Source organism: Orcinus orca, chromosome X (assembly GCF_937001465.1).
Source record: "Orcinus orca chromosome X, mOrcOrc1.1, whole genome shotgun sequence".
Classification (NCBI taxonomy): domain Eukaryota; kingdom Metazoa; phylum Chordata; class Mammalia; order Artiodactyla; family Delphinidae; genus Orcinus; species Orcinus orca.
In genome coordinates, this window is record NC_064580.1 from 111814308 (window position 1) to 111939265 (window position 124958).

The window sequence follows — 124958 nt, forward strand, 5'->3', positions numbered from 1 at the left end:
AGGTAGAAAGAAAACAATAAAATAAATCCAATGAAGGTAAAATGAAAAAATTATATATGTAGATAAAAACATACATTTGTAAAATATAGAATAAAATTCAATAAGCTAGATAATAAAAAACCCAAAAGTGAGTAATCTGAAAAAATTAATAATGTAAACAAATATGGATAATGTATTTTAAATATATTTATTTAAATAGTATTATTAAATATAATATATATTATTTTCAGATTCTTTTCCATTATAGGTTACTACAAGATATTGAATATAGTTCCCTGTGCTATACAGTAAATCCTTGTCATTTATCCATTTTATATATAGTGGTGTGTATATGTTAATCCCATTCTCCTAATTTATGCCCCCACTTTCCCCTTTGGTAACCATAAGTTTGTTTTCTATGTCTCTGAATCTGTTTATGTTTTGTAAATACATTCCTTGTATCATTTTTTTAGATTCCACATATGTGATACCATATGATATTTGTCTTTGTCTGAATTACTTCACTTAATATGATAATCTCTAGATCCATACATGTTGCTGCAAATGGCATTATTTCATTATTTTTATAGCTAATATTCATATATATATATCATACCTTGTATAATATTGTAAATCAACTATAGTTCAAAACTGAACTATAAAAAAGAATATTTTAAGACAGCCACATTGTTCAACTTCAAGGGTTCCTCCTGGAGTTGTGCAGTGGACACCCTGCAAGACCTTACTGCCTTGATTTTAAATAAAATGTACACTGTTATTTAAACAAACTAAATTTTAAAAATTAATAATGTAAACAAAACTTTGGCAAATATGACTATTTTTTTAAAAAGAGAGAAAGCAAAAGAAGCAATATCATGAACATAAGGGTATAACTAGAGATAAATTGGGGACTAAAAATTACAAGAGAATACATATTATGTACAACCTAATACCAATTAATTTGAAACCTTAAAAAATGGACACATTCAGGGAAAATACAAATTACCAAAATTGGCCCAGGAATAAACAGAGAATCTTGAATAGACCAAAAACCATTAAAGAAATTTTAATAGCATCCAAAATTTTCTAATACCCCCAAAAAGTCCCAGTGGTTTTATTGACGCATTCTATCAAAGCTTCAAGAAAGCAATATTTAAATGTAATGAATAGAAAAAGTTCTGGAAGTATACAACCAAACGGATAGTAGTGGTTACTTCTGGGAAAAGGAGGTGGAAATTATGATCAACAAAGAGATAATAAATAATATTTTCATTACTATAAGAAGAATATACTCATGTATTTCTTGTGTAATTTATAATTCCTTTAAAAACTGCCCTACAATTTAAACGCCAAAAAAAGTCTTGATCTGTACCTAAATTGAAGACCTAAATAAAATGGACAATTTCCTATATAAATTACCAACACGGACTCCAAATCCACCACTTCCCAGCTGTGTGATCTCTGGTAAATTATTTAACATCTCTGAGATTCAATTTCTCTGTAAATGGTGAGTAATAATAGTACCTTCCTTACAGGTGTTACAAAAATCAAAATTAAATGAATTAGACAAGTGCTTAGCACAGTGCCTGGCACTTAGTAAGTGTTCAACAATTGTTAGTTATTACCATTACTATTCACTAATAAAATAAATAATATTAAGGTATTACAGAGGCCACAGAACCTTACAGCAATCTCACAGTCACCATCCTTAGTGTGTAATTCCTGACTCCCCTCTGAGTCAGTGGTGACTGAGATCCCCCTTGGGATTCTGTATTCTACTCTCATTCCTGACTGTGGGCCTCACTCTCCCTCCCCACCCACAATTCCAAACCACTTCAGGGAAAGTCACATGGAGTTTCCTTTTTTGTTTCTTTCCTTTTTAAAAATTATTGTGGCAAAATATACATAACAGAAAATTTACCACTGGAATCATTTTTAGGTGTACAGATCAGTGGCATTAAGTACATTCACATTGTTGTTCAACCATCACCACCATCCAATTTCAGAATTCTTTTCATCACACCAAACAAACTCTGTACCCATTAAACAATAATTCCCCATTGTATATTCTTTTTCCTGGAATTTCCCTCTTCTCTGCCTAAAGATACTAAGCCTTTGTCTCCAAGGACACTTAGCATCTCTGAAGCTCTCCAGACTGGGTGGCTTCCAGTTCTCCAAGCTTCTAGAATGATGGTTTCCAGGCCTTTCCTCACAGTCAGTACTTTCAGTGAAAGTAGGGAAGGTGTCTTTTGAAATATAAATATATTTACAGGGATAATGAGCCATTTTAAGTCATTAAAATCTTACTGAGCTACAAAGAACCTGTTATGGGTTGAACTATATCCTTCAAAAACTCTTATGTTGAAGCCCTAACCCCCAGCACCTCAGAATGTGACCTTATTTGGAATTAGCATTGTTGCAGATGTTATTACTTAGGGTAAGATGAGGTCATACAGGAGTAGGATGGGCCCCTGATCCAACATGACTGGCATCCTTATAAAAAGAAAACCATGTGAAGAGACAGACATGAACACAGGAAGAACACCATCTGGAGTTTTGCTGCCACAAGCCAAGGAACCACCAAAAGCTAAAGAGAAGGCTGGAAGAGGATCCTTCACTAGCACCTTCAGAGGGAGCAGGGCCCTGCTGACCCCTCATTTTTGGACTTCTGGCCTCCAGAACTGAGGTAATAAATTTCTGTTGGGCCAAGCCACCCCATTTGTGGAACTTTGTTACAACAGCCCGAGGAAACTAATACAGTCACCTACCAAAGAAAATAGGATAGAGAAATTTTGAAGAGCAATGGAGGGTTGGTGGAGTGTACTGGTTTTCTATTGACCTGGGTAACAAATTACTCAGAGTATAGGGCACTTCTGGGGAGAGTCAGCTTAGGTTAGAGGCCACAGTTGGGGGCTATGGACAGTAAGGGGCATTATAAGGGTCCTGGGTTCCTGGAAGACTCAGAATGTCTATAAAAACTAGGCCTGCTTACTGACATTCTCCTTGTGTTTCCAAGGTTACTTTTTTCTGGGTCTACCTGATGACACCCTGATGCCACATGATATATAACTTCTTCCTTTTATGTGCAATTTTTTTTGTTCATCTAAAGAGAAGATCTCTTGGGAGCAGACAGGCGACTGAGGAGAACGGTCAGAGGAAGGCAGGCTCTCTTTCTAAGCTGTCCAGTTTGGCGTCATGAAGCACTACCTAGTGTTCAGCTCACATGTTGTTTAACTGGAGGCTGACTTTTGTCTTCTAAAGGGCAGTAGGCTGCCCTGGATATTAGGGAGGAGCTTTGAGACATGGCATTTGGAATGAGTTGGCATATTCAATCGGCCTTTCCCAGAAGAGCTGGAGGCAGGGCCCCCTTCTCTGTCAACCATGATGTGACTTCCTTACTATAGACCACAGGCTCAGGAATCCAAGATCTTCTTCCAGCCAGCAGCTGTTGTCTAAGAGCTGGAACTGAGGCCAAAGAGGCCTGACTGGAAAGCTACCCTGTAACCCTCCTGATCTGCCTGGTGGTTGAAAAGGCAGGACTCTTTCTCCAGAGCTTGAAATTGGCCCCCCCTTTTCATTAAAAATGAAACTCACAAGGGCTTCCGTGGTGGCGCAGTCATTGAGAGTCCGCCTGCCAATGCAGGGGACGCAGGTTCGTGCCCCGGTCTGGGGGGATCCCACGTGCCGCGGAGCGGCTGGGCCCGTGAGCCATGGCTGCTGAGCCTGCGCGTCCGGAGCCTGTGCTCCGCAACGGGAGAGGCCACAACAGTGAGAGGCCCACGTACCGCAAAAAAAAAAAAAAAAACAAAAAAGAAAAAGAAACTCACGGAATTTAGAAGTTCTTGAGGTTAGAATGTGCACTTGCTGAAATTGGCTCTTAATGGTCTCTCACTTCTCATCTGTGTCTTCCTGTGTTCCAGCCTCCTGCCAGTGCGCCCATCATACAAAGAAAACAGCCTCTTCTCAGCAAAATATCTTGAGGTTCATGAATGACAAATAGCTGAGAAGGGAGAGAGCCCGTGCCTTAGTTGACTATATAAGTTTAAAATGTGTCATCTCTTATTTTTAAGTGTCTTTTGTTTTTTAATTTCCCTCGTGGATCTTTGCAGAAGTTAGGTAACCATAATTACAAATCAAAAGGAAGGTCCTCCCTACGGAATAATTGGCAAGATTTTCAGCCATAATCATCTTGACCAAATATCTAATATATAATCATGCCCTTGGCATTTGCAAATATTTTCCAAGATCAGACATGGAAGCAACCTAAGTGTCCATAGACAGATAAATGGATAAAGAAGATGTGGCACATATATACAATGGAATATTACTCAGCCATAAAAAGAAATGAAACTGAGTTATTTGTAGTGAGGTGGATGGACTTAGAGTCTCTCATACAGAGAGAAGTAAGTCAGAAAGAGAAAAATACCGTATGCTAACACATATATATGGAATCTTAAAACAAAATGGTTCTGAAGAACCTAGGGGCAGGACAGGAATAAAGACGCAGACATAGAGAATGGACTTGAGGATATGGGGAGGGGGAAGGGTAAGCTGGGACAAAGTGAGAGAGTGGCATGGACATATATACACTACCAAATGTAAACTAGATAGCTAGTGGGAAGCAGCCACATAGCACAGGGAGATCAGCTCGATGCTTTGTGACCACCTAGAAGGGTGGGATAGGGACAGTGGGAGGGAGACGCAAGAGGGAGGGGATATGGGGATATATGTATAGCTGATTCATTTTGTTATACAGCAGATACTAACACAACATTGTAAAGCAATTATACTCCAATAAAGATGTTAAAAATAGTGTATCCCTTTAAGAAGACATAAAATAAAAAAGTAAAATGAAGGAATTATGGCAAAGTTTTGCATTGTCACTATATTTTGTCAAGCTTTTTGAAAGGTAGTATAAGCTCTGATGTATGGTGTGATTCATTCACTCTCACTCAGCAGATATTTTTTAAAAACTTACTATATTTTAGGCAGCAGGCTACACACGAGGATACAGTGGTAGGCAAGATGGACCCTGCCTGCACTGAGCTTATGGGCTAATATAGGAAGATTCACAACTAAAGCAGCAATTGCAATAATATGTGATGCATTCTGTAAAGAGTTAACCTGTCAAGGAGCTGTGAGACTATGATGGAAGAACATTTCTCCTGGACTTGGGAGTGGGGGTGGAGTTGGGAAGACTTCCCAGGGGAGGGGAAATTTCCGCTGAGACTAGAAGGATGAGTTAGTCTGGCAGTATGTGGGTAGATGGGCGTTCCAGACAGTAGAAACCCATACAGTAGGCTAAAGCTATGAGGCTTTGAGTAGGGTACATACAGGGAACTGAACCAAGTCCATTATGGTTGGAGTATTAGTGTAAAAGAGAGAGAGGTCTGGTTTAAAAAAAATGAGGTTGGGCAAGTGGACAGATGCCAGGTCGTAAAAGATTTTCTAAAATTTGTTAAGAAATTTAGAGTTTCTTTAGGCAATGGGAAGCCACTGAAGGCTTTTGGGCAGGGAAGTGACATGATCAGATTTATGCTTTAAAAAGCACACTCCGGCTGCAATGTAGAGAACTGACTGGAGGAGGGGACAAGAGTAGCGGCAGGGAGACCAGTGAGGTAATCGCAGTAGTGCAACACAGAAATGACAGGGGTGAGTGGTAGTCTATGGTGCAGTGATGGAAATGGAGAATAGTGGAGAGATTCAAGAGATACTTAGAAGATAAGATGAACAGGACTTGGTTATTGACTGAATATGAGAGAGGGAAAAAAAGTTGTCAAGGATGAGTCCTTGATTTAGGGCACAGAACTCTGGGTGGTTGGCAAAGTCATTCACTGAGATACAGAACACAGGAGAAGAAACTTGAAAGGCTATGGGGAGAGGAAGGAGATGAGTTTAGTACTGGAAAATTTGAGTTTGCAGCACGTGTACCCCAATCTAGACTTACCCTATTTTACTAATGTTTTCTCCAAATGGTTCCTGGTATAGACCTTCGACCCAATTAGTCAGTCTCCTTATATTGTCAACCTCATGTTAGTTTCTTTGCATCCCTCTCTCTCCTCTGTCCACCGAAAGCCTTTGAAGTCAAACTTAAGAGTTCACCTTCTCTCAAAGGCCTCCCTTGACTCCAAGTCATACTGATGGTATGCTCCCCTGCCCTAGTTTTAGCAGTTATCACAAACTACTTCTAACTTATTAGCTTTCTGTTTGAGATATGTTAGTCTTGCCACCCTAGCGAGACTGTAAATTCTTCTAGAGCAGCAACTATGTATTTACTTGCCTATCCACTCCCACATGCCAGACGCAGACTATGTGCTCAGCAAGTACCTAATAAAAAACATTTTTCTACTGAAGCTGGTATGCAGCCTTCCTTTTCAGCTGTTAAGGCAGCAAGACCAAGCCCCACTCTCTGTCATCTGTGGTATGCTTATTGCAAAGGATCTTCATTCCATGGCATTTGCCATAGTTAATTGGGGGGTGAGGCAGGAAGATGTCAATATTTTAGTTGCAGTAAAGTACAAAAAACAGGCAAATGCACCAGGAAAGAAAACAACAGCAGGCACTGTGCTCAGGAATCTGGGACCTTTATTAGACATCCTCAAACCCCAGCATGGGCCTGGCCTCAAGAATGAACATTTCACACTGAGAGGCACTCATTTTTAAAGAAGGTCATGTTTGAGGTCATAGCTAGTGGACTGTATCGCTTTAATGGGGACAAGATAAAAATCATACATTTTTTAAACAAGGGCTGTTGGAATGACTTTGCCTTGGCTTATGATGCATTTACCCTGGAAGGAAAGCAGGTAAACATGGTTGAGACTTTCATTAAGCTATAAAAATTGATGGAGCCAATTACCTCCCTCTGAAAATCAGCCAGTATAAGGAAGAGGAGAGGAGATAAATGGCTTGAAAGTGGAAATGGGGCACTAACAGAGCTATGAGTTGCATCAGGCAGTCTCTGATTTTCATAGAGGTGCGCAAAGAAGAGGGGTTCCTTCTGAGAGAACAAAATTTGACTGAAGTCATCTTTTGCCAAGCACCTTTGGCTCCTATAAGCCTCTGTGTCTACCCCTTTTGTGGATGATATTAAAGTACAGAGTTCTTGGTCTTTCCTCTGTAGAACCCTATAGTGTAGTCGGTGGAGTCAAGATAAAGATAACTGAAATAACAAAAGAACATTTACAAAGTGGTATGAGTGGAAACATAATGTAAATTAGCTTCAAGCACTTAGGAAATGGGGACTCTGGGAACTACAATGATGTGTGTGTGTCCACACATGTATGTGTGTCCACTTCTGTCTGTTGGGGGAGGTGATGGTGCAATAATCTGGGAAATGGAGCTTCATCTTGAGGAAGTGTATGAGCTATAATATTGGAGGAAATGGAGCATTCTCTGTAACTGTATGAGCAGTGGGTGCAGAGGCAAAAATAAAACAGGGCATGTAAAGAAAAGGATTTTAAAAATCAGGCTATTTAGACCAAGGGGTCTTTGTGAGCAAGGCTGGGATTGGGGAGTTGGGCAAACAGGCATGCAAAGGTTGGTAGTGAGGAAAAAGTTGGATTGATCAGTTGAGACTAGTTTAAGGAGAGATCCAAAACCTACGGTTAACATCATACTTAATACTGAAAGACTAAAAGCTTTCCCTCTCAGGTCAGGAATGAGACGAGGATGCTTGCTTTCACCAATTCGATTCAACATCATACTCGTGGCTCTAGTCCAGTCAATCAGGCAAGAAATAAAAGGCACCCAGATTGGAAAGGAAGAAGTAAAACTATCTCTACTTTCAGATGACATGATCTTGTATATAGAACACTAAAGAATCCACTAAAAAAATTATTATAACTAATAAACAAGTTCAGCAAGGTTGCAGGGTACAAGATGAATATACAAAAATCAACTGCATCTTGATGAACAATCAAAGAATGAAATTAAGAAAGCAATTATATTTACAATAGCATCAAAAAGAATAAAATATTTAGGAATAAATTTTAAAAGAAGTGAAAAACTTATACTCTGAAGACTACACATCATTGTTGAAGGATACTGGAGATCTAAATAAATGGAAAAACATTCACCCCATGTTCATGGATTGGAAGAATTCATATTGTTAAGATGACAATATTCCCCAAATTAATCTACATATTCAACAGAATCCCTATCAGAATCCCAGCTGATTTCTATGTAGAAATTTAGAAACGGATTCTAACATTAATATGGAATTGCAAGTTTCCCAGAACAGCCAAAACAACATTGAAAAGGAAGAACAAAGTAGGAGGAGTCACATTTCCTGATTTCAAAACTTACTAAAAAGTAACAGCAATCAGGACAGTCTGGTAGTGGTGCAGGATAGACATATAGATCAGAGGAATGGAACCACGAGACCAGAAATAAAACCATATGTCTAGGATCAAGGGTGCCAAGACCGTTCAGTTAGGAAAAATACCCTTTTCAATAAATGGTACTGGGATGGCTGGATAGCCTTATGCAAAAGAATAAAGTTGGACCCTTACCTCACATCCTACACAAAAACTAACTCAAAATGGATCAACGGGGACTTCCCTGGTGGGCCAGTGGTTAAGATTCCTTACTCCCTAGGCAGGGAGCCTGGGTTCAATCCCTGGTCAGGGAACTAGATCCCACATGCCACAACTAAGACCCAGCGCAGCCAAATAAATAAATAAATAAATATTTTTTTAAAAAAGGATCAACGACCTAAATGTTAGAACTAAAACTACAAAACTCTTTAGAAGGGAACATTGAGGCAAATCTTCACGACCTCAGATTTTGCAAAAGATTCTTAGATATGACACCAAAAGCATGGGCAACAACAACAACAAAAGTAGATAATTTGGACTTCATCAAAATTTAAAACATGTGTGCTTCAAAGGATGCTGTGAAAAAAGTGAAAAGAGAATCAACAGAATGGGAGAAAATATTTGCAAATCATATATCTGATAAGGGATTTATATCTATTTAAAAAATCTATAACTATAAAAAATCCAGACTATTTACAAAATCTTATAACTCAACAATAAAAAGTCAAATAACTCAATTTAAAATATGGTCAAATGACCTGAATAGACATTTCTCCAAAGAAGATATACAAAGGGCTTTTCATTAACACATGAAAAGACACTCAACATCATTAGTCATTAGGGAAATGCAAATTAAAACCACAATAAAATACCATTTCATACCCACTAGGATACAATATAAAAGATAAATAATAACAAGTGTTGGGGAATCTATGGAGAAATTGGAACCCTCATACATTTCTGGTGGAAATGTAAAATGGTACAGCCACTATGAAAAACCATCTGGCAATACCTCAAAAGGTTAAATATAGTTGTCATATGACCCAGCAATTCCACTCCTAGTTATATACCTAAGAGAAACCAAAACATATGTCCACACAAAAGTTTGCAGACAACTGTTCACAGTAGCATTATCCATATAGCCCAAAAGTGGAAACTCAAATGTCCATCAACGGATGAATGGCTAGACAAAATATATATATATATCCATCATACAAGGGAACATTATCCAGCTATAAAAAAAAAGGAATGAAGTACTGATACATGCTTCAACACGGATAAGCCTTGAAAACATTTTTCTAAGTGAAAGAACAGTCACATCAGACCACATACTTTATGATTCCATTTATACAAAATGTCCAGAGGAGGCATATTTATAGAGACAAAAAGCAGATTAGTGATTGCTTAGGGATGGGACAAGAGAGAGGAAATAGGGAGTGGTTACTAATGGGTATGGAGTTTCTTTTAGGGGGAATGGAAATTCTAAAATTAGATTGTGGTGACAGTTACACAATTCTGAATATACTAACAACCATAGATTGTACACTTTAAATGGGTGAATTATATGGTATGTGAGTGATATCTCAATAAAACTGGTATTATGAGTTGAACTGTGTCTCCCAAAAAGACATGCTAAAATCCTAAGTGCTGGCACCTGTGAATATGACCTTATTTATAAATACGGTCCTTGTAGATTTAATCAAGTTAAGATGAGGTCATTAGATTGGTCCCTAATTCAACATGACTGGTATCCTTATAAGAAGAGGGAAACCTGGACAAAGATACATAGGGAAAATGCCATGTATGACAAAGGTACAGATTGGAGTGATGCAGCTGCTAGCCAAGGAACACCAAGGGTCGATGGCCATCACCAGAAGCTAAGAAGAGACAAGGGGTGATTCTACCCACAATCTCAAAGGAAGCGTGGCCTTGCTGACACCTTGATTTCAGGCTTCTAGCCTCCATAACTGTGAGACAATAAATTTCTGTCATTTTAAGCCACCTAGTTTGTGGTACTTTGTTATAATAGCCCTAGCAAAATAATAAAGCTATTTAGAACATAAATATATAAAACAACACAAAGAGTTTCAACTTGTATGAGATATCAGAGATAACACTGGGGGAGTTCCCTAGCGGTCCAGTGGTTAGGTCTTGGCACTTTCACTGCTGTGGCCCGGGTTCAATCCCTGGTCTAGGAACTAAGATCCTGCAAGTCGCGAGGCATGACATACATACATACATACATAAATAAATACTAGAAAAAAAGAAATAACACTGGACTAAGAGTTAAAAGACCTAAATTTTTGTCCCAATTCTCTCCTGACTCCCTCTATGACATTAGGCAAGTCACTAACTCTGAGCATAAGTTTTCCCATTTACAAAATGCAGGGATTGGGTTGCATAATTATTAAGGTCCCCTTAAGGATGACATTCCCTACCATTAATAGAACTTATTCCTTTTTCAATTCTGAAAATGTTAGCATAGGGCCCCAAATTCATATGACACCAATAAAAAGAAGTGAAATATTTTATAATCAAATTAACTCCTTCCATCTTGAAGCTCTTTTGCTCATCTTGAAATCTCACTGGAACTAAAACCACTGTTGTTTATAAGACAAGGATGCCCACTCTTGCCACTTTTATTCAACATAGTATTGGAAGTCCTAGCCACAGCAATCATACAAGAAAAATAAATAAAAGCATCCAACATGGAAAGGAAGAAGCAAAACTATCACTGTTTGCAGATGACATGATACTATACATAGAAAAACCTAAAGACTCCACCAAACAGCTATTAGAATTAATAAATGAATTCAGTAAAGTTGCAGTACGCAAAATTAGTATATAGAAATATGTCGCATTTCTATATACTAATAACCATCTATCAGAAAGAGAAATAAGAAAATAATCCCATTTACAATTGCATCAAAAGAATAAAATACCTAGAAATAAATTTAACCAGGGAAGTGAAAGATCTGTATTCTGAAAACTATAAGACATTGATGAAAGAGACTGAAGACAACACAAATAAATGGAAAGATATACCATGTTCTTGGATTGGAAAAATGGAAAGATACCATGCTCATGGATTGGAAAACTTAATATTGTTAAACTGTCCATACTACCCAAAGCAATCTATAGAGTCAATACAACCCCTATCAAAATATCAATGACATTTTTCATAGAACTAAAAGAAATAATCCTAAAATTTGTATGGAACCACAAAATAGCCAAAGCAATCTTGAGAGAGAAGAACAAGGCTGGAAATATCATGCTTTCAAACTATATTACACAACTCAATATTAAAAAAAAACCTATTAAAAATGGGCAGAGGGGCTTCCCTGGTGGCACAGTGGTTGAGAGTCCACCTGCCGATGCAGGGGACACGGGTTCGTGCCCCGGTCCGGGAAGATCCCACATGCCGCGGAGCAGCTGGGCCTGTGAGCCATGGCCGCTGAGCCTGCGCATCCGGAGCCTCTGCTCCGCAACGGGAGAGGCCACAACAGTGAGAGGCCCACGTACCACAAAAAAAAAAAAAAATGGGCAGAGGACCTGAATGGACATTTGTCCGAAGAAGACATACAGATGGCCAACAGACATATGAAAAATGTTCAGCATCATTAAGCATCAGGGAAATGCAAATCAAAACTACGATGAGATATCACCTCACTGGTCAGAATGGCCATCATCAAAAAGTCTACAAGTGGGCTTCCCTCGTGGCGCAGTAGTTGAGAATCTGCCTGCTAATGCAGGGGACACGGTTTCGAGCCCTGGTCTGGGAGGATCCCACATGCCACAGAGCAACTAGGCCCGTGAGCCACAACTACTGAGCCTGCGTGTCTGGAGCCTGTGCTCCGCAACAAGAGAGGCCGCGATAGTGAGAGGCCCGCGCACCGCGATGAAGAGTGGCCCCCGCTTGCCACAACTAGAGAAAGCCCTCACAAAGAAACAAAGACCCAACGCAGCAAAAATAAATTAATTAATAAAAAAAAAGTCTACAAGTAATAAATGCTAGAGAGGATGTGGAGAAAAGGGAACCCTCCTACACTGTTGGTGGGAATGTAAATTGATACAGCCACTATGGAGAACAGTATGGAGGTTCCTTAAAAAACTAAAAATAGAGTTACCGTATGATCCAGCAATCCCACTTCTGGGCATATACCCAGAAAAGAGGAAAACTCTAACTCAAAAAGATACATGCACCCTTATGTTCATCGCAGAATTATTTATAATAGCCAAGACATGGAAGCAACCTAAGTTTCCAACAATAGATGAGTGGATAAAGAAGATGTGATGTGTGTGTATGTATGTGATGTGTGTATGCCTGTGTATATATATGTATATATAATGTGTATGTTTATATATATAATGGAATATTACTCAGCCATAAAAAACAGAATGAAATCCTGCCATTTGCAACAACATGGATGGACCTAGAGGGTATTATGCTAAGTGAAATAAGCCAGACAGAGAAAGACTACAACTGTATGATTTCACTTATATGTGGAAACTAAAAAACAACACAAATTAACAAACAAAACAGAACAGAAACAGACCCATACATACAAAAAACAAATTTGTGGTTGCCAGAGGGGTGGAGGGTGGGAAAATGGAGAAACAGGTGAAGGGGATTAAGAGGTACAAACTTTCAGTCCTAAAATAAATAATTCATGGGGATGTGATGTACAGCATAAGGAATATAGTCAACAATATTATAATAACTTTGGTGACAGATGGTTACTAGACTTACTGTGGAGATTGTTTCATAATATACATACATAAATGTTGAACCACTATGTTGTATACCTGAAGCCAATATTGTATGTCAACTATACTTCAATTAAAATAAAATAAAGTAAAACAAAATAAAATTAGGATCCTAAAAAATCTACCCATTCTGTGTAAAAGAGACTAGAACGATTTTACCCATATCTCAGGGAAACATCAAGGACACTTATAGGCTCCTGGCAGCTATGGATTGAAAATAAAGTCTTCCATAAGAAGTCATATTCTAAGTCTGTGACGTATTTTTGGATGGGGGTGTTCACTCATATATTACATGGAATAGGACAATAAATTAACATAAAACTTGGCCCAGACTTGGTAAAAACTCCCATGGTTCCTGCAGAATCAAAACCAATATTTAGAGACATCGCCACATCCTAGGGTGTATGGAATACCCATAGAAAAGACAACCTTGAATTTATAATAAAAAGGTAGAAACCACTTGAGGAAATTAACCACCATGAGGAAGAGTCAGCTGTCACAATAAACAGCAGGATTACCATCCAAGAAGCACACAAAGTAAATAGTTGAAGGAGATTATAAAATAGGCATGTTTAAAATAATTAAAAGATAAAAGAAGAGCATAGGGCTTTGAGGAAAAAAGATGACTTTAAAGGAGAAACAAAAAGAACTTCTCAAAATAAAACATAGTCACTGAAATTAAAAACTGAATAGAAAAGAACTGAAGACTAAACACAGCTGAAGAGAGACTTTGTAAAGAGCAGAAGTTAGCTGAGAAATTAACTTAGAGAGATAAAAATGGATGGAGAACGTGAGGATTAAAATACCTAAAGATATAACAAGCAGAATAGTATTAAAGAAATACTATTATTTTAAAGGTCTTGTTTACAATAGATAGAAAATGAGTTACAGAAGAAATGAAGAAAGAGAATGGGGAAGAGGCAATATTTGAGGAGATAGTGGCTGGAAATTTTATAGAACTGAAGAAAGACGTGAGTTCTCAGATTAAAGAAGCACAATGAGTCTTAAGCAGGATTAATAAAAACATGGGTAGGCGGGATAAGCACCAACCTCTAGATAATGCTCACGTCTGAAGAGGAAAGGAGGGAAGGGTATGACACAACGGATAGAAGGGGAATGAGTCTTCAATGGTATGATGTGCCATTTTGTTTCTTTTTAAAAATTATCTGCAAAGGCAAATTTATAGAAAAAGAAAGTTGATTAGTGGTTGCCTGAGGCTGACGTCGGGAATGGGGAGTGACTACCATGGACATGAGGGATCTTTTGGGGGTGTTGGAAGTCTTCAAAAATTGAATTGTGGCGATGGTTACACAGTTCTGTAAATCACTGAATTCTACTCTTAAAATGGTAAATGTTATGGTGTTTAAATTATACGTCAGTAAAGCTGTACTTTTAAAACTATCTGTAATATATTTAGCAAAACATTATAATGTATGACTATTAACATAAAAAACAAATACGTTTGTATATGCTACTAAAAGCTTTTTTTAAATGACGGGGCATAGTAGTTGGTTTCTGCCTATAGGTCTGATGGCTCAAGTCAATTGCTTTTTGGAAAGAAAAGAAAGAATGTGGGACTTAAAGATAGTGTTCCTGAAATAATAACAGTGATAATAATAGCTACTTTATATTATTTGATTTATTAATTTAGATACATGCATATTTAAATTTTAAGTTAGGGATGTTGATTATATTCTCTCATTCTGTGAAGCCAAATCAATGTTTGCATCTTCCTGGATCACTTTCTGCATCATCTAACACAATTTTCCAAAGCACATCATTTTTACTTCTGAATAGTAGCAGAAGATACAGCATTTCAAATATACATATATGATGCTCTCTCTAGTAAAAAAAATGTTCCCAGGCAATAAGTTATACCTATAGGCATAACATGCATAACAACTAGTCCACTTTTTCTCACTAATAATTTAACACAGTGATTAAAAGAATAAGCTCTGGAGTTTGACCAGCTAACATCTATTGAGGACTTGCTAAGTGTCAAGCCTATCAATCTTCACAATAACCCTTGAAGTAAATATTGTTATTTAGCACCATTTTTCAGAGGAAAAAAAGAAGTCTCGTAGAAGTTGAGTAATTTACAGCTAGTGAGGATCTGAAGGCAAGTGTCTCTACTCTAGCTGCTCCTATCAAAAGTCTAACTACCCAGAGCCATGTTATAAAATTAACCACAGGGTCTGGTGGAAGGAATGTTGTCCTAAACTCTTGTCAGTGCTGTCAGATTAAAACTTTGTTTCCAGTTCAACCAATGATTTTAGGTAATTTTGACACCAAGGGTTCCAAAGAATTCAGATATCTTTGCCAGAGTTTTTCAGATTGTCTTTTCTAGGAAGGTTCCAAGTCCACCAAATCATGGATAATCTCCCTGTTGCTTTAGCTCTATAGAGGAGCTGGGAGTGTTGGCTGACTCGTTGGCCAGGTAGCAGATCAGAGATGGCTGACTTTCGCTGGCAGCAATGGAATTTTTTAAAATGTATAAACCCTAAAACAAAGGCAAAAGTAAAGAGACTATCGCTGGACAAGAAATATCAATAAGTTTCTGAACACAGAAAGCAGATGTAGAAGTGGTAATTGATGAAGTGAGGCAGAAGAAGCAATAGCTAGAAAATGCATAGAGGAATACAGCCAAGAAAGGAATCAGTATGCCGTCTATCGTCCCACAAAAGCTTATTGTTCAGAAGCACCAGAGACAACAAAAAGTAAGAGTGAGGTGTGGAACTGACAACACAGGAATTAATTAAAAGTCTGTATGTGGAACAGTTGACTCTCCCCAACATCCAAATGCCCATGCGCAGAAATATTAACCACCAGACTTTTTTCCCAGGTGAGGAAAAGGGGGCTTCTTCTCTGGAGAAATTAAACAGTCCTACAGCAAACGCCTCTGCTTTCTGATCTTTGGGAGTTCCCTATCAGATGACTCTAATGTGAAACATACCAGTTGACCAGCTTTATCCAAACACAGAGTTCCCAAGCAGTTGTTTATATTTTATTTCATTATTCTTATACATGAACCCAAGGATCATCAGGCATTTGAAGAAAGTTTTCAATGGAGAAAAGATCAATAATAAACAGGAAAATGGCCCCAAGGGAAACAGCAATAGTTCAGGGAATAAAGAAAAGTAAAAAAGCAATAAAAATAAAATAATTTTTTATTGTGTTAAGAGCACTTAACATGAGATCTACTCTTTTAACAAAATTTTGAGTGCACAATACAGTATTGTTAAATATAGGCCTTATGTTGTACAGCAGATCTCTAGAATTCACTCATCTTGCATAACTGAAACTTCATACCTGCTGAACAACTCCTCATTTTCTCCCTCCCCCTAGTCCTTGGCAACCACCTTTAAACTCTCTGCTGTTTTAAGTTTGACTATTTTAGGTGCCTTAGAGAAGTCAAATCTTGCAGCATTTATCCTTACGTAACTGGCTTATTTCACTTAGTATAATGTCCTCCAGGTTCATCCATGTTTTAGGATATGAAAGGATTTCCTTTCTTTTTAAAGTTGAATAATATTCCATTGTACTTATATACCACATATTCTTTATTCATTCATCCATCAATGGACATTTATGTTGCTTCTGTGTCTTGGCTATTGTGAATAATGCTCCAGTGAACATGGGTGTGCACATATCTCGTCAGGATCCTAATTTCAATTCTTTTGGATATACACCGAGAAGTGGCATTGCTGGATCATGTGGTAGTTCTTTTTGGGGTTTTTTGTTTTTTTTTAAGGAAACTCCATACTGTTTTCTATAGCATCTACACCATTTTACATTCTCAACAACAGTGTACAAGGGTTCAGATTTCTCTAAATCCTGGCCAACATTTCTTGTCTTTTGTTTTTTGATAAAAAAGGTTGTGAAGAGATAACTCATTATGGTTTTTGGGGGTTTTTTTCTACTTCTGCACTCTGTGTGCTACAATGCTCCCTAGATATTAAAAAACAGTGAATCAAATTCATTATGGTTTTGATTTGTATTTCCCTGATGATTAGTGATGTTGAACACCTTTTCATACACCTCTTGGCCATTTGTATGTGTTCTTTGGAGAAATGTCTGTTCAAGTCCTTTGCCCATTTTTTAATCAGGTTGTGTTTTTCTGCTAATTGAGTTGTAGGAGTTCCTTGCATATTTTGAATATTAACCCCTTATCAGATATATGGTTTGCAAATACTTTCTCTACTCTGTAGGTTGCCTTTTCACTCTGTTGATTGTTTGCTTTACTGTGCAGAAGCTTTTTATTTTGATGTAGTCCCACCTGTTTGTGTTTGCTTTTATTGCTTGTGCTTTTGATGTCATGTCCAAGAAATTATTACCTATACCAAGGTCATGATGCTTTTTCCCTATGTTTTCTTCTAGGAGTTTTATAGTTTCAGGTCTTACATTTAAATCTTTAATCCATTTTGAGTTGATTTTTATGTATGGTGTAAGATGTAAGATGTCCAGTTTCATTCTTTTGGATCCCATTTATTTAAAATAGCATCAAAAAGAATAAAATACTTAGGAATAACTTTAACCAAGGAGGTGAAAGACTTTTACACTGAAAACTACAAAACATTGATGAAAGAAATTAAAGAAGTCACAAATAAATGGAAAGACATCCAGTGTTCATGGATTGGAAGACTTAATATTGTTAAAATGTGCAACCTACCCAAAGCAATCTACAGATTCAGTGTGATTCCTATCAAAATCTCAATGGCATTTCTTTTACCAAAATAGAAAAAAAATTCCTAAAATTCATATGGAACCACAAAAGACCCTAGTAGCCAAAGCAATTTTGAGAAAGAAAAACAATTTTAAATAACATCCTCATAGAGATTCAAGATATTGTATTCCTAAAACAAGGACAAAATGCTAAGACAAGGGACCAATGAGAAAAAAAGAAAGAGATTGTGTAAATTTAAAATGTAATTTCCAAAATAAAATTTAGTGACAAGGTTGAGCATAAAGCTGAGGAAATTTCCCAGAAAACAGAATGAAGGCACAAAGAGGTGGGAAATCTGAGCAAAAAATATAATACACAGAGGATCAACTCAGAAATTCTAAATCTGATGAACAGGAGTTTCAGAAAAGAGAATTTAGAGAGGAAAGATAAAGAAATTATCATAACAAAGAATATAAGAGCATTTTATAGAGCTCCGTGAAGAATAGAGTTTCTATACCAAAGAGGCCTCCTCAGTGTCCAGTGCAATGAATCAAAAACACTCCACAACAAGCCACATCACTGTGAAACTCCAGAACACCAAATACCAAGACAAGGTGCTAAAAGCTTCCAAAGAGAACAAAAGTGGTCATCTACAAAGGTACAGGAATCAGACTGGCATCATATTTTTCATCAGCAACACCAGATGCTAGAAGACAACTGAGCCACACCTTCAAATTCTGAAAGAAAATACTTTCCAATGAGAATCATCCAACTACAAACTTATCAATCAAGTGTGAGAATAGAATCAAAACATTTAAAACTCAAAAAGTTTATTTCTCACACATTCTTTCCTGGGAAGTTACTTGAGGATCTATTCCTGGAAGAAAAAGTAGTTAACCAAAAAAAAAAAAAGACATTGAGACCCAAGAACCAGTGGCTCTATCCAAGAACTGCAGTGAAGAGAAGTCCTACGATGATTGCTGCTCCTTAGAACTGGGGAACAATCTGGGCAGAATGGAGCGACTTCTTGATGCTTTTTTTCATCAATTATTTTCCTCAAACTTAGAGGGATTTACTACAAACTGATTTACCTTTCAGTGAATAAATATTTTTCCAAAGTATATAGTTTCTTCAGTTTGACCTCATTTTCTCCTTACTCCATTAAATTCTAGCAAAAGTAAATTGAATAATTTTGATTAAAAATATATATTATATGATCCAAATTTTATCAAAAATTGGTTTGTACATAGCAGCCTACGTGCCCATCAAGAGATGTATGGATAAAGTAGATGTGGTACGTATACAATGGAATACTACTCAGCCATAAAAAATGAATGAAATAATGCCATTTGCAGCAACATGGATAGACCTAAAGATTATCATACTAACTGAAGTAAGTCAGAAAGAGAAAGACAAATACCATATGACATCACTTATGTGTGGAATCTAAAATATGACACAAAATGAACTTATTTACAAAACAGAAACAGACTCACAGACATAGAAAATAAACTTATGGTTACCAAATGGGAAGTAGCGGAGGGATAAATTGGGAGTATGGGATTAACAGATGCACACCACTATATATAAAATAGATAAACGACAAGGATTTACTGTATAGCACAGGGAACTATATTCAGTATCTTGTAATAGACTATAATGGATAAGACTCAAAAAAAGAATATAGATATATACATGTATATGTATAACCAAATCACTTTGCTGTACACCTGAAATTAACACAATATTGTAAATCAACTATACTTCAATAAGAATAAATAAATAAAATTGGCTCTGTACATCTATCACTGGTCTGTCTATATGTGTGCAATCAGATATTCTAGAATGCTGTTAATCTCATGTTAAGGGTGATTGTACCAGGGTGATGGGAATTGGGGTGGTTTTAGTTCTCAACTTTTTACTTTGAATTGTTTGAACTATTTATAATGAGCATGTATCATTTTTAGAAGAACAATAAAGTCATGTTGAAATGAGAGGATTAGACTCAAAGGTCTCCAAAAATCTCTAAGTTCTAAAAGTCTATGATTTAATATTCTATGAAGCAAGCACAGATTCATAATTCAGTAATGTCTCCACATTCTTTTTTTTAAATAATATTTCACTGAAACTTCTAGCCTCTTTGATCACTGATCTTTGTCTAGGCTCAAGGCCTATTGGAAAAATACTAAATGACCTCAAATAATTAACCTTAGAGGACAGTGTGTTCTCATCAATCAAAAGCAATTTTTAAGATACAAACAAAAATTTTAAAACAGGAAGCAAACTATCTGGTCTAAGAACAATAAAGAAACATCAACTTACACATAAAGTAGTTTTAATATTTAATTGTAATGACTGTAAACTGTCTACTTAGAGAGGTTGTAAATATATCTTACATTGGCATACTTTTCTTCAAAACAAGCAGTCCAAATATATAATCCAGTAGGAACACCCACTATTCCCCTAACCTCCCAGGTCTTTCAGACCTGTGTATCTTTGGACACATCCAAATGCTTTCTCCCTCATCTATAATTTGGACAAATGCCATTCACCTGGCGAAACTCAGTCCCTCCTACAACTACAGGCCCATAGTACTTGGCATATACCTCTGTTATAACAGTTCTCAGGGCCACTGTGTGTAATTGTGCAGGTTGTGCACTGCACAAAGGCACCCACATGAGGGAGTAAGTAGGTGTGCAAATCTATCCTGAGCTTAACGGCCAAGCCAGGTTGTACCTGCCTAGAGGAAGTCTCTTTATTAAATTTGAACAAAGGTATCTTATAGATTCATACTGACTCTTAGAGTTGTTTGGGTTGAAATCAGAGTTTACTCATCTATTGCCCCTCCTAGAGTGTGCACTCCTCCAGGGCCTAGCATAGAGTAGGGACTTAATGTTTGTTTAATGGATCCTGAATAAAGATAAGATATAAACAGTTCCCTTAATCTCTCAACATCAGAGCGAAAACAAGTGTCAGGCATCTTTCTCTCCCCTTATTTAGGTTGAAAAACATTTCTCATAAAGTTGTACAGAAGAACAGGAAGAAAATAAAATTAATATTTCATGAGTAGCAACTCAATGTCAGGAACTTCACATATGTTATCTCATTTTATGTTCCAAATAACCCTACCTATTAAGTTTTACTAGGAGGGATAGTCAAAATACTTAACAACCAGTACAGCATGGGTACCTACCAGTCAGAGTGGACACTGGCCCAATCAGAACAGAGCCCAGCGGCAAACAACTGATCCACCCATGCTGGTAACGTTCAGCTGAAAGTCAGCCCTGAGTATCTCATCCCCACATTACAGATGGGCAAATGAATGCTCAGAGAGGTTAGGTAATGTGTCAAGCTCACATAGCTAGTAAGTGGAGAAGCTAGGACTAGACCCTGATAAGTCTGAGTCCCGAAACCGGTGCTCTTTCCCCCATACCATGATGCCTCTCCCTGGTCTCTAAAGCCCAGCAGAAGCGTGACAAGTTGGGCTTAAGTTTCCTGATGTCTAGTCCAATGTCTATTCACTAGACTACTTCACTTCCCCAAAGAGGGATAACATTGTTTATGACTCTAAAATAATGACCCTCATTCCATAAGTCACACACAACAAATAGTCCTGTTGCTTTAGAGTCACACCTCATATCTTAGTAAATCTGAACGAGACATTTCTATCACTTTATACATTGAAGAGGTTAGCAAAAGGAGACAATCCTTGAATAATGCTCCTAGCTCCCTATGCAGTTTTTAAAGTCCGTATTCTTTAAATCTGAACTACATAATGCAGTTCCTTTCAGCAAATACACTTCAACTGTTGAAGAATATACCAAATGTAATTTTGTTCTGTGAAAGTTCAGGGCAATACTTTGCATCCTAGACATTTTACTATCAGTTGATGAATACTAGCTTTTTTCAAGACCTCATACGTTCTCTGAACATAGTTTCATTTTGGGATCCTGTTATTTACCCAGTCCTTGCATCAGCTACTGCACAGCACTATGGCCAGACACTATACATCATGGCACATCCCTACTGGGAATGAAAACATTCAACAATGTTTGGTTTCTTCCAAGGCTGTTTTCCATTACAGTCCTGTAGGAGACTCTAACAAATTTGTTTCTCCTATGAAATCAGTTCTTTTCTGTAAAGAAAAGGGGATTTTTTTCCTTAGGTCAGTTTTACTACAATATAATACTAACCTACAGGTAATTGACTCATTCTGATTTGTGACCAAAATTTATTTTTCTTGCAATAAAAGAGTGAACCTAAGGAAAAATTATCACTTAAAAATGCTTTTTTAAAGATCCGATTTCTCCTCTTTTTACAGAAATAAATGGTGAACGTTTTTAAAATGCAAAATTTGTAGAGACATGTTGAAATTGCTTTAAAAGAAATCAACAAAAGTATGAAATACATAATTTACAACTACACTAATACAAGTATGCATAGAAAATATTGCACATATGCATTTTGTAATACAGGTTTTGGATCTTCTTTCCATGCAAGTCATGGGAATGGCATTCAAAATATTTAAGAAACAGTGTAGCACGGACATCAGCCAATCAAAACAGAGGCCATCCTAGCTCTGAAATAGAAGCCCAAACTCCTCTGCTAGACTACAGATTAACTTTTTAATTTCTGGGCAGTAAGAAGATCTTGGGGTTCCCTGGGAGGGGTCAGGTCATCTGGGATTGGGGGGCACTTGAGGGGCTCAGGGAAGGAACTATTTACCAATCACTAAGAGGTATTCAATATTTTAATAACCAGTACAGCTGGTTATTAAACAATTACAAGTAGTATATTTTGATTTATATTTTAATATTATATTAGATATTACCATATTAATCAAAATAACCAATATGGTGGGTACCATCTGAAAATCAACTTTGCCAGTCAATACACTATACTCAAAATGTTCATCAGTGCCTGCCAGGCCCCAGGCCCTTTGTCCAACTCCCCTACCCTTAGCCCTACTGCCCAGGCAGCCATGTTCTATGCCATATTACTCTGCCCTTCACTGGCCACAGCCAACAGGACTCAGGGACTCACAACCCAAAGGCTGAAAATCCCTAGGCCAGCCTTTTTGGCCTGACACAAAAAAATAACCTGGTCAACCAATCCGATTCCTAGTCTTAGAAATTTGAGTTAGGAAATACAAGTAGCAGTTAGTACTTTCCTGGCAGGAAATGAGAATGGGAAAGGTGATAACAAAGATATCACAAAGGATGGGAGGAGCTTGGGTTGGACACAGTGGCAGCAGTTAATCATGGAACTGTGTGGACATCCCAACCGACACCCGAGGAAGGGTGACAAGCCAGGTGCCAGGAGGGATGGGACACAGGAAAAACTCTGTTTGGGGTTTACAAATATAGGGGCTCCCAGGCACACAAGTGACAGAAGACCTAGAGAAATTCTCCTGGATTGAAACTACCAACAAAACCCCACTTCAACTTGATCACCAGAGGCCTGATTCAAGTACCCTAAAACGGCAGTTTTTAAAGTGTGATTCCTGATTTGGATATACACACTACTATGTATAACACAGATAACTAATGAGAACCTACTGTATAGCACAGGGAACTGTACTCAATACTCTGTAATGGCCTATATGGGAAAAGAATCTAAAAAAGAGTGGATATATGTATATGTATAACTGATTTACTTGGCTGTACAGCAGAAACTAACACTACATTGTAAAGAACTATACTCCAATAAAAATTAATTCTTAAAAATTTAAAAATAAAAAATTTAGAGATTGGGTCAAGATGGCAGAATAAAAGGATGTGTGCTCACTCCCTCTTGCAAGGGCACCAGAATCACAACTAAATGCTGAACAATCATCCACAGGAAGACACTGGAACTCACAAAAAAAGATACCCCACATCCAAAGACAAAGGAGAAGCTTCAATGAGACGGTAGGAGGGGCACAATCACAATACAATCAAATCCCATAAACACTGGGTGGGTGACTCACAAACTGGAGAACAATTATACCACAGAAGTCCACCCACTGGAGTGAAGGTTCTGAGCACCACATCAGGCTTCCCAACCAGGGGGTCTGGCAATGGGAGGAGGAATTTCCAGAGAACGAGACTTTGAAGGCTAGCAAGATTTGACAGCAGGACTTCAACAGGACTGGGGGAAACAGAGACTCCACTCCTGGAGGGCACACACAAAGTAATGTGCACATCGGGACCCAGGGGAAGGAGCAGTGACCCCACAGGAGACTGAACCAGACCTAACTGCTAGTGTTGGAGGGTCTCCTGCAGAGGTGGGGGGTGGCTGTGTCTCACCGTGAGGACAAGGACACTGGCAGCAGAAGTTCTGGGAAGTACTCCTTGGCATGAGCCCACCCTGAGTCCACCATTACCCCACCAAAGAGCCTGTAGCCTCCAGTGCTGGGTCACCTGAGGCCAAACAACCAACAGGGAGGGAACCCAGCCCCACCCATCAGCAGACAATCAGATTAAAATTTTACTGAGCTCTGGTCACAAGAGCAACAACCAGCTCTACCCACCACCAGTCCCTCCCATCAGGAAGCTTGCAGAAGGCTCTTAGATAGCCTCATCCACCAGAGGGCAGATAGCAGAAGCAAAAAGAACTACAATCCTGCAGCCTATGGAATGAAAACCACATTCACAAACAGACAGACAAAATGAAAAGGCAGAGGACTATGTACCAGATGAAGGAACAAGATAAAACCCCAGAAAAACAATTAAATGAACTGGAAATAGGCAACCTTCCAGAAAAAGAATTCAGAATAATGATACTGAAGATGATTCAGGACCACAGGAAAAGAATGGAGGCAAAGATCAAGAAGATGCAAGAAATGTTTAACAAAGACGTAGAAGAATTAAAGAACAAACACCTAGAAGAATTAAAGAACAAACAAACAGAGATGAACAATACAATAGCAGAAATGAAAAATACACTAGAAGGAATCAACAGCAGAATAACTGGGGCAGAAGAACGGATAAATGACCTGGAAGACAGAATGGTGGAATTCACTGCCACAGAACAGAATAAAGAAAAACGAATGAAAAGAAATGAAGACAGCCCAAGAGACCTCTGGGACAACATTAAATGCAACAACATTAGCAGTATAGGGGTCCCAGAAGGAGAAGAGAGAGAGAAAGGACCCGAGAAAATATGTGAAAAGATAAGAGTTGAAAACTTCCCTAACATGGGAAAGGAAATAGCCACCCAAGTCCAGGAAGCACAGAGAGAGCCAGGCAAGATAAACCCAAGGCGAAACATGCCGAGACACATAGTAATCAAATTGACAAAAATTAAAGAGAAAGAAAAATTATTAAAAGCAACAAGGGAAAAATGATAAATAACATACAAGGGAACTCCCATAAGGATAACAGCTGATTTCTCAGCAGAAACTCTACAAGCCAGAAGGGAATGTCATGATATATTTAAAGTGATGAAAAGGAAGAACCTACAACCAAGATTACGCTATCCAGCAAGGATCTCATTCAGATTCAAAGGAGAAATCAAAAGCTTTACAGACAAGCAAAAGCTAAGAGAACTCAGCACCACCAAGCCAGCTACACAACAAATGCTAAAGGAACTTCTCTAAGTGGGAAAACACAAGAGAAGAAAAGGACCTACAAAAGCAAACCCAAAACAATTAAGAAAATGGTAATAGGAACATATATATTGATAATTACCTTAAATGTGAATGGATTAAATGCTCCAACCAAAAGACACAGGCTCAATGAATGGATACAAAAACAAGACCCACATATATGCTGTCTACAAGAGACCCACTTCAGACCTAGGGACACATACAGACTGAAAGTGAGGGGATAGAAAAAGATATTCCATGCAAATGGAAATCAAAAGGAAGCTGGAGTAGCAATCTTCATATCAGATAAAATAGATTTTAAAATAAAGAATGTTACAAGAGACAAGGAAGGACACTATGTAATGATCAAGGGATCTACCCAAGAAGAAGATATAATTATAAATATACATGCACCCAACATACGAGCACCTCAATACATAGGGCAAATGCTAACAGCTATAAAAGAGGAAATCAACAGTAAAACAATAATAGTGAGGGAATTTAACACCTCACTTACACCAATGGACAGATCATCCAGACAGAAAATTAATAAGAAAACACAAGCTTTAAGTGACACAATAGATCAGATAGATTTAATTGATATTTATAGGACATTCCTTCCAAAAACAGCAGATTACACTTTCTTCTCAGGTGCACACGGAACATTCTCCAGGATAGTTCACATCCTGGGTCACAAACCAAGCCTCGGTAAATTTAAGAAAACTGAAATCATATCAAGCATCTTTTCCGACCACAAACTATGAGATTAGAAATAAATTACAGGGTAAAAAACATAAAAAATACAAACACATGGAGGCTAAACAATATGTTACTAAATAACCAAGAGATCACTGAAGAAATCAAAGAGGAAATCAAAAAATACCTAGAGACAAATGACAACGAAAACACAACGATCCAAAACCTATGGGATGCAGCAAAAGCCGTTCTAAGAGAGAAGTTTAAAGCAATACAATCCTACCTCAAGAAAAAAAAAATCTCAGATAAAAAAATCTACCCTTACACCTAAAGGAGCTAGAGAAAAAAGAACAAACAAAACACAAAGTTAGTAGAAGGAAAGAAATTATAAAGATCAGAGCAGAAATAAATGAAATGGAAACAAAGAAAACAACAGCAAAGAGCAATAAAACTAAAAGCTGGTTCTTTGAGAAGATAAACAAAATTGATAAACCATTAGCCAGATTCATCAAGAAAGAGAGGGAGAGGACTCAAATCAATAAAATTAGAAATAAAAAAGGAGACGTTACAATGGACACCGCAGAAATACACAGCAACGTAAGAAACTACTATAAGCAACTCTATGCCAATAAAATGGACAACCTGGAAGAAATGGACAAATCTTAGAAAGGTATAACCTTCCAAGACCGAAGCAGGAAGAAACAGAAAATATGAACAGGCCAATCACAAGTAATGAAACTGAAACTGTGATTAAAAATCTTCTAACAAACAAAAGTCCAGGACCAGATGGCTTCACAAGTGAATTCTATCAAGCATTTAGAGAAGAGCTAAAACACATCCTTCTCAAACTCTTCCAAAAATTGCAGAGGAATGAACACTCCCAAACTCATTCTATGAATCCACCATCACCCTGATACCAAAACCAGACAAAGATACTCCAAAAAAAGAAAATTACAGACCAATATCACTGCTGAATATAGATGCAAAAATCCTCAACAAAATACTAGCAAACAGAATCCAACAACACATTAAAAGGATCATACACCATGATCAAGTGGGATTTATCCCAGGGATGCAAGGATTCTACAATATACGCAAATCAATCAATGTGATAAACCATATTAGCGAACTGAAGAATAAAAACCATATGATCATCTCATTAGATGCAGAAAAAGTTTCTGACAAAATTCAACACCCATTTGTGATAAAAACTCTCCAGAAAGTGGGCATAGAGGGAACCTTCCTCAACATAATAAAGGCCATATATCACAGACCCACAACAAATACCATTCTCAATGGTGAAAAACTGAAAGCATTTCCTCTAAGATCAGGAACAAGACAAGGATGTTCACTCTCACCACTATTATTCAACATAGTTTTGGAAGTCCTAGCCATGGCAATGAGAGAAGAAAAAGAAATAAAAGGAATACAAATTGGAAAAGAAATAAAACTGTCACTGTTTGCAGATGACATGATACTGTACATAGATAATCGTAGAGCTGCCACCAGAAAACTACTACAGCTAATCAATGAATTTGGTAAACTTGCAGGATACAAAATTAATGCACAGAAATCTCTGGCATTCCTATACACTAATGATGAAAAATCAGAAAGAGAAATTAAGGAAACAATCTCATTCACCATTGCAACAAAAAAATAAAATACCTAGGAATAAACCTACTTAAGGAGGTAAAAGACCTGTACTCAGAAAACTATAAGACACTAGAAAGAAATCAAAGATGACACAAACAGATCGAGAGATATACCATGTTCTTGGACTGGAAGAATCAAGATTGTGAAAATGACTATACTACCCAAAGCAATCTACAGATTCAATGCAATCCCTATCAAATTACCAATGGTATTTTTCACAGAACTAGAACAAAAAAATCTTCAAATTTGTATGCAGACACAAAAGACCCCGAATAGCCAAAGCAGTCTTGAGGGGAAAAAAAGAAGCTGGATGAATCAGACTCCCTGACTTCAGACTATACTACAAAGCTACAGTAATCAAGACAATATGGTACTGGCACAAAAACAGAAATATAGATCAATGGAACAGGACAGAAAGCCCAGAGATAAATCCACACACCTATGGTCAACTAATCTATGACAAAGGAGGCAAGGATATACAATGGAGAAAACACAGCCTCTTCAATAAGTGGTGCTGGGAAAACTGGACAGCTACATGTAAAAGAATGAAATTAGAACACTCCCTATCACCATACACAGAAATAAACTCAAAATGGATTGAAGACCTAAATGTAAGACCGGACAGTATAAAACTCTTAGAGGAAAACATAGGAAGAACATTCTTTGACATAAATCACAGCAAGATCTTTTTGGACCCACCTCCTGGAGTAATGGAAATACAAACAAAAGTACACAAATGGGACCTAATGAAACTTCAAAGCTTTTGCACAGCAAAGGAAACTATAAAGAAGATGAAAAGGCAACTCTCAAAAGGGGAGAAAATATTTGCAAACAAATCAACAAAGGATTAATCTCCAAAATATATAAATAGCTCATGCAGCTCAATATTAAAAAAACAAACAATTCAATCCGAAAGTGGGCAGACCTAAATAGACATTTCCCCAAAGAAGATACACAGATGGCCAAGAGGCACATGAAAAGCTGCTCAACATCACTAATTATTAGAGAAGTGCAAATCAAAACTACAATGAGGTATTACCTCACACCAGTTAGAATGGGCATCATCAGAAAATCCACAAACAACAAATGCTGGAGAGGGTGCGGAGAAAAGGGAATCCTCTTGCACTGTTGGTGGGAATGTAAATTGATACAGCCACTATGGAGAACAGTATGGAGGTTCTTTAAAAAACTAAAAATAGGGCTTCCCTGGTGGCGCAGTGGTTGAGAGTCCGCCTGCCAATGCAGGGGACACGGGTTCGTGCCCCGGTCCGGGAAGATCCCACATGCCGTGGAGCGGCTGGGCCCGTGAGCCATGGCCGCTGAGCCTGCGCGTCCGGAGCCTGTGCTCCGCAACGGGAGAGGCCACAACAGTGAGAGGCCCGCATACCGCAAAAAAAAAAAAAAAAAAAAAAAAAAAACTAAAAATAGAATTACCATATGACCCGGCAATCCCACTATTGGGCATATACCCAGAGAAAACCATAATTCAAAAAGACACATGCACCCCAATGTTCATTGTAGCACTGTTTACAATAGCCGAGACATGGAAGCAACCTAAATGTCCATCGACAGACAAATGGATAAAGAAGATGTGGTACATATACAGTGGATTATTAGCCATAAAAAGGAACGAAACTGAGTCATTTGTAGAGACGTGGATGGACCTAGAGACTGTCATACAGAGTGAAGCAAGTCAGAAAGAACAAAACAAATATCGTATATTAATGCATATATGTGTAATCTAGAAAAATGGTACAGATGAACCGGTTTGCAAGGCAGAAATAGAGACACAGATGTAGAGAACAAACATACGGACACCAAGGGGGGAAAGCGGGGCGGGGGTGGGGGGTGGGATGAATTGGGAGATTGCGATTGACATATATACACTAATATGTATATGTATAAAATAGATAACTAATAAGAACCTGCTGCATAAAGAAAAGTAAAAAAAATTCAAAAATAAATTTAAAAATAAGTAAATAAAACTATGTAAGGAAATTCTTGCTGCAAAAAAAAAAAAGAAAAAAGTGTGATCCTGGACCAGCAGCATCGATATCACCTGTGAACGTGTTAGAACGCACATTCCCACAGAAGCAGAAACTCTGAGGGTGGAGCTCAGCAGTCTCTGGTTTAATAAGCCTTCCAGGTAATTCCAATCCAAGCTCCAGTTTGAGAACCAACCCCCTCAAGCTGGCTTTGCCAAGACTGCCAGCATTACCTGGAAATGTACTGCTGCTGCCCTTAGGGCATCTCAGGGGTGGTCCTCCCAGAGGCAGATTCTCCAGTTGGTCAGATTTGCTGACCAAGGAACTCACTTCTCTGCAGTGTGTGTACGCCTACCAGTTCCAGTATAAAATCCACCATCCCCAAGCAGCTGCAGGATGCAGTATATACTCTGAACCAGGAATCATAGACAGGCCCAGGAATTGAAGATTTGAAGATGCCACCTAAAAGTTATAGGCACTGAGTCTGATGAGCAGCTTTTTTTTTTTTTTTTTTTTTGCGGTACGCGGGCCTCTCACTGTTGTGGCCTCTCCCGTTACGGAGCACAGGCTCCGGACGCGCAGGCTCAGCGGCCATGGCTCACGGGCCCAGCCGCTCCGCGGCATGTGGGATCCTCTCGGACGGGGCACGAACCCGTGTCCCCTGCATCGGCAGGCGGACTCTCAACCACTGCGCCACCAGGGAAGCCCTGATGAGCAGCTTTTAATGTGCTCTTTTCATATTACTTCTAGATAAAATCGCATTGCCTTCCTGCTGGAAGTGGGAGTAGCAGGTGTTTGTGGCTGAGGTGTAATAGACCGTTTTAGGCAGAGGCAACTTTGGTCCTGCATGGAGGAGAAAGGTTGGTGTACCAACGGGCAAGAAACAGACTATAGGGACATGTCAATTACTGCCTGTTAGTCCACTTCCTGCCTGCACCCTCTGCTGCTCATGCTGCCAACTTTCATATCACATGACCTTGTCCTCTAGCCATAGGGTGTACCCCGACCCAGGCACAATCAAGTCAATCAAACCACTTACCTACGATGTCACCTGATGTAGAAGATGATCTGTACCCCTGTGAGTCTCCCAGCAGAAAAGGTGAAGGCTGAAGCAGTTAGAAATGACAGCTGAAGCTTACCAAAATTGCCCTGAGGAGGAGAAGGATCTATGAAGGGTCATGGCAAGGCAAAGTAACAACAAAAACAGAATGCATTGCACAGCATGGGCTTCCAGGAAATGAAATCGGCAGGCCATCCATCCATTAAGGCTAATCACAGAGAGAAGCAGAGATACTGAGAGAGAATGACAGGGACAGTGAGAGAGGCATCATGGAATCCTGGAGAGAAAGTATAACTACCTGGATTGCTGTTGGCTGGTGTCCTTAGGAGAGTCGCCTTTCCGTGTTTAGATGGTCAGAGTTACTGAAATGCCTGAGGAGGGGGCTATTTAAATTAGTTTGAGTGTAAGAGCACGTGAGGGCAATTAACAGGATGAGGGAGACCCAGAGTTCATTAGAAAGACAAAGACAATGAAAGAAACAGAGAAATACACACAGACCAACAGAGACAGAGAAAGACAATGCCTATGGACGCAAAGCTTGAATGGCATTCTGTCAGAGACAGGGTCATGGCCACAACCCCTTCTCCCAGGAGTTTAACCCAAAGTCCAATTAAATGAAGAATGAATGCACAAATGAATAAATTAGTAAATTTTAAAAGGAATATGTAAAGCTAATGACCTTTGTCGGGATGGACACAGGTGACGCTGGTCAAGGCCCAGTGGCAGAAAGAGCAACAAAGCTTCTGAGATCAAATCAGTATGAGAGTAGAAAGAGATGGCACTAGTGGACCAGACCTTGCCCAATGTAGTCAAAGAGGAACAGAAGGACTGGGTCTGCACGGTGGCAAACCCAGCAACCAATCTCAGCCCAGCTCTTCTGGTGGGTGTCCTGAAGAAAAGTTAGTTAATGTTTCTAAAGAGCTCAAGTGTTCGAATTTCAGACCAGTTTTGTTGTGTGTTTTTTTTGGTTTTTTTGGCCATGCCACACAGCATGTGGGATCTTAGTTCCCCGACCAGGGATTGAACCCGTGCCCCCTGTGGTGGAAGAGCGTAACCCTAACCACTGGACCACCAGGGAATTCCCCAAACCAGTTTTTGATAGAGCACCTTAACTCAGTGGTGGCCTGGGTGAGGATCTCACTCAGGGGCCTGGGAAGTGATGGGAGTGGGAGTGTTTTGCCCCAGACTTATCAGTTCAGTCATCACACGTGGCAATGCACAGTCCAGCACCAGTAATGGCCTCAGTGGCAATCAAGGAATCACAAACCTTGCCAACTACAGTGGCAGCAAAAGTGGCATGGAGGGACTTCCCTGGTGGTCCCACGGTTCAGACTTTGTGCTTCCACTTCAGGGGGCCAGGGTTTCATCCCTAGTCAGAGAACTAAGATCCCGCATACCTGCACGGTGTGGCCAAAAGAAAGAAAAAAAAAGTGACATGGGAAGCCTGTTCTGAAGTAAACAACTTAGGGTAGCAAAGGTGGAGGTTTCCAGCCTCAAAAGGGTTTATCTGAATTCTGGCCCAGTGCCAAGAGAGGAGTAGCAGGACCAGCCTTAGGCCTTGGTAAACATGTGGGGCCTTAGGGCATTCCAAGACAACACAGGACATTTGCTCTTATGGCCTCTATTCTGACCCTGCCATTTTGACCCCCAGGACATTTTTGTTCTGAATTTTGCTCTTGCCTCCACCCAGAGTATGGACCATTCAGGTTAGAGGAATTTAATTTTACTAGCCGTTTAATACCTCTGTTTCAACTTATAAGACATTTCTTGGAATGTAACTAGGGATTTGACGCCTTGAAAGCAGCTGAGCCCAGGAAAGGAAAGACACCATGTGCTAATCTTCCCAGTTATAGAATCCTCCTGCTTTACCAGTTTATAGCAATGATAACCTCCAGCATGGTGCCTGAGAAAGAAAGAAAAAAAAAGGCAGCCTCTGAAATCTGAAAGCTGGTAGCCTGGTGCTCACAGCTAGGCCATGTTATTCTTCTATTGCACATTAATAAGTCTGCATAAAACTAACTTCAAACAAGGTTATCCTCAGAATATGAGACAAAACAAGGACACTTCATAATTGTAAGCAAAAGTCAAGGTCACTGTGTCCCAAACCAACTACCAAACACCGCCCCCTCTTGGCTAAAATGAGGAACTGCTATTTCTTCACCAGTTAACAGCTTTATTCTCTCTCCAGCTGACCCTCCCTATAAAAAAGATTTTATTGAGATACCCAGTCATAGAATTGTCCCTGATTTCTGACAGAATCAACCTAGAATGAACCCTCATTTCCTTAGACCCTCCCTCTACCTAACTAAAGCCCAAATCCTATAATAGGCTCTTTCTACTATCCTCTTACTGAGACACCCCATGGTTCCCCAAGGTGTGTACTCACCCTCCCTGTAACAAGAAATAAACCCAACTTGATCAACTCAGGTGTGTTCCCAGTGGGCTTTAGCTGAAGGGCATTGGCATGCCCCTATAATTCATTCTTTTAATTGATTTATTTTGTCTTTATTGTATGTTTGTGTGTATGTGTGCGTTTTGCATGGAAGGTGGAAAGACATAAACTTTCAGTGTCATATTTATGATTTTGGAGGGGTAATAGAGTTTTAAATGTTGAGTGTAAAATATCTACAAAAAGTTTAAGAAGAACAGGTAACTAGCCATAATTATATTAGGAGAAACTGCCTGTTTAAGTTGTACTATTGTAAGTAATGTTAATTATTAAACCACCTGAGTCTTTTAATGGAAATTTGGTGATATTTTAACAAAAGGGGTGTCAATTGGGGGGCTCAGGGATGCATAACATTTTTTTTCCCATTTAAAGTAATGGTAATGGTAATTGCAACTTTGATTCAGGAGGATTTGCACCAAAGGAAATTGCCAGGAACAAATCACAAGGGGAAAGATTATACTCATAAGCATTGGATGTGCAATAGCATAGATCCACCCTGAAGAATGGGAAATTTCTGGAACACCTGAGGGGAGGTGCTCACAATTTCCTCATGGAATCACTAAGAAATTAATATCAATTTCCAAGTCATAATAAATATAACTGGTAGACCTAATCAACACAAGATAAAATGGTCAATGTCTAAAACAGCACAGGGTAAAATTTATTAGAAACAAAAAACTGAAAAAAAGACATGTCATTTGTAACACTGGAAACTGAAAACTGACCTGAGAAAATTTAGACTTGGTGGAAATAACCACCATAGAAAAACATGGCAAGTTGTGAAATTGCACAAGATAAAATTTTTTACTGACTATAATTTTACAGAAAAATCACACGTTCTTAAAAAATTTAGACATGTAAAATTTGACCGAAGGAAACAGACTTTGATAAAAATAATGTTCACAATTTACAATGCAAAGTAAGTTTTACTATGAAAAATAGTTTATTGATAAAGCAAATCCTTACTGTAAACTTAAAATGAAACTAATGAATCCCAATGAAAATACTCTCAGTAGAATAAAAATACAAATGGAAAAAATCTGTACAGTTTAGAAAATCGATCAAGGACTTTAGTTGGCTTAAGGGAATTTGTTTCAGTAAAAATTTGCTCAATAAGAAAAATCACCAATGTTGGGGTATTAGTTAGGATATAGCTCCATATACCAATGACAACAAAAATCAAAAACAGTGGCTTAAACAGATGGAAAACTACTTCTCTCTCAAGATAAAGTCTGGAAGTGGGAGCACCCAAGGGCTGGTCAGGCAGTACCATGGTCCAGGGACCCAGGCTCCTTCTATCCAGCTGCTACACCATCCTTGACGTGCGTCCACATAACTCAAGATGGTTGCTCAAACTCCAGCCATAATAGCCACATTCCAACTAGCAGGAAAGAGGAAAGGAAGAAGACCTCTCCTTTTAAGGACACTGTCCAGAAGTTGCAATGTCACTTCTATTTACATCTCACTGGTCGAAATTTAGTATGCAGCCATACCTAGCCACAAAGGGAACTGGGTAATACAGTCTTTTAGCCAAGTGGCAATGTGAACATCTGAAAATAGATATTCTTATTACTAAGCAAGAAGCAAAAGATGTATATTGGGAGGCAATTGGCAGTCTCTGTCTCTTTTAGCATAATTGTGATATACATGCTTGTACTCAGAAACAGGGCATCCAAATGTTCTTGTAGCTAAATAGATGGGGGATCCAAATTGTTGGCTCAAAAACGCTACTAGTTCAAATGGTAGAGTCAAAAAGGCAGGTACCAAATATCTTTGTGCCCTTCACGGACACATCAGGAAGGAAGGTTCTAAGTGACTCACTCTGGACTTTCCATTGAGCTGTGTACAAGGGGACTCAATGTTATAATTTGGGGTACTACTAGAGGACTGTTATTTGCACACTGACTATAAAACAGGACACCTCAACAGCAGAAGCTCGTGGTAGATTCCCCTCCACCCCCATCTTGTATCCAGACCTTTTGCAATGTAACTTTGCAGCATCTCCCCTCGAGAAATGGAGTCAATTTCCCTATCCCTTGAATCTGGTCTGGCCTTGTGATTCGCTTTGACCAGTAGAATCTAGAATGAAATCCAAGCCTGGGCCTCAAGAAGGCCTTGCAAGATCTTGCTCTTTCTTTTGGATCCCTGCCAAGCTGCTGTGTGAACAAGCCCCAGCTAACCTGCTGGATGATAAAGAGACATGTGGTGAAGTTACCCCCATTGCCCAAGCCAACAACGAGTGACTCCCCACAACCGGGGTCACCTAACTGACCGTAGTAGACATGTGGGTGAGCCCGGTCAAGACCAAAAGAACCACCCACCTGAGCCCAACCTACAGAATTGTGAGTTAAATAAATGGCTGTTTTAAGCCACTAAGTTTTAGAGTGGCTTGTAGCAAAAGCTAACTGATGCAGAGCCTAACTAAAATAAAGCCAAACCAAGCTCAGTTATCATCAAAGCCTGAAGGTGACAATTCTGAATATTCTCCTTAGCATGTTAAGTCCAAAGCCCTGCACCCTGGGAGATACAACCACTAGTTAACAGTTCCGTGAGGCTTGGGCAGTGCACCTTGCCATGCTCCAGCACCTAGCATTGGGGAAGGTCTCCACATGAAGAAAATTATGGCACGTAAATTACTCACACATGGTTTATATTGCTTTTCTTAACTATAAAATAAAAGTGAATCTTTTAAAGACACAGTCCATCCATATTCAAATTTTAGCAGTAGATGTGCATTTATAATACAGCATATGAAAGAATCACTTTTTCTCCTACTATCATGACCAGCAACAGTTGCCACCTCCCAGAAGACTCAAAATACTGTGACACTGTCATACAATTAACCACTGTTCTCAAGGACTCATGTTCACTGACAAACTGTCTCACCAATAATCACAAAATATGGTAAATAAGAAACCCCACATAGGTGATACAATTCTCATGAGAAGTTATCAAGTTTGCATTCTTATTATAATGGTACTTCTTGTGATAGCTTTTACGCTCATCAGTGTTCCAGCCATATACCAACATGGAATCAACCACAGGCCATAGGAACTGACCTGGCTACAGAAGCTGAGCATCTGGACAGTGTAGCATAGTGTCCATATTGGCCTCCAGGGGAAGGGGTTCAGAGCTCCTCTCTGGTCCTCTTCCTATCTTTACAGGAGTCGTGGAGGAATGCCGAAGTGATAAGTAAGATTCCCGAACACTTGCTGAATCACAGTTTCTTGTGGGTGGAGCCTTGAGAATATAAACAACCCCATATGGATGGAATGCCTCTTTCTGGATTCATTCCCTCTAGAGCTGGTAGCTGTGAGTTCTTTTCTCATAGCAGTGGCAAATTCTGAGATTTGATTTTGGCCTAAGGGAAATGCTACGCTATTCATCCTGCTTTGGTTCTGAGTTCCAGGCTGCCTCTACCCTAAGCTGCCTTGTGATCAAGCCCAGCTCAGTAGAGTCCTGAACTAGGGTTTGGAGCCAATGTGCAAGTTAATGTTACTTTGCATTCTTTTGACACTCTTTCATGCATATGCATCCCTTGTGGAACACCAAGAGTGGTAGGGCCAAGGCACAATTTAAGTATTCCTGAGTTCCCTGGCCTAATACCACCATAATTCCATCCCTTAGTAGTACCTGGACCTTATCTCCACTCCTAACACTGACATGGTCTCAGTAGACAGAGCAGAAACGGACATTTAGAGAGCAAAGTCCCATAAAAGAGATTGAGGTTCAGTTTCCAGACTTGAAGCACTATTCTGCAAGCACAGACTATAATCTCCCATGAGTAATAGGAGGGTGTTGGTATTGGTGCAAATAATCATTTTAGGAGCTAGCCTTGTTCCTGACTTCAAAGTACAGAAGCAGCAAGGTCTGCAACACGACCTAGGTCTCCCTAAAAGAAGCAGTGTGACATTTTTGGCCTATCGGATGGTTAGATCCAAACAGTCATATGGCCAACTAGATGGCAGGTCCAGATTCTGTTCCTCTTAATCTTGTTTTAACCTGCACCCAGGGATAAAGAGAAAATGATGATGAGATAAAATTCTGGGGTATCGTGTGTCTTCTCTGAAGTTTTCTGAGTCCCTTCTCCACCATATGTTCTCACGCTGACTCTGATTTCGGCATCATCTAAATCCTAATCTACGAATTTGTAGAAAGAAGATAAAGGGATAGAGTAACAAAAAATAACTGTTAGTGATTTGCAAGGTTTAATCAGGAGACAATACATTCCTTGCGATGGCTGTTATGATCACGTATCTTCAGTGAGCACTGGCCAAGCTCCAATCGTGGTTGTGGATTTCAGAGACTTCCACCGTGGGATGCAATCACTGCAGGGAGGTAGAGCTCACTAGTAACAAAGATTGAGGCCTTTACTGCCTGGGGAAGGTAGCCTCGTGGACTGAGTTGGAGAGGAAAATTTCAGGAAAGAAAAAACAAGTCCAAGAGTCAAAAAGACTTTAAATAATGCCTATACCTAGAATGCCCTGGCTGTGAGAACTGGATTGGCCCAGACACAGTGGAAGGCCTTTACCAGGTAACATGATTACAGGATATTTTAAATGAACTAAAAACTCTTGTCCAGGAGATAATTTGAGCTCTAGGAGTGACGGAAGGCAAACTAGGAAAGAATTAGGAAATTAAGGAAAAGAAGAAACACTGAGGTCTCAGAAACCATGATGGACACATACGAAAGGAAAAAAGGGCATACAAAGATATAACCAGACCTAACTGTAATCAGCTACCACGAATGTAAGGGCGGCCATCTATCCAACACACACTGGGAAACAGCAGATGGAATACCATGCCAATCTTAGTAGAAAATGGGTAAATTACCATATTTTGGCAATGCTCTCATATGGCCAGTACAAAAACTAAGCGGCATTTGGAGACTTACAGTTGATTCTAGAACAGAGGTATCAATCCCAATTGAGATGATGGTCACATACCAAATACTCTAGCAAAGATGGGACCTTATTCAAAGATCTTTTCTGTCTTGGATATAGCAAATAGGCTTTAGTGTCTACCACTGAAGGAGATATGTTAGTTCAAAACTGTATTCATGATGAGAGGTAGACAGTTGGACATAAATAGTACTCACCATCAACCTCCCATAGATATATGGAGACCCTAAAAAACAGGCCACATAATTTGATAGTCCTACATATAGACAAATCTAGTATCATGTCACAGAAGGAAGATCAGAGATTAGCCAAGCATACCTTGGGGGCAATATGGAAGGCAAGGTTGAAAGTCAAGGGAAAGATATAGCTTGAATCTGACTACAGTGGCCTAGATGAAAGTTTCCCCAGTGGGAAAGCAATGTATCAGGAAAGGGACAAATAATCAGGTCACTAGACCAACAGATGAAAAAGAAAGGCCTGCTATCACCAGGCTTCTGTAATGGTCACATGGCACAGTACAATGAGAAAGGCCAACACGTGGTCCAGTTACCTAAATGAACCAGTGCTACAGCAAAGGGGCACCAACCAGCATGGAGAACACTTAAAGAGACAATAGCCCGGGTACTAGCTTTGGTCATACCAAAACTTGGGAACCTTTAACTTCTGCTTGATAATAATTCCCAGTACCATAGCTATCAGTGATTCTTACGAGAAAGTCTGGTTTGTTAATGGAGAGAAATGAGAACCCAGTACTTTGTACCAGTGCAAAATATCCTGGGCCAGTCACATCACACACTGTCCACACAGGGGTAGATCTTCTAAGAACAGATCAATGATATACTATCCAGTCATTATTCTCCTTAAACACACCACACCTTTTTATGAAATAACTAAGGGCTAAGAAGAGCTATGCACGCAAGGTGAGTGTATTAATTTGGGTTTCCTCAGAAGCAGACCCTGAGACAAAGATTCTAATGCAAGTAGTTTATTTAGGAGTTGGCCCCAGAAAACACTCAAGACAGGAGTGAGGAAGTGAGACAGGGAAATGAAAACAGTCAATAAGGAGCATGTTATCAACACAGCCACTACTGCGGGAGACCGGAGCTTCATCCCACGAGTAAACTCTGGGGAACCATACAGATGACATACCTTAGAGTGACCTTGCTTAAGGGGCGCGAGAGCTGTTGCACTTACACACCAACTCCAATCCACTCTGAGGTGTTAACCCTCTTCCAGCCTGCTGTGCAAAGGGTAGAAAAGCCTTCAAGGCCTCTGATAAAGCCCTCAGATAAAAAGATACTGGCAGTTAGAAATCAGCTGGAGCACACAGAAATAATACGGCGGAGGGATAGGGAACAACTACGTGTACCTGAACCACAGGAAAATCTCACCGCTTGTCTATGGGGGAGGGTAGCTTAGGCAGACTAAATGAAGGAGACACGGGGTAGAATACTGATAGGAGTTTGAAATTTGACGGCAACTGGAGGATTTCAAAAAAACACCTGGAGAGAAAGCATGCGCACACCAGCATCATCATGGAAACTGGCCCGGGAATCTCTACTAGCTGCATTGGCTACTGCACCATAGAGAAACAACAGACCACACTGGGGACCTTTGCCAATAACTGGGAAAAATAGCATTTCATTTTGGTGACAGTAGATAGTTTCGCGAGTTAGGTAGAGGCTTTTCAAACCAAACACCCAGCAACTAAGATAGCTGCAAAGATTCTAGCCCAACAACTTCTCTTAACTAGGAGGTCTCATATAATGGACCAAATTTGGGGGCTTATTTCATGGGAGAACGTGTAATCTGATAAGAATCCGGGTTTTCCAGACAGCATAAGCACTGGTAGGCCAGGGAGCCAGAAGGAACTGTGTGATAAAGACTGAGAGACAAGCAGCTACGATGAAAATGAGAGATTTCTGAAGTCTCTGCCTTCTTTTGATTCTAAGGAAATTAGGGACCGAGTATCCAATGGATCAAAACAGATGCTTTACTAGGGCCTCTGTGGGAGCCTGAGGTTACTGGGAAACCTATTCACCTCTTGTCTTCTACAGAGAGGCCCTGAGTAAAGGAAACCACTCAGAGTCCCTGTACTTCTGCTCACTTCCCTCCTTCACATTCTCCAAACAAAGAAGCAGGTTGGGTCAGATTCCAGTACAATCTGTAGACCGCTTTTACTGGTGGGCTGCATCACTGTGCATTTGTCAAATTGTACTCATAGATAACAGCACTCTCTTCTGCTGCTTCTGGTCTCTGAGCAGCTGACTCAGTAAACTGACTATCCTGCTCCCTCAATCCAACACGGCAGCCAGGTCTAGTGTTACTATCCTATCAGTCTAGGCCTCTTGTGTGAAGTGGGATTTATTTGTTGGGAGTTTTAAATCTTCTGTGACACTTTAATTTCTCTGTGGAAAACTGACAATAAGAGGGGTTTCAAATAGAGACTTGGGGCATTCTGCATCCCCAACATTGTATTGGTTGGACTGTGCTACCATCAGGTGTTCACTGTATGGACCTCCTTGGTAGGCTATGTTCAACAATGACGCTGTACATAATCTAGGAGACCTAGATTTCACATCTCTTTGGTCCAAGAAAGAGCCATGATATAGCCAGGGAAATGGCCCCATGAAAAGACTGACAGAACTTACCTGCAGATTTTCTCTCTTAAAGTAGATGGTCACATACAGCTTAGCCATTAACCCCTTTGGGTTAACAGAGAAAGAACAAGAAGTAGAGATTGTTAAGCTTCCGTGAAAGAAGTTCAAAGACCCTAATTGTACCTGCTCCCACCCTCCATCTTCATTTCTCCCCAAGAAATGCTGAACTGATTGATCGGAGGCCAGTACCCTCACTGGGCTATTTTTCAGTGCACAGAACTTGGGGGTATTAATAAGACCCTCTAAGGTATAATTTTCTCCATCTCAGATGACTGGAACTTTTAATCTCATTGGAGTGGAAAATTCCAAGATTTCATTTTGGGCTTAATAGTTCTGGATTGAAGTTTGGAGCCAAAGCACCAGCTAGTGAAGTATTACTTTGCTTACCTTTGCCTCTCTTGTGGACCTTATAGAAAGGGCAGTTAGGCCAAGGACAGATTTGGTTATCTCTGGGTCCCTTGACCTAATATCATTGTAAACTCATCTCTTAATAGCACCCTAATTTCAACCAACCTCCAACAGAGTACAAGAGTCCAAGTCCTAATAGTGGAAAGAGTAAGAAGAATCCTATCAGGAGCATGGCAGTAAGAAATATGAAGTCTGGACAATGAAAAAAGACTTGGAAGAGTCCAGCAGACAGTGGGTTGTCATTCTAGAAGATCTATTCATATGTTGCAGAACCCCAATGAGAATGAGGATGTGAAAGACGCTGACTTGCACTCAGGGCTACCCAAGGTTTGCCAGTGGTACACTAAATAGAGTCCGATAGGAAATGCAAAAGATCTTGGGAGGGGGAGAGAGCAACTCTTTAGTGGCCCCAATTTTGTTTTGATAACAAACACCACTGTCCTGCATTCCCAGCTTTGCTTATTTGCCATGTGTTTCACACTAGGTTCTGATCCATTTTCCCTGTTCCCTTATAACCTGACCTTGACTCTGATTAATCACACACTAACGGTTTCGTGTGACAGCCCCTGTGGCAGGGGCAGTAACGTAAAAACATTCCATTTGTTCCCCTACATTTGCCAGTCCTCTTGCACATACACAGGACCATGTGACTAGTTTTGGACAATGAAATATAAATGGATGTGACACTTGTCACTTCTGGGCTGAGGCAATAAAGAGCCTATATGCGATTCTCCAGCCTCTTTTTCTCCTACAGCGGCAGCTGAATAGGCCACATGTTCCAGATGGTACAGCTGTAAAACAGCGGAGCCTCAGTCAGCCTGGAGCCTTGAGGGACTGTGTGGAGCAGCTCTCCTCCCAGCGTGGGGTCTGTGGTGTGGGAAAGGTAGAAGCTCTTGGTGTGCAAAGCCTCTGACGCTCTGAGATTATCTGTTATCTGACCGTACTTGTATTCCTATGGAAGACCCTCCCCCTTTCTTCTGCATGCATAGCACTTACTTCATACTCTTAACTTAGTTGTTAATAAATCTACGTGTTATACCCAGACTCCCCTGGACTGGCTCTATGGGACAAAAGATCAGGCACAAGTCAGCAAGCAAAGCTTTAACTTTCAACCAAATACATAGTTGTGAGCAATTCAATTCAGTAAACACAACTATTTTCTACTGCACAAAAAACAGGAAATAATTAAATTTCTTATAGACGTTTCTTTATTATACTTTCCCACTTGAATATTTAGAGAATAATTTAAATGTAATGCATACTGACAGCAAGCACAGTATCAAATATTAGTTTTTTAAATTTTTTCTGTTCTCACCCTTTATTCCTTTAGGAAAAAAATATTTAGATGACCTCAAAGAAACAATTATTATGCTAATCACAGTATGCAGTAACACGTACAAGCCCATACTCAATAGAAAAGAAAGCAACAAAGAAGTGAAAAAGTCTTTCTCCTCAAATCATTTTAATTCAATTTTCCACAGCCATATAAATTTAAAGTATGAAACAACAATAATACAGCTATAGAATCTAGGTTCTCTTTCAAAGCAGCGGCATATAAAACATAGAAAAGCTAAAACCTCAGCACAAGCTTCAAAAGAACAAGGACTGAGAGGATTTTGATGAAGACATGAAATGCACAAAATACAGTACACAAAAATACTAGAATGCATAAAATATAAAGCTACACATTTCATGTAGAAAGCATTGTAAAATATATAAAATATGCAAGAAATCAAAACCAAAGAGATTTTTCTTAGAGTACCATGAATACACTGGAACTGGCATTAGCATTTGAAGATGGGAACAAGAAAATAGCAGTTTCCCATTTAAAACTTTATTTCTAGGCTTTAGGATTTCACCTTCTTGACATCCTTCTTTCCAGAGCTCTCAGTAGCTGACTCTGCTTTTCTTTTCTGTGACTAAAATGGAAACAGATTTAATGTTCTGCTCCAATATGCACATTTTTAAATGGCCCAACAATGTTAAATCTAGGATGTAAATGCATTAAAAAAAAATTTTAACATGAATATTCACTTAAATGTCATACTCACATTTAATGTTCTATATAGCCCAACAAACTATGTAACCCAATGTAAAATAACCTCCAAACATGTTTCTTTTTAAGAAAAGACATAAAATACCCATCAAAAATAGTCATCAAGTTTCTACTTACACATGGCACTATAAATGTATGCTTATCTTAAAGGACTACTTAATACTTAAAGTTTTCCGGGAAAAATGTTATTTATGAGTGTATTATTTTTTAAATCTTATGACAGATGTTAACATACCATATTTCATATATTCTATGATGCACATTTGTTTCCCACTTTAGCATCTCTGAAATCGGGATGCATCCTATAATTGATGACAAATCATAGTTACTTGGAGCAGTTCTTCTTAGTGGCACATAAAATAATGCTGTGTCTTACAATGGAAGGCATCTTAGACTTGATGAAATATGGTAGTTTACTTAACCACACTCAAATAATATCATCTATTAAAGAGTATTTGAAATTGTAACTATACAAGGCAACCTGACTGAATTAAAATTAAGTCATCTTATTATTCAACAGTTAACTTATTACCAAGTAAACCAAGTAAAGCTTTGCTGTCTCCTCAAAGTTCTTATTTGCACTCATAGTTCCACAAAGATCAGAAAACTTATTTGATCAAATCAGAACTCCCAGTTTCAAACTCAGTCCCACCCCACCCCACCCCTCTCCTACTCCCCATGACAACTCTGGTCTCAATTCAAAGGATTTTACTTGCATTATACTTCTGCTTAAAAGTCATGAGGAATTTTTTAAAAATACTGAGCCCTGTTACTACGGGAGTTCCTAACTGTATGTTCTACAAACAAATAGGAAGCATGTGGTTGTAGTGTAACTCTTTTTCTGTCAAAAAACAAATCAGCATTTCATAAAACCAGTTTTTATAATAGGCATCACTATGGCATTAAACATAATATAGGCATTTTAATTATGTAAAAAAAATGGGATCTACCTAAAAGTTAGGAAAATGCTGAAAATTTTACCATTGGAGTTTTAGTTGCCCGTTTCTTCTTTTCTGCTCTCTCTCTTTCCTCAATTTCCATATTTTCTTTCTCAATCAATGAAATCAGAGTATTACAGCGTCTCTGGAATTCCTAAACCAATTAATACAAGACTTTTAATTTCTTCAACCCCGGCACAATCTTTAAAAAGTGGTAATTCTTTAACTGTATCATTTTTGTGACACAGAATTTCTAAGTTGGTATTCTTCAGAACAATAGTCATACAGAGTATATTCCACCAAAAATATGAGAAGTGGATAAATATCATTCAGTGGGTAAATGGGTAAACAAACTGTGGTACATCCATACTTTGAAATACTCCTCAGCAATAAAAAGGAAAGAAATATTGGTATATGCAACAACCTGGATGAACCTCAATGGAATGACGCTGAGTGAAAAAAGCCAATCTCAAAAGGTTACATACCATATTGTTCCATTTATATAGCATCCTTAAATGGAAGTTTAGAGATGGAGAACATATCAATGGTTGCCAGGGGCTAGGGAAAGGGGGGAGAGTGGGTGTGACTATAAAGAGCTAGCACAAGGAAGTCTTGCGGTGGTGCTAGTTACACGTACCTACCTGTGATAAAATTGCACTGAACTACACACACGTGTGTGCGCACCCCCCACACACACACACACAAGTGCATCTATAACCAATGAAATCTGAATAAGCTCTGTGGATGGTACTAATGTCAATTTCCTGGTTGTGACACTACTGTATTTATGGAATATGTTACCATCTGGGAAAACTTGGTGAAGGGTGCATGGGCCCTCCCTGTACATTTCTTTACAACTTCCTGTGAACTGTAAGTATTTTGAAACAAAAAGTTAACAAAAATCACATAAACAAAAAAATAAGAGGATGTCCTATTGTCAAAGCACATTTTGGAAGTACTCAGTTTACAAAAGTCAAACAGATTTCTTTTCTACAGGGCTGCTCATAGCCTTTAAGTTCCTAATGAGCACTGTCAACCACTAGGGTAGGCGATGTAAGAAGCAAGCAATTCCCCAAGCTATTCAAACAGCAGAACTCCCTTCTCAAAGGACATCTTGTGGGATCAGAGTTCTGAGGAGGGCGTCTCAGGAAACACTGATGCATTTGTTAATTCAGAGCAAGCAATAGCTGGAAAGATTCCGCATTAACCTTGCCACTACCTATATTTCACTGCCAGCAAATCAATGCATCCAAACGATAAACAGTTTTTATGAACATATGATGAGCATTAAACATATGATTAGTATGGATGCTCATATATATTAACCCTGTACACTTTGCTGTATTTTAAAGGTAAATAAGTTTAATATCAAAGGATAAATAACATTTAAAAATGATTTCTTTTTTGTATAAGCAAAAATATCTGGGGGTTCCCTGGCGGCGCAGTGGTTGGGAGTCTGCCTGCCGATGCGGGGGACGCTGGTTCGTGCCCCGGTCCGGGAAGATCCCACATGCTGCGGAGCGGCTGGGCCCATGAGCCATGGCCGCTGACCCTGCACGTCCGGAGCCTGTGCTCCTCAACGGGAGAGGCCACAACAATGAGAGGCCCGCGTACCCCAAAAAAAAAAAATGGATAAAATATAAAGCAGCTAAACCCTCAAATAAAAATGTAGATTTATTGGCAATTAAGAACTCCAACCAAAAAATGGTCCAAGTACAAGAATAGAAAACTCATAGGACTCCCCTGGTGGTCCAGTGGTAAAGAATCGCCTTCCAATGCAGGAGACGTGGGTTCCATCCCTGGTCGGGGAACTAAGATCCCACATGCCGCGAGGCAGCTAAGCCCATGTGCCACAACTACTGAGCTTGCGCGCCTCAACAAGAGAGCCTGTGTGCCGCAAACTACAGAGCCCACGCACCACAACAAGAGAGAGAAAACCTGCATGCTGCAACTAGATAGAAGCCCGAGCACCGCAACGAAGAGACTGCGTGCCATAACAGAAGATCCTGCATGCCTCAACGAAGATCCTGTGTGCCGTGACTAAGACCCGATGCAGCCAAAAAAATTAATAAAAATAAATAAATAAAATAAATATTTTTTAAAACTCATAAAAAATTAAAATGTCCATATATTAAAATTTTTTCAAAGAAATGCAAAGTAAAACAATGATATATTTATTAAATTAGCAATGACACGTTCATGCAAGTGTGTGTGTGTGTGTGTGTGTGTGTGTGGTGTGTGTATCTGGTGTTGGCAATAAGATGAAATGGGAGCTCTCATTCATTGATGATGGGATGCCAAAGTTAAAAATTGTGCCCTCCACAAAATCTGTAAGTTGAAGTCTTAACACCCCTGCAGTGTGACTGTGTTTGGAGAGAGGGCCTTTATGGAGGTAATTAAGGTTAAATGAAGTCATAAGGGTGGGGACCTAATCCGATAGGTCTGGTATTACAAGAGGAAGAGACACCCAGAGATCCCTCTTCTCTCTCTCTCTCTCTCCACTCACACAGAAAGGGTCATGTGAGGACACAGCAAGACGACTCCATCTACAAGCTAGGGAGAAAGGCCTCACCAGAAACCAATCCTCCCGGCACCCTGATCTTGGACTTCCAGTCTCCAAAGCCATGAGAAATTTGTTTAAGCCACCCCATCTACAGTACTGTGTTATGGCAGCCCAAGCAGACTAAAATAATATCTTTCTAGAAAGCAATTTGGGAATATCAATGATACATCTTAAAAATTTCATACTCTTTGAATGAACAATTCCACTCCTAGATGCTTAATGTAAGGCAATAAGAGACGTATACAACGATTTACAGAAGAATATTTAGAGCAGTGCCATTTTTAGCAGAGAAATACTGGGAACTAAATTTTGGGTACTTTGTCAATTACCATATACATATATACACAACTTACTATATATGTATATACACAGCAGAAATATCTGAGCGAGTACTAACTACATACAGTGTTATAGTGGTTAACAGCAGCTATTTCTGGAAATAGGAGCAATGGTAACTTTTATTTTCTTCTTTATACTAGCATGTATTTTCTAAATTTTCTGCAATGAACATTTAGGCCTTAGGCAATCTAACATTTTTAAGAAATGGCAAATTTTTTAAATACAGTTTTATCTTTCCAAATAAAAGCTAGAAAAATGGCATACAGAAATATTATCAACTATTCAAGCATTTTCTACTCTGTAAAATCCAAGCCCAAAAGAAGGCAGAAAACCAAAGATAGTCTAGCCAGAAAAAAATTCTTCATTAACAAATTATTGTTTGACTATTAAAAATAACCTTACAAAACACTGGTACATTCATGTTTCTTGTGCATCCTCAATTACCCAAGGTTAAATAATTTAGGAAAAATAACACTGGAATTTTCCTTACTTACCAAAACAATAGTGGTATCTTTAATATGCAGACCAAACACTCTTCACAGCTTCATTCAGTAACACACATACAAATTAAACAGCATGTTATTCAATTTATCTATTATAGAAAGGGCTAAGTTGACCCCGATGAGATTTGATTGTTGGTTTCTAGGGAGACTAGATAGAGTCTTTATGTGAAGCTGATTCTTGAATCATTAAGCTATACCCTCTGGCTATTATTATTCTCAGTAAGTAATAGTTGCCTGTGACTGCAGATATCTTTAGATACATATTCATGGTTCATAATGGGTGATTCAGAAAAAAACTAACACTTTTGAGACAGTCTCATATGCAGTGAAATAGAATATTTCAAAATGATTATAAATCGACTGTATAATAAGTTCTTACCTTCATTCCTTTTAACCTGTCACTAACTACAGACAGAAAAATAATCTAACTCTCTGGAGAAAGGCACCAAGGAATGAGTGAGTCTGGACGTTACCTTCCTAGCATAGGTAATGCCACTTTCTCTAAAGATACCAACCCCATCTTTTATTCACATGCTTGAAGACTGCCTAACTAAACAGATGGTATCATAAATAGAGCACGAGCTAACACCAGAAATTACAAGGAGGCCAGATTACCAATAAAATAGTGATTCATGTTTTGAATAACTAAGTGACTATGAAATGACTATGAGAAATTTCATGATGTCAAAAGCACTTTTATCTCATATAATTTCGCCTTTCACATACATATCCCCCTAGATTCTTGTACCTTTTTAATCTTCCTATTTTCCTCGGATTACAGGGAGTGGTTCATGCGCTCTCAAACTGTTTCCACAATTCTGTAGTCTAATTATCTCTTTCTCTCACGATTTCCCCATGCTGGATTTAGGAATGAAATTGGAGGGAGAAAAATAGCACACAAGAGGAAGAGAGGAGATACAAAAACAATAAAGACAACAGAAGAGAGTGGTAAAATGGCAAATGGGAAACTGTTCTGCAGTGTTAATAGCTGTGGCCAAAGGAAAAAAAAGTACTTTGTGTTCACACATGCGCAGGAAATGCTAGATTTTTAAAAGGTTAAACAAATTTCTTCATGGCAGGACTTCTCAGAGCTTTTAGCATTCTAATGTAGGTTGGAAGTGTCACAGGCAGGATTCAGTATCAGCCATTTCCCAAATTTATTTGAACACAGAACCCTGTTCTGCATATTGTATACAGTAAGGCCCCTACATACAAACCGAGAACTTTCAAAGATGCGAACTTGCGTTCCATCTTGCAGCTTGCCCTCCATCTCCTACTGCTGATGATCCTTCAGCTCTACCATCTCCCACCTCCTCTCCCTCCTACAGTCAGTAACTCTTCTTGCCTGTTCACTCGATGCCAGCCCCTATATGCCAGCTATTATACTGTACTACTGTACTTTTCAAGGTACTATACTGTAAGATTTAAAATGTTTGATTTTTTCTATTTTTTATGTATTATTTGTGTGAAAAGTATTATAAACCTATTACAGTAGTACTATATAGCCGATTGTGTTAGTTGGGTACCTAGGCTAACTTTGTTGGACTTAACAAAGAAATTGGACTTACGAACGCACTCTCGGAATGGAACTCGTTCGTATGTAAGGGACTTACCGTATTTGCAAATCCTGGAACAATGTTTGGTAGAAACCAACTTGGGAAATGCTGTGCAGGGTAAGAGTGATAGATAAGACTAAGTTTGAGTCAAAATACAAAGAACCTAGAAGCTAAAAACAAAGAACTAAGCAATTTTACTTAATTCAGTTGACAAAAGGATCTCACTGATGATTGTTGAGCAGGAGTCGTCATGTAATCAAAGGTGTATTTTGCACTCTGAAATCTTCCCTTGATACAGAGTCTCAATAGTGGGAGCTCATAAAATTACTGACTCTCAAGATTGGAAAGGACCTTTAAAAATTATTCAGGTTGATGCTGAATCCCTTCTACTAGGTCCTTACTAATTAGCTATTCAGCTTGTCTGAATTCTTCCAATGACGGGGTACTCACTACCTCCCAAAGCTGTCTATCCCACCTTCGGACAAGTTAAAAATGTTCCCTTATGCAAACTGAACAAGCTGATTTTTGTAGTCAAATTGAACAAGCTGATTTTGTAGTCAAATTGAACAAGCTGATTCCCTCTTCTGTATGACAATCTTTCAAATATTACAAGGCAGCTCTCATGGCTCCATCACAATCACTGCAATTACCACCAGACCTGCCAGACATCCCTCTTTTAGGCCAAATAGCCTCCCCCTTTACCCATCCTTCATTTAACACTTTTCTTGAAGGACTGTATAACACTTATGTCTACCCTTGGTTATATTATTTCTTTCCTTCCACCTTTCTTACACATTCTTTTAAACCACGGGTCAGCACATCCTTTCTGTGAAGAGCCAAACAGTAAATACTGTCAGCTTTGTAGACCACATGGTCTCTGTCACGACCACTCAGCTCTGCCATTGCAGCATGAAAGCAGCCATAAACGATGCATAAGTGAATGCGTGTGGCTGGGTTCCCATAAAACTTTACAGATGCTAAAATCTGAATTTTGTATAATTTTCACATGTCACAAGACAGTCTTCTTTTGATTTTCTTTCAACCATTTGAAAATGTAAAAATCATTCTTGGCTTGCAGGCCGTACAAAAACAGGTAAAGGGCTGCAGTTTGCCAAGCCCTGTTTTAAACTAGTCTTTAGATTGACTTTAAACAAACTGTCTGCCTTGGTTTTCCGTATCTTTTTAATAGTTTATAATTCCATTCAATGCAAAGTCACCCAAGTTTCAACTTTTGAATACTAGGATATGTATCTCTACCTTTATTTAATAAATAATGGGATGTTTGCAGTAAGTGGCGCTGCCCTGTACTGTGTGGTGAATATCAATCACGCCAGGCACCAAGTTCAAACATCCTCTGCCCCAATACCCAGCTTCAAAGCATCAATTCAAAAGGCACAGAAAGCATCAGTAGACTTGAAGTGACTTATTGAAAGAGATTAAAGAGACTCCACTTTACATTTCCTATGTACTAAAATCCTAGACACTAAGCCTGCCTAAGTCTGAATGACAGAAGGTCGCTGCCCGTTATGGTTGAAAGTCAAAAGCAGGTGAATGAGCAAAAGCAAAAAAAATAAATAAATAAATTGCACTCCACATCTGCACATCTAAATTGGTAGGTGGTTCTATAAAGTCAGAATCTTCTACAGTTCTTAGTAAAACAAAATGGGTGTTTGTTTCTCCTTTGCTCTTTCATAAACTCCCTATACTTTACCTTTGGGAACTGATACCTTCAACTATACATTCTGTGGTATATTTCCTAGGTTCTTTGTCACTTTGGAACCTCTATCATACTAACAAAAAGCAATGGCATTCTATACTAAAATCTCAGGGCCCAAGTACACTGGTAGTTAGATGGGAGTTATATATTCTAATAATAATAATTAAGAAATATATCCTACATTTCTTAAACAAGTATCAAATGTTATGATAGTCTTACCTAACTGCTGCTACTTAAACATCGCTATTTGTAAAATGTCACATCACCTCTTCACAATACATAAATACATAAAACAAACTCCTGTTAGTGCATGTATCGTATTTCAGATTGTTAGAACAACTCAGTCTTAAATCAAACACTATAGTTACTAATAAAACACATGATATTTACAACTGGCTACTCAAACAAAAGCTGCAGGGATTACAGCCAAGTAAAGTCTATCATTAGAAAAAGGTAGATGAAAATAAAAGAAAGGAAAGGAAAAGAAAAAAGAACTCAAACCCGTTGCTACATTTCTTCACATTCTATCCAAATCTGATCCAACTGTAGGGGTCTATGAGATAGAAGCAAACTGAAGTACGAAAGTTCCATGCTCATTTATTCACTGAATGCCTACTTTGTGCAAGGGTTATGCTGGTACTTTTAGGTGTAACCATTTGCACCTGATAGTTAAGAGAGCAGCAGTAAAAAATGACTCTGGGGCAGATGGTGCTATAATAGCCAAGGGAAGTAAAAAAAGAGGAGGAACAGAGAAAAGACAGAGATATAAATTTGGGAATCGTCAGCCTATATGGTAGTTGAGGTAGACATTTGCCCATTTCCACAGAACAGTATTTCTAAAATGTAAATCTGACCATGTCACTGCCCTGTTAAAATCTTTCAATGACTCCCCATTTCCTATAGAATAATGACCAAAGTTCAATACCAAGGACAGGGCTCTTCGTAATTTCGCTGCCAGCTCCTTCCTCATCTTCCAGAACTTCCCTACTCACACTCCAGCACAACCTACTTGCAGTTTCTTAATGTGCTGTGCTTGTTTCTACCTTTGCACATGCTGTTTCCACAGTCCCAGGGCCAACTCCTTCCTGGTCATTCAAGACTCAGTTCCAAGAAGGACCTCTTCTATGAAGCCATTCCTCTGACCTAACCCTCAAGGTAAAGTTAAACACAACCCCTTCTGTACATACCTCTATACAGGACCTTTCTGAAAATTAAGGCTGAAAGGGACATTTTAGTCTTTCAAGCACATTAGGAAACAATATATCCCTATAAGCATAAATATATTTTAATATTTTCATAATTCTACAGTCAAGAAGAACCCATCATTAATTTTACATTTTACCAATTTTGTGAATAATGTACTAATTCATATCATCACATTTCATTAAGAATGTAATGCTCTAAGAAATCAATATTAGCTGTTATCACACAATTAAGCACTAATACACAAAATTAAAAATCATGAGTGGCCTTCTTCATAAAATTTCCTAGGCTGTGCTGCATAAGCAACAAACAAAAGTGTTATTGTGACTATAAAACAGTTTGGAAAATTTTTATTTTGACTTTTGTTTTTCTAAAGTATCTAGAAAGAAAATCCTTCTCTGACTGGACAGATAATTTATCAAATATCCTGTGCTGAACTAATAATTTAGTTAACGTTTACTATCAATGATAAACCTATAAAAAGGGAGGCAAGCTAATAAAGAGCTATAGCAATATTTTCTAAATAGTATTTTTTCTCCTACAATTCTGATGAGGAATGTCATGTTCTTAATTTTAAATAAGGAACACTTTCATTAATAATAAAGCTGTGATTTGAAAACAAACAGCAATAACATGAAATTTTTATTACATTGTATACAACAGTGTGTGATTCTCTCTCTGAGATACTACCCCAAAAATTCATTTAAACTACTACAAAAGGCAGGGTAATTGTAATAACTAATTACTAATACTCTGATTCAACTCTAAAGTCCATGGCCACGGGCTATGTACACGGAGCTTCTTGCGAGGCCAGGAGAGGAAAGGAAAAAGCTTCCTAGAGGCTAAAAAGTAAGAATATTTTTAAACTAAAATTAAGAGTCAAAGCAACCCTGCGGAGGAAGCATAGTGGCTATATCAAGAAATGTTCTTTATTTCAGAAAGCCAAATTCTGCTTTTTCTCCTTTAAGTACTTAAAAGAACCTAAGCAGGTCCAAAGAATTACTGATTAAACTTTGGATACTTTCAATATGTCCTTTCCAGTAAACTAATGTGCTAGATATTTTAGAATTCTCAGATTCTTTTCAAATCTCCCAGTCACGTTAGTCTGTCACTAAATGAACAGAGATAATGCCCTGACATTCATTCCCTAAAAGGAATTAATGAGCTAATGTTGGTAAAGGGATTGGCAACCTTATATATAAAAGGTAGTATATAAATACAAAGTATTATCTTTTCCTCTTACAGTCATCTGGCAAAGGTCCTTTTAATTCTGATAGTTTTTTAATGTCCTAAGACTAAGACCTCATTATAATACACTTTTTTCTTAGAAGGAAAATGGTAGGGCAATTCATGTACTCTGAGCTTAAAAATCTAAATTGATCATATCCTTCCTACTTGTTTATGTAGTTCAATAGAGACTGATTACTTACTTAAAGACCACACAAGTTCTCAGAGAAAGAAATCACAGTCTTTTTAGCACAGAGAAACAGAACTAAAGCTCATTTTTTCTTTTGTATAGCCAGCATTTTTAAATGGAGAAGAGCCTCAAAGAAATTTTCAACCTTTAGCTGAAGGCTTTCAAAATGCGGCATATTTAGAAGTGGAGGTTCATGCCTTTAAGTACTTTAAGACTGTTAAGTCAGAAGCCATGAATTCAGTACTTTGAGATCTCTGAATAAAATATAACTACCAAGGTTTCTTTTTTTTCCCCTAAGTATTTCACACTATTTATTGGTGTCACTGGGAAAGAGGCATCTTTAAGCAAGATTATGTTTTTAAAGATAGCTTCTTTAGTAATAAGCTAAGTTTAAAGTTTAATCATTAATAAAATTTTAATTTGAACACAGTGATACACTCATATAATGAATCAAATTACATCCCCTGTTATTTCTAAGACGGGGTTTTTCAATGAAGCAAATTATTTTAATTTTGGAAATCACAAATGCCTCTTTCAAGGGGGAAGTTTCACTTCCTAGATTGTGAATGTGATTCACTATACAAGATCAATTATTTAAAATGAGGGGAAAAGAGATCATCTAGAAATAATAGTAATCCATTTCTTTAATTCCCTAATGATTTTTATTAGCATGAAACATTCCAAAAAGATGATCTAAATATATTCATGCATATTTTAAAATATATTTCTTATATTCTAAATCCAGAAATATAAGCAAAAATTATCCATTAACTAGGAGGGAAATAATATAGTAGAAAAGTTAACAAAAACTCTGGACTAAAATATTTAATATGAAATAAACTACTATGTGTTTTTAAAGATTCTTTACAAATCATAAATTCCACCTTCCAGAACATAATTAAGGACAGAATTGTCTTCATTTTTAACAGACAAAATAAAAGTTTCATTTTTCAATCACGTATGTAGTTAATATCCACTCTTTGGAAAACATACATTAGATATTTAAACCTCTTGGTAAAGAAAGAGATAAATGTTTTGTTGAAAGATGGAAGAAAAGATTCTTTACAAGGGAGTTGAGAGACATCTAGTGGTTGTTAATAATACACTGGGTTTCTTCACGGAAAATGAAATAAGGTTATGTATGTAGTTCTACAGTCATGTTCATATTACAAATAATGTAAGATTTTCCTTGCTCTTTTGAATCTGTTTCATCCGACTGCTTTAATGTTTCCAGAAACTGAAAACAGCATTAAACTCAACCTTTTAAAAAATTAGTAAACTATCACTGAAATAATACTCAAAATTCAGCAAATGTTCCATCACATAAAAGGGCATGTATGATCGAAAACATGATTCATCAACAAATGCAGGTGGGCATTTGTCTTTTACAAGCTGCTGATGCCGCTCTAAATCAGATCATTACACGCATAAAACCCCAAATGGCTAAAAGTTTTAAATGCATGGCTTTTGAAAGGAGTTCTCTGCTAAACATGGTCATAGATGCACCGAGTTAGAAGGCACCTTAAAAGGCCAACTAGCTCACTGCCAAAGTCTTCAGACTGTCAAAATAGAATCTCATTTTCAAAGCTAATAGAAAGCTATTTAACACTGTTCTTCAATAATCTATTTCAACCATCCAAAGAACCCTGTCAAACAACTCTTCCCTACATCCAACCTCAGCCCTTCATGCTACAGATTAATTCCTATCTTTTTTATTCTTTTCTCAATTCTTCCTACTGTATCTTATTAACATATACACCTCTTCCTATTCTTTTGTACAAGTATAGCACTTTACATTCATCCCTACAGTTGTCATGCTGCAAGGGAGATTCAATCAATCCATCATTCCAATTTCTCTAGTTCCTTTTGGATTCTGGCTTGATCCAAAGTATTTGCTACCTCTCCCAGCATTATGTATTCCATAAACTTGACAGACACATTCTAATAACAATCCAGGAACCCTCTAAATTTGTGTTAAAATTTTAAGAAATATCTGATCTTATAAAGCATCCACCAAAATTAGCATCTTCAGTATAGCAACTCAGATTTTTCTTTTCTTTTTTCAACTTGAACTGAAAATATAAAATGGGTCAAACAAAATGTTCAGCATTGCTTCACACCCCTATGAACTTTTGGCCGAGAAAACATTTACGATAGACAGAAACTAAAGAAAAATGCTCACTGTTTAGATTGTTAGTTTCCGGTTACTTTTAATGTTTAGGCTGTATGAATCTACTTTTGTCTTAATTACCTCGGCTAACAAAAGACTGACAATGCCAACATTAAAAACATGTGGCATTTATTTCAATATCAGCAAGAACACTGCTAAGCAGCACTAGGATTTAACAGGAACACAATTCATGTTAGAAAGTAACAGTAAATTGCATGAAGCTAAAAATAAAATCTCTTCTTAATTATTCTGTCTCATAATATTCTTATAAAAACTCTACTTAGGCAACAATTCCTTCTCATTAAAAATAAATCCTTAAGTTATTCACACAGTCTCAAGGATCACCTGCCTCATGACAAAGGGGAAACTACCTTTAAAGTGAAGAGCTCTGATGGTCACCATATTAACCAAGTAATCAAACTCAGCATCACCAAGAATGTGACAACCTGACATAATGAGCCTCCTGATGTGATGCAATGAGAAATACACATCACTTAGGCAGCATTCCTGCCGAAAATGCTTAACCTAAATCTAACAGTGAGCAAACAATGAGATACATGTTGGGCATTCTACAAAATGAGTCTGGGTACCTTCAAAAAGTCATTGTCACGAAAAACAAAAAGTTGTAGACTGAAGAGACTAAAGAGACTCAACCAAATGCAATATGTGAACCCTGACTGGCTCATCAATTTAAAAAAACAGCTATGAGAGACACTTTCGGGACAACTGGAAAATTCTGTACATGGACTGTATACTAGATGACATTACTGAATCAACGTTAACATTTTCAGGTAGGATGATGGTACTGTGCTCATGTAGGAAAATATTATTTTTATATTTAGGAGATAAATGCTGAAGTATTTAGAGGTGAACCCTCATGATGTCTGTGACTTACTTTCAAATGGTTCAGAAATATAGATCTGTATATAGATTAATGAATATAAAGCACAGATCTGTATTTCTGAATACAATATATAGACTCTATATCTATAGATAGATGCCATGTATGTATGTATAAGTATATACACACATATACTAGTGAGAGGAGAAAGCCAGCGTGGCAAAATGTTAAGAATTAGAGAATCTAAGTAAAGGATGTATGATATTTGAAATTTTTCAAAAGAAAAAGTTGGAGGAAATAAGTAAGAAAGGAATACGTACCATGGCGGTTCTAGACTTGATAAACCAGTCAAATCTAAACTGAGGAGCATTCCGAACACACTGTCTTAATTCTTCATACACGTTTTCTCTATCAAAGCCCATTTTGTGTAACATACAAATCAAGAATCTATCTTCTTCCTCAGTATAGTTCTTTCCTTTGCTGGTTCCATACTGAATACGTAACTGATGAAATGGAGCCTTGTATCTTGCAATCTGTAGATTTAAACAAAATAGTGCTTTTGACTAAATGTGCAATAATAATAAGTCAAAGCTAATCACCATTTAATCAATTAAAACAATCTATTGGTAATTCGACAATTATGAAATATACTACTTTGGCATCCAGGGCTTTCTTGATACTGATCCTTCGTTGGATTCTTGCTTCTCCACGTTCAATTTGAGCCATAATTTTCTCAATGTCCTGTAATTCATTGCAACGTTCCCAAAATACAGCTGAAAAACAGAGTTATTACTTTACAATTCTATCATCTTAAGTAAGTGAATCCAAGGAACTGTAGAATGAAGAATTAGCAGGAAAGGATACAGTGAACTTACACTGTTTATAATTAAGATTCAAATTCATCTGTATATATACGTTCAATTATTAAATACTCCTAAGGTGTAATAAATGAGGGGTATTAAATACCTCCTTCCATTTAAAAGTAAGACCTCAACAAGGAGGTTTTAGGTTAGTGATTTTCCTTTCATGAAATATTACGAAGTTTTTAATTATCCATCCCAGATGACCAGAATTTCAAAAGATATTACTACAGATACTGATTTAAGCTATGCTTTTATTCAAACATTATATAGAAGGCACCAAACACATAAAGTGAAAAAGAAGACAGGGTGGTCATATAAACTTAGAGAACATAGTTTCCTAGCAAGCAAAAATAAAAACGAAACTATTATCAACAGGTCAATCAAACTTCCTATAAAGCAGCAATTTCTACTGAAACTGTTACTTCGCTTTTGGAACCACTCACTATTCTTACAGTATTTCCAGTGACATATAGCTTGTTTTTTAAACTTACTTGGAATAGCCTTTTCTCTTTAAAAAAAAGGAAAGCCAAGTCACCCAAATTTTATAAATGAGCTAAATGATCTGGCTGCATTAATGTCACATCTTATGACTTCAGTGAGAGGCCCTCTAATGACATAGTCTACATTCTCAAATTTTTTCATTTTTAGAGTCTATCAAGAAAGGAATGTCAGTACTCTGATTTTTATAAGCACCTGTATTCATTTATTCATTGTCTCACTTATTCATTCAACACAATTTAAACGCCTACTATGAATAAGATACCACAAACAGCCAACTGTACACATTTCATCTTTTATTGCAACCAACTACATAAATTCATTCAAATCTCCCCATCCTCTGACTTGGTCCCAATTAAGCTGCCCTGAGCTAGTCATGCTACCTGGCTTGCTGTCAATTTGAGGGAACATCTGACATGGTATTTTTTTTTAAATAAGCTCTTTTTAAAAATATTTATTTATTCATTTGGCTGCGCCAGGTCTTAGTTGCGGCACGTGGGATCTAGCTCCCTGACCAGGGATCGAACCCAGGCCCCCTGCATTGAGAGCACGGAGTCTTAGCCACTGGACCACCATGGAAGTCCCGACGTGATATCTTTTTAAATCATTTTTTTCTTGCAATTTCATACACACTGATGCTATCCCCCTTCCTAACTTTTGAAGAAAATTCTACTTCAGAAAATCTCTCTGCACATATCCTTTTATACTCCTTTCATTCAACTCTTGCTGCTAAAATTTCTCTCTCTCCTCTATTTTTCCCCTCTTTAAGCCCCCAAATGTCCTAAACTTATGTGATAAATTTTAAGGGTAGTAGTAATGTTATACTGTTATCAAAGTAAAGGACGTTCATAGACTTGATGTCATACTACACGAAATAAAAACTCAAATGTAATCCATCTCTCAAGTCCCTGGCAATCACCAGAAGACCCTTTCAGATTTCCAAAAGAAAAAAAAGTGTTCTCTAATTAAACATGGATTTATTCAAGCATTAGCACTATAAATAAATTAAAAATTGTGCCTAATCTATATTAATCTTTGGTCTATTTAGTAGTATTTCAATGTTTCCTCCCTACTATTTTTCATGGCAAAAATGCAGAATTTCAGTTGTTAGGCTAAATAGGCTTTGAGAGGCTAGCTCAGAAACCTAAACCTACTTTGTAACATTGTTTCTATGGGGAAAAAAAATGCCCTAGATTCTATACAGCTGATATTCAGACTAAATTTGAGAGCTCAATCTAATTGGATTTTAGAAACTTCCTATGTTCTTCTACATAAAGAAAATTTACTAGACATATTTACCTATTTTAATAAGATTTCTTTTCAGAAGCCTGAGGTTGGATGCACTGTGACATGGAAATCAATATTAACTCCATATGCTTCAGCACCTAATCTAGTTCTGGTCAAGACCAAAGACACAGCTAAGTAAGAGAAGGAACTGATTCTAGGACCAATCAACAGGTTTATTCAAGCAGTCTTTTCAGATCCACTCCAGCTTGCCTGGAGTTAGCAGAATCCACACATAACTTGCCTGGAGCAAACTAGAACCCTGAGAGTGTTTGAGGATCTAAAAGGACCTTATAGGAATTCTCTACTTCAAGGACAACCTAGAAAGACACTAATTCCATCCACTGAAACTGAAGCCTTAGACTTGACTTGCCCAGAAGATGATCAAATTCCAGACGTGGGAAAGTAGGCATTTTGCCAGTGCTCATCCAATAGCTACCCTTGTTTTATCAGTGCTATACTTGGCTCTATTAGCTAACTAGTAGGAACCACAGCAATTTGTTTTGATAAATCTTATAATCTTTTCATAGAAATACAATTATATTTTATACTTTCACTTACAGTTTATTCATAAAAGTCTAAAGGTCTCTGAACAAAGGTAAAATTAAATTGACACTAAAGAAATGCATAAGGTTACAATTAAACACCATTTTTGTAGTTGTATACAAACCTGAATATTCCATGACCTCCTCAGGAGATTTGCCCTCCACCTCTCGAGCTATATTATCAATGTCATCTCTTCCATACTTCTCATTAGCTTTAATAAACTGATTAAAATCTCGCTTAGTCCAGTTTGTGAATCCCTGTGAACAAAAAATTAAGCATCATCAATAGAGGTTAAATCAACCAATCCAAATATTGTTCTATTTAGTTCTATACAATGATACATTAAAAACAGTTCAAAAGGCTTAAAATTTTCCTTCTTATAAAATCCCAGGTGTTTTATGTTGGACTCAAAAGTTGAGTTAGTGTTACTAATAACTGCTTTTCTATCATGAAGAGAATATACTTCCCTCCAAGTACTAAAAACTGATTTATAGCTCCAAGATATTGTGTAGTTTTTAACTCCGTATTTTATAGATGCCTACTACATTAAAATACAAATGCATTAAAATTAAAATACTAATGTAAATGCTGAAGTCCTGGATATTCCAGTACTTCATTTTTTTCACAGACTTATTCCCATGTAAATTAAGAAAAAATGTGTATGCATTAAATCAAAGAAATACATGAAGGAAAAAAAAAGACTGAAGAAAAATTTTTGTAGCTCTTTACATCATTCCAAACTACTGTGAACAAATAATTTCTGTTCAAAATTATATTCATAAATAGGATTCGATAAACAGAATGTTATGGGGCCTGCTCAATTTCTTTCCTAAAAGATAGAACAGTTCGACCAATCAGTGTTTTAAGTCTCTTTGGTATTTATTTGAAGTCACAAGATCAAATTTTTGTCTTCCACTCCTCAAGTCCCCACCCACATAAATGTGATACCCTTGACAGAGCAAAACTCTATCCCTAGGCGTTAGTTGATAAAGATTTTAGATTACCCCATATTTTGTTCCTTTGTACTCCCATGATTTTTTAAAAGATTAATTATTTAGGGCAGTAGAGAAAGGTGATTAAAGATGACTTCAAGTACTAGGAGGGGCAAAAAATTGATTTTGTTTCTAATTACAAACTAAAGCAATTTCTCAGTTGAGACTGTATATTCACAATATATTGTTCATTCACAATATACTGCAAGCCAAGTAACAGTCTAAGACCATAACTTTATTTTTGTGTTCAGGAAATAAATTTTGAAAAAAAATCATGAATATTTAAATGTTTTACTTTATTCTGTGGTAAGTCCTAATATTCAACCAGTTGCAATTACATTTTCAAACTAAACTTTATGACTTCCAGGCATGTGGCTCAAAAATTATGAATGTAATTTGTAAAACTTCATTCAATAAAATTACATGTTATAACAAAGAAAAGACCTATATAATAAATAGGATATAAATATAAAAACTATCTTTCAATAATTAATGTGGAAAATTTCCTAGCACTGTGCTTTGCATATTGTTCAAAAGAATTTGTTGAATAAATAAATCTTGCTGGCTACTTTCTATACTAAGGTGGTATCATACAGTACACGTTTCTTTATTATTTTCCAAGGATCTTTTGCACTGTAATTCTTTTTATCTTCTACAGATTATTTTGGAAGTATGACACTCGTAAAACTCATTAAAGCAACAATGACCAGAAAGCATTAATATGTTGTTCAAATCGAAATGTTCCCTACTTATTAACTATTAGCTTTTAACTATACAATGAGCACCTTTTATAGTTTCAGAAATTTCTCATCATTGTATTAAAGTTCTTTTCAAGAAAGAATATAAGGCATTTTGAGGATTATGAAATCATTCCATAAATAAAAGATTAGTAGAGTATAATTTCAGAGGACAGTTCACAATCAATAAAATAAATTTAAATTTTCAAGAATATGCTAGTAATTACTGTCTATCAGGCTTCATATGTGGATTAACTGACTTTACTATAATTGATAAAATGCATGTCTTATTTCTTATAATTGACACCTATATTTTGCATTTATATATTTTTTAGTATTTCTAAAAGAGTGTATTCTATAAAAGGAATTAAAAAAATAGGGATATTTGGTCTAAACGTATGTTTACAAAATAGCCCTGAGTTGTGTTGGTGTGTCCAATCAGGGTACCAGGCCCATACAATAAAAAGTAAGTGTAGGACTTCCGGGAAGATGGCGGAAGAGTAAGACGCGGAGATCACCTTCCTCCCCACAGATACACCAGAAATACATCTACGCGTGGAACAACTCCTACGGAGCACCTACTGAACGCTGGCAGAAGACCTCAGACCTCCCAAAAGGCAAGGAACCCCCCACGTACCTGGTTAGGGCAAAAGAAAAAACTAAACAGAGACAAAAGGATAGGGACGGGTCCTGCACCAGCGGGAGAGAGCTGTGAAGGAGGGAAAGTGTCCACACACTAGGAAGCCCCTTCGCGGGTGGAGACTTCGGGAGGCGGAGTGGGGGAGCTTGGGAGCCGCGGAGGAGAGCACAGCAACAGGGGTGCGGAGGGCAAAGCGGACAGATTCCAGCGCAGAGGATCGGGCCGACCGGCACTCACCACCCGAGAGGCTTGTCTGCTCGCCCGCTGGGGCGGGCGGGACTGGGAGCTGAGGCTCCGGCTTTTGTCGGAGCGCCGGGAGAGGACTGAGGTTGGCGGCGTGAACACAGCCTGCAGGGCGTTAGTGCACCGCGGCTAGCCGGGAGAGAGTCCGGGGAAAAGTCTGGACCTGCCGAAGAGGCAAGAGACTTTTACGTCCCTCTTTGTTTCCTGGTACACGAGGAGAGGGGATTAAGAACGCTGCTTGAGAGAGCTCCAGGGACGGGCGCGAGCCGCGGCTAAAAGTGCGGAGCCCAGAGACAGACATGAGACGCTAAGGCCGCTGCTGCCGCCACCAGGAGGCCTGTGTGCGAACACAGGTCACTAGCCACACGCCCTTCCGGGGAGCCTGTGCAGCCCGCCACTGCCAGGGTCCCGGGATCCAGGGACAACTCGCCCGGGAGATCGCACGGCGCGCCTCAGGCTGCAACGTCACGCCGGCCTCTGCCGCTGCAGGCCCACCCCACACTCCGTGACCCTCCCTACCCCCCGGCCTGAGTGAGCCAGAGCCTCCGAATCAGCGGCTCCTTTAACCCCGTCCTGTCTGAGCAAAGAACAGACGCCCTCCGGCGACCTACACGCACAGGCGGGGCCAAATCCAAAGCTGAGCCCCTGGGAACTGTGAGAACAAAGAAGAGAAAGGGAAATCTCTCCCAGCAGCCTCAGAAGCAGCGGATTAAAGCTCCACAATCAACTTGATATACCCTGCATCTGTGGAATACCTGAATAGTCAACGAATCATCCCAAATTAAGGAGCCCTGTGGATGAAAGGCTCTTGGTGCTGCAGCCAGGAGTCAGTGCTGTGCCTCTGAGGTGGGAGAGCCAACTTCAGGACACTGGTCCACAAGAGGCCTCCCAGCTGCACATAATATCAAACAGCAAAAATCTCCGAGAGATCTCCATCTCAACGCCAGCACCCAGCTTCACTCAACGACCAGCAAGCTACAGTGCTGGACATCCTATGCCAAACAACTAGCAAGACAGGAACACAACCCCACCCATTAGCAGAGAGGCTGCCCAAAATCATAATAAGTCTACAGACACCCCAAAACACACCACCAGACGTGGACCTGCCCACCAGAAAGACAAGATCCAGCCTCATCCACCAGAACACAGGCACTAGTACCCTCCACCAGGAAGCCGACACAACCCACTGAACCAACCTTAGCCACTGGGGACAGACACAAAAAACAACAGGAACTACGAACCTTCAGCCTGCAAAAACGGAGACCCCAAACACAGTAAGATAAGCAAAATGAAAAGACAGAAAAACACACAGCAGATGAAGGAGCAAGATAAAAACCCACCAGACCTAACAAATGAAGAGGAAATAGGCAGTCTACCTGAAAAAGAATTCAGAATAATGATAGTAAGGTTGATCCGAAATCTTGGAGATAGAATGGACAATAGAATGGACAAAATGCAAGAATCAGTTAACAAGGACCTAGAAGAACTAAAGATGAAACAGGCAACGATGAACAACACAATAAATGAAATTAAAAGTACTCTAGATGGGATCAATAGCAGAATAACTGAGGCAGAAGAACGGATAAGTGACCTGGAAGATAAAATAGTGGAAATAACTACTGCAGAGCAGAATAAAGAAAAAAGAATGAAAAGAACTGAGGACAGTCTCAGAGACCTCTGGGACAACATTAAACGCACCAACATTCGAATTATAGGGTTCCAGAAGAAGAAGAGAAAAAGAAAGGGACTGAGAAAATATTTGAAGAGATTATAGTTGAAAACTTCCCTAATATGGGAAAGGAAATAGTTAATCAAGTCCAGGAAGCACAGAGAGTCCCATACAAGATAAATCCAAGGAGAAATACGCCAAGACACATATTAATCAAACTGTCAAAAATTAAATACAAAGAAAACATATTAAAAGCAGCAAGGGAAAAACAACAAATAACACACAAGGGAATCCCCATAAGGTTAACAGCTGATCTTTCAGCAGAAACTCTGCAAGCCAGAAGGGAGTGGCAGGACATATTGAAAGTGTTGAAGGAGAAAAACCTGCAACCAAGATTACTCTACCCAGCAAGGATCTCATTCAGATTTGATGGAGAAATTAAAACCTTTACAGACAAGCAAAAGCTGAGAGAGTTCAGCACCACCAAACCAGCTCTACAACAACTGCTAAAGGAACTTCTCTAGGCAAGAAACACAAAAGAAGGAAAAGACCTACAATAACAAACCCCAAACAATTAAGAAAATGGGAATGGGAACACACATATCGATAATTACCTTAAATGTAAATGGACTAAATGCTCCCACCAAAAGCCACAGATTGGCTGAATGGATACAAAAACAAGACCCATATATTTGCTGTCTACAAGAGACCCACTTCAGACCTAGAGACACATACAGACTGAAAGTAAGGGGATGGAAAAAGGTATTTCATGCAAATGGAAACCAAAAGAAAGCTGGAGTAGCAATTCTCATATAAGTTATATATATATATATATATATATATATATATATATATATATGTAGTTTGCTTGAATGCAGTGTTTTTTGTTTTCTGTACTGAATTCATTAGCATGGGTCGGTATAAAATTTAGCATAGGTCAATATGTAATTTGTAAACTAATAAGGTCTTAAAAGTGAGGAATTAAGTCTTTTAAATTTAATTATTTATTGTAAAGAGCAGAATAGCATACATAAACAGGTGCCTAAGGAAAACTTGTATTCTAATATGGAACTCTCATGAACACCTTTTTTTTTTTCTTCTAACGGTATGATAGTAGGCCATTTGATTATTTTTATGGCTTTAACTTTACAACAATGAAATATTCGTAAATTTTAAAAAGTATTTTTCTTTATTTGATGCGGGTGGGATACTGGAGAAATGAAAGGTCAAACATCTATTGAGGAATCCATACTTGTCTATATATTGTGTACTTTTATTTCAAGAACTGATTTAAAATTCCTAAAAGGATGCTATAATAAGTTATTATGCCATTTTACAGACTGAGTTAAGTGAATTTCAGGGAGGTATGAAACTTGCCTAAGGCTATCCAGCTACCAAGCGGTAGAAGTGAGAATTAAATCCAGGTATACCTATAAAAAAAAATAAAAAAAAAAAAAAGAAGGCGAGGGCAGCACCAGGGTATGGGGTTGTTAGTTTTATAGGGGTGAGTAATTTCATACGCTGATGAGTGGGAGGAGTATTCCAGCTATTTTGGGGAAGGGGTGGGGATTTCTAGGAATTGAGCCACCGCCCACTTTTTGACCTTTATGGTCATCCTTGGAACTGTCGTGGCACCTGTGGGTGTGTCGCTTAGCTTGCTGATGTGTTACAATGAGTGTATACTGAGGCTCAAGGTCTAGTGGAAGTAGACTCGTCCGCCATCTTGGACCTATTTTGTTCTAATCAGTTTATGTTGTGTCCTCGGGCTATGTAATTCTTTTAAAGGTTGTGCCCTGCCCCCTTTCCTCCTGTTTCATATTGAATATATAATATTTACCAGAGTATGTTTTAATAATTAATACATGATATATTGTATAATTAATTTATATATCATATATATAATATCTATAGGTATTTCTTCTAATAAGTCATTAAAAATAAATGAATATTCTTTTTCTTTCATTAAAAAAAAAAAAAAAAAGGAGGGAGAAGGAGTTGGAATCTCTAAGAAAGTATTTAAGCTCCTGTCTAGACTAGTCAGGCCTTATTATTTACTGTTCATAGTTTGAAAATAAGTCTTTTCATTTCCTCATCCTAGAAAATTTGTAAAATACCAAAAATATTTAAAAAAGAAAGTTACCTGGTAACTTAAAAATTTCCCCTTCTTCTAAAACAAAGCAAAAAATTCTAGTACCCTGCAGAAATGTGGACAGTTCACAGGTGTGTTCAAACTTTTGTGAATTCTTTATATGTTCTTTACTCATTTTTCCTTGGAAGTGTAATGTGTGATTTGAGCAAAAACTTGCTCAATAAAGAGTGTTTTATGTGTTAAAAAAAAAAAAAAAGTAAGTGTAATTTATAATATCTTTTTTTCTATTCGTTGACTAGAAGTATTTCAATCACTTAAAATATGTTACTTGTGTGAGAAGTTTTTCCTTTTCTTCAGTCTCTTCTGGTGTAAGAGGTTCAGCTCCATCAATCTTTTTTTGCTCCTCTCTTTGAGCCACAGCTGGATTTGGGATATCAGGATTCCTTGGGACCTAAGAATCAAGAGGTGTGTTATGAGTAAACTGTTGAGAAAAATTAATTAAGGGTATACATACTTGTATCAATATTTAGAGTTAGTTCAGCAGTAAACAAAATAAAGTCATACCAGAATGACACATGACCCTCTCCACATTTCTACTACCATGATATTACCAAAGTAGAACTGTTCTTAAAAGTGCCACGTGGTACTTTACAGTTAAAAACCAGTTACAGCTAAATGCTACATTATATTCTAGACTTAATTACACTGTGGAACAAAAAAATCCTTATGATATGGTAATACATGGTAATAATAATATCATTATCCCCGACACCAACATTATACAATAAAATCTCAAGCCCAGAAACAAAAAGTTGGGTAGTACAAAAAGAGCCCATATTCACCTGGCAATACAGACCAGGGTATAGAAGTGGCAATGCACCTGAAGATTGCATCCAATGCTCTAATCAGTTCAACATGCAAAAAGAAAGGAGTACTTTTATTGCCTTCCAGGATATGGAAAGAGACAGCATCTTCACATAAAATGCAAAGACTGAAAGAGTGACAGGATAATGAAGAAGCAAAAAAAAAAATAGAGACTATATATAAGAGGGAAGGGGTAAGCAAAGCACACAAACAGCTGTGATGGGACCTGCAGTCAAGAGGAAAAAACTACAGTAGCAGTGAGCAACAGAAGGTATAGTGTATACTATACAGCGCTGCATAGTATATAGAGCTGCAATACACTGGCAACTGAGAAGAAGAGAGCTCAAGTTCAAAAGACTGAGGACAGAAGCTCAGCTCTACAAGGAAGCAAGCAGTCAGCCAGTCATTTGTATCTCAAAACTGTAGTCCCAGGGGCCTCAGTGTGTCACCATGAACTTAGACAACCCATACAGTTCAGCAGTATAAAGCAGCATTCATTGTATGGAGTGATAAACTAAGTCACTCAGCGCAAAGCCTCACATCATTTTTATGTGCATCTGCAGTGACAATGCAGCACATTGATTTACGAGGGCAGGTATATAACATGTATAGTACATTTTATAGCATCCATCAAACATGGCAAGAACAGGGTTGGCAGTAAGCCTTCCACTGTTTGGAAGGCACACCTGTCATAAATGACTCATCCTCTAGACGTATCAAATAGTCACGGTTTTACTAAAACATGATTATAATACATACTAGAGTACATTTCTCTAATTGTCATACATATTTCACAGAGTTTCAATCATAGCATTGTAATTTAAAAATAAGTATTTTTAAAACTATTGTATCCAATAGTTGTTTAAATATAAAACCTACTAACTGGGCATTAAAAAGACATACTGAAAAACAGATTCATTTGTACATAATCATCAGTACGAGACAATCAAATTAGTAAGTAATGACTAAATGTCTATTTTGTCCATAGCACTATGATAGGTGTTCACTGGAATATAAAAAATAGTGGACATGGTCCTTGCCCACAAGGAGCTCACAACCTAGCTGCGGAATTCTGAGCTATACTCTAAGAACTATAAGAATTTGGGGAGATGGAGAAGAGAGAACGAATATTCTAGGCTGGAGCAGTAAAGCAAAAACGGTAAGGCAAAAACAGGAAGGAGCATATATAAGGTTTATGTTGAGACGGGATAAGAAACAAGGTCAGGGGGAAACAGAATTAGAGGGCCTTCTGAAACTACACAGCAGGCAACAGCAAGCCATTGGAGATCTTTCACCAAAGGAGTACTGTTTTCACCTGCAAGCCTTGTGCTGGATGGATTGAAGTGAGGAAGCAACTAGAGGCAAGAGAACCAGCTAAACTGTTGTAATCTAGAAATGACGTATGATCACCTGGCCTAGGATGGTAGCAAATGGAAATGGAAAAGAAGGTGTAAATTAAAAATGAAATGTAGTCCAGTGATATGCATGATTTAAAATCACTTTTTTCAATAGCTAAATTCCACTTTTAAATCACAGGCACACCAGCAATTCCATTCCTAACATATCTATACAAAGACTTTTAGGAGAATGTTTATAGCAGCTTTACTCACAAGAGCCAAAACCCAGAAAGCAGTCCAGATGTCCATCAACAAGAGACTGGATAAGCAAACTGTGGTATATCCTTACAATGGAATAGTACTCGGCAATAAAAAGGAATGCACCATTGATAATGGGACAACATAGATGAATCTCAAAAACACTATGCTAAGTGAAAGAAGCCTTACACATAATATATGATTCCATTTATGTGAAACTCTGGAACAAAAAAACTAATCTACAGATGAAAATAATATCAGAACAGTGGTTGTGTCTGGGGAATGAATATGAGGATTGACTGGGAAGGGGCACTTTCTATATCTTTATAGGGGCTTCAGTTATATAGGCGTATGCATTTGTCAAAATTCACCAAATGGCACACAAGATTTATATATTTCAATGTATATAACTTTTATCTTAAAAAGAATCAAATAAATATTGAACTCTGGCTAATGATATACATGTTGAAGTGTTTCCGGGTGAAATACACTTATGTCTGCAACTTTGAAATTCATAAAGAAATAAGAAGGATATCCATTTGATAGAAAGCTGGAGAAATGGACAAATAGGTGATAAAGCAAATACAGTAAAATGTAAATTGGAAAATATATGTGGTGTGTATATGGGTGTTTACTGTATAATTATTTTGACATTTTTCTGTTTGGAAATTTTTCATAATAAAATGTTGAAAAAAATTACAGACATAGCTTTAAAAGTTTAACAGACCCCTTCAGTTGCTGGTGAAATTACTTTGGCCATAAATTTTAACTTTCATTGAGGAAAACCTCTTTAATCTTAAGATATTTCTCTACCAAAATGCTTCAAACTTTCCATACCTGACAAACCATACTTTAACAAAATATTTCACAAACATCTAATTTTATGACAGAAAATGGATAATATACCCACACAAAATGAACTTTTTATTCTATGTAGATATCTTCAATACTAAAAATTTTCCACCTGAACTTTAATAAAGGCAAAATCAGAATATTATAACATACCATTAGATTTTAGGATCGACTGCCCATATTTTTAATACAGCAAAACTTTAGAATGACTTCATCAATGTTACATTTACAATTTTATTTTTCTTTTAATTTTTTAAAATTCTTCTGCGGTATGCGGGCCTGTCACTGTTGTGGCCTCTCCCGTTGCGGAGCACAGGCTCCGGACGCGCAGGCTCAGCGGCCATGGCTCATGGGCCCAGCCGCTCCGCGGCACATGGGATCTTCCCGGACCAGGGCACGAACCCGTGTCCCCTGCATCGGCAGGCGGACTCTCAACCACTGCACCACCAGGGAAGCCCACATTTACAATTTTAGTTCTAAAAATTACTCAAACAACTGCTAAAATTTTTAGAATTAGAAATGACTCGTAATTCCTAAATTCCTGTATCTCTTCCTACAAATAATCTCCTTCTTAATATTTATTATTTTTAAAAGGTATTCATTTTTTACCTCATGAGGTTTTATCGACATTTAGCTTCCTAGAGTGATTTCAAAGTGCTATAAAAGAATTAAGTAGACGAATTATAGGCCAATAGTACTAAACAGATACCTAGATGGTATCTCAAGTACTCATACTGTATATATTACTGATGACCCCCAGTAACACTTAATATACAAGAAGTTATCTTTCAAGGAAACAACTCAATTATTATTTGGATTTCTAGTCAGATAGTAAGGAATTTCTGATTAAGAGTTATGTTCCATGGAAAAGTGAAAAACTTTTTGGGGGGCCTTGCTTCTTAGGAGCTTCAGCAAACATTTCATAGAAATATGGAATACTGAATTAAATGTGACAACACACAAAATAAAAGTAGTAACCTGAAATCAGCTCACTGTATTTTAATTCTACCACAACAAAACAGGTGGCCCACAATGACACATTACGGAAACTCACAAAGATTATAGAACTTCCTGCATTTGTCAAATGTTTATATCCCCTCCCAAAGAATTTTTATTGAAGATATATATTAGAATGTCCTACAGCTTTCTTCAGCTTCTAATATGGCAAAACTCTTTCACTCCATGTCTTAGACTCAACGGGACTTTTGGATACTCCGGATTTTTAAACTTCTGCAATTGAAATATCAATTCAGTCACCTTCTTCCAATGGAAGGGTTTTAGTGAGCAAGTGATTAAAAGCATTAAGTAACTCCTTTAAGTCACAAGAGCAATGAAGCTTCTGAATACGTCTAACCTGCAACAAGGTCAGAGCTTAGACAGCAGGGAAAATTGGCACATAATGCACAGCTATCTACCAAGTGGTTAGGACAAAACAAACAACTACTTCTCTCAGCCTCAAATAAAACAGAACTCTTTAATTCCAGATCTTATTATCAGGAATACTGCTGTGACCTTGTTGTGCTGAGTATTGAGGGGAAAAAACAAAACAGAAAATAAAAATGCAAATAAGCAGGCCCTGAAGAAAAATGCTGTTTACCAACTGCTTCAAGCCTACTGAGCCCTTCACTAACCACACTCCAAGTCACTACAGAATGTGACAGTGGGGACTCAAAATGGACAAAATGGAACCATGCACCACAATGCCCCCAGCTTCAGACAAAACCTCCCTCCCCTGAGCTAACAATCATTTAAGCAGAAAGAGGGAAAGGAGTCCCTTTTTGAGAACCTAACTACGTAGAGAATATCAGGAAACTCCACTACAGCAGTCCTGTTCATCTGAGAACAAACTATTGTTCCATTCATATTGTGGCTTGGGTTAGTTTTCTGGCGGTTTAGTAGGGGGGAAAAAAAATCAATGCTAGGAATCCTTGAGAAGATATGCCCAACACTTATCAATATCATATCGTCCTTTATAGGAAGCTTTTGCAAGTGATTAACATGCCATGCTCATCTGTCTATACAGTCAGCCCTCCGTATCCGCGGGTTCTGCATCTGTGGATTCAAGCAACCTCAGATCAAAAACATTTGAGGAAAAAATTGCAGAAAGTTCCAAAAAGCAAAACTTAAATCTGCTGCATGCTGGCAACTATTTACATAGGATTCACATTGTATTTATACCTATTTACATAGCAATCACATTGTATTAGGTATTATAAGTAATATAGAGATGATGTAAAATATATGGGCGAATTTGCATAGGTTACATGCAAATACTACGCCATCTTATATGAGACTTGAGCATTCACGGATCGTGGTATCTTTGTGGGCTTCTGGAACCAATGTCCCGCAGATACCAAGGGACAACTGTACTCAAACACAAGACCCACCCAATTAAAGCACCCACCTTAGCTCAGGTCTGTAGCCCCTGGTAAAGAATGGAAGAGACAAGGTTCAGAAAGAACCAACATCCAGAATGTATTCTTCTTTGTCTTGTAAATCCCCAGCTAAGTAGGCATACAGAGGATCAAGGCAAGTCTTAAGACAGTACAAAGGCAATCCAGGATGGGGCTGAGGAGAGCCTGGGGCTAGGAGTGGAGTGGTAGGGGGTCGATTCTTCTTCCACCCCCACTGCCACCACCACACTCCCAGCCACCACCATCTTTGCATCTTCACACTGCAGCAGCCTCCTGGCTGGTTTCCCTGGAGAAACTCACCATTCTCTGTGTTGCAACCAGAGTGATTTTTTTTTTTTTTTTTGCGGTACGCAGGCCTCTCACTGTTGCGGCCTCTCCCATTGCGGAGCACAGGCTCCGGACGCGCAGGCTCAGCAGCCATGGTTCACGGGCCCAGCCGCTCCGCGGCATGTGGGATCTTCCCGGACCGGGGCACGAACCCGCGTCCCCTGCATCGGCAGGCGGACTCTCAACCACTGCGCCACCAGGGAAGCCCAGCCAGAGTGATTTTTAAAAATGTAAGTCTGATCATATTCTACCTCTTATAAGTGGCTTGACCTTGAGCAAATTACTCAGGGCAAATTACTCAACCTCTGTATGCCTCAGTTTCCCCACCTGTAAAATGGGTTTGTAGTTCCAGGGCTCTTCTGAGAATACTGAGCTAATCATTTCTCAACAACTAAGAAGAGTAAGCAACACAAGTAAGGACTAAATAACTATCTGCTGTTATTTTTCCATCACCCACCTACCCCTTTGCCTTAAAAACATCTCAAAGGCTTTCTTTGCTCTGAAGTTCAACCTAATTAATATGACCTATAATTAATGTTCAATGCTCCACTTGATCCAACTCAACCAACTCACCAGTTTCATCTCAAGTCATTCTCCTTCTCACCACTCCCTAGCAACACTGGCCTTCTTTCAGTTTCTGAAGGGGCAATCCTCCTTCCTACCACAACACCTTTGTACCTGTGGCTCCCCCACCTGAACGCTTCTGTCCCACACTTCACTTGGCTAATTCCTGTGCATCTCTCTGATCTCAACTTAAATGGTGGTCCTTAGGGACCACCTCCCTGATCTCCCACTCCACACTAGATACCCACGTTATGATCCCTCGTAGCACCCTTTGTAAGTACTGAAAACAAGTAACGTCACTACGCTGTGCTTTCAGCTTAATGTCTGTCTCCTCCATTAGAACGTGAGTACTGTGCACTGAGGAACCCCCACTGTCTTATTCGTCAGTTTATCCTCAGACCTTGACATAGGACCTGGCATAGGGGAGCACTCGATAAATATGTATGAAATGAAAAACAGTCCTCCTTTCACTCACACTCCCTCTCCAGTCACTTCTCTCCGGGAGGTGAGGAACAGAAAGCAGTAAGGTGCCACAGCATGGATGCCGTGCCATCTCCCCTCTGCTCACTCATCCCTTTCCTCTCTTCTTGCACCTTCCTCCTTCCTATCACCCTTCGCAGCTGTCCCTTCATTCCTCCCTCTTCTAAGGTTTCCTCTCTCCTCCATCTCCTTCCAGCTGGCCACCACCCAACTGTCATGTAAGACCCTGACCCTTAACCACAAACCGCCTGTAATGAAAGGCACTATCTACATTAAAACCAGAGCTGTGGCGAGAATGTGGTGGGCACTGTATTATCACAGGGAACAGAATTTCAGTATCTCCAAAGAAGGAGCATAAACAGTTATATTAGCAGAGGTGATTTTTTTATTGCTGCTACTTGACTACCACTTGGCTCACCTCCCAAACAACATGTCAAACCACTGTAAACACAGTCCTTATTTAGGGCTGCAGAAAGAAGCAGAGTTATGTCAGATGCAGAAATAGCCCAGAATGTCTGAGTGGAAAGAGCATAGCATTTGAATGCTCAGAACCTGTGTTTGAGACCAGCACCCTTGGCAACTCTGTTAGCTACCTGACCTTGAACAAGTCATTTAACCTCACTGAACTTGTTTCCTCACCTATTATATAGAGGTGATAATAACACCTATCTCGCAGGGTTTCTAAGAAATCAAATGAAGTATGTGGTAAAACATTTATTCAATTATAAGATGCTCTACACAGATATTTGGTTGATTACTGGGGTCTAACATTTCAATCTAATTCTCCTTTAAGTCTCACTAATAATAGTCAAAAAAAGTTAACAGAAAATAATGATCTAAACCTAAAATGTTTAATAATTCTTAGTGGGATCATGTATATATTTGTTTACCTCGTGAAATCTTATTCACTACTTTATTAATTTTACTATTTTTATTTTACATTTTAAACCTATAACTTGCCTGTTTCTTCTACCATATCGCTGTTTTCACTTTCTTTGAAACTGGTTTTATGCCTGATCCGATGTTCAACCATGATTCCTGTACTCTTCTACAACTTCCTAAGAAGGATTTTATCCAGTCCTGTTGGTTAAATACATTCAAATTTAATCATATTTCCCTAACCAGATTATAACTAACCACTTTATATATTTTTATACTTATATTCACCCTAACTTTCTTGTTCCTATTTATATATATTTCCACTTATATTCACCTTAAGTTTCTTGTCCCTATTTATATATATCTAAACTTTGGTACATAAATAGCAAGCAAAACTTTTTTGCTCTATTTCAAATGACAGTGCTCCCACTTTGGACAAATAGTAGAAACACTCTAGAGATTCATTCAGTTCCAAAATATTTTTTTAACATCTTTATTAGAGTATAACTGCTTTACAATAGTGTGTCAGTTTCTGCTTTATAACAAAGTGAGTTTGTTATACATATACATATGTCCCCATATCTCTTCCCTCAGTTCGAAAATATTAACTAACTAAATATCTTATATATATATGGAGCTTTTCTAGGCATATTACAGTTACTAATCAAAATAACTGGTCACAGTTCCACTTGTGATAAAAGTTCACAAAATAAATTTTAAAACACAGCTTCCAATTCATAAAACATAAATCTTCATAAAATTATAACAGTGTTAATACTTTTATAATTTTGTTCATACTATTGACTATTATTTGGTCATCCCTTTCCACTCACTAGGAAGCCAATTTCAACATACAGAAATAACCTGGTATGCTTAATCTCTCAATGTGATAGCTGTAAGTATGACAGACATTATATTTCACTCACTACAAACGGGTTCTTATCTACCTATATAAGTAAGAAATTTGAATTCCAAAAGATCATTTTTAAGTTCCATAATTCATTATCGTGTTTATCATTATTTTAACACCTAAGTGATCACAATCTACTAACCACCAACAGGGCTTCTATCAATCTACGAGCAATAAACACAAAAATACTATTTCTTGGTCATTTTGAGGAAAATAATCAAACATTTCCTATCATCTATTATACATTCACTTCTATTTAAACACATACCTATTGTTTATTCTACATATTCTTCGAGCACCTGAATACGAGAATTATTAAAATGGTATTACTATTTTGAAATATTGGATAATTCTCCACTAATCTCATTTAGTGATGATCTTACTGGTGATTGGGTAGCTTGATGCTTTGCTTCTAGTTAAACCCCCTCTTTGGTTTTAAAAACACCACTATTTTGACTTACTCTTAAGTTCTCTCACATTAAAATGGAACACTTTCTAGTCTAGCTTGATACATTATATTAGCTTAAAAGATTGTATTATGCTAATCCAAAAAACTGAAAAATTACCTTATAGCCTATGGTCTTCCTATAATAAAGAATTTCCTTTTCGAGGAGCTCAAATAAGCGTGGTGGGAAAAACTGAAAATCCTGAATATTTGGCTGTTTTGGAGGTCGTGGAGCCTGCGGGGGAGAAAATGCATTACATATATATTTGTTTTCAGTACATGAAGTGAACACACTTATCTTTTATTATTTCTTTTATATATAGAAAAATAAATACAATGGAATCCATTTATATGGCTGGAGCATATCAAGTACTTTTCTGTATTGTTATATTTTAGGGACTAAGATTTAGCACTAATATAAGTAAATCTGAATCAGAGACCACGTTACGAGACAATTCTACTGTAGGACATAAAACCTGGCCTCATACTGCTTTACCTTTGGAATCTTTGGCTCACTAACACGTAAAGCCTCTCTGAAGTAGGCATCCACCGCATAGTTGGCTTTGCGTTCTCGTTTGGGAGGTTCAATCCATTCCACCATTCCAAGCTATACACGAAAACAAGAATGAGGAGTTTAATAATTCCAAATTTTTTTATAAATATCAAGCACATCAAGGTTGTAGAAGTGCGAGAAAACCAAAGCCATTAGGAAGAATCAAAACTTGCTTTGTAAAACTCTAATTGGAAAAGATACATGCACCCCAAAAGAATCTGAAAAAGAAGTAACTAAATCACTTTGCTGTACACTTGAAACTAACACAATATTGTAAATCAACTATACTTCAATTAAAAAAAAAACTTGCTTTATAAGTCAGTTATACATCCCAACTTCCAAAACCTCATACTGTATACCAAGTTTAGGTGCAAGTGCAAGGATGGTTTTCTTTTTTTTTTAAAGGAAGTTTGAAACTTAGCTCTTGCTTAGTGATTGAGAAGAATTTGCATAATCTGGTTAATATTTTATGTCAAAATAAATAAATAGCGTCTAATATAGGAGGAAGACTAATATTGATTCTGGTAACTGTGTTAAGTGTATGAATTAGAAAATAGCTGAAAGGCATAAATAATAAATATCAACATGACAGCCACATATCCCTTCAAATCAAGAGAAATTTTAAAATAAGACCTCTTGGTAAGGTAGCTGTGGGAAAAGCCAGTGGAATCAGAAAGACCTGAATTTGAAACCAGGTTCTGCCACTTTACCAACTGTATAACTCTGAAGAAATTATTTTCTCCATCTGTAAAATGGGAATAATAATAATACCTACTCTGAGGATTAAATGTGACCATATATGTGAAAGCATTAGGTAAACTGCCAAGAGTTAAATGTAAGTTATTATTAAATATCCAAAGTGGTGTGAACAATGATTTGGTAGCCTTACAAAACTTTACCCCAATATCAGCTGGAAAATGCAATTTAAAAGTCAATATACAAAAGTGACAATATAAAGTTCTGAGTCTGTAGGTATGCTTTTCTAGTTCAGATATTTTTCTTGATTTCACAGTGCCTAGCCTACTACTTTTACACAAAAGAGGCCATTAATCTATTGGGCTGACTAAAAGTTTTGTTTGGTTTTTTCTGTAAGATGGCTCTAGTAGCACTTACTTGTCTTTAACTTCATTGGAAATAATTCTGTTAGATTGTATGTGACAGCTGTCATATCAGCATGCATTTAAAAAAAAAGACTTATCAAAATTGGTGAATTTTTGTGTAGCCATTTTAACATTGAAGATGGAAGAAAAAAAGCAACATTTCCAGCATATTATACGTTATTTTTCAAGAAAGGTAGAAACGCAAAAAAAAAAAAAGATTTGTGCAGTGTATGGAGAAGGTGCTGTGACTGATCGAACGTGTCAAAAGTGGTTTGCGAAGTTTCATGCTGGAGATTTCTCACTGGACGATGCTCCACAGTCAGGTAGACCAGTTGGAGTTGATAGCGATCAAATCGAGTTATTGAGAACAATCAACAGTACACCATGCGGGAGGTAGCCAACATACTCAAAATATCCAAATCAAGCACTGAAAATATTTGCACTAGGTTGGTTATGTAAATCGCTTTGATGTTTGAGTTCCACATAAGTTAAGCGAAAAAAACCTTCTTGACCATATTTCCGCTCTACTTAAACATAATGAAAATGTTCCATTTTAAAACAAATTGTGACGGGTGATGAAAAGTGGGTACTGTACAGTAATGTGGAATGGAAGAGATCGTGGGGCAAGTGAAATGAACCACCACCAACCACACCAAAGGTCAGTCTTCATCCAAAGAAGATGATGTTGTGTATATGGTGGGATTGGAAGGGAGTCCTCTGTTATGAGCTCCTTCTGGAAATCCAAATGATTAATTCCAACAAGTACTGCTCCCAATTAGACCAACTGAAAGCAGCACTCGATGATTAGTCAACAGAAAATGCATAATCTTCCATCAGGGTAACACAAGACCGCATGTTTCTTTGAGGACCAGACAAAAACTGTTACAGCTTGGCTGGGAAGTTCTGATTCATCTGCCGTATTCACCAGACATTGCACCTTCAGATTTCCAATTATTTTGGTCTTTACAAAATTCTCTTAATGGAAAAAAATTTCAATTCCCTGGAAGACTGTAGAAGGAACCTCGAACAGTTCTCTGCTCAAAAAGATAAAAAGTTTGGGGAAGATGGAATTATGAAGTTGCCTGAAAAATGCCAGAAGGTAGTGAAACAACAGGGTGAATACGTTGTTCAATGAAGTTCTTGGTGAAAATGAAAAATGTGTCTTTTATTTTTACTTAAAAACCGAAGGCACTTTTTGGCCAATCCAATACAATTAATGGTCCCACTCTATTTGACCTCATCTACAGGCTGAGTTCTAACCTTGTTATCACATTTTAAGAGTGGAAGATAAACTAAGATGACTAGAATGGTTAGAAATCATAAACTCTGTCTAGAGAAGTAAAGACTAAAGACAAAATGGTGGCATCCACATATGGAAAAGTCTATCAGATAGAAAAAAATGTTCTTTGTTGATCTATAAGATTAAAACCAACATGGAAAGTCACAAGAAAGTAGATTGCTACTCAATATAATTTAACAAATATGTCTTAAGTACCTATTTGCAAGTGTCAAGGATACAAAAGTGAATAAAACAATCTCTTCCACCAAGGAGCTTATAAGCCAAATAAGAAGTATTTTGAGGTACTTCCCTGGTGGCACAGTGGATAAGACTCTGTGCTCCCAATGCAGGGGCCCAGGTTCAATCCCTGGTCAGGGAACTATATCCCACATGCATGCTGCAACTAAGAGTTTGCATGCCACAACTAAGAGTTTTTTGCATGCTACAACTAAGAAGCCCACCTGCCTCAACTAAGGAGCCCACGTGCCACAACTAAGGTGCCCGCCTGCCTCATCTAAGGAGCCTGTGTGCCACAACTAAGACCCGGTGCAACCAAATAAATAAATATTTTTTAAAAAATAGAAGTATTCTGAGAACCAGAGAATATAACACAGTGAAATGAAATATCCTGAATAAGAATCCCAACAATACCGAGTTCAACCAGAGGTTGGATGGGGGGAAGAAAAAAAAACAGAGGCTAGATAACTGTCCTAGATGTTATCGATGGGATTTCTTAATCACAAACAAGGTTAGACTAAATGTCTCTTTTACCTCTAAAAGTTCACGAGATGGATAATGTGAGTTATGTAAGATGATGAGTTTTGTTTTGTTTTTCCCCTCAGATGGGTTAATGTGAGATGACAGTAATAGAAAAGATTTTTTTTTTTTTTTTTTGCGGTACGCGGGCCTCTCACTGTTGCGGCCTCTCCCATTGCAGAGCACAGGCTCCGGACGCACAAGCTCAGCAGCCATGGCTCACGGGCCTAGCCGCTCCGCGGCATGCGGGATCTTCCCAGACCAGGGCACGAACCCATGTCCCCTGCATCGGCAGGCGGACTCTCAACCACTGCGCCACCAGGGAAGCCCGAAAAGATATTTTTTAATAACCAATATTTATTTGTCTCGATTGGGATGAAAAATCAATAATAACTTAACTTTCTAAAAGTAATGTATTTGGCCATTTAACCTATACTTGTTTGAAGGTTTAGATATTCAAATGTGAAATAAGTATTAAAGGCCAATTCCTGGATTTTCAAAAACAGAATAAATCATGCTAAATTAGTTTGTTTTAGATAAGACTACATTAATACAAACTTATTCAGGTTAATTTATTCAGAATCAATTTCAGTCATTATGACTTAATTCACCAGGTATGGTTATAAACTAATGCAACTGGTTCGATAAATCTTATATAAAAATCTACCTCACTGTGCAATTTCCATATGTATGAACAACATTCTTGCAGGTTTTCAATTCTCTTCAAAGGACAGTATGAACTTATTTTATGAACCTATCTAGAAAATATGGAAAGACATAATAAAAATATAATTTCAACTCAGAATATTCAGAAAAAAATCTGGTTTAGTCAGTCAATTATAAAAGTCATCATAATTGTTATCATCAAAATTTCTTTATATCTGTACATCATTATTTTGCTAGAATTAGAAACACAGGAAAACTTGTTATATTAGAAATGGACAAATATTTTACTAAGCCTAATTTTCCTCTAAGAAAGTAGGTAGGAAGCACCACTGATATTTAGACTTTTCACTGTTACTTTATAAAACACTTATAATAACAATAAGCCCAAGGGAATAATTGTAAAATTAATAAAATTCATATCACATAATGAGATCTAAAAAGCATATTAGGAAGGCAGTTTGCACTCTGTGTATGCAGGCTGTCACCTCCATCTCCTCAGAGTAAGCCATGAGTAGTCTGAATTAAGGTTATAGATAGAATAACCACATAGATTTTGGTCAAGATACTAAAAACTAACCAGAAATAATGACAGCAACAAAGCATTATCAACATACTAGTTGCAATGCAAATTAAAATGGCTCACCTCTGATTTTTCAGTAAAATCAATACCTAAGAATAAGCTTTTTTATTTTAAAAAATTCATTCTGTCAGTTAAAAAATTTAACAGCTTTATAGAACAATTTGAGTAACAAAATAAAAATGATAGAATTGTATTATAACTCAAAAAATAACTCTCCTTGAGTCCATGTTGATATAAATAAAAGAGTACATAAATAAATGGGGAGAAGGGACAGCTCTTCCTTACAGAAAAATCCCAATTAATAAATGTAGATGGAATGAAGGAAATACAAAATTACCGTTAAGTAAACACCGCAATAACTATTGCAGGCAAACTCCACCAAGAGATGCTAAAACCAGTGGGCAAAAATTTGAGGCGTATCTCCCCCCACCAAGATACTTATCAATTACAAAGGGAAAAATGGGAACTCTACAGTGGAAAAAGCCAGCAGACATCACCTCAACAACGTGACTAGGGTTACTGTCCCCAGTAACATGACATAGTGATGTCGTATGTTCCCTGGTATGATGTACTGAGAAAGACGTAACATCCCTTCCAACACATTCTTGCTAAAAATGCATAATGTCAATCAAATCATGAAAAAAATGTCGAACAACCCCAAAGTGAGATTCAAACTACAAGACAACTGAACAATACTCTTCAAGAGTCATGAAAAACAAAGAAAGACTGAGAACTATCACAGATTAGAAGATACCAAGGAGACACAGCAACAAAATGCAATGTGGGTCAAGAGAATGAGAAGACAAGCCACAGACTGGGAGAAATTGTTTGCAAAAGACATATCTGATAAGAGACTATTATCCAAAATATACAAAGAACTCTTAAAACTCAACAATAAGAAAACAACCATTCTGATTTTTAAATGGGCGAAAGATCTGAGGAGACACTTCCCCGATGAAATATACAGATGGCAAATAAGCAAATGAAAAGATGCTCCCCATCATATGTCATGAGTGAAATGCAAACTAAAACAAAGACATACTACTACACACCTACTAAAATGGCAAAAATCCAGAACACTGTCAACACCAAATGCTGGTGAGAATGTGGCGCAAACAGGAACTCTCATTCACTGCCCACGGGAATGTAAAATAGTATGGCCACTTTGGAACACAGGTTGGCAGTTTCTTACAAAATTAAACATACTCTTACCATACAATCCAACAATCGTGCTCCTTGGGATTTACCCAAAGGAGTTGAAAATCTATGTCCACACAAAAACCTGCACATAAATGTTTATGGCAGCTTTATTCATAATTATCAAAACTTGGAAGCAACCAAGATGTCCTTCAGTAGATAAATGCATAAATAAGCTGTAGTACCTCCAGAAAATGGAATATAACTCAACACTACAAAGAAATGAGCTATCAAGCCATGAAAAGACATGAAGGAACTTTAAATGCATATTACTAAGTGAAACAAGCCAATTGGAAAAGGCTACATACTGTATGATTCCAACTATATAATATTCTGGAAAGGGCAAGACTATGGAGAAAGTGCAAAGATCAGTTGTTGCTAGGGGTTGACGGGAGGGTGGGATTAACAGGCAGCACACAGAGGGTTTTTAGGGCAGTGAAACTATTCTGGATATCATAATGGTGGATACCAGTCATTTATACATTTATCCAAACCCACAGACTGTACAACACCAAAAGTGAATCCTAATGTAAACGATGGACTTTGAATGATAATGATGTCAGTGTAGGTTCGACTGGTGTGGGATGTTGACAGTGGAGGAAGCTGCTGGAGGGAGGCAGATGGAATATGGGAAGTCTTTGTATTTTCCACTTGATTTTGCTGTGAACCTAAAACTGCTCTTAAAAATAAAACTCTGTTTTTAAAAACTGCAATGTGGGATCCTGGATTATAAACCCTGGAACAGGGAGAGGACATTAGGGGGAAAACATGTTAATTTCCTGGACTTGATCACTGTAATATGATTAAGTAAATTGTTAACATTAGGGGAAGCTGAGTGAAGGATATATGTGAACTCTTTACTAGTTTTTGCAATAAAGTCTGAAGTCATTTGAAAATTAAAAGTTTTTAAAATTACAGCCATAATTTCAGTTTAAACAGACAAAATAAATAAAATTCCCATTTCTTCAAGAGACCTTTGTTGTCCATGAAGTATATTACAAGGCATTCTTTTATAAATGAGACCACCTGTAACAAAGTCCTTCTGGCATTTAAGTAACTATATGTTAACAATAATATTATTACTAATATAATTAATACTAAGTGCTACATATTTTGTTCTAATTACTCTATAATGTAATTACTCCAATCTCCATTTGATAGGTGAAAAAACTGATTATCCAAAGTCACTTAATTATGGTTACCAAAGGGGAAAGGAGGGGAAGGATAAATTAGGAGTTTGGGATTAACATATACACACTACTACATATAAAATAGATAACCAACAAAGACCTACTGTACAGCACAGGGAACTATACTCAATATTTTGTAATAACCTATAAGGGAAAAGAATCTGAAAATAATACATATGTATGTATAACTGAATCGCTTTGCTGTATACCTAAAAGTAACACAACATTGTAAATCAACTATACTTCAATAAAAAAAAATTTAAGTCAATTAGTGATCGAGTTGTGATTTCAGCTTTAGAATCCAGGAACTCAACCACATCCTATACTGCTTCTCAAAAACAAAAGTGGTGGTAGTGGTAGTAGCAGCAACAGCAAAAATGATGTTGATGGTGGTGGTAATAATAATAATAATAAACCAGCCCTTAGATAAGATCATTTTGACATACATCACTTTCACTCTGTAGCACAGTATTGTGATAGGTAAGTGCCAGTGTTTTGTTAAATATATAATTGTTACGGGAAGAAATGCTAATTTGAGAATCTAATGGTTGAGGGTAAAAAGTTACCTTCTGTTTTTCTCTATAATCTTCTCCTTCAAACTTGTACAAACTTTGTTCAGTGTCCATTCTAAAATTTCTCAGAGAAGACTCTCCCATTTTCTGCAAGCGTTCATTCATCTCTGCAGTCTAAAGTTGAAAGCATTGAAATTAGAAAATTATCACTGAATTACTTATAAAAATCTGTGGATTTTCTATCTTTTTAAAAGTCAGGTTTTGATATGAAATATGCAGTCTGTTAATTTACAAGGTAATAATGCAATGTTAACATCAAACTTGAATATAAATTTAATTTGCCCCAAGTATTTTAAATACTTAAATGGCTCTTAAGTGTTCTCACTTAGGCTTTCTTTAAAATCTTTTGTCATTGAAAATGTAGCCATATTATAATTTCTGCTGCATAATTTTAATGGGACACATGGCTAATGCTAAAACAAAGGCAAACTTGGATTAAACAACACATTTGCACGCTAACATAAAACACAGGAACACAAGATTGTTCAAATTCCAACATATGGCTTCAGATACGTGAAAAGGTACTAAATATCACTAATCGTCAGGGAAATGCAAATCAAAGCTACAATGAGATATCACCTCACACTTGTTAGAATGGCCATCATCAAAAAGTCTACAAATAATAAATGCTGGAGAGGATGTGGAGAAAAGGGAACCCTCCTACACTGTTGGTGGGAATGTAAATTGGTTAAGGAAATGTAGAAAACAGTATGGAGGTTCCTCAAAAAATTAAAAATAGAGTTACCATATGATCCAGCAATTCCAAATTCCACTCCTGGGAATTTATTTGAAGGAAATGAAGACACTAACTTGAAAAGATACCTACCTGCACCCCCATGTTCGTTACAGCACTATTTACAATAGCCAAGACATGGAAACAACCTAAGCGTCCATCGATGGATGAATGGATAAAGAAAATGTGGTGTAAATGTATACAATGGAACATTACTCAGCCATTAAAGAGAAGGAAATCCTGCCATTTGAGACAATGTGGATGGACCTTGAGGCTATTATGCTAAATGAAATAAGTCAGACAGAGAAAGAAAAATACCATATGATCTCACTGATATGTGGAATCTAAAAAAAAAGAAAACCTAACTCATAGACCCAGAGAACAGATTGGCTGGTTGCCAGAGGTGGGGGGTGGGAGGTCAGTTATAAAATAAATAAGTGCTGGGGCTATAATATAAATGTATGGAGATATAGCCTCAGAAACAAAAAATAGTCTGAAAAGTAAATTCGACCAATTTACAGGAAATACAGTACATAAGTGAACATGGTAAAATACTCCGTGGGGATGGAATCAGCAAAATCTAGACTGTGAGCAACTCAAAAGGCAAACAATCCAGTTTCTTCACCAAATAAATTACACGGGAAATAATACATAAATGGAGGGAGAACCTACAGATTAAAAAGGATACATATGACATATCAACCAATGACAATGTATAGACCTTATATGCATTCTGATTTTTAAAAAAGTTTTAAAAAAGCTTAGCTACTTCTGAGATAATTGGAAATTTGAATTATAACTGGATTTTTGCTGTTAAAGAATTATTGGGGTTTTTCAGGTGGGACAATGCCATCATGGTTATGTTTTTAAAGAGTTCTTATATTTTAGAAATACATAGTGAAATATTTACAGCTGAAATGATATGGCTGAGATTGAACTGGGGCTGTGAATGGGGCAGGACTGGTTGATGAACTGGGGCTGTGAATGGGGCAGGAAGATGAACTGGGGCTGTGAATGGGGCAGGACTGGTTGATGGTTGTTGGAAACAGGTGATAAGTACATGGGGGTTCATTACACTATTCTGTCTACTTTTGCTTATGTTTGAAATTATCCATAATAATTTGTGAAAAAAGGTAAATTCAACACAAAATTGCAATATTCTGAAACAGCTTATTATACTTTAACAAATAATGCTTTAATATTTTACAAAATGTTCACAAAAGTTTCAGTTAACACAATGTATCAGTAGATAATTTCTAATCCCATGCAAAAAAGTCACAAAAATGCAGTCCTGATACAAGTGATTAAACACAACATTTTTGGGGCTTTTAAGTAGAGTAAATACCAATATTATAAGCATGAGATATAAGGTCACTCAATTTTAAACTCCGGTTCCTACTCTTCTCACCAAAAATTAACCTAAAAAAAAAACCCTAAATTATCCCTGGATATAAATCTACAAATTCTTAGAACATGAGTCATTTGAAACATGCATTTGAAACAACACACTACAATAATCATGCTGAAATAAACTGATGTTAAAGCAATCCATCATGAAAACAAAATGCCATTTTAACTAACCTTCTTTTCCCCTCTTTCCAGAAGAGTTGTAATGTCTTCATCTGTCAGCTCACTTTCTTTAGAAGCAAAAACATGGGTGGCTCCATGACGTATCATTTGTAACATTTCCTCTTTTGCCATCTTGTTAGACTGTTGGTCAATAAGTCTTCCTGATAATAAAAATAAAAGTTGTATATATGCAATGATATTCCAGAGAAAGCATAGCATATTAGTTCTAATCAGAAACTACTACATTTAAACATAAGTAAAACTTTAGTGAGCTTTAAAGTAATTTTTTAAAAGAACAACCCTGCAAGTTTTTCTTCTACCATACCTTCTATTTCAATATGAATTTCCTTCTATAAAATTCAGTTAAAACATAGGACAGAAACATTTTTTCATGTTCAAACTTCATTTCTCAGATCAAATTGTTCTGTATGAAAAGGCACCCTCTAATACATGTTCTAAAATTTTTAAACCAAACATTTTATCTGCTAAATAATACCAAGTACTTCAAAAGACATGCCACTGACATTCAGCTATAAGCTAGTGATGTTCAAGTACCTACTCCATATACTGAATGCCAGGTTTCAAAATAGGCAGATTTAAATTAGCATTTTTTTTAATTTGACTTTTTTCTTTTACTAAGTTTGCAGATTTTGGTCAACTTTCATTAAAAGTAATCTCCTCTGAAGAAAATTGCACGTGTTTTTCAAAAAGAACACCTAATTCAGTTTACACGTATAAATACCTTGTTGTATGACAATTGAGTCAAGTCTCAGTTTTATCTCAGCTCTTTCAACAATCCTTTCTTCAACGGTGTTGTCGGTGATGAGACGAAATACACGTACTGGCTTCTTCTGACCGATACGATGTGCCCGATCCTAGTAGAAAAAAATCCTAATATAAGACATTGGGCATTCTGGATAAAATGTATGGTATAGCAAGCTTATGCTATAAAATTCTGAAAATAAAAATTAGTTCCTGATCTCTCTAGACCTGCCATTTTTGAAACGAGGGTAAAGAATATTAAGAATATCTAGAGACCCCTGGGAACACAGAAATCTGCAAATATTCTGCCGTACCATTAATGGAAATTTCCAGAAGGACAACAGACAAAACCCCTTTAAGATGAGGACTAAAGAGAGCTGAAAGCTTCTGGATTAAGTTACTAAGTAATTTTAAGCCATTAAATACAAACATCTTCCACACTAGCAAGGAGTTTTTTAAGTGAGGGGCAAATTAGTTAATAAGGGCTGCTTTGGTGGCAAAAGTCAGCTTTCTCTCATCAGCAAGCAGTTCTTTCTGTTTACTGAGGCAATTCAGGGATCTGTAATAAAGGGTCATAAAAATTAATGGGCTATTAATACCCTTACTGTATGGTCTTGAACTGGTCCTATGGTTTACAGTTGGTAAAGGTGTGACAGGTGGCAAGTTCTGATAACATATAAACAGCTAGGGGGAGTGTTTTTGTTTTTGTTTTAAACATCTTTATTGGAGTATAATTGCTTTACAATGGTGTGTTAGTTTCTGCTTTATAACAAAGTGAATCAGTTATACATATGTCCCCATATCCCTTCCCTCTTGTGTCTCTCTCCCTCCCACCCTCCCTATCCCACCCCTCTAGATGGTCACAAAGCACCGAGCTGATCTCCCTGTGCTATGCGGCTGCTTCCCACTTAGCTATCTATTTTACGTTTGGTAGTGTATATATGTCCATGCCACTCTCTCACTTCGTCCCAGCTTCCCCTTCCCCTTCCCCGTATCCTCAAGTCCATTCTCTAGTAGGTCTGTGTCTTTATTCCCATCTTGCCCCTAGGTTCTTCATGACCTTTTTTTTTTTTTTTTAGCAGTCACTATGGAGAACAGTATGGAGGTTCCTTAAAAAACTAAAAAGAGAACTACCATACGACCCAGCAATCCCACTACTGGGCATATACCCTGAGAAAACCATAATTCAAAGAGTCATGTACCACAATGTTCATTGCAGGGGGAGTGTTTTTAAAACACAAGAAGCTGCCAGGGCAAATAGGTGAAGGGAGGAGGCTGGTCGAGAAAAAATCAAAGAAACAGGGTTCAAAACAGCCCTTGTACTAAATATAAAAACACTAGAGCCAGTAACAGTTTCAACACAGCACACTGAGAGAGAATGCAACACCCCTACACATATTTACATTTCAAACTCAAATCGGTAAATCGTGAAAGATCAGCTATCCTCTAACACTTTTAAGGAAATAAAGTGTCACCAGTAAGTTTTCCAGTTCAGTAACACTGTAACTTACTGGGGCTTACTCCAACTTAGTCACATCAAACATGCAGTTTGGTACCTAAAGCAGTAACAATTATGCCAAAGCATGTGGATTTTAAAATGTCCCGATGGTCAATATTTTCAATTCTCTATTATAAAAGAAAAGGGACGACTTCTAAGCTCTGCCTCATTGGCATATGACTTTAATCATTTCCAAAGACAGTCAGTTGTCCCATAAATTCCTGGGATTTTGAATGCATAGCTATGTTTTATCTTTTTACCTCTGAAATTATATATAATCTCAAAACTTGAGTCACAGTGACTCAAGTTGTAGCTCTAGTTCAATAAATGATACCATGATGAAAGGTAAGAAAAGCTCCCTGAATCTTTTTTAAACATAGAGTAGTTTCTGATGGTGTCCTTAGGTAGCAAATGTTTTCCTGGAATATATTCCTTTGTTACCTTTTTACCTTCTTGCCCCAATTGTTTTATAACAGAAATTAAAACCCTATCTCTCCCAATTTCAGTGCTAAGGATTTTAATATATTTAGTTGTTAAGGAAATTAATACTGAAAGACTAATTTTTAAACCCTTTTCATTAAAACATATGTATGTGCCCTCTTCAATATTTAGGAGTGGGAAAAAATGACATTTCTGTTTCATGATAAAAGCCAAAATCAACACACAAATGCTATAGTTGGGCTTGGGGTGTATTTGTTTTTGTTTTGTTTGTTTTTTGCAATTAGCACAGCAACTTTGTTTTCCAGAAAAATCTATTTTAACATCTACAAAATCCCCCAAAGATTGTTGTTACCATTTTATCATAAATTACCTTTGTGCTGTATAAATAACAATAGTTTTCCGAGCTAAGGTAAATTTCTGATACCATTAAAGATTACTAACCATAGCTTGTAGATCAACCTGTGGATTCCAGTCTGAGTCATATAGTATAACCACATCAGCACTTGCCAAGTTAATTCCAAGACCTCCAGCCCTGGTACTCAGCATAAAGATGAATTTGCTACTATTAGGAACATTAAAGGCCTCTATTGCTTCCTTTATTTAATTGACAGGAGATGGAAGAAAAAGAGAGAAAAATCAAATTATATTACCAGAGTCCTTAAGAAAGAAATAAACATTTTAACATGCATGCTCAAAACCCCACTTTGTAATATTCTTCCATCTTCAAAAATATTTAAGCATCTATCTATAAACTGTACTATGTGTACAGTAAAAAGTGTATTACATAACGTTCCTAACCTTTAGAAGCTTACCTCAATAAAAAGAACAATCACAAAGACAAATTTAACTAAGCAATTAATCAATCATTTAAATTATTTTAAAATAATAATAGTGAAAATGTTTTAATTGAGTGGGAGCTAAAATATATCTAGGGGGTAAAATGTCAGATATCTCAACTTCATTCCCATTAATTTATGAAGAATTAATAAAGAAGGTATAGAAGACCAACCAAGAGAGATAAAAGTTTAGAAATGGGAATGAGAGCAACAGATAGAGGGGAAGGTAAGTAGATTTATTTCCATATGGTGAAAAGGAGCAAACAGGGAAGTAATGAGGAAAATCAGGAAGGTAATCCAGGGATATTCAGTGAAGAGTCTTAAAAATTAATAGGATGTTAATATCCTTGCTATATAAAGATCTCATACAAATTAATTAGAAAGAAACACTAAGACCGCAATAGAAAAATGAGAAAAAAAAGGACAGTACACAAAAGAACAAGTACGAATGGCTAATAAACACAAGAATAATGTTCAATCTCACTAGTAATCAAATAAATGCAAATTAAAACAACATAATACCATTTTTTAAAGATTAAAAAAATGATATACTCAATGTTGACGAGGGGGCGGTGAGACGGGCACTCTCATACATTGCTGCTGGGAGTGTAAATTGGTACAACCTTTCTGGAAAGCAATTTGGCAATATGCATCAAGAGTCTTAAAAGTGTTCATACCCTTTGACCCAGTAATTCCACTTCTAGGAATTTATCCTAAGGAAATAATCAGAGATGGGCACAAAGATTTATGTATAAGGACTTTTACTTAAGCATTATTTATAATAGTGAAAAATTGGAAACAACCTGAATGATCAACAATAGGGGGATAAATTATTTATTGTATGTCCACAGGATGAAATATCACACTAAAATTATTTTTACAATGATATTTTTTACTGATATAGGAAAGTACAATATAATGTTGAGTAAAAAGTATCAGGATACTGAACTTCATATGTAGTGTATAGAGTATAATATTAATTATTTATATATTATATAGGCATAAAAATATTGGCCAGAAATACTTTTCTTCTCAAGATTTCCTTGGCAATCATATATTACTTTCATAATCGCAAAATACAGGAAGTTCTATTTTTAAGGAATGGAATGGCATGGTCAAAAGTTGCAGACAGAGAAGGTGACTCTGCCGCAGTCCATACAGCATGTAGAGGGGGCAGTACAGAAAGCAGCATGGTGTAGTGAGAGGCAATTTGGTGTAGAGGAAATAGCAAAAACCTGGGCGTGAATCATAACTCTACCATTTATTACACATGTGGTTCTCAGCAAGCATTTAACCTCTCTGAGACACAGTTTCAAGTGGAGAAAATTATGCCAATACTTTACTGGGCTGCTGGGAGAATTCAGCTGGAACTCTAAGTTGCCTAGCTCATAGTCGTTGCTTGACAAATGTTAGTTCCTTTCCCCATAAAAGTGAGGAGCTAGCTGAATTTAGCTGTAGCAATGGAGAAAGGGCAAATCCAGCTGCTATTGAGAAAGAATTGCTTATTAACAGCTCGCAAACAAATCGAGTAAGGAATTAAAGGTAGTCTTCCCCTTCTTACTAGGAAAATAGATGAAATGCTTGTCTGAACAACAACATAATGGGAAGGCAGGACATTTCCAAAACAAAACAAACAGCTCTCACTTTGCTATATCTTTTTTGTTTTAAAGATTTTTTTTTTGATGTGGACCGTTTTTAAAGTCTTCATTGAATTTGTTACAATATTGCTTCTATTTTATGTTTTGGATTTTTGGCTGCAAGGCATGTGGGATCTTAGCTCCCTAGCCAGGGATCGAACCCGCACCCCCTGCACTGGAAGGCAGAGTCTCAACCACTGGACCGCCAGAGAAGTCCCTCACTTTGCTATATCTAAAGTCAAAGCATGTGATTCAAAGTCTCTGAAAGGAGAACATTATTTAACATTTTAAGAAACCAGATAATTGGAGCATAATTAGGTAAAGTCCACATTATTCATGAGCAGAGAAATTAGACAGAAATGCAAACTGGCTATTTGAGATCAGAAAGCACCTACTCTTCTGCCTTAGTATCATCTTCATTCCGGGAAGAAGGGCCATCTTGAATGGTACTATGCTTAATGTGGATTTGGAGAAATCCATTCCCAGGAATAAATCAGCGAAAGCCCAATAAAGATTCAAGTTACCATTTCAGAGAGGGTAAAAGACTAAAGAGCAGGGAACAGCATAAGCTTTGAAACGTCCTCATTTATAAATATTACCACAACTGTTTTCCCACAGTGTGTAGCAGGGAAACCCTTAATGTGAAAAGGACCTGTGCTCCTGCTGTGGACACTATCGTACACTATGCCAGGTTTCACTAAGGAGGCACACAAGGGACAGAGTGCCCACTGCAGCTATGGAAGGAGAGGGACACAGGCTGAGAGTCTTTGTGGCCTGAGAAGGGGTCCTAGAGCTGAGAGGTGAAAAGGCCTGTGTGCACTTTCATGACCTGTGGGCTATACTGCACTACATAGTACAAAAACTCTGTTCATACATATTATATGCAGTGATCCTCACAACACTGTCAGGAAAACAGAAGCCTAAGCATTAATATTACCCTTATAATAAAGAGTCAAAGATACTGAGGCTCAGAGGATTAAATAGCTTGCACGCATAGTGGTGGAGTTGGTGTTAAGTTCAGGTTTTCTGAAACCAAGTTCAATGCATTTTCCACTATACCATGAAATCACGAACTCTGCCCAGAGCATGAGTATAGACTTAAAACAGAGGCCAAAGACAGAGCCCTGAAGGATCACAGAAAAGAGAAGATAAATTAGCAAAGCCCTCTCCCTCAAAAAAAAAAAGTGCTTTAAAGGGCTTAAAATACATTAGACCCCTGACATTCATGAGAAGTCATCTAAAAATCTTCAAGAATTTCCAAATTACAGAAAACTAGTGGGTGCTAGGCAGGCTTCCTCATTAGCTAAGTGACTCATTCCTGCACACCAACCTTTTAGTACTCCAAAATCCAAGTGCATGATAAGCTCCTACACCTATGTTGTCCCATTTCAGTTGTACAAAATTTCTGTAAGACTGAGATCATTCCCTTTACAAATTACTGTCTCATGAGTCTATGGTTGCTCATAAATTGAAACAATCTCAACTGTTAAGCTCCATGAATGGCGAGGCTCTAATGTAGGAGGCAAATCAAGAAAAGAAAATGACACAGAATCAGGGGTCAAAGAGTAAACTGAGAAACAAGTAGTCAAAAGGCCAGAGACAGCAGTGATTAGAGGAGGTAAGGATGTAATAGATAACTTAGGATGTCTTTGAAAACCTTGGAAAGAAAGATTTTTAAAGAGCCAGTGTAATGGAAGTCCAGCTAAAGATCTCAAAGAGAGAGAGATGGTAGTGAGAAATTCAATGCACCTAGCTAAAGAAAAGGCCAAAGTTCAAAACTACCTAATGATGAAAAACGTGGCTTAATTGAACTCTGATTTTTCAAGTCTTGTTTTATTTTCTCTTCCTCACCTCTCTTTCTTCATGTGGGGTTTGTCCATCCAGTCGACAATACTCGTAACCACGCCACATACAATAATCCTCCAAAATGTCCAGCAAGCGAGTCATCTGGCTAAAAATGAGAACCCTTGAACCTAAAACATTTCACCAAAAAAAGCACGTGGTTCATCTTGTGTAAAACTAACTTGAAAGTTACAAAAATAAAAGTAAACATCATATGCAATATAAATATATAGCACATGAACACTCCACTAACCACACACACACACACACACACACCTTCAAGGGATACTATACATAAGTATGCATTTGTTGAGTTACACATTTTTAAGGTCTTCAAAATCCTCCACACATATTGAGATGATTTAAAATCTTCCCTTACTAGAAATAGAGACACAGATGTAGAGAACAAATGTCCGGACACCAAGAGGGAGGAAGTGGTGGGTTGAATTGGGAGATTGAGATTGACATATATACACTAATATGTATAAAACAGATAACTAATAAGAACCTTCTGTATAAAAAATAAATAAAATAAAATTTAAATGATAAAAAAATAAATTTTAAAAATAATAAATAAAATAAAATCTGCCTTTACTCCATCCTGAGGATGTTTCTAGTCTCTCATCCTCAGTAGATACACCCCCATGCTGCTTCCAAGCTTCTCTTCCTAACATACAAGTCTGATCACATCACTGTCCACAGCCAAATGTTCTATGACCACCCCCACCACCTTCAAAATAGTCCAAACTCCTTAAATCATAGTGTAAAAGGCCTTTTGTAATGGCCCCATCCATCTTCCCAGACTCATCCACTGCCACTCTACCCAAATACCACAAGCTCTACATTCCCTTCTTTCACACCTCTGCTTCACTGAAGATGTGGAACACCCTTCCCTTCCTTTTTCTCATGGTTTACTCCTACACATTCTCCCGTGCTCACCTCAAACATCATCTTTGTGAAGACTTCCCCAACTCCCAATCTCTCAGCATATCACAGCACTATCACAGTGACCTGCAACTATTCCTCCTCACTGTACTGTGAGCATCTACAAGGCAAGGACTGTTGTCTTGTGCATCTTTGTATACCCAGCCCATAGGACAATTCCTGACAAACAGTAAATACTCAACAATGTGTGCTGAACAAGTGAATGAATGAATGACAAATGATTATGCAAAATGTTATTCATATACAATATTAAGTTACTTCACATTAATTTGAAGATTTGTAACTCACCCTGTTCCTTGAGTTTGGCCAACAGTTTATCAAGAACTACCATTTTACCACTGTTGCTAACAATGTGCTCATCAGTGGTATACGGTGGACCAGGTTCAGCACCATCAAACAGGTAAGGGTGATTACAACACTTTCGAAGCTGCATCAGAATGTTTAAGAGCCGCATCTTGTCCATTTTGCCAGCAGAGTTTAGAACATCAATATCTTTCATCAGGATTTTTGTATACCTAAAATTTTAAACTATAATTAATCATCAACTATTATAAAGGCTTAATGCCATCAAGAAATGTCCCTTTGGAAAAAAAAAATGTCCCTTTGGTGATCTGCTTAGATTCCTATTTAAAGAAAAACAAAAAGATTTGATTTGAGACTAAATTTGATCAGCAAAACCAAAAAATAGTGACGATCTGAATATTTTAACTTGTATGTTGCCTATAAACCTATTTCCTCCTGCTTTATCCATTGCTAAAAATTGCCATCAGCTGATAACAATTCAGACAACTACATCTGATAATTATTAATATTTAATAACTACAATATTTGCTGAAAGTTGGTATCTGGCTTTTACTTGTTTGAGTTAAAAACAATTGCAATTTCTTATACCTGTCTTCATAGGTCATTTTTTTCTGATCCTATAAACATTTTTATTGTCTTTTCTAGACCTTCACCCAGGAGAAAACAGACCTACATATCCACCTGGACAGTAATAATATTTAATTATAACAACGGCCAACTTGTACTGAGTGCAAGTGCCAGGTATATGAATCATCTTGTTAAATCTTTACAACTCCAAGGTAAGTACTAGGGTCACTGCCATTTTACAGATGGAAATTCAGGCAGCTAAAAGAAGTGAAACAATTTATTCAGAGCCACAGAAAGGGACAAAGCGAGGGTTTGATCTTAACGTCTGAGTCCAGAGAAATATACTCTTTACCACTCCTCTATACTGGCTTCAATAATAGAGAAGTCACTGTATATTATAAATTATCTAATTTTATTTATATAAGCAACACTTTGCTTCTCTTAGTAGCATTATTACATTACTAACATGTTTAATTTTATGTTTAAATTTATGATTCCTTGTGACTCCTCTTGTCAATTTCCTGCTCTGCTTGTATTTATCAATACAAGCTTGCTTTTTTCATTGATGGAAAAAGCAAGAATAACTAGCAAATGTGCCGGTGACATTATCCCCTTTAACCCTAACATCCTTATAAGCTAAGTATTATTACCCCCATTTTACAGAAGGGAAACTGAGATTACATAACTTGTCCAAGCTAAGTAGCTATTAAGAGGCAAAGCACTGACTCAAACACAGGTCTATAGACTCCAAGGCCCATGCTCTTTCCTAAAGGTTAAATAAAATACTCATCAATTTTCTATTAAAATATCTGAACTACTTAACTTGGCATTTAAACATAAAAATGTAATTTTTGAACTAAAGGCACAACTGAACCACTACAAAGCTTTTTTTTTTTTTTCCGGTACGCGGGCCTCTCACTGTTGTGGCCTCTCCCATTGCGGAGCACAGGCTCCGGACGCGCAGGCTCAGCGGCCATGGCTCACGGACCCAGCCGCTCCGCGGCATGTGGGATCTTCCCGGACCGGGGCACGAACCCGTGTCCCCTGCATCGGCAGGCGGACTCTCAACCACTGTGCCACCAGGGAAGCCCACAAAGCTAATTTTTAATAAATAAATTCTAATGGAAATATAATAGCTCACCATTCTCGCTGCATTTTACTCAATCCCAAGTAAATCTTGATTTCCTTTTTAGGAGGCAGGCTCTTCTCTACATCAGTTTTTATACGCCGTAACAAAAATGGTTTTAAAACCTAAAAAGTGAGAGTTTTTATAAAAGTTTATAAAACATTCAATATTATAAACCATTTATTTCATTGACAACACTCTAATGTGAAATTTACTTCCCACTGTATAATCTGAAAAACACTACCAACACCAGTTGCCAACTTTCTTGGTAAAAAAGAACCAAGTAATGGCCCATTACAGGCTCAGAATAGGGGACCTAAATTAGACATTCATGATTTGATGGCAGAAAAGACATTAAAAATTAAGACAGTAAGATTATTGACTATTGAAAAAGTACAAAATATACTTTTTTAAAAAATCTGCTGTCATACAATATTTTTAAACCTGAGAGGAAATCTGAAGTCAGAGTATGGATCCAAGAGTCTCTAAAAGTGAAACAAAAATTCAAGCCATTTAAAAATAGTTAACTATATGAATGAGGAGAAAATGGTTCAATGTTAAGGAAGATACGAATGAAAAGAGAAAAAACATGAAACAATCAGTGTATACCTGCAAGGCAAATTCTATCACAAGAAAAAAAAATCTCTAGAGCACCTGCAATGTGCCAAATACTACACCATGAACTTGATAGAGTATTAAATCCTTACAATAAATCTTTGAGGGAAAGGCAATTATTTCAATGTTAGTAATGTCACCAAAGTCACCTTGCTAGTAAGTGGTAGAAGCAGAAATCAAACCCAGATCAGGCCGATTCTACATCCAGCTCAGTCCCTGATTAGCTGTTGTGAGCTGGGCAAGTTCTTTTAACTTTTCCAAGCCTGTTTCCTCATCCATTCATCCAAAACATATAGATTTATGGTATTTGTGTATGCCAAGCATTTTTAAATGGGGATAAAGACACCTAGTTTCAAGGCTTCTGTGACAATTTGTGGTAGTACATGTGTAGAGCTTAACCACAGTAGACATCGGTAAACTGTGGCTATTATTACTAGAGATCCATGGGAGGTAAGGAAAAGGGAAGTGTAAACGAAGACTTCTGGTTTCCTGCTTGGGCCTCTTAAATTTGTCTAAGTGGCATTTTTAAGAGTTTCAACTGACTGTGAGACATTTAGGCAGAAGACTCAGAAGGCAGTGGGATATGTAAGTCTAGAGCTTAGGAGAGAGACAAGGAGAGAGAAATTTGGGAGTTATAAGTATAGAGGTGGTAGCTGAAACTATGGGAGTGAACCCCCAGGGAGACCACATATGAAAAAGGAAGCCAAAGACAAAGCCCTATGAAACACTAAACTTTCAGGGACAGAGAAAGAAAAGACCATGGTTGGGACTGAAAAGAATAGCCAAAGAGGTAAGAGAAAATCCATCCCATACCCCAGACACTAAACAGAAAGCTCTTAAAGCAGGAGTGGTTAGCGGTACTAAATATTACAGAGACGCTAGGGCACTGACCAAAAGGTATACCCTGAACTAAGTAACTGAAATCACAAACACTTGTTAAGTAAGTTTCAATTGTATTTAATGGATAAACTCTAGTGGTCAATGGATTCAGGAGTGAATAGGACCCACCAGAGACAGAGTAAACATTCCCCAGAGTTGACCAAGTTCGTGCTATCAGAGGCCCAGCTGTACTACAACTTGTGTTACAAGATTCTTGGAAGATTTGTCTTCTACTCCTCTGCATTCTTGCAATAAATTCCCTATTACATAAGGTCATTTGTTTCTGGACTTGTTCTGTTTAACTCTAAATAAATATTTACATAAAGCATGATGACTGTTAGGGCTTCAAGTCAATAAATGTTTAATGAGCAGTTACTCTGGACCAGGCACACAGGGCACAATGTGGTGGAAAATAGACAGGGTCTCTGCCACACCAAGTTTACATTTTTCCAGGGTAGGGGGAGAGAGGGAGAAGTGGACAATACATGGGTTTTTTTTTTTTTAGTATTATCTGTAAAGAAAGATTGAGACTCTCATTAAAAACAGCAGACAAAAAATAGCAAATGCATCTATACCCACTTCCTCACAAAACTCCACTAAGCCAATTAAAATTATAGGTGTACATTTTTAAAAAGAGTGAATAGGGACTTCCCTGGAGGTCCAGTGGTTGAGACACCACACTTCCAATGCAGGGGGCAGAGGTTTGATCACTGGTCGAGAACTAATATCCCACATGCCGCATGGTGCGGCCAAAAAAAAAAAAAAAAGGAGCAAATAGGAGATTTGGTGGTGGAGATAGAGGGGATAAACTAAACTTTCAAATAGCTTAGCCATCAAGGTAATAAACCAGAATCACAGCTCGAGAAGGACAAAGCGTTGAGGGAGTACTGTTCTGTGTATGTGAGGTGGGGGCATCTAAGTGTGGGTTAGGATTTAATAAGGGAGATAATTGAGCATATTTACCTGTTGAAGGAAAAGAGCCAACATGGAAGGAGAGGTAGAAAATTCAGTCAATAAAAAGGATAAATCAAGGGGAAAAGTCCATAAGGAAACAGGAAAAGATGAGATCCAGGGTTCACGTTGGAACAATTAGCCATTGCTGGGAGAAAGACCTCTTCCACTCAAACAGAGGTAACACAGATGCAGATATCCTTGGAAGATGGATATCCTTGAAGGAGTTCCTACCTAATGTCTTCTATTTTCTCTTTGAGAAAGGAATGATGGTACTTGCTGAGAAAGGAGGAGGGCAGGGAACACCTGGGTTAGAGGTCTTGGGGAGACTGGGGAAAGTCTGAAATAGCTGTTCTAGGAAATGAGAAAGAATGCTGAGGAAGGCCATGTTGAAGGATCACCAACATCATCAAATCCCAGCTTACGTTAGGGAACATGAAACTGTAGTGGCTCCAACCTGTACAGTGGGTGTAATCTCCTTTATCAGTGTTGAGCAGCCCCAGTACAGAGCAGGTCACTCTGCTAGTAAGTGGTAGAAGCAGAATTCAAACCCATAGGACAGTTACATAATTCCAGTTTAGGGCTTTTAGGGCAGAAATGGCAGATCAAGAGAGCAAGGGAGTTTGAGATATTGGCAAAAAAAAAGTGGTTCAAGTGATAGAACATGGGCTCATTGCTGGATACAGAAAATGTAACAGAAATGGTCTGACAGATGGGGGTAAAGCAGGAGTCCAGGCACTGGATATCTCTGTGAGATAACAGGACAGATACAAATGGAGTAATATGAGTGAAAGAGAAGGATACAAGAAGCTGTTAACAAAGAAGGGGAAACTGGTGTTCAATGAATGTGAGGGGGTCACCTGGTAATGAGTAGATGACAGAGAAAAGAATGGACGGAGGATGGACTTGCAAGATAACTTGAGCCTCAAAGGAAGAGTTTTACACATGACAGTGGAGAAGCAGTGGTTTTGAAATGGCATTGGGGAACTAAGAGAATACTGATGCAATCTCAAGGACCTGTGGGGTACGGGAGAGTGAACAGCCTCTATGGGAGAGAACCACATTATCCTGGGGAGAGAGCCAAAGCAGAAGAGCTGTTCCATAGAGAAGCTGAGGATACAGTGGGAGTTTGCCTCCCAAAGAGGCTATTAGAAAAGTCGAGAGGGAAAAACACTAAGACTGAGCCCAGAAGCAAATCCACAATTTCAAACAGATTCTATAGCAGCTTGTTTTCTAGCTCAGTTATATATATATAATTACTAAATTTTCCTGTCTGCTATTACTTACTGCGTGAAGTCTTTCCACAAGTTTTTGATCACCAAGACAATTTTTAGTGTCAAACCAAGAATCAAAGTCCTGTGGAGGGGTGAAAATTCTGCAGTAAGTGCACAGTTTTTTTTTTTAATAAATGCAGTATTCTATAAATTCTTATACAACTCATATAGCAATAATTCATTTTAAAAGCACTGTAAAAATATGTTAACTGTGATGGCCAATATTATTTACTTCTGAAAACAGATAAAATACTGGAGCAGTTAACAAAATCTGAACTGCATTATAGAGGCACTCCATCAGCAGGTTTTCCTTAAAAAGCTTTTATTAGGCTTCCCCATACCATAGTAGCATTGTATCCAGTTAAAAGGAGTAGGAATAAGAATAAAAAATTGAAGACATGCTAATGAAAATGTTAATCAAACAGTAAAAATGAACAAAAGCAAGATAAGGTATACAAACCAATAGATAGCTGAACTTGGTACTTTTATTATCAATTAATATCAGTAATGAGGAAAATCAAGCTCCAAAGTCCTTAAATCATTCAATTCTGTTTGCTGCACTAGCATAACCTTATGTTAATGATAAAAACAGTATAAATCATACATTTACAAAATATGTTGCTTTTCACATCACATATTATAAGCTCTTTAGTACTCACCAAATGTTAATACCTGCAATAATTAAAGATTATTTCAATGACTCCACCTGCCAAACTAGTATGTAGAAAACCCTTCCAATTTAATTAAAAGAAAATTTAGAAAGCACTATTCTGAACTCAGTCTACCTTATGTCATAAGTTGTGGTAGCAATGTTATTATATAGGCAAAGTTTAACAGGCAGGATAATCTCAAAGAAAAGAAACATTATTTCTCTAAATATCCCCGTTTGAAAAAATTTCTACTTAAGAGCACCTTTCTGAGAAAATCAAAACACAAATAAAGAATTACAAATGAAAAAGAACTATCAATTTCAATCTACATTCTATGCTTTGAAAACAGATGTCTGTGAACATAAGAAAATTACACTTAAAACGTATGACAAACTTACATCTGCAGAATTAAAGACATCAGGCAATAAAAAGTTGAGTAGTGCCCAGAGTTCATGCAGGTTATTCTGCAAAGGTGTTCCAGTTAGGAGCAAGCGGTTAGTTGACTTGAACTCACGAACAATCTCTGAAAGCTAGAAAAATAATAGTTACGTCAACATTGTTTTATTTATTAGAATGTTCATCAGTTCTTCATCCAACCCAAGACATGTTTTGAATAAAATAAAACTTGAAAATTAATTTTCTGTGGCAAAATATCCTGGTTCAGGTGACATTGCCACAGTGAAGCACAACTGAACAAAATATTCTAGGCATTTCTACACTTACAAGAATGCAGATCATAGTCACACCTGAGACCGTTCCCCCGCTTTAAAAAATTTATTTTTTCCATTTTGGGTCCACAGAAACAGTCAGAACTCTATGGAATTCAGGCTAGTCACTTTATACAACACTATCGCCTTCTCCCTGCCAATCATGTTCATCCACCATGCCTAGGCAACTTCTAACTTGGCCTGGTCACAATTTTTAAGCACCACACTTGAGCCCATTTTCCCCGAATATCTTATATTAACTTTCTAAATATAAAACCACAAAAATTAAAGCACAAAAAGTATAAAAGAACAGTAATCTTATCAATAAAAATGCACATTTTTATAGTGCTCTTAAATTAACAATTATTCTCTAACATGCGTCCTCTTATCGGGTATTAACTCTAATTTGAAAAGCACCACCTGGTGATTTTGCTTCAGTTGTGTCCCTGGTTCTCCCAAAGCAGCCCAGTGATCCAAAGAGAGGTTCATCATAATAATTGACGCTTTTCCTACTGTTGATGGAGTTGAATGGCAAGAAATGTTGGTATTTTTCAATGTTAACACCACACTCTAATTCACACAAGTCAGATAATTCTAGGAAATGATTTTTTCTAATCCATATGAATACACGTAAGGTAGCTCCTCAAAAAATAAACCAATGCAAATGACATTTATACACCAAATATTGCCAAAATATTAAAATACTGTAGCATAACAGAGTTACTTAGGCTGCAACAGTTATAGCAAATGAACACCTAATTTTCTTTACATAAAAACTGGGCTCAATTTTCATTTGTCTTATATTCAATCATTTAAACTTCAAAATCATTTTAAAAACTGATTTTCTTTCACATTCTGTGAATAAAATCACAACCTTCTATCACTTTTTTAATTCTGAATACAGAGAAGTAAACAAACAGAAATTGTAGTTAAAAGAAAACTTTAATAAAGATGTTGAGAACTAGCTTACCTTAGATTTTTCATTCTTTATTCTGTGAGCCTCATCGATGACTAGGTATCGCCAGTGAAACTTTTTGAATACAGATTTTTCTTTAATTACCATCTCATAAGAAGTAACACAAACATCCCACTCTCCTGGCATCATTTCATCACGAATAAAAGCAGCCTGATGCAAAATAAAGTTCCTTATATTAGAATATGTTGACAAGATGTCACAGAATTAAAGCATCAACAGACTATTAAGAATTCTAAGAGACCCTTGGAATCATTCGGTCTCATCCATTTTACAGATAGGAAATCTGAGGCCCAAAGATACTTTTGTGGTCAATTATCTGTATGACATGCTAATATTTTTCATCAACAAAAGAGAAGCAAAGGCTTCCGTTAAACGAGTACAGCATATTCAATGAACCGGAGAAGTTCATATCACCAGAAGATGACAATTACTAGGCTCTCTCTTCATACCACAAAGGATCAAAAGGACATGGGCAAAGGAACTACTTTCTGAATACCATACTCTTACCAAAATCCAAGCATTACCAACATGATAGCACTTCGATAAATGGAAAAAGCTCAACATATATGAGTGATTCCAACCTTTTGAGATCTCTTGTATGTCTCCTTCACTTTCTAGCAGGGATGAGTCATAAATTTTGTTAAGGGGTCATGAAAGCCCATTAATGTTTTTGTGAAATTCCTGATGTTATGAGACTACAAATGTGATTTTATAAAGGGGACTTGCTCTCTCTCGGTACATGAGTCTATTTAAAACAGTGAGACTATTTAAAACTATTTTTAAATCTTCATAGGCAGTGGCCAATGTGGTAGCCAAGTTGATTGAAAGCATTTTTAACTTGTATTAACTGAATTCCAGATTATTTTTTATTACAGGTCAAAATAAAACCACAAAGGTTAACAGGGAGCAGCAAAATCTACATTGAGAAGGGACTGGTTAGTACTGTAAATCTGAAGTTACAGTGCATAAACAAAATTGACTGTTCACTGCAAAGTCATTATTTCATAAATTCAGTTATGCATCAAACACGCGAGGGACTCTTTCAACAAATATTCAATGAGTGCCCACTATGTATAAAAGAATTGCCTGGACTGAAGTAGAGGACAGATAAAAGGCCTTTGTAGATCTCAGCTGCTCCCTGGGAAGTGGTATTCAAAAAGTTAATTAAGACATTAGGGAGTTAGAGGCAAAATAAAAAGAACCAGGGTGCCAGACCCTATTTAGTCCTGCATATACCTTACCCTTATTTGATTTTGTGAAATACTCAGTTTAATGGTTCCTCGTACAGTTTCATAGAACATACACATATTTTAATTTAAATTAGCTCTTCTTTGAAATTTGTGTAACTACTTGATAGTTTCAGAGTTAAATATCTTGATAGAATATTAAATAAGGATCACATAATCCAAAAGTTCTCATATTATAGGTGACAAAAATTAAGGCCCTTTGAGATTCATTCAACACCACAGTCAGTAGCAAAGCCAGAATTAAGACCAGATCTCCTGTTTCCATGTCCATGACCTTTGATGCCTCTGGAGTGTGAAAGGAAGGAGTCAAAAACTATGTTTAGGAATCATACCTCTAAATACTTCAGGACTACATTAGCTTCAAACAGGATCAGGATTTTCTCTAATAATTTCCTACCTCAATCAAATACCTGCTGTAGCCTACATCAAATACTTTATTACCAAAATACTGACCTCATAAAGTGTTTACAGAAGGCCAAGAAAATAGAAAGATCCAATATATCTATCCCATGTGGTACAAAGGCTCAAATCTGTCTATAAATAATGATCTGGATTTTCTCTACACATAATGACATCAATCTTTAAGTGCTGCATATGGCACATTAATTATTTATGTAATTAACAATTACTGGTTCTCAAACTCTTTGACCATGGCCCACAGTAAAATTGTATTTTAGGTCGCAATCCAGTATATACATACATGTTTGAGGGCGTGTATATAGAAAGAAGCAATACATATCCTCAATGCTACTTTCTACTCTGTTCTATCTCAATGTTTTAAAAAATTGTTGTCACCACCCACTAAACTGAACCCCAACCCATTAATGAGTGGCAATTTGCAAAACATTGACTTTGAAGGTTAGTTTTCATGATTAAGAAGTTTTCGAAGTGTCTAGAAGAATTTCAACCTCCCATGGGGTAGAGATAGGGCAGTCACCAATTAAATACATCCACGCTTTCTTGAAAACTCCCAGAGACACTTCATGAAACCCTTGGATTCCACATAATATAGTCGAAAACCACTGACATACATTTTTACTGAGACATGATGACAACACAAGCCTAGATATTTCTCAATATCTATGACCTTCAAGAATAATTTCAGGGACTTCCCTGGTGGCGCAGTGGTTAAGAATCTGCCTGCCAATGCCGGGGACATGGGTTCGAGCCCTGGTCCGGGAAGGTCCCACATGCCGCGGAGCAACTAAGCCCATGCGCTACAACTACTGAGCCTGCGCTCTAGAGCCCGCGAGCCACAGCTACTGAAGCCCGTGCGCCTAGAGTCCGTGCTCTGCAACAAGAGAAGCCACTGCAATGAGAAGCCCCCGCACTGCAATGAAGAGCAGCCCTGCTTGCTGCAACTAGAGAAAGCCTGCACACAGCAACGAAGACCCAACGCAGCCAAAAATACATACATACATACATACATACATAAAACGAATAATTTCAGCAAAACAAATCAATACTTTAGAAATACAAAATTTTATAAGAAATGGTATTACATAATAGCAGCAATCAGAAAGATTTCTAAGTGACTAATTTGCTACTGCGAAATATTAGGCATAGGGAAGAATCGAGCCTGTAATTCTATATTTATGAGCTCAGTATTTCAATATTTAAATTATTTATAAGTTAAATTTAAATAACTTTAAGTAATTTTTCTTCAAGCAAAATGATAAGAATAAAATCACATAATTCATTATGCTACCATTCTTTTGAGGATATCTTTTGATAACCTATCTAAATATGTAAAATAGAATAAATCTTTACTCTAAACTATGTTCTCTGGAGGCAAAATAAAGACCAAGTTTAATCATATGCTTTCTAAACTGATTATTCATTTTGGTATTTTTGCATAATTCATTATTTTTAGATTAATTCAACAGTCCTAAAATAATTGTAGCCTACTAGATTGACAAATAGCTACTTTAAACAAGAGCCCAGGATTTCTGATATTATCTAAGAATGTATGCACACATGTATTTTTCTATTCAAAGATCAAAACTGAAAGCTGTGTCTATGCATAAACACAAAACACAAGGCTCTCTGTACAAAGAGAAAAAGTTCCATTCATGTGTGTGTGCATGTGCATGTGTGCGTGTAAACAAGTCAAAGTCAAAAGTAAAAAATTTAAACAAAAAAATTGAAATGCAAATTGATACATTTTTGGCATCAAAACAGCACAAATGATAGAATCACTGAAAAGATAGACTGTCAATAAAGTAAGATTTTTAAAAATAAAACATCACTTAAAAGTGCAATTCAAAATGCTTAGGTTAATGAGCTAGTTAAAAGTAAATGCCAATAAGCATAATAATGGGTTTTCTGTTATGAATAGGTAACACATCTACCTCATAGGAGTGTTGTGAGAATTAGCTTAATTAATATATAAAACGCACTTACAAAAGAGCCTAACAAAGAGTAAGCACAACTTAAGTGCTATTTAGTAGTAGCAGTCAACTCGAATGTCTTTTATAGCAATAAAACTTAACCCCAGAAATGATGTTATCCTCGATTGCCTTTTGAAACCTGTTTCTCACTTACTCTCGCATCCTTGTCTCCAACGAAACAAATAACACGAAGAGATGGGACCCATCGCTTAAATTCATTCATCCAGTTGTGTAAAGTCGACTTTGGAACTAAAACCATGTGAGGTCCAGGAATGTTTCGGTAATGTTTCAGGTAACCAAGCAAAGCAATTGTCTGTAAAGTCTTACCAAGGCCCTGCGTTATCATCACAAGGAAAAGAAAGCCATAAACATTTTTTATTTAATGAAACATTTGTTAGTAGCAACTTTACAAAAGATATTTGCCAACTATCTCACATAGGGAAAAGTTAAAAGACTTTTTTTTTAAATGAATAAACATTCCAATTCAATACTTACCCTGAGCACAAAAAGAAGCTAAGAACTTGCAGTTAGAAAGTTGCTCAACAAAGCAATTTTCTATTTAGGAGACTTTTACTCCTAAAGGAGCAAGCAACCTATATCATTTTTTCTACTAGTTTGCAAAATTAGGAATTTCGTGTATTTCACAAAGACACATTTCCTTTATCAGCCTGCTTAGATACCGGTCTTTCTTTCCCATTGACCCCAACATTATTACAGCCCAGACATGAAATATTCAGACTATGCATTTCAAGGGGCATGTAGCTCTATACTTGCATCTCACACCCTTGAAGACCTAATGAATCATAAAAGAACAGAACATAAATGAACTTTGCAGCCAGAAAGGACTGTAGAGATCACCTAGTCCAGTGGACTTTTTAAAAAATAATATACTGAACACCCATGAATCCACTACCTAACCTATGGGAAAGAGAACTATGTCCTATGCTGTATGACCTTTCAAAACAGTTTCTGGCTTTATCGCTATACAAGGTATACATTGCTTTTATAAACCTAAGCTTAAAGCTATTTTTATAGCATTTATCCTATCTGATATTTCACTTATGAGATGAGTTTTATGGATGTTATGCATTAAAATCTTAAAATGTTTATTCTCCTTAACCAAGTAAGTGCACTTCTAGAAATCCTATGGAAATAATTTGAGAGGTGCAGAAAAACTAAATTACAAGGGTTCTCATAACAGTATTATTATATATCAAATATATACATATATATCAGTCAACATATACGATATACATATATAGAATATATACTATCAACCAATCCATATGACCAGCAATAAGGGAGGAAATGAGTAAAATTATGGAACCTCCCTAGGATTAATTATTATGCAGTAATTAACAATTATTCTTACCAAAATGTTTTAATTGTGTGGAAAATATGTATGAATGTGAAGAAATCAGAATACCAAATCATATATAACACGACCTCAACTATGCAAAATAAATACAACCAGAGGAAAAAGACTAAAAAGAAATATGCCAAAATGTTAACTATGGTTATTTCGAGGTAACAAAATTATAACTTACTTTTAATTTTTTCTCAACTTTTTTCCAAATTTTCTATACTCGAAGTATCTTTCCCCTTTTTAGTAATTAAAACATAGCTGGTGTCAGCATAACTTCAATATGAAGGATCTTTAGACAGGCTGCAGCCAAGAGGAGCGCGAGGCAAACCCTGATCTTTCTCTTGTCCAATTAACTAAGCTCCTCCCTGTCTGAGCTGACTGTAGTTTCCAACCCAGAATACTAAATATAAGGAGCTACAGACCCTTGATTTAAAGGACTTGCCACACACCTAACAGTTGCTTAGCCAGGGATGAGTACCTATGGGACTGACTACTACACTACAAGCTATAGAGCATCGATAGTCATGTGGCCCATATGGATATGTGATTGTAAATATGGCTCCAGAGTCACATATATGAGTATCACTGCCCTCTCTTAAATCCCACCTTATTCATTTGGTCTTAAAATGCCAAACCAGGTCTTCATACACTCCTCTGACCTGATGAATTAGCATCTTAAATGGCCTTACTTTTTCTCTTCGGTCTTTTTTTTACACAGTCTGCCCTCAAAATCCACAGGTTTCACATCGGGCATTTAACCAACCACAGATCAAAATCTGTGGATGACAAACCGCGGATACAGAGCGCCCAACTGTACTATGCCATTTCATATAAGGACTTGAGCTTCCATGGATTTTGGTATCCCTGGGAGTCACAGAACCAATCTCCCTCGGACATGGAGGGACAACTGCATGTCCATCATTCCTTAGCTCATTTCCTGACTCCCAGCTGGCACTCTACTGTCAAGACTCAACAATGCTCTTCACTTTTTTGTTCCTCACACTTTCTTTGATCACACATGGAGGCATTTACATTCACTCATGCATACATTCATTCATTTAGCGTTTGGTTTCTATCGCCACCTCATTCCCAAAAGGATTTCAGGTAGCCTACAATGAAAACATGGAACATAAATTAATGGTCAAAAAGAAATAAAGAGGGGCCAAGGAAAGTAAGACTAAAAGCTAAAGGATAGGAAAAGGCACAAAGGACACAATGGGCAGACCATTAAAAGTTACACTGATGCTCCATTTTGGTATTCACTAGGGCTCTGAGCTTCCTGGAGGCCATAGTGCAAACATGAACAAAAGTACAAGGAGGTTTTTTTTATACCATCTGAGAAAATCTCACTAAGAATTTTGTGGCCTGTGAAAGTATATGTTCTAGAGGTTACTTAAAGAAACAATTCTAGACTTCAGAAATGCCTTTTATGTTATAACTAAATAAAACATTTAGCCTCCAAACCCCAGGGGGGAAATTCAGCTCAGGTATTTCAAATTTACATAAAATTACTGATAACTAAGAATGTGTTTTAAGCTACCAACTCCTTACCATTTCATCAGCCAAAATACCATTGACTCCATTTTCATACAAAGAGATCAACCAGTTCAGTCCTCGAATCTGATAATCTCTCAGTGGTCCTCCTTTCACATCTGAAAAAAAAAAATCAAGGCTCTCATAATTTCATTAATACAACCAAGTAAAATTTTCTAAAACTAAACTGAAAACAAAAAACACCAACATGATGAAGTACTTACATGAAGGTGACACCTCAAATCTAACACACACGTTAGATGTTTTCCGACTCTCCGAGAGCAGCTCTTCATCTTCTTCTTGCTCTGTGCGCCTGTGACGGTAGCTGAAATGAAAAAAGAAATACCTTCGTATTCAACCCAAATGCTAAGGTGTCAATTAAGTCAGTATTCACTGTTAATATCTTTTATGAAAAAAGAAGGGTTATCTAGAGTCTTGCTTAGAAGTTGGTAGAACCAGCCTACCTTTTTACTGATTGACTTCTACTGAGATAAGAAATATTGTTGCCTCCAAAACATACTTACACTGACAATAACCATATTTTTTGAATATAAAATCACACTGAATAAGTGAAGAAGGAAGGGAAGTATGAAGGGAGGTAGAAGGGGGGCAGGAGGAAGGGAGGGAAGGAGGGAAGAAAGTAGGGAGACAGATGCCAACATACTCTCCAACAGAAATTAAGCTCTGCTTGTCATCTTTCTTTATTCGAGGGCGTCCCAATTTCATGTTCAGAGGAGATGTTGGAGATTTCTGTGCTGAAGGTTGAATGAAATGTGCAAAAAGTTCTGTCTGCTTCAGTAAAAATTCAAATCTCTTTGCTCGATCTGCTTTCTAATTTACAAGACAAAAGAAAAAGTAATGATTTCTTTTTGTGTTCATTCAAAATTTAACAAATACTTATATTGCACTTAATTTGTACTATGTTCTAAGCACTTTAAACATACTAACCCATTTAATTCTCTTAATAAACCTATGAGGTAGGTACTAGTATTATCCCCATTTTACTGATGATAAAACTGAGGCACAGAGAGGGTAAGTAACTTGCCCAAGTTCCCACAGCTAGTAAGTAGCAGAATTTGAAAATGGTATTTTCAGATGGTTTGAGTAGAAGCCAAGTGATCCGACAGACTTAATAAATGACTCAATAAGAAGTACTCTGCTTAAAGAATTGGGGTCAAAAGGCAAATCCTGAATGGTTTGGAAAGCCAACCAAGAATTTTCAAGCTTCATCTAGAAACAATTTAAATCTTAGAATACAGTGTCATCTTGTCTCAAAATACTTTCAATGTCATGGTACAATACATTTCTCTCTTCAAATATAGTGATCTGGAAAACTGTGTTTTATGCTATGAGTATATAAAGTTTCTCCCGAAAGTGAGGATTTGGAGAAAAAATATACACACACACATATATAAGTGAAATAGTTGATATATGTTAACAATTAAAAATCGACCAAAGGTAAAATAGAGAGCTAGTGGGAAGCAGCCACATAGCACAGGGAGATCAGCTCGGTGCTTTGTGACCACCTAGAGGGGTGGGATAGGGAGGGTGGGAGGGAGACGCAAGAGGGAGGAGATATGGGGATATATGTATATGTATAGCTGATTCACTTTGTTATACAGCAGAAACTAACACACCATTGTAAAGCAATTACACTCCAATAAAGACGTTAAAGAAAGAAAGAAAGAAAGAAAGATCGATATATAATTTCTCAATACATTTTAAAAGGTCATATAGCTTATACCAATAAATGCAATAAAACTTTTTTTCACTAAAAAAATCCTAAAAGATCAAGATAAAGAAAAAAACCAAGGTGATTTTTAAATTCCCAGTCACTTTCTGACCACAGGGTAGAGAACATTTGATTACCAATGAAGGATGCATAATTAATAACATCAGAATCTTACAATAATTCATTAACATAAATATAAGAATTAGACAAATACATTCAGACCAGTAGCTGGAAGGAGGCCAAAACCTTTCCATTTTATGTTATCCTCACTGGAATGTTGTTTTTAGAGTTGTTAAAACATTAACTGTCTACGTTAGATGTGGCCTTAAACATTAAGGCATGGAGTTTTGTAAAATCACCATGAACAACCAAAAAATGTACTTCATCTCTACTAATTTTTATAATATGACTTCAAAAACAGCCCCTTGACCAAAAAACAATCAGTTCTAACTGCCTATTAATTTCTCTTTTCAGTTAACCAAGTTCACTGGTTTTGAAAGATCCCAGGGCATAAAAGTCTAGTTAAAATTAAAGCTAAAATATGGGTTTTAGTGACTAAACATTAAATAATTAAATGTAGAGCAAAGCCATAGGTGGGTGTAATTATGGTTATACTGCTTAAGCATGTAATATTTTCATACATTGGGCAAATAGCCTTCCCTCAGGAAAATGTATTACCATATTACATGTTTCATAATGTGTAGCATTCATTCACACATCCAGAGCAAGGAGAGAGGGAGAAGAAAATACCAGGCTGGTTTTGTGACCTGCTTTCTCTCAGCCATATTGATATTTTATCCACTTACATTTTCACTTCGTGGATAAAATATTTCTAGCATAAAACACCCTATTATGGGGTAAAGAGTGCTAAACAAAAGTGAAGAGATGTGCCTTCCAGTCCCAACTATTCCATATCATTTCTCTGATACTTTATTTCCTCATCCGAAAGTGAGGAGATTCATTTATCCATCAAAAATCTATTATGGTGGATGATATATTAAATTACTTTTCAATTCTAAAACCTATGATTCTGTATTCATTAAACACATATATTTTTTAATCTTTCACATGTCCTCTATACAAATCAACTACTGTATTCACTATCCTAGCCAAGAACATATTTACCATTTTCTCTTCATATTCTGGATCCATTTCCTTTTCAGATTTAGAAGCTTTAGCAGCAAGTTTGAGTTGAAATGGAGAAAGGATTTTCTAGAATTTCAAAGAAAATAAATCATCAAATTGCAAAGCAAGGTCAACATTCTCATTTGAAGAAAGTAAAAAGTAATTAAATACTAAATAAATAAATCAACATGGGCCATGCCTGGACCAGTGATGAGAGCATGCCATGAACAGGGCTTATGATTAATCCAGTTCTGTGCACCTGAGGTCCAATTAAAAAAAAATCCGAAGAATTGTGAAAGCCAGCGAAATAACATTAATTAAAATAAAAACCAAAAGGTGGGAAAATGAGCCTTTTCACCTACTGTCTAATTTAAAGTGCAAGAAAGTGTATAACCACCAAATAGGAGATTTAAAATCTAGACTATTATCAACCACAAACCAAAGAATTCAAGGAAAGTAAATATTAATTCTCAGAAACACTTCTTAATGTAACAAGCCAAACTTTCAGAAGAAAAGACTGTGGTTTGTTCCTGAAAAGATATGATTTTTTAATATTGTTTTATATTCTAATTAGAACATTCAAACTGTTTTATGTACTGCAGTGCAATCATTTATATTTAAAATAATGAAATAGTACAGTTTCAAACTTTTGGTTTATGTTAATTTTCTCCTACTGGAAAGAAAACCTTTTAAAACTATTTATAAACACGAATATTTTGTAGAAGCAGTTTCTCAGGGCTATTAACTATTAACCTTTGATATTTAAAAAAACTGTAATTTAGTGAAAAGTAATATAAATCAGCTACTTTAAAATACTGAAATTATCTAGGGGGTTATCTCATACATCCTATCCTTTATAAAGACAAAGCTGGTACTTGTAAATATAAATAGATATGTAGAATACACCTCCTTCCCTGTAAGAAATCAAGAAATAAAATAATAAAAACACAAATCTACCCATTAGTACCAAAGTGGAGAGTATTCCAGTTTTAACACAGACTGCAAAGTCAAAACACAAATCTGTTTGTGAAAACTAAAGAAATTATGTCCATCTGAGCACGGCTTTTGACAGCCTGTTCCTGAAAACTTAGGTCATAAATCAACACAAGAATGTGATCTTAAACATAAGAAAAACATGGCTCCAGTAGTTAATAAATGTTTTCTAACATTTACTAAAATTTCTATTTTGAGGAAATCCAGACTAAGATTATGGAATCTGACCCTGGTCAGGGTTCTCCTTTGGAGCACTGATCAGATATTTTTCAGTTATTCTTAGCCCAAACAACAGCCATCTTGATTTACAGCATCTCATATGTATGTATGTGGGATGTTCTGAATGTAATTCTGGATGGATGAGAATAGAAACTACTAAAATGCCCTCAATACCACACTTTCAAACTGTCACATACACTAGAAACCCTATTTTATTTTCAAAGCAACAAGGAAAATTCGATAACAAAATCCACACCTTTATCATTCCCTGAAAAGCTAAATGAAATCTAGTTTTCAAGTTTCAAAATTACTTTCCCTCACATACACAAGTATATATCTAATAATGTGGGATACAAATTTCACTTATAGAAAATTAAAGCTTTATTAGAAAAACATTTTACTCTTTACTTTTTTGCTTACCTTGTGGTAGAATACCATAAAATTTTAATTATATGCTAATTAAAATTCCTAACCTTGAGCATTGCCATTAAAAGCTGTAGGTAATTACTTAATTGGCACTATCTTCCACAACAAATTTTAAAATACCTACCTTCTAAACCTTTCCATTTGTGTCTGTGTATGTTTTCACAAATAAACCCTCTCATACAAGAAAAGATAAAAGGTGACTAAGATATTCTAATGAATTCCTTATGGATTTTATCATCTGGTAGTCTAGATGCCATGAGAATGCAGCACAAGGTCACCAAGATGCCCTGTCTTAAAGACCATGACCTTTTTCTTGACATTTTCATTACCAAAAATACCAACTCTAATTTCCACAGCGTTAGGTTATCCAACTGTCACTTAAACCAAGGAAGTTCAAGAACCAGAAGGTAAGCAAAAATACCCTTCTGTAGCTAAATGTCACAAGATAATCCACTCTCATCTACTTTATGCATCACGAAAATGCTCTCATTCAGAGCCTACTTTCTTTTATTTGATACGCAATTCCAGCAAGTTTGATAATCTGGCTTCCCATTCTACAGAGAATAAAAGCTGCAGCAAATGACTTGGGAACGACCACTAGAAGAAGGCATGCTGGCAACAGCAAGAAAGGATGGCAGAAGCCCAGGACTAAAACTTAAGTTCCATTGCGCTAACAGCCCTTCTGCTTGGTGTTCAGGTTATCTCCCTCTCCCCGCTGGATCCCTTGTATTTTTGTATTTTGCAATTGTTTTAAATGAAAGGTTTTGTTACATCTATGTTCTTTATCATAAACCCATTCTTTCTGATGAAAGTAGATGAAGTGTCTAAAAAGTGATAGTTAGCCTGACAATTGAGGGAGGAGACTGAAAAATTATGAAAAAATCAACACAATACCAAAGTGTCTGGCAGGTGGTTATTTGAGGGGAAACAACCTCCTAGGTCTCAAATGCCTTTGTATCACTGTCAGAGTACAATAACTGGCGGACATGAGAAAAAGGTATTTAATCTGCACTTTTAGGACACCATTTAAGGCATCAAGGCAGTGTGTAAATATTTAGATTGGAGGGAGGTACCGATTTACTTTATTTGAAGCAATGGTACAAATGAAAGCACTCAAATAGATGTTTTGGTACTACTCAGAGTTTTAAGGAAAAATTTAAAAAGATGTAGTGACTAAATCAGTGAACTTCAGATATCCAGAAAGTTCCTTCCAGGCAGCACCTCATTTCCCTACGCTGAGCGGACAGATGAGATACTATTAGTGCAATTTCTGATCAGGCCACAGAGTTGTAGTAATATATATGCATCAACTCTCTGATTATACAGGATTTTTATTGATTCCCAGTCTCTTCACAATTCAAAAAATTTATACACCCTGGAAATTCGACAACCTTTACTGCCATACAAAAGACAGCGGAGCACTTACATTTACCCCATCTAGGGAATAAAAGGCACCTAGATGCACTCCTGAATTTCCCAACATTGATTTATACTGATGCTTGGTATTTGGCCCAGCTTTAATCATCAATATTGTCTTACCGATCCAAGTACCACACAGATCCTAATATGCGTATGTTTTCTATGGTTTTCACTTAGCACTACAATCGTCCTTCTGTTTAGTCAACCTTGTAACAGTAAAATATGTCACTGAAGCAACTGCTGAATTTAAAATTACTCTAATTCGCGGCGAAAGGTGTTAACTTCCCTCAATAGCTTTTCATTTGGTCATATAGTACCATATAATGATCCAGACAAAGCCACTGGAGATCTCTAAAGCATAATTTTAATTACCTACGGTTTTTTTTTAATTGCAATATGTCTACTCGTAAACGGAAAAAAATCCAGCCATGAAAGATCCGTTCCACAATTTTATTATACATCAAAAATCCTTATGCCCCATCCTATTTTTTTAATCTCAATTTTTTCAACGAGTTTCATAGTTTTATTTGCACGTCTCGGCCCATATGATATATGCCTTATGGAGATAATATATATTTTTCTGGATCTGGCTTTAATAGGTGTCAGAGCCGTCCCCTTACGTACATTAGCAGCAGTTCATCCTGGCGACGCTGAGTTTAAAAAAAATTTTTTTTTTAAACCTGCGTGTGTCCAGGAGCCAGCAGCGCCCACTAGGAAAGGGAGGCGGAAGCCTGGAAGGCTTGGGGCCGGATTGGGGGACCATTTGGGTGGCCCTGGAGTGAAACACTATACCGTCGGGGGCGGGGCAGGAGAGGGTGAGGGTGCACACGTTGGAAATTTTCCTAAGCCAGCGTCCACCGTGCCTCAGTTTGGGGTTTGGATTGGGAGGGGGCGGGGGTACAACGCTGAGAGCTCATTTTCTCGGGGTGACACCCCCGCCTAACTCAGCAGGCGGGGACCAAACGAACAAGGGATGATTTTTTTTTTTCCCTGCCACCCAAGGGGCCGACATTGCCAATCAAAGAAATAAAAGTCTCTCCTATCGTCCTCCGCCTTCCAACCACCGGCACCTGGAAATTCAAATTTCAAAAAAAATAAGCCCCCAGCAAAACCCCTTTTGCGCGAGTGTGGGATTGAAGGGCCCAGATTTCCCAGGCAGAGGCCGACGGGAAGGGGGGGGAGAGGGAGCGAGCGAGAGGAGAGGGAGAGGCGGAGGCTTTTTCCTGCACGGCCCCATCCCCCACCCCGTTACCCCAGTTCCGGGAACGCGAGGCGGGCCGGGGGCTGTGGAGGGGCTCCCCAGCCCCCAAGTCCCGGGATAACGGGCACCCGCCACCCCGCGCCGCGCCCGCGCCCCGCCCCCGGCCTCCAGGAGGCGTAAAGGGAAGGGGGAGGGGAGCGAATGCTAGACTGTTCCGCCGCCCCCACCCCGCGCGCCCGCCGCCCCCAGCCCAGCCGAGCTCCGCGGGTACCTGTCGGCGCCCAAAGGTCAGGGTTTGGGCCCCTCGGAGGGGCCCGGCGCAGAATTTGTCCACCGCACACACACCCCCTTCCTATTTACCTCCTTCTTCTTCTCGCCCTTCTGCTTGGCCACGGTGGCTTCGGTGGCCGCGGCGGCCGCTCCCTCCTCCTTAGAGGTGGACGGCCCCGGCTGCTCGTCCTCTATGACCACAATCGTGGCGGTCGCATCAGAGGCTGCCACGGTGGCTGCCACTGCGGCGGTGTCCGGCTCCATGGCGTTGGAGCGGGAACGAGGAGGGGGACGAGCAAGGGGACGAGGGCTCCTGGGCGGCGGCAGTGGCTGCACTGGAAAGAGCTAGATGGAGCAAGGGTGGGGAATCACTGGCTTCCAACCCCTTCACTCGGGCCCCCCTTCTTTAAATAACCCTCAACCCTGCCCCACTTCCGTCCACCCACCCTACGTCATGGCCTCCCCCCGTCACCCTCCCCCCTTCCTCCACCCCCCCCTCAACGATCGCGAGACTCCCCCTCCCCACCCGGAGCCCGGGCCGGCACCGCACGACCAACTGTTGCCTGAGCGTGGGGCGCAGACAGGGGTGGAGGCGGGAACCCACAGCCCGCGGCCCCCTAAAAATCTCCTTCCCCACACGCCCCCAACAGTCAGCCTCAGCTCCCCTCGCAGATGTGTGCAGAAAGAATCCTCTTCCCCTTAAATCTGCTCTTTGTACCTCGGGGCGCTCTCCCCTTCTTGCACAAAGAACTTTTCCTCTGCTTATAACTGTACTGTAGAAGGTCTGTCTCACCATTTGCAAAGCCCAGAACCCCTCTGGGGACTTCCCTTTCCCAGGTCCCCAAAGGGGGACTGGTGGTGCTCTTCCCACCTTCGTAAATTCTGCAGAAGCACAAGCACTCCTTCAATCTCTAGATTGCAGCTGCAAACATTCACTTACAAGGCAAAGCGTGACCTGGGTTTTACGTATATTCGCTCTGTTTTCCAGTCTGATACCTCTCGGATGGCCAATGTGCAGGAGCCCTTCTTTTGCCTTCACCACTGAATTTTAAAAGTCCTGGGGATCAAGGTCAAGGTCCCCACAGAACCTCGGGCAACTCATGGTAGGTGCCTAATACTAATAATTGGGTTGAGTTATTGTGTTTTTTTGTGTATTTTATTCGTATCCCCGTTGTTATTTAGTAGTAATTCAACACCAATAATATGCATGACCACGGATATAAAAGCATTTTGTAAAGGGTATGCAAATGTCAGTTATTAAATATTATTGTTTCTATTTCTCCCCACCAGTTATTTTGATCAATAACGGGAAGATTAACATCTTAGTCTTAAAATTCCAGTCATTAGGGACAAAAGATAGGAAAACATATAAAACACAGTATACCAAACAACAATCACAAAACATACAATTTCCAAAATGAAGCAAGTATTTTCCAAAGTGGAAAGAAATCATGATTAATTTCCCTTAACACACCTTCCTGAATTCCCAATCTGAAATCAAGTGTGATTTCTGCAAAGAGCAGGAAGGCACACAATTGTCCCCCAAATATATCCCTTTTTCCTGGGGATAATACCCTAAATTCCCTTTTGTTTTAAAGCTGTGACTCCTTAATGTGCAGAAACCTTGTGAGATTTTAGCTGGTTTTGATCATTTACACCTTAATGTGAATGAGTGTGAGATCCTGTCCAGGGACTGGTTTTGAACAGAGAAAAAGAGGCAAAGAGCAAGACAGGAGATTGAAGGAGTGTGCCACTGAGAGGAAAGGAGAGGCTGGTGGTTCTAGTTTTGCTCTGATTTTACTTTCATTATATTCTTCTCATTTACTTTAGATTTTTCCCCCAGTGCCCACGTTTCTCACCCTGAAGTACACGTGTACTATCCAACAGGTATACGGAGTCTAAGTATTAAAAATACTCCATATTTCTGAAGCGTCAACTGTAGTCCAAAAGTGGAATGGAATTAAGTCACTTAACAGGTCATTTGAAACACGATTTTTTAAAAAAATTATTTATTTATTTTTGGCTGCATTGGGTCTTCGTTGCTGAGCACTGGCTTTCTCTGGTTGCAGCAAGCGGGGGGCCACTCTTCGCTGTGGTGCGCGGGCTTCTCATGGCGGTGGCTTCTCCCGCTGCGGAGCACGGGCTCTAGGTGCACAGGCTTCAGTAGCTGTGGCACGCAGGCTCAGCAGTTGAGGCGCACGGGCTTAGCTGCTCCGCGGCATGTGGGATCTTCCTGGACCAGGGTTCGAATCCACGTCCCCTGCATTGGCAGGCGGATTCTTAACCACTGCGCCACCAGGGAAGCCTAAAACACAATTTTTTTTAATTAAAATGTGTAGATGTATTAAGGAATGAACTGCAGAATTTGAAGTATCTCCAAATAAAAGCTTGAGACTTCCAGTTGGATATCCTACCCCTTCCCCACTAACTGTTCAGTCTCCTCAGTCATTCAGAGTTGTCTGGTGGGAAAGTTCAAGAAGCGCTGAGAGAGAAGGATGCTGCAATGCATGCATCCACCTGACTTGAGAAGGACCTTCCAGATGAGGGCAATGGAAGAGTTCTTTATTACCAAACTGCAGCTGTGGGAGGATAGAAGTCCCCTTTCATTGCCTGGGGCTTCAAAGGAGAAAGACTCAAGAAATATTCGTTGTGTATTGATGTGTTCCTGCTTGCAAGTGTACTTTATCCTATTGTATTTCTCACTGCCAATGTATGGTATTTCAGATACATCGTGGGCTAAATGCACTTTTGTGAGGAAATCTGGGAAACTCACATCCTTTCCTAACACCTTTTCTGTGGGAACATGTGTTCCAAGTTCCAAAAAAAGAATTTAGAAATTAATTTGGGGGATACATTGGCAATTTTTCTTGTATGTATAATGCATCTTCCTTTTCGAGATGATGCGGCTGAAAGTGCTACCAAGTATAAGTTTGGCTGGAAAGGTCAATGCTTGGTCCATAGACCTTGCCACTGGATTCATGTAAATATTGCCCTTTGGCTTGTGGCAACAACTGCTATTTACAGAGCATGTGCTATCCTTATTTGCAAATCTGCCTAAAATTCATGATCTGTAGACTTTGTTCTGCAAGAGTCACCTCATTTCTGATCCTACTCAACACCTTGCCCTGTCTGCTACTACTTTCCCGAATTATGTCTTTTCATTTGAAATGGTCTTGAATTGCTCTGCAACGTTGAGGTTGGAGAACAAAGCAAATTTTTTTTATAGAGAACCATGGGGTCATATTTGGGAACCTCAAAACAAATCCTAGTCTATAGGACAGGACAATACGTCCATTTGGCAGATGGTGAATATTGTAGAAGTTATCCAATAGTCATTTTCACATAGCCAAACTTGTTTAGTAGCTACCAGAATGCGTGTCCAGTGGTGGTATTAAATACTTTTATAAAGTTCATAAAGCAAGGTCAAGGGCATTCATAAAGGCAAGGTCAGGGGCGTTCCTTCTCTATCCAGTATCTGAAATTTATCACTGAAACTACAGTACGACAAAAAACCACATTGTGATCCCACTGATCAATGTTCTTCAGAAGCTGGTACAAAGGATTCTGGTGACAGTATCTTGCTTGCCACTCTAGTGACCATTCTGTTCATATCAGTGAGCTTCTTCACCATTCTTGTCAAAGACATTTATGATAGTGGCATTTTTAAACAAATTTTGTGATGCATGCACACTTTGGTTTTAGAATTATTTTTAATAAATTTATTTTATTTATTTATTTTTGGCTGCATTGGGTCTTCGTTGCTGCGCGCGGGCTTTCTCTAGTTGTGGTGAGCAGGGGCTACTCTTTGTTGTGGTGCGCGTACTTCTCATTGCGGTGGCTTCTCTTGTTGCAGAGCACTGGCTCTAGGCGCATGGGCTTCAGTAGTTGTGGCTCACGGGCTTAGTTGCTCTGTGACATGTGGGATCTTCTTGGACCAGGGCTCGAATCCATGTCCCCTGCATTGGCAGGCGGATTCTTAACCACTGCACCACCAGGGAAGTCCCAATAGTGACATTTTTGAAAATGTGTTGTTTTCTCGGTGCTCTGTGTGTCAAGGAAAAGGTGATGGTAATAGCTAGTATACGTCTACCATTTCTTGAGTACCCACTATTGTATCAGGCACTGTGCTAGGTTCTTTACATATGATATTGCTAATCCTCCTGGTAATTTTATGAAATGAATATTATTATCCCTATTTTACAGATCAGAAAACAGAGGCTTAGAGAGGCTAAACAACTCATCTGAGGTCCAAGGCTGGTGAATGACAGAAGGCAGATTCAAATCCCAGACTGTCTGGCTCCAAACCTCACCTTTATTAAGTACTCTCTTCTTCACAAGGCTTCCTCCTTGACAGTAGAAATCATGTTGAGAAAATGACGGAAAAATATTTCTGCCGATTGTCTCCATGGTGTTCACTCTGGGTTTATTAGAAGAAACTGTCACTCTTAAGGCTCTGGTTTTATATATAGCCAGATAATTTCTTTAGCTCCATGTAAAAGTTGTTGTAAAGTAGAAGTTGGAGAATAACTTGGGATTCTTGCATGTACCCAAAGTAAATTCTTGGAACAGGAATGAACTCAGGACAGTTAGAGGTCAGGGAGTGGGGAAAACCTAACAACTTAGATGTCCAAGAAGAAGTGTTTGGCAGAATATTGTATAGTACATTCATAAATGGGATACTAAGTGGTCATTATGAACAATTATGTAATATATATTTGATGACATGCAAATATGCTTCTAATATATTTCTCAGTAAAAAAAAAGGCAAACAAGAAAACAGAGTGATCCCATTTTTGCAAAAAGATAGAAATTATTTACATAAGTAGATTTCCACAAAGGAAAAGTCTGGAAGGTTCCACTCTAAATGTTAACAGTAGTTACAGCAAGGTGGTGGGATTATGTGTGACTTTTTTCTTATTTTTGCTTTTCTAATCCTAATTTTCCTCCATGAAGGTATTCATGCTTATATAATAAATAACATATATATATATATATATAACTGAATCACTTTGCTGTACACCTGAAACTAACACAATATTGTAAAACTTCAATTAAAAATACAGAGAAAAATAACATTTTCACAAGTGAATCAAAAAATATTGCTGAAAACTTGACAGGTTGAAATAATCCCTAACGGAAGGAGTAGGAGCTAGTAGACAGGGTAAGTCAAAAAGGGACTATTTCATACTGAAGAGACAATGCAGTTATTTCATGTGTAATGTAAAAGAAGAAATATAAATTACTGTGCTGTTTACAGTAATGTTACCGGGTTAAGGAACTGTTTTTTGGTGGTTTTTTTTGACTTTATCGTTTTAAGTTGCGTGTAAAAGAATTTTTTTTTTACTTCTAAAAGTTATCACACAAAACCTAGCTCAGGAAAAAGTTATAGCCAGATTTTTTAAATACTTCCCACCCTGAAATTCTACACACACCATGCAAGCCCTAAAACATGAAACACATGCTAAGTAATCTGAATTGGATTTGCTAAAACCAAATGGTGAATATTATTAGAGGCAGAATAGCCAATTATTACCAGCTTGGGCTCTAGAGTTGGAAAGACTTGGAGTTCGAATTCTACCAAATTATTTAACCTCTCTAAGCCTCAGATTTGCATCTGTAAAATGGATATAATACCTAACTCAAAGTGGCTTTATGAGGACTTAATGTAAAAGTATACGTAAAACATTTAGCATGGTCTTGGCATGTAATATGCATTCAATGGATGGTAGTTAACAAAAAGAAAAGCAGGGTGATGCTTTGAGTTTCAGACTGAGCCAAGGAAAAAGCCAGGATATGAGAAAGTCCAGAACTAAAGTCCTAAACTAAATTGGGGATAAGGCAGAATTGTTGTTTGCCAAGTGATTTTCTCTGTTCGTTATCATTTATTAGGGTCAGCAATTTGGTGCAATCACACTTCCTCGAAGGTAAGTTATGAAAAAGGCAGTAAGTGAGGGAGAAGAGGGTCAGGACACCTCCCTGCTTAGAATATGACCTCCTTGAGGACAGGGACCGTATCTAATTCATCTTTGCTTAAAGGCTACATGAAATGAGGTGGAGGGAAGGGGGTCCAGGGGCTGGCTCCCCAGTGGCATTGTGTCTTCCACCCTCCACACATACCCTTCAGGTGTTATGTTGCCCTCTGTGGTTTCTCCCACTTTTCCTCTTTTAATTTTGCCCTAGGTGTCCATTTCGGACAGATTTCATATTCATAATAATATATTTATAAAACACTTTTCAAGGCTCTTTTACAGCTTACCCACTCTGTGTTAAACAGTATATCAAGGAGTATGATGACTTGCAGAGAAAATGGATTAGGCTCGTCTAGAGCCTCGACCAGTGGTCTCAAACATTAACACACCAGCATCACCTGGAGGGCTTGTTAAACACAGATGGCTGGACCCACTCCAAGACTTTCAGAATCGATGGGTTTGGGGTGTGGCTAGGAATTTGCCTTTCTAACAAGTTCCCAGGTGATGCTGATGCTGCTGGTCCAGGGACCACACTTTAGAACCAGTGACTTAGAACAGAGCTCAGCAAACTTTTTCTGTAAAGGACCAGATAGTGCATATTTCAGGCTTTGTGGGCCAAAAGGTCTTTGTTATAACCATTAAACTCTGCCGCTATAGCATGAAAGCAGCCATAGACTATAGGTAAATTGTGAGCATGGCCGGGGTCCAATAAAACTTTATTTATGGACACTGAAATTTGAATTTCATGTGATGACATATTATTCCTTTTTTGACTTTTTCAACAATTAAAAAATATAAAAACAATTCTTAGGTCGAGGTCATACAAAAATGGGCATCAAGCTGTGTTTGCTGAACGTACCTGAAAGAGAACTCATTATCTAAGGAAGATAAAACAAACACAAGTGGAAAAAAGAGGCATAACAAAGCAATAAACATGTGAGTAGGTGTTTAACCTTGATAGTAATCAGGGAAATGCAAATTAAAACCACAATAAGATACCGCTACACATCCACTACAATGGCTACATTTTTTTAAAGATTAACAATACCAAGAGTTGGGATGAGAAGCAATGGGGACTCTCATGTAGTGCGGGTGAGAGTGTAAATTGTATAACCACTTTGGAAACCAGTTTGGCATTATTTACCAGCGCTGAACACACATGTACCCTATCATGGCAGAGAAATGGAGACGTGCCACCCAGATTCTCCTTCAATAAAGGACATTCTGTGCAGATATGGGGAATGCCATCAACAGATAACTTCCAGCTGCCAGCTCCTTGAAGGTCTGCCTTAGCTGCAGAGAGTTGCTTTGCCCAGGGTCATACTCTTCCTAAGATGAATGAGCAAGACAGGCGTGTCAATGAGCCAGGCCTGACACAGAGCACACTGATGGGCACTACTTGTTCTGAAGCTCCACACCAAGTTGGCTCAAGCTTTGTCAGACTTGGGTCACAGTTCACCTTCTCCCTCGGCCCAATCCTCCTTCCTCTGCCTTTCTTTCATGGAGGTTGGTCCTAATAAACATCTTGTACTCAATACCCCATCTCAGGTTTTGCTTCTGGAGAGCCCAACCTATGACACCTTTGACCCAGTAATTCCACTAGGATAATATACCCTAGAGAAAATCATTCTTATGTACACCAAAATCTATGTACAAGAATATTCATAGCGACTTTCGTTTATAATAGCCAAATGCTGGAAACCGGGCTTCCCTGGTGGTGCAGTGGTTGAGAGACCGCCTGCCGATGCAGGGGACACGGGTTCGTGCCCCAGTCCGGGAAGATCCCACATGCCACGGAGCGGCTGGGCCCATGAGCCATGGCCGCTGAGCCTGCGCGTCCGGAGCCTGTGCTCCACAACGGGAGAGGCCACAACAGTGAGAGGCCCGTGTACCGCAAAAAAAAAAAAATGCTGGAAACCACCCAAATGTCCATCAGCAGGAGAATGAATTTGATGTATTCACATGATGAAATATTATACATCAATGAAAATGGCAGCAATATATATCTACATGCATGACACAATATGGAGTGAAATAAGCAAGATATAAAAAGAGTGCCTACTATATGATGCCATCCATTAAAAGTTCAAAATCAGGCGAAAGTATTTATGGCTGCCTTCATAATTGACAAAAATATAAACAAAAGCAAATAAATGCTTACCACAGAAGTCAAGATAGTAATGTGCAGGTATGATCTTCAAAAATTTTAACTGGTGTGACTCAAATCCAATTGGATAGAAGCTTTTATACCTCATGAGAGTATGCTGGCTCAATACCAACACTGGTTTAATTCTGGGTGGTGGAAGAAGGGGTGGTCAGAGAGAGAGGCACCTGGTTTGGAGGTGTCTTCCAAAATGCCAACAATGTTTGGTTTCTTGACCTGGCTAGAGGTTACATGGGCATCCACATGGTAGTAATTTGTTAAACTGTACATACGTATTTTATGCACATTAAAAGCAGGAAAAAATAGACATACTATAGGAAAATATAAATGCTTTATAAACATTTACTTTAAAAAGTATAACTGTAATGGAGAACAGTATGGAGGTTCCTTAAAAAACTACAAATAGAACTACCATATGACACAGCAATCCCACTACTGGGCATATACCCTGAGAAAACCATAATTCAAGAAGAGTCATGTACCAAAATGTTCATTGCAGCTCTATTTACAATAGCCCGGAGATGGAAACAACCTAAGTGTCCATCATCAGATGAATGGATAAAGAAGATGTGGCACATATATACAATGGAATATTACTCAACCATAAAAAGAAACGAAATTGAGCTATTTGTAATGAGGTGGATAGACCTAGAGTCTGTCATACAGAGTGAAGTAAGTCAGAAAGAGAAAGACAAATACCATATGCTAACACATATATATGGAATTTAAGAAAAAAAAATGTCATGAAGAACCTAGGGGTAGGACAGGTATAAAGACACAGACCTACTAGAGAATGGACTTGAGGATATGGGGAGGGGGAAGGGTAAGAAAAAATAAAAAAATAAAAAGTATAACTGTAAAGCACTGAGGAGATGGTGGGGGAGTGAAGGTAAGAATGATCAGAGCTCATCGTGTGCTAGCTCACTGTGTGCTTATTTGTTCTGTAACAATATGTTATAAAACAGATCTTGAGAAATTCCAAGACATTCTATAAAGAGTTACAGAGAGAGAACCACTGTTGTTCAGAGGGAGCATTCTTTTCCAGCTGAGAGGTAACAGGAGGAAAGCTTCAAAGAAAAAGGACTATTTGAGGTGAGCATTGAAGAATAGGGACGATTCCAGCAGGTACCGCTGCAAAGGAGGTTTGGGGGAAAGACAGCTTTAATGAGATGTAAGGAAGAATGAATCACTTGTGATCAAGAAATTAGATAAATTGATGAGAGCAGCATTTCCCAACTTGTTTTGCTGCTTAACATCCTTCGATGTTAGAAAATTTAGGAAATTCTGAATCATACGTTATTTTCTGCAAGAGATACCTATATTGAATAACTACTGTGCTAGGTGCTAGGTATACAGCCATAGCAAAACAGACACTGTCATGGAGTTTACACCGACTATACTGG

The 124958-nt window shown here is 37.8% G+C and overlaps 1 protein-coding gene across 7 annotated transcripts; it reads right to left on the reverse strand.

The window, feature by feature from the left end:
- Nucleotides 1-42293: 42293 nt before the first annotated feature.
- On the reverse strand, nucleotides 42294-115860 carry SMARCA1 (SWI/SNF related, matrix associated, actin dependent regulator of chromatin, subfamily a, member 1). 7 transcript variants are annotated; one of them, XM_004280522.4, is made up of 25 exons: nucleotides 115513-115860; nucleotides 110895-110981; nucleotides 108702-108868; nucleotides 108262-108362; nucleotides 108056-108156; nucleotides 105293-105472; nucleotides 101496-101651; nucleotides 100217-100348; nucleotides 99182-99250; nucleotides 95465-95574; nucleotides 93742-93968; nucleotides 92518-92639; nucleotides 89707-89742; nucleotides 88635-88787; nucleotides 86235-86367; nucleotides 85505-85653; nucleotides 83185-83304; nucleotides 75794-75904; nucleotides 75419-75532; nucleotides 66296-66418; nucleotides 59722-59854; nucleotides 57061-57179; nucleotides 56727-56939; nucleotides 44141-44251; nucleotides 42294-43022 (listed from the first exon to the last, which is right to left on the reverse strand). In XM_004280522.4, the coding sequence occupies exons 1-25, from the start codon at nucleotides 115684-115686 to the stop codon at nucleotides 42951-42953; spliced, it is 3213 nt and encodes a 1070-aa protein (XP_004280570.1). In that variant the 5' UTR covers nucleotides 115687-115860; the 3' UTR covers nucleotides 42294-42950. The 7 variants fall into 7 exon arrangements, with proteins under 7 accessions (XP_004280570.1, XP_004280573.1, XP_033262944.1 ...); XM_004280525.3 differs by having other exon boundaries at nucleotides 42294-43091; XM_033407053.2 differs by having other exon boundaries at nucleotides 44110-44251.
- Nucleotides 115861-124958: the final 9098 nt, after the last annotated feature.

Excerpts from the sequence above, each read along its gene's own strand:
- SMARCA1 (XM_004280522.4), bottom strand. The coding sequence starts at position 115,686 with ATGGAGCCGGACACCGCCGCAGTGGCAGCCACCGTGGCAGCCTCTGAT. Across the intron at positions 93,969-95,464 it reads AGTAAAATGCAGCGAGAATG|GTATACAAAAATCCTGATGA; the intron begins GTGAGCTATTAT and ends TTAAAATTTTAG. Across the intron at positions 88,788-89,706 it reads TGGAATTACTGGGTCAAAGG|GAAGCAATAGAGGCCTTTAA; the intron begins GTATGAACACTT and ends AATTAAATAAAG.